The sequence below is a fragment of the Megalops cyprinoides genome, chromosome 2 (assembly GCF_013368585.1).
Source record: "Megalops cyprinoides isolate fMegCyp1 chromosome 2, fMegCyp1.pri, whole genome shotgun sequence".
In the NCBI taxonomy this organism is placed as follows: Eukaryota; Metazoa; Chordata; class Actinopteri; order Elopiformes; family Megalopidae; genus Megalops; species Megalops cyprinoides.
The window spans coordinates 31,291,204-31,414,556 of record NC_050584.1 but is presented as its reverse complement, the minus strand read 5'-3'; the positions used below and the strand labels follow the sequence as shown (position 1 = coordinate 31,414,556).

The 123,353-nt window shown below is 40.8% G+C and overlaps 4 protein-coding genes across 5 annotated transcripts; all 4 read right to left on the bottom strand.

The window, feature by feature from the left end:
* Positions 1-29,505: 29,505 nt before the first annotated feature.
* LOC118795094 (uncharacterized protein C1orf146-like) lies at positions 29,506-32,404 on the bottom strand. Its single transcript, XM_036553457.1, has 5 exons — positions 32,197-32,404; positions 31,359-31,452; positions 30,535-30,706; positions 30,152-30,230; positions 29,506-29,836 (listed from the first exon to the last, which is right to left on the bottom strand). The coding sequence occupies exons 1-5, from the start codon at positions 32,266-32,268 to the stop codon at positions 29,714-29,716; spliced, it is 540 nt and encodes a 179-aa protein (XP_036409350.1). The 5' UTR covers positions 32,269-32,404; the 3' UTR covers positions 29,506-29,713.
* Positions 32,405-33,536: 1,132 nt separating this feature from the next.
* Positions 33,537-68,208, bottom strand: btbd8 (BTB domain containing 8). Its single transcript, XM_036521065.1, has 18 exons — positions 68,034-68,208; positions 64,293-64,469; positions 58,512-58,624; positions 58,090-58,210; positions 53,502-53,591; positions 52,146-52,226; positions 51,578-51,674; positions 49,147-49,235; positions 47,512-47,614; positions 46,539-46,721; positions 44,860-45,030; positions 43,165-43,309; positions 42,011-42,072; positions 40,616-41,246; positions 39,150-39,237; positions 38,497-38,621; positions 36,296-38,341; positions 33,537-34,152 (listed from the first exon to the last, which is right to left on the bottom strand). Exons 1-18 carry the CDS (start codon positions 68,159-68,161, stop codon positions 33,638-33,640), a joined length of 4,965 nt encoding a protein of 1,654 aa, XP_036376958.1. The 5' UTR covers positions 68,162-68,208; the 3' UTR covers positions 33,537-33,637.
* A 9,473-nt stretch (positions 68,209-77,681) lies between these two features.
* ephx4 (epoxide hydrolase 4) lies at positions 77,682-87,773 on the bottom strand. Its single transcript, XM_036522022.1, has 7 exons — positions 87,361-87,773; positions 85,939-86,024; positions 84,441-84,598; positions 82,629-82,757; positions 82,016-82,119; positions 79,626-79,774; positions 77,682-78,576 (listed from the first exon to the last, which is right to left on the bottom strand). Exons 1-7 carry the CDS (start codon positions 87,601-87,603, stop codon positions 78,336-78,338), a joined length of 1,110 nt encoding a protein of 369 aa, XP_036377915.1. The 5' UTR covers positions 87,604-87,773; the 3' UTR covers positions 77,682-78,335.
* Positions 87,774-88,970: 1,197 nt separating this feature from the next.
* brdt (bromodomain, testis-specific) lies at positions 88,971-106,937 on the bottom strand. 2 transcript variants are annotated; one of them, XM_036516655.1, is made up of 21 exons: positions 106,468-106,937; positions 101,384-101,666; positions 100,994-101,131; positions 100,699-100,849; positions 100,463-100,590; positions 99,838-100,200; positions 99,405-99,533; positions 98,994-99,221; positions 98,715-98,899; positions 98,292-98,581; positions 97,545-97,658; positions 97,309-97,434; positions 95,707-95,765; positions 95,364-95,538; positions 94,414-94,791; positions 93,995-94,101; positions 93,600-93,711; positions 93,325-93,443; positions 92,380-92,579; positions 91,929-92,124; positions 88,971-90,358 (listed from the first exon to the last, which is right to left on the bottom strand). In XM_036516655.1, the coding sequence occupies exons 2-21, from the start codon at positions 101,579-101,581 to the stop codon at positions 90,290-90,292; spliced, it is 3,465 nt and encodes a 1,154-aa protein (XP_036372548.1). In that variant the 5' UTR covers positions 101,582-101,666; positions 106,468-106,937; the 3' UTR covers positions 88,971-90,289. The 2 variants fall into 2 exon arrangements, with proteins under 2 accessions (XP_036372548.1, XP_036372555.1); XM_036516662.1 differs by lacking the exon at positions 94,414-94,791.
* Positions 106,938-123,353: the final 16,416 nt, after the last annotated feature.

The window sequence follows — 123,353 nt, the reverse complement described above, 5'->3', positions numbered from 1 at the left end:
AAAGAATTAGAGAAAGGTTTTGTGTTCTTGTATTATTTATTAATCAAACCAGTTTTAGTTTTATTACTAGTTTAAGGGCTTGGGGAAAACAAAACTTGTGTAGCATTCTCTGTTATACAATGGCAGTTATAATGGATGTCTGCCGATATCGCATCATTGATAAATTAATCATAAATTTTTAATCTTATTTCATTTTATCTTAGAGGTAGTTTAGGTGAAATGGATCGAGGCTGTTAAGGGAAGGGTTACCATACCTAATTCATTGTTTGTGATGGAACTAAATTGGGTCTGGTCCCACATTTGCAAATAGGCCTAATGTATACAGTACAAAACTGTGTTCGATTTAGCGAAAACATTATGCAGTATTAACTCCATTTATTAAAAAAAAAATCATTCGTTTATCTAGACGACTGCGTATAAGATATTAACATGACAACAACCACATATGATTATGGTGATATTTATTATGTGACAGTAGTGTTGTTTATAGTTACTCTCTTATATCTATGTGTGCACCACGCTTTCATGCTCGTAAAGAAATAAAAGCCTTTGAATGCAGCAATTGTCATACCATATAGTGGGATTATTGAGTAGCTTTGTTTTATCAGACGGTCACACGTTACATGTTTATTTCGGCACGTTTGTGGCCTGTGGACCAGACTACGGGCAATTTAAGCACCGTTTTCATAGTAGAGAGGATTTGTGCTTACAATGCTCAAAGAACATTAGCCTCTGCACAAAGTTCATGCCCGCAGGGCAAGAGCAACTGGCGGAATCCCCTTCCTAACCGGTTTTAAATACCACCCGGAGGAATCGTGACCAGGGGGTTGTGTTGGCCTTCCTCTTTCTGGACAGTATGATGCTTCACCTTCATAATTTTGCTTGAGACCGTGTGTTCTGTATGCACAGGAGACTGCACCTCTTAAGAAGGTCAAAGACTAACACGTAATCAAAATGTAAATGCAGTCAGGTCTACACTACGTTTAAATGTCGGACCAGGTGTCTCCACAATTTTTGACGAGCAATTAATAGGGATCAGGGGAAACAGTTAAAGGCATGATTGAAATGATTTGGCCTACATTGTCCAATCAAAGTTCAATTGGTTTGGTCTTAACGTTAAGTAATGGACTTAAATCATTGTTACTGTACCTTACATAATAAATGATAAGAATGTAATCTTCATTAATGTAATGCTCATTGTCTTTTAGTAACGAAATAAAGAAACAAGCATCATTGCCATCCCCATTGTGGTATTTACACATTTACAGTGTAATTCTTGCTCTTATCCTAAAAAGCAATTAATGCTACTAGAATGTGTTTGTCTTAAACATTGACTGGAATCACTGACTCACAATGACTTCAATGCTTGGATTCCACAAATCTTAAAATGTGTAGACCTGCAAAATTCTGAATATTTTAAACCCCCAGATGAAAATTTAGAAACAGGAAAGGGCTGGCTGTTACAAGACAAGAGAGCTAAAGACAGGAGGGAGCAAGTCTGCATACTGAGCTCCTCATACTGGACTCCACCACTGGATGCTGATGTAACTATGACTGGCTTTTCTGCCACCACTGATGAACCCCAGAAGATGAACCAGGGGCTTCCAACATGAAGTGGAATTTCACACCACAGGCTTGGGCGGTTTTCATTTAGATTTTACACTGGGCTGGAGTGAATTATGGTAAATAATACACCCTTCCATAAACAATCCCACTCTTTCAGATGCTTCAATGAGTTTTCTCTGAGAGGAAACAGGCAGCACCCATTTTGATTTGTGGTGGGCATTCAGTTTTGGTGACATAATTGTAAACATTTTGAATATTGACACTTTTAAAAATGAAACTAACTTTTGTTAGGGCAGTAGTAACAGGTAAAAGATGATTCCCTCATTACATAGATCACAGTGAAAACAATTGTTGGACTTTCCCATCGTAATAAAAGTGCAATAATCAAGCCCTAAAAGTGTACTGTTTATAAGAATCTAAAAAAATGTTCAAAAAAATATTTTTCTTTAAACAAATACCGATTCATTTTCAAATGCAATTCTCTGGACACAATGATTCACTTTAGTTTAGGAGGCCTGAAATATCTCTTCCAAGACAAAATTCATCTGTGGCAATTGATTTATAACAGCCATGTTTTTCACACTGTGTTTCACAGCAGAATCACACAGCACAAGTGGTTTAAGGGCGGGGCCATGAATTTGTTAGTAAGGTGACTGATGAATTCCTACCCTGTTGATCCAGTCAGAGAATTAAAGTATTAAGGAATGTGATCCGAAAAAACCCCCAGCAAAAATCACCGTTTGATTTATTACACAAACGTGAATATTTCTGACAATTTTGATGGTTAGCAGCATCCTGCTTGTGACATAAATAAAGAAAACTTAATAATACAATACAACTTCTTCTTCTACAATGTTACATCTATACATTGATGTTACTCAGTCATTTAATCTGTCATATCTTGCTGCGGCACATTAATGACATTTCACAGTTTCCTCATGACTCATCAGTCTCACCACACTTATCAATGTTGGGATATTTACACAAAAAATATCCATTAATGTACTGTAGGTGACAAATCAATGCTGTGACTTTTCAGTGCTGGCAATATTTAATTGTCAGACTGAGGCTCATTCTGGTCTCAGGAATCTGAGCAGGGTGATTTTAAAAACTGCACTGCAATCCTGCTTTTTTTCCTTCATCAGCATGGAGATTTTCTCAATAGTGCTACCTCAGATGTTAAGCCAAAGAAAAGCTTAATCAGCAGTCCTCTGAACTATGATGGGCCATACTGACAGGTCATCAGAGGCCCTTTCCTGGATAGCAAGTGAAAAGTTTCAACTAGAACAACGACCCAGAGAGGGAGAGATACAGGTATTTCAAATGACTTTTTTTGGGTGTGGGCTAAGGCATTGGATTTGTCACATGAAATAAATTACAACTGTTCTTAAGGCAAGAAACAATGCATCTATTTGCAATATTAGGGTGGAATTCCTTATAGTGGACCAGTTACTGCTCACTTCTCTCAGAAGCTCCAATCTTGTACATTCCACTCAGAAGAAAACCTTTTCAAGCAGAGTAAGCAGCTGTGCCATTATGTGGGCCAGATTTTTCTCAGAGGCCTCAGCAAAGATTTTTTCTTTTTTTTTTTTTTTGAGAAACTTTACCCCACTGCCCCTGGGCACATCAAATATGAATAGAATAAGTTCTGGAATGGGGCGATCGATTTGAGCGTGTGGGTAATCAGAGCTGTGCATTTTGTGTCCACCAAGTCTGTGGCTAGAATCCATGCGCTCTCTGAAGCCTTAATGCAACAGCAAATGGCAAGAGGAAAAATACACACTCACAAAAATGTACAGTACATTCAAACATATAGATATTGACAAGCGCACATGCACACACACACACACACTCTCCCTAAACATGCACTATCAATCATAGAAATAACTTTGCTCTTTCCAGACAGCACATGTAATTATTAGTAGTATTAATGATGACACTATTATTTAGGAACACGGTAGTTGAAATTACAGAACGGAGAATGCTCATTTCAACGGTTTAGGGAAAATCTATTATTGATGCTAAATTGCACATGAAATATGAAAGAGACATTTTTAGTCATGCTTTTGTTTTTGATTAGATACACATAATGCTCCCACAACGAGTAACATTTTCCCCCATTCATAAGCACATCTAAGGTATTTTACATTTAAAAAGGGAAATAAAATCTCCTTTGCACTGCGCTCTACCAGATTAGGTCCACAAAGTCTCTGCAGACTTACTCTTTGTAAAGGATTTACAACAACCATATGCTGCATTTGATCCACAATATAGCATCTCAATTCAATATACAAACTAGCAATCTGCAGCTATGAAAAAAAAATCCTACACACCTCTTGCACTGTGCTTTCAAAGATAAGGCCAGCCCTGTGACCAGCATCTGGCAAATGCCAAGTAATAAACACAGAGATGACACACTAAACTGCTGGACAGAAAGAAGGAAGGGAGCACCATAGTAACAAAGCCTGGAGCGGTCAAATCCTGGCACATATGCCATTGTGCACAGTGCTTATTTTAATACACTGAAAACATAAACACAGGCTGAGCATAACATCATAAAGATTAGTGGATTAAGGATTAGCGTTTGGTCACCATACCCACAATTGAAATATTATCATCCAATGAAAAATGTCAGAGGTACACACTAAAGGACAGGCAGATCCCTTGGAGAAAGAGAACCCATGTGGATGCAACCTGTGTCTTATTTTGGGATATATCCATGGTATTTGCCAATTGTTGAAATGTAAGCCATTGGCATCAACCTGTCTCCATTTTCCTTAGAAACCCACTTGTCTCTTTCAGCATTTCATTTACTTCATCATAATAAAGGTACAACCTTATCAGTAGATATTTTATTTATTTGTTACACCTTAATGTGTAACTGTAAACCCTTCTGTAAACCCTTGTTACTGTCAGAATGAAAGCCTGCATGGTTGATAACAAAACATTCTTGCCCTTAATTAGATAAATGTCACCGCACAACCTGCACCAAAGATGAACAAAAGGTATCCCACCATACAAAGGACGCCTCTGTGCTGGAGAGGTCTTTTCAATGGGAAATAGTACAGGTAAATTTAAATTGGGGGCTCCCCACTGATGAAAAACTTATCCAAATTGTCTACAACAGGTGAGGAAGGAACTTTTTCCCCTCACCTGGCTCCATGTCCCCCTTTCTTCATGAGAGAAGGTACATGGACTGAGATATTGCCTTTTCTTTTGTTGCAGGGGTTATCCATTATTCACCTGATCTGAACAAAAGACTGCAAGCCAACTGCACATCTGCCATCAAGCAGCAAGGCTGAAACACAAATTATTCATGATTTTGGAATGAAAGAAAAAGAGAATAAGAGAAAAAATAGTAAGAGACATCAACTTGCACAAATGAATCTTATGCTTAAGATTCTTATTACTTATGCTTAAATACTTGAAATTTGTTGCTTTGACAAATATAAACAGTGAAGATGATGCCAAAGAATGAATTTCTTTCCAAAAAAAAAAATTTAAAAATATTTTTGGCTACTTTGAAGAATCTAAAATTTCAATTTGTTTAACTTTTTTGGTCACTGCACAATTCCATTTGTATTATTTCATAATTTTGTCTTTACTGTTATAAAATAGTAACAATAAGTTGTGTCCAAACTTTTGACTGGTACTATACCGAAACCACTAAGTTAAACTTAATTACAAACTAATTGTTGTAATTAATTACAATATGGTTAATGACATTGTGATTAAGCATGTTTCACATCAGAATGACATTTGCTCAATATCTCTTGTACAGTTGTATTTAATCATTTCTATAGAACTGTACATGCAAATGTTCTGTAGAAGCAAATGTTGTACATGTACATAAAGTTTGCTGGCTATTGTTGTGTCTTTCTTTCTTTCTTTGCTTCAATTGTATTCTTGTCAAATACAAAAAAGGCAAATGAAGAACATTACACCCTGATTCAGAGGTGACACATAAGACTCATCATCGTCCTGTTAAGAATAAGGAGAAGCAGGACATGACTTTCTGTATTGTTGGTGAGAGTAACTTCCCCTTGTGCAAAAGGTACTAATTGTGTGAGTGGGCTGTCTAAGAGGAAGCAGAAGGGATCCACTTAGAATGACCCACAAGGTCAAGCCAGAATCCAATCTCAAACCATACATACCTCACTGAAACACATCTCTAAAATTAAAGGTGAAGTCATTCTCAAGATAAACAGAATCTCAAGCATCATGCAGAAAGGTACCATTACAAATTGTAACAAATTGTATACTGACTCTAAAATGTTGGAGTAACAATCTCCTTGAAGGAGTTGTTGTGATTGGTTTTGCTGAAGACATATAACCACATATACAAGAAAAATAGGATGAGTGACTTACTTTAATAAAATGGAGTTACTTTACATTTACATTTACATTTATTCATTTGGCAGACGCTTTTATCCAAAGTGACTTACAAGTGAGGTACAATACAACACAAGCAAAAAACCATACAGAGTCAACAATAGTAGAAGTACTGCATCACAAAGTTCCAAAGGTTGGCCAGGCGAGGTACAAACTAGCAGGTAAAGCTAACGAGTGTGTGTTAGCACCTTAACACATGTTGTTGTCACCTTAACATGTGTTGACACACCTTAACACATGTTGTTGTCTGCATGCACCCCTTAAGGTTTACCTAAGTTTTGAATACTTATTTTTTTCTTATTTACCTTTTCCCAAAGTCCACAGTCAATCTACACTTTTGAAAACTGTGATCATTTAATGTAAAAAAATCAAGATTAGAGTGATAATCATTTTTTTATGTTAGTAAGTGTAAGAAATATGGCCAAACAAAAATGAAAATAAAGTGTTATTCATAAGGGTAAGCTTTCAAGATCATTAACAGTCATTAACAGTCATTAACAGTCATTCTCAGAGTAGTCCATGAAGTCGAATATCAGATTTTATGTTGAAACATCACTACATATCAGTACAAATTGGCGGTACTATGGTAATGATAACCAAGATAATGGGCTAGATTCTTAAAGTGACTTTACAACACAGTCACTGACTTCTCCTCACCCAATTTACAGAAGGACTAAAATGATGTATTGCAAAGCAATGTCATTTAATGCCCCAGTAAACAGGGCAGAAAGACAAAGCCTTTTTAAACGCAAGCACAGTCTGTGCAAATACAAAATGAAGACTCAAGTTCAAAAGGATCTACACCACTCGATTAGGAAATGAGTGTATTTATGACATTAAGGTTTTGCATGTTCCTGTCAGGGTTTTCAAGGTCACTGGCACTTAAACAAATCTTGATCACCAAATCTTGCATTTCTCATATCACCTTCAACAAGTATGTGATTTAATACCCCTTCCAAATACAGACTGAGAATGTTTAATATAGAAATGTTGTGAAACAGTGAAAAATTTAGCTTGATTTTTATTAGTTGTATACCTTAATTAGAACTCCCCAGGCCAGATGCTTGTATCATGATGGATAATCTACATAATAATATATTAAAATCAATGTATTTTCCTCTGACTGTCTGTCTGTGTATGATAGATTGAGATGGCACTCTGTTATGATAATTAATTGTGTAACTACATGTAAAAACTATGTGCAAGACCAGTTCTTCATATACTAAAATATAAATCATACATTTGGGACAGCAGGTTTATTTGAGAAGAAGAAATTATAAATTATGCCTGAAACTTGGGGCCATAAAAACTGAATATGAACATGCATGTATGAGAACAGTGAGACATGGCCATGTATTATTAAATTCATGTGAGAAACCTAAATCTGGCACAGATATGAGAAACGGCTCCAAATCAGGCTTACCTCCTGTCTGAATTAAAAAGTTCTTTTTTTTTTAATGAATTTACCTCAACTGAATAACACCCCCACATATTGTCTGGTGTCCATCTGGTAAATTAGATCTGGATGTTTGCAAAATGTTAATTATTTGCCTGACATGTTTCCTTAAAGAACCCCATATATAAAATTAAGGACCCTTCCATTTGCAATTACTATTACAACTGTTTGGAGTACTTACATTCTCAAAACAAAAACAAATAATTAATTGGTTTACATAAAGGACCCTGGATGCATAAATGGTGTTGTAGAGATACTCGGCAGTGCCATACTACCCAATAATATCTGAAGCTAACCCTCTGATGTAAAGATATGTAGAACTAAGATAACCTTGAGTGACACTGAAGTTTATGGCACTCACTCATAAGAAAATCAGAGCTTTGGTGAATGTAGCCCATAGAGTATTACAACAAATGCAGGGCTTTTCCAATAGCCTCATCATGCACACGATGTAATCAACCAGTTCCAGATAAGAGAGGGACTGTACTGACGCAGACAGCAGCAGCTAGGAAACCCACATGTCGTAGGGCCTGCTCCTTCGTAAACCTTGGCTCCACACCTGCTGCCTGCTGTCGTTCAAACAGTGCCATGGCATTAGAGGGCTGTAAACACACAGGCGGCTTCATGCCAGACAGGCCTTTCACCAAGAGCTTCCGTCAGCCCCCTGTGTTGATAAGTTGTGATTAAATACTTCCTGTTTATCATTTGTTGCATCCCACGTCACAGGGAGTTCATCTGTCAGGGCCATGAACACACTGGTTTATTGCCTCCTTTTGGCCATTGTCATGTCTGAATGGTCTGCTTTGCAATCTCAGTGAATAGACTAGGCTTGCAGTTTTCTATATGGCAAATAGGGTGATACTGAATGGGAATGTAAATGGGAAATACATTTCCAACCGTAATGAATACTGAGTTGACAGGCACAAGCCTTTTAACAAACTGACTTGGAGAGAAATGTTGTTCAAAACACTCTGCAAACATATTTATGTTATATAGTTGCGATAAAGCAAATCATTAGCAAAATAATTCAGCTAATTCATTCAGAATTAAAAGGAATGGAACCTACTACTTACTACCGTTTTGAAGCTGTGTTGTTTCCTTGTCTGAGTCATTATCTTGGTTGCCCAAATTGACATACTATCATCAGCCATGCAACAAAAAGACTATCACTCAGACAAGGTTATTGCAAGGGCAACGCCTCCTTGGGGTAGGTCTCTAAATAAGACTAACAAAACAAATATTTATGGTGTATCTGTGATAAATATTTCATGGTTAATGAGTTTGCAAATTGGGTGGACCTGCAGAGAAAAGCACTGCATACAGAATTCCTCAATCCTGCTCCTGGATTGGTTAAATTGGGAGTTGTATGTCAGCTGTTATCAAATCCTTCTGCTATGTTCTTCCACTTACATTCACTGGAAACACTGTCACATCCACAGCATTTGTGAGCAAAAGCCAGCACTCACTTAAAATCTATCACAACTGTAGAGAATATCTTAAGATGGGGATAAATGAAACCCCTAAGAACAGTGGCATCTCACCCATTACCTTTAGGTTTAACAATAAACATTTGTGTGACAAAATTAACGAATCTCACTCATGCTCTCATAAAAAAAAAAAAAAAAAAAAAAAAAAACAACAACACCACCACATTACTAACATTTTTAACATAGAAGAAAAACTGAAACATAGCTGGGACAGCTTTGTGTGACATCCATGCAGCTACATACCAGGACACAAAACAGTCTATCAAACAATGTAACATATATCATGATACCATCAAAACATGTGGCTATTATAGGCCTACTGTTATAGGCCTTCTGGACAAGAGTGGAGACCATCCTTGTTAATATTGTTCATACATCATGCCATCTCCTCTTAACAATAATGAGGCAAAATATTAGTAAAAAATTAAGGTAGATTTAGGGTCAGTTTTGATTTTAATTCTCAAACGATGTTTGAACAAGGTGAATGTGTAGACACGTTAAATAACTATCAAGTCTGAAACAGCAATGAAAGAAATGCTGAAAGATTAAGCAAATAGAGCGCTCATAAATGGTGTACTTGAGTGGAGTTCAGCCTCTTCATATCATTCTACTAGGCGGCAACCACGTTAAAGATGAACCCCGTCAGGGTTTAGGTTCCGTACTATCTGAAAGGTAAAACGTCTTTACTCTGGCTTTGTGCGCGTTTTATGACGCTACGCTACAGCTGATGTGTCAATCAAATATTAACATGAGGGAATCGGGAATCTGAGGTAACTACTGTTTGCTAAAATCTTTTTCTCTGGTTGCCAAAGCATTTCTTTTAGTAATTGCTAAGATAATTATGGGGAAACAGCAACTAATAAAGGGAGCACTTGGATAGTCACTCAGAATTGATTCAACTGGCCGTTAGAGGAAAAAAATGTCATGGCGAAAACTGTAGGTGATGCTGCGGTATAATGCGAAATTGAAACTAACGCGTGAAAGAACTTCACTTTGCTATATCAGAACAAAACCTCGGAGTATTTCTAAAATCAAATGTCTTAAGTCCATGTATCATGAGATCAGAGACTATGACAACAGGAGTTATCCATGCCAGGAAACCCAGAAATCTTTTTCATCTGAGTACAACGACGATGTAAACGTAATCGGCGTTCTGGGCCGTAATCGAAGAAAAGCAGGAAGACTGCCTAACCTCAGATATAACTGGCCAACCAGACAATACGGGAAGTGTCCGATAACGATAACAATGACGGTGAATCCAGGCCGACAGACTTCCCAAATACAGAAGCAGCAGAGTGCAGGTGACCTCAGGTATAGAAAGGTATAGCTAGCTAGCTACAGGTATATAGCTAAACATTACACTAAGTAACTGGCAACATACTGACACCTTAGCTGTTATCTCAACAGTGTAATTGTTACCATACATGAAACTGTACCTTTTCATCAATGGGTGGTGTTTTGTTGTTTCGTTGATGCGTATGGTTTTTGCATATAACAGGAACGAGAAAAAAATCTGCAAAGTGCTGCAAGAGACATCTGGCTTAGTAGGTGTCCAGCACGAAGCATCCGATAGTCGATTTTTTGAAACCAAGTAAAGGGGAGGTAGCGAGCAGAAACTATTTTAATTCCAAATTCAGAGGGAACACACAATCAGAAAGGAACTAATGGTGACCATCATATTCTTGACACTCTAGAACAGTGTTTCTCAACACTCTCCTGGAGAGCCCCCTGCCCTGCATGTTTTAGATCTCTCCCTGCTCCAACACAGCTGATTCAAATGATAAACTCGTTATGAACTCCTGAAGCTGCTTAATAACAAACTGATCATTTGAATCAGCTGTGTTGGAGCAGGGAGAGATCTAAAACATGGCGGGCAGGGGGCCCTCCGGGAGAGGGTTGAGAAACACTGCTCTAGAACAAACGATAGGAAAGAGATGTGAGCATTAGACTTTTCATCTTGTATAGCCCAGCAGCAGAAGTGTAATCCACGTCACAGATCTTCGTTCAACCTGCTCCTGCACCAAATTCATCATCCATTCACGTTTAATGTTTAATTACTAGGAAATTCTCAGAATTGTAAATACAAAAAAAAAAAAAAAAGTAGTAGCAGTACACAACACATGTCAATGTGCCAATTCCAAGCAGGGTGTCAGCCCCAAACTAATTACTCCTTTTTTAGAGCCATTTATATAGATAACTTTATTTTCCATTTCTTCTGTTCAATTTCAATTTGAATGAGTTTTCCCTCTGTCTGCATATACTGATTTAATTTGGAATCTCCTTCCTTGCTTCTCTCCTTTCCATTTTTCGTTTTAATTTCTTTTTCTCTGACTTGATAATGACTTGATAACTGACAGACCAATTATCTGGCCGCTGACTACTTTAGTTCATGGTAATTGACTTAACCAATGCACTTTAAATGATTTTGGTGAATCACACAAAGTGCATACCAAGAAGAACACATCTGAAAAATGAGTGTTGGAAATATGTTATGGATATTTACTATATCTAGAGGGAAGGTTAGGTCTCTAGAGGGATTAGGTTATAAGCCCTGATAATTACATTTACACTTATTCATTTGACATGATAATAGTAATAATAATAATAATAATAATAATAATAATAATAATAATAATAATAAGAGTCATCATCATCATCCAAAAGTTGATACTTGGCCCCCTCTCCTGCACTTCCTCTCAATGTTATGTGATGTCTCCAGGCCCTGTATGTACCTCTCCACTACCCTCTCCTGTACAGCCCAACCCCCTCAGGGACATCTGTACTCAGCCTGGCCCTTGTGTCTTCACTGCACATGTGCCATACACTTTTGTTCTGAACCCCTTGTTGTTTTCAGGCCTGTTTAACATGGCAGGTCCCAGGGCACCAGGCATACTCCCACTACACTCTAAAGAGGCTGTCAGGCATTTCAAAAAAAAAAGGGGGGGGGGGGGTGGCTGACTCAGATGCGAGGTTTGCTAGTGAAGTGACCGCAAGCCAGTGGCATCAGTTTGCGTGGAGAGGCCAAATGAAAGCCGACGTTTTCCTCAGGCACGCCTTGAAAGCTTTCCATTAGTCCTGCACCAGGGGTATAAGACCCCAAACAGCACACATACAGCAGAAAGCCCACGAGCCTAATGAACAGGGCCTGTAAGGTTGTCTGCTCATTTAAAGACATGTTTATCTGCTTCATTTAGCATTACATATCACTTCACTATTTGGATGCAGGCTGTCACTTGGAAAAGAGGGTTTATAGCTTGGCCTCAGCTCTTACAGCTTCCCAGACTCACTCAGTATCTCACACATTTAAAATACATGTAGACCACCAACATATACCGTATTCTGTCATGCACTGCTCATAGTTCCCATACATAAAGAAACAGCACCACTGCAGAACATTACAAAAAAATCCTTTTACCCTGTCAACATCTCTTCATTGTCTTTTTTTTCTCAGATTACCTACATTTTCAGTTTTTATTTTAGGCCTTGTCATATAAAGGAATGAATCCTAAATACAGTGCTTAAAAGGATTTACTGTGTTAAAAGGTTCAATCACAAAGGTTTCCTTCAAAAAAGATAACTTAAGACCTGCAATGTGTAAAACATTCATAAGATGGGAGTGTGAGCCTTTAAAATCCTTTATAGAAGAGCCCGTACACTTGTTAATCATCTGCAGCATCTGTCTGCGCTAATAATACTTATGCTACCTACAGTGTCATCTGTAGGAAGTGCTGACTAGGGCTGAGCTTTGTGGAAAATTTGACTCTGTCACAATCTGGGATCCAATTCTAATTTTAACATAAATCTGATTTCAGCATCAAATCCATCAGGATAAAAATGTGTTTATCACCCAACCAACACAAAAATCTTGTCTTTGTAAACTGCATGATTTGGAGAAAGCACAGCAAAGATGTTGCTGTGATACACTCCCCACTTAACCAATTGCAGCTATGAATCTATCTGAAAAATTCATAAGATCTATTTCACAAATTAGGCAGCCAAGTGTGCAAGTGTATCCAAATAGGATGGAAAGGGAGGAAAAACACAGGGAAGAGATGCAGAAATGACAAAAGATTTATCCTCAGTGATGATAAAAAATTAATGTCAAGGCATTCAAGTAAAGTTACTTTTTGTGTTCTGATTTAATGAATGATTTGAGCAGCGCAGGGCCAAGAGACAAAGATGTTGGGTTCGTTGAAGCCTACCTTAATGCCCGTTCACACTGCTGGTGGCTGGGGAAGGGGCGGGGTGACCATGTGTCAGACTGCAGTAGGATCAAGGCACCATGGGGCGAGCCAAGACTAGCGCTTTGCAGGACCTAACGGAGGGGAGGGCTGTTCAGGGGTGCCTGCAAGTACTTCTTCAACCCCAGTGGCCCATCCTTGGCCAGGGTGGACCTGTGTGGTGCTGGCAAAGATTCCCTGAAATGAGGTTCATAAGGAAGCAGTGATACTAGAGCTGAAAGGCAGACTGCCTGATAGTGCTCACAGGCCCACAGAGCATCATTATCTTAAAGTGAGTGATTTTAGCCTGGCATTCTGACAGGAGCTTAGTTGTTGTAAGGTCTTTCCTGTGGCATTTTTTAAAGAACAAAAGAATCTAGCTAGCTACCTATATGTAGCTACTGATTTGAGGTAGCTCACCAGCTATCTAGATATTATGCATGCTATTTTTATGTGTCTCTAGCTAGTTACCTCTAGCTACCTAAGTAACATTAACTATGCATCCAGCGAATTGCAAAATGTAATTTGGCTAGTTAGTTAAATGATTTTTACAATTTGCTTGCTAGCTGAGCTAAGAGATATTGTATGTGGCAAGCAAATGTCACAATTTCAACACCTCATTTGGGGCTGGCAGATTTAGTGGCAAAAGGAATTGAAAGTTGAATAGGTCATATGAAGAGAAATACTGTATACTTATGTAAGGTACCTTTTGCAAATGTAATTTAGTTGGCAGACCTCTCTTTTGATGATTTCATTGCCTTAAGTATTATTTTACTCATGATTAAAGTAAAATATATAAGATTACATTTTATGTAAGTGTGTCCAATACTACAAATAATTTTCAGAATAGTATTCCTTATAGATATAAGGCTATTTTAATTGTGAGCTTCACTTGACATTAAATTAAAATTGTGTTGGTGAGCTGTGTGAATATTAGGGTTACAACTTTGCATCATGAAATTAAAAGGGCATCCAATTTCCTGTGTTATGCAGTGTGAAAATTTATTTTAACTTGCCTAAAACAAATGTGAAGTATGTGCAAAGAATCTACCTACCTTGCCAAAGATGACTGAATGCAATTAGTGTAATGTAGATGAGCCAACCAAAATGTCTTTGTCAAAGTAGGTAACAAACAAGATGAGTGTAAGTAGACATCCTGTCAGGTCCTTTTGCTCTAGCAACGTTCACTTTCATTAATCAAAGAACTCTTCCTGGGATTCTGAAAGACATTCATTCCAATTAAATAGGCTCCACTTTTGTAGCTGTGATTTAAAACTGGAAGCATGGCTGTATATTGGTTGCTGGAGTGGTTAAATTAACATGTGAAATGAGCTTCATGCTCCTATCACATCAGACAACAGGAAATATACCTTTGTTGGCATTAAATATTTAGTTCTTCCTTCCTGACACCCAGGAAAGTGAAAAATTGTTGGTGTGATACAATTTACATTTTGCCACGCCAACCTGCCTTTAATATTGATATTTGTGCACAGACAATGACAGATAATTGTTTTCAAAGCCACATTCTGCTCCCATTGTTGCCTCCTTTAGAACTCATTTGAAGGTTTATGGTGTGGGTTAACCCTCCTGAAAGATTAATTATAATGCTAACTTAATGTATCAGTCAGTGGTCTGTCAGTGGTCCAATATCACTGTTAGCATTGGCCAAAAAATGAAATTGAACCCAATGAAGATATACAAAATATGTTTTTTAAATGGAATGTTTTTAAACTAGATGTGTTTCTGCAGGTGGTAGGGCGGTGACAGGTGGAGCAGAATAATGACTTAAACAACTTTGTAATAATAATATAATTTATAATAATGATATCATTGTGTAATAATTTTATAATAATTTTATGTTTAAATAAAGATATAATAAATAAATGTATTTCTGCAAAAATTGTTGGTAATTATTCCATGTAAAATCATTGAACATAATTAGTATCAGTTAATATCATACTATAAGTATATACACATATACTCTGTGTATAATTACAGCTTCACAGCAATCACAGAAACAACACAGCTCTATTGGACTTAGCAAGCAATGACAGGCAATTTAGGCACAAATTCCTCAGTATTCTTCTTTCAGAAAGGGATGCTCTGAAATGATATCTTTTGTGATAGTCCCTCACATGCTGCCAGCTGTAATAGTCATGATAACGGGGACAGCCAGTTCCAGTCACATAGTTTCATCCCCAGCTTGCACCCTAGATAACAACGGACATTATCACAACGTAACAGTGACATTGCAGTGCCACTGCTTCAATAACAGAGGGGCCTTGCAAAAGTGTTATCTGTTGAATGAGTTTGAAACTGACACTCCAACTCTCCGCCATGCTGTTGTGCTGTGTTATGGCCCAGTCTCACCACTGGGTGTAATATCTAGGAAGTCAATAAACAATCTGGATATATTTGCTTACACTCACTTCCCATATTCAGTCTTCATGGTATACATCAGGTGATTCACAAAAATCTTTAAAAACATTTGAAAATATTTATAATGTGCTGAAGTAGTGGCCAGAAAGCCAGTCCATAAGCTATGTGATATGTACTGTGCAGCTCTCCAAATATTTAGCTTTTTGAAAGTTGGGTATTGTAGTTTTTGCAATGGTGATCTTGTAGACCACTGTGGTCACTGATACCAACTGTTGCTAGTCAGTAGTTTGATTAGTGTGTAATATATGCCTTATCAGCCCTGTGCCTCTTGTCACCTAGTTGAAAGCTTTTTAAACATGGTGAGAGCTTCACGGAGGCCAAAAGGCATTAACATAAACTAATAGAAGCCAAGCGGCATTCTGAAAATGGTGAACTTCTGACTCTGAGCTGCTTTTCAGTATTCCATGAATCCACTTCTCAGTATTCATGACAAACTGCAGATGTAATGTGTTGGAACAATAGTGCATATCTTAGTTATTACACCATATCTTACAAACTATCATCAGGTTATTTAACTACAGCAGTACACAATGCTGCATGTACAGTGCCCTCCATGTTTATTCTTAGCCTAAAAAACATGATAGAAAAGAAAACATGTATGTATTTGATAATTTTTTCCTTCTTATAGATTTAAAATGTTATATTTTGGTGACAATATCATTACTGAGAACAAAGACATGTTGTTTACACCCTTGCAGTTAGTATTTTGTCAATCCTCTACTGACATGTATTACACTAACAACACACTTCATGTTTTATGCAGTCCAGTGTGTTACCTCCTTGTTTACCCAGAGAAACAAAAAACCTTTGGATTCCTCCATATAGAATACTGGTTTAGACTTGTTTTTGTCAAATTTTATTTAAAGATTACTTAAAGTTAAATATGACCCACATACATACAGTATCTTGAAAAAGTTTTCAGCCCCCAATATGGTTTTCACAATTTATTGTCTCAGATTCCAAATTTAAAATAAATTAAAGTAGGATTTTTTTTCCAGCTGGTTTATTCAGAGTTGTGCTTCATGAAAAATCAAAAGTAACGTCCAAAACCTTTAAAAAAATTAGAACTAAAATTTTGAGATTTAAAAAGTATCCATACCCTTCGTAATTATTAGGCTAACCTTGCTCAGGTGCAAGATATTGTCTTATAAACTCATCCAATTTGTTGATGGTCTCCACCTGTGTAGGAAATTAGGGGATCACCTGTTTTGAATTACTTCATGAGAATAAATACTTTCTCTCTCCATAAGGTCAAACAGTATTTTCCATTGAACAAACCAAAATGAAGAGAAAAGAGCATCCAAAACAAGTGAGGGATATAACTGTGGAAAAGCACAAATCTGGGGAAGGATACAAGAACATTCTAAAGGCACTGAACATACTTCGGAGCTCAGCGCAGTATCATACAGAAATGGAAGAAATATGGAACTATGGAGCTGTATTGTATTGGTTGCGTGTGTTTGCTCAATGAACATGTAGTGCAGTGAATGATTCATTTGGCCACTTTTGCATAGAGTTTTGCAGAAAGGGTTTTACACATAGAAACCTGTGTGAAAACATGTGAATAGTGTTTACACTTGTGAGAAAAGTGTGTATCTTTTGAGAAATGAGGCAAGGCTATAGGTTTTCTTGCTGAGGGAACCGGTTATAGAGTGTTAGCAATTGGGAAAAACTGTAATAGAGACTTATCCAAGAAGACTGATGGCTGTAATAGCTGTGCAAGGTGGTTCAACCAAGAAGGGGGATGAATACCTATTAATTGTTGACATTTCAGTTCTTGATTTTTATATTCTTTAATGCTTTATAATTTTATTTCTTTTTGGGCTGCACTATTGCAGAGTTGAGTGATTCACAAATAAAAAAATTTCAGCCTAATTAGTCAAAATCTCAGGTTGTGGAAATAATTTGTGTGAAAAAAGGGTTTGGGGCCGAATACAAAACACTGTATATACACTTATGCTATTAACATCAATGCTTAAAAAGTGAAGAGAAAAAAATGATCCAATATGCATGTTTTCTGCTATAACAGAAAATTTAATCAGGGTTATGAATATATGTGGAGAACACTATATATGTTTATTTAATGTGATACATTATATGAAATGTCCTGATGGCCATGTTAAATCCCTTTTATGTATCATGTTATTCAGGCAGATGATATGGAAGGTATGGTGGTAGTGTAATAAACCATGTAGACAGATTCATGTTTACTTTACCATCAGAAACAATAAAGTGACACAAAGGCATTCATTTAGCAAAAAATACAAATCACAGAATAACCTACCATCACCATGCTCTATTTCTTACCGAAGTTCTTGAAGGTGGCTATACTTACTTAGACGCAGCAGTCAGGGTTCATTCTGAGCTGTCAATGCTATTTGCACTAGCAACCCTTTCTGAGAGTGACATTACACATTAGAAAAAGAGGTGAATAGTTTCAATTCATTTATCTTGCAGTGTTTGATTTTTGTAATAACTTGTATACAAGTTAGGTATAAGTTAACATGTACTAAAAACCTCTAACTCAACACTCAACAAGTCACTAGCAGGCCACTACAAAAATTTGAATCATAATCAAACCTTTCCTACATTTTATATTACATTACATTCATTTAGCAGACACTCTTATTCAGAGCAAATTCCAGCACAAAATAACAGAAGTATATACATACAAGTTGAATTAGCAACAGTGTCAGACCAGGCTAAAAACACTCCCAGACTAGTGAGTGTGACCGTAACACCATTCAAGCCCTATCACAAATAAACTTGTGCTAACATGACTAGACAGCCTAGAAACTGGAAGGGAAAAGAAAGGGAAGTCAAGCGCACACATTACCACACATCATAGTCCCTGGATCACAGTACGGACAGGGATCATGTCTGAAAGGAGTGATCCCATTGGCGTGGGACAGTCAGTTACCCCATGGTTGCAGAGTGTAATGGCGGTACATGCGGTTTGAAGACCTACTGTAGGTATAAGGGGGCTGTCCCATTCACTGTCCTGTATGCCAGAACCAAGGTTTCAAACTTGATGCGAGCAATAACAGGAAGTCAGTGAAGTGAGGTGAGGAGGGGTGTGACTTTATTACTTTTAGGGAGGTTGTAGATAAGTTGTGTATCTGCATTCTGGATTTGCAGTGGTTTTATGGCACAGGCAAGAAGACAAGCAAAGAGGGAGTTACAGCAGTCCAAGCATGAGAGACCTGAGGTAGGGGCAGATTCTTTGGATGTTTCTACAAAATAAATCTGTACACCTGACTCACTGCTGCAACCTCAGAAGAGAAGGACAGCTGGTTATCAAACATTACCCCAAGGCTTTTGACAGTAGCAGTGCTGGTGGTGAAAAAAGCTTATAGAGTATAGGCTCAGGGAGATGTCTTGAAATGGGCAAGACTTGGAGGGGACGTAAAGCATCTCAGTCTTAGCCAGGTTAAGCTTTAGATGGTGGTCCAGCATCCACTGTGAAATGTCCCTCAGGCAAGCTGAGATGCACGCAGAAAGGTCCAGAAGAATTAACACCCAGGAGTGGGTGGTTGCTCTGGTTGATTGAAGAGCCCCAGTGATGAAGAGGGCAGTCTCTGTGGAATGACCAGACCTGAAACCAGAGTGAAAGTACATAGTGTACTGTCACCCCTGCTACTTAAATACTACATCTAGTAATGCAGCTGTGGAGATACTCTTCTTACTAGCTGCTTAATCAGCCTCTAACTCAATAGCACTGCGATGGAAACACCCACACCCAGTTAATTATCAAAACAATAACACTAAGTCAGCAGCAAACAATAAACATGCAACAAACAGAGGTCACAAAATGATGTAAAAGCTACAAGCTATAGTGATGAAGCACAAGATAACATGAGTATCAGCTTCAAATAATTCTGTTAACACTAATTAGCTATTCCCTAGTACTTCCATCTGTGTTTGTTTGAGACAGCTAAATAGCAATGGCTTTCTAGTATGAAATGAAAATGAAATGTGTTTGGACTTTTAATCAGCCATCCTCTGGTATATTACTACACTATGGTCTGTTTGACCAGGAAATGCCATTGTGTCATTTCTGTTGAGTTAACACACCACGTTAGGCAGATAGACAATGAGACCAATTCTGTCAATTAATTCTTAACATAAAAGTCAAATTATGACTTCAATCAGTACTTTACCTAGTTTTCTAAACTTCCAAAATAATAAAATAATGTGCATATTTCTCACCCCAGGTGAATAACTGAGCCAAACAAGCATACCCATGTGTGAGATTTAATTATCACATGAACTAAAGCTTATTTTCCAGGGTGGTCAGTTTAGAGCAAAGTCTGGCTGACCCAAAACTAAAATTATTCAGTGCAACTGAGATGCAAGGGAGACATCTTTGGCAGGTGAAACAAAAATTCCAACACTCGAATGAGCACTTAAGCAGATAAAGGAAAACGCTAAAAGCCTCTATCACTTCAAACAAGACACTGGAACCCAAAACACAGTATGTCATCCCCCTGTGTCTGTGTAACAGCCACAGCTCTAAACACCGGTAAGAGGGTGGGGGGGGCTGACGAAATCGCTTTGACAGCCAGCTCGCATATAACATCCCCTGCTCTTCTGCCATGGGGAGTTGCTGGGGGAGACGTGGCTCCATTGCCGGGGGTAACCTAGTCCCATGCCAGTCAGGAGCAGCATCAGCACCACCTCTGAGCCTGAGCCTGTCAAACAGTTGGTATTGATCAGCACCAGACAGAGTGTTCTTCTCTGTATTCCGAGGAAGGAGGAGCTGGTTAACAGTGTCAATTAAGGCCTCTGGTCTGTAAGTATTGATTGATGACAACTCAACACTGGTAATTGCCATCAAAATGCTGATTTACAAAAGAGACATGGGGCAAGTAGGCCCGGTGATAACTGGGCTGGGGTGGGTGGTATGGATCTGTTGATGCATTTACCCCAGTGGCCCCAGCAGCCAGGCAGACGCTGATGTCTGAAGACCTGGGACCTTTGCCAGCCTCCCACCTGGGAGCTCTCACCTGCCTGTGCTTTGTTCAGTAAAGCACATGCATCACTACTTCAGGTAAGGTTTGCTTGGTGACTGAGGAAAGGTCAGACACTTTCCTCTGATAAAAAAAAAAACAGATCTGCACCCCTCCCTCCCTCCCACTTCCCTGTAATGGTGGGGTCTAGAGTGCAAAGCTTTTACAAAAGCAGCCGAGGCTAAGATTTCCCTTGGTGAGAACAGGGGCTCCATTAATTCTAGCCTACCTGGGCTGCCCTGCTGCCCTGATACAACTGCAGACAAGAGCTCACAGCTCTTCCCAAGTCTGACCTATCTACAACCTGAATGAGACCTGAATTAGTTCAGGAAGGTGTGGACAGCCCATATACCAACACTAAGATTAATACTAATGTTTCCTGGCTGAATCCCATCCATCTTTTCACAGCTATAAATAATGTTACCGATAATATATTCCTGTGGTGCAACAGGAAGAAATTAGGATTTTCCAGCAATTACTCTATTGCCAATCAGTGTAACACAGCTACTGCTGAAGATTCCGTGGTGGAGGAGAGAACCAATCAAACTGTAACCCGAAAGGCAAATCTGAGCTGTATCCAAGTGGCCACATTTGAAATCAAATTTGACAGTCTCTACTGCAGCCAGTAGCAGGGCATCAGGGGACGACCTCTAAACACTGCAGTTTTTCCTGACAAGCATGGAGGTACTTGGGGAGGATTCTGGGCAGACTGGAGTTGTACCAGGGGCAGGCTCCAGGGGCTTGGCGGCCCACATCTCTGTGGTGCAATGGAGGGAAGGCTGGATGGATAAACGCTCCACTAAATGAGTTCTCTAAAAGGCCAATGAAGGAGAAAGTAGAGGCAGAAGGGAGGGACTGTGGGAGACTGTTTGCTGTCTGTATCTCAGCTTGAACCCACTTAAACCTGCCCCCCCCCCCCCCACACCCTCCCCACATCACACCCTGGGGCCACTGGCCATTACCTATAATGCCCATCCTGGTCCAAATTCCCCTGATTCTTTCTTTTCCCTCTTCACTCACAATGCCTCCATCTTTCCATTCCTGGTCTCCATGTAACGCAGATTTTGTTTGTTGTAATTATGATATAGCGTTCAAAAAAATCTACCCTGATTTTTCCAAATTTAGAAGTTCAGTTATTCCTGTGAGTTCCAGTCTGTAATCCCAGGCTGCAATTTTTGACATCATGTTTTAAAGATTGACCTCACTGGCATGAAAGGCCCTCCTTTGGTTGGCATGCTGTCTGGAGAAGGTTATTTACATGCATGTTTTAGGAACAAATGTTACCACACAGTGGATTTGAACTGGATATCTTCCCTAACATTTCACTCTTACCCTTATGTGGATAATCCACAATGCGTCTCCCTTTACACAGGATGTGTTCATAACATGTGAAGTGATCTGAGTGCAGCGTCTGAGTCATGTGAATGTCCTGGCCATATTGTTAAGGTCGGTGAGGATGTTATGCATGGCTAGTTGCTGTTACCCTGGCATATTTTTCAAACCTGGATAACAATGTCACAACATTTATGATGAGGCCATTTCCAAAATCTTATCGGAAAGATCAGGGAATCTATCAGGTGGTCAAGTTACATAGTTGTTTTCCTGTGGCCTTATTAAATATACATGGATATGTGATAGCAGTGACCTGAGACATCCTTCCTTGAGGGCTGCTTAAGTCCACCTACCTTTTGTTGAGCTTCTCCACAACAATGAGCTTCTGGATCAAGTGCTAGGCTTAAGAGTTTATCAATGGGAGGGCAGGGTCCTCAACACTGACACTGTGATGCAACCAGCACATTTAGAGTGAGCATTTCTTGCTAATGCAAGTCTGATTTTTAAGAAATCAGGCAAACCAAAACATTAATTAATATGAAACACCATTTTGAATTTTAGTTTCTATTTTGAATAGAAATTTCAACAGTTCACTCAGATGTTCAACATAAGCTAAATAGCCTCTTGCCTTCTTATTTCAATCTCTTGTCCCTCAGCTACTAGGCATGGTAAGGGGTGTTGAAATTTTTTATGTGAGATGAACAGGTTACAACAACTAGTGAGAGTCATTACTTGTCTTATCCAGAGTGAATTTAACATCTGACATTTTGTATATTGCCCATTTGTGTTGCTGTATGTCCACAGGAGTAATTCAGATTAAATATTTGCACGGAGGCAGTAACGTCCAGTAATGGTCAGTACTGTTCTGTATTTGAATCTGCAGCCTTTTGCTTATAAGCCTTCTCCTGTAGTGACTACTCAAAACTGCTACACTACAGGAACTTGAACAGGAAACATACCTCATGTAAATGCATCGGTTTCCTCACCATTCAAAGAGGTAACTGTTAACTGTCGATGTAGGCCACTGCCTCATTTTAGCAGGGAGGATCTGCCTGCCAGTGGCTCTCAGACGTGCTCTTGTCATGATTTGAAAGTGGAGAGGATGGTGGAGGATGGTTTGAGTGGCTTTAGGTGACTGTCACCATGATATGCACACTGACACTGAGCCCACGCAGTCTTCTAGAGTGTCCCATGAGGAATAGTCCCAGTGTTAGACACATGGCCAAGGGACAGTGAGTACGTGCTTTTAGAAGCCAAACATTACCACTGCCAGTGGCAGAGCAGTCGGCTTGATTTAGGATATTGCTCACTTCATAATTTCCAAAGGTAAAATGTACATAGCCAACAATGCCAATACTTTCCAGTAAAGGTTTTAAGTTCATGGCAAAAACCTGCAAAACACAGTTTTCAAATTAGCTACATGGAAACTGCATAGTATGCAGTGTTTTTGATATACTGATCTTAAAAACGCAATCATACCTTAGTTAACTAAAATGCGTGAATTACAGCAAACATGTTCCATTGGACTGTACCTTATGCTGGTTTGTACCGTTTGATTTTCTTCTAACTGTTGCATTTATCATTGTTAATCTTTGAATAACTGTATGTCACTACCAAAAATGTCTCCATTTGTGCTGTGTTGTGGCCCCTGTTCTTTTCATTGCTCTTACTGAAGGCAAGGTCTTCACTAAATGAACTGGAAACTGAACTGATTTCCTACCTTCTCACTTAATAGATTAAGTTGCATTAACTGTGAGCTTGGACCAGCGAGGTCGGCCACAGTTGTGTCATGTGTTGCATCAATTCATTTCATACGATTCATTAGTTGTTCTTCTCTGCACGCTAATTTATAGGGAAACCATATTCAGTTGTAGTTTTTATTAATACACTCACATTATTCACTACATACCAGCGTTTCGCGGATTTTTAAAATTGTTGTTACAATGAATTACCCTGATTCGTATTCTTTCTATGCATGACTAGAATTCGCTACATAAATATCAGCATAATATAATATTAATTATTACTGTGTCCCACGCATGACACAATGCTTGGGACACAGTAATAATTTATACAAATAGAATACAATTTGGATGCCTGAGTTTGCTTTACTAACACAGAGCCCACTAAGATCAGTCATAGTAGCAGTGATTGAGTGCTCATGTACTGTGGTCTATGAGTGAACTACACATGCGTGGTAAAACACAGGATCTGAATACTCTGGTTGAAATGACTGCGTCAGTCGTCTGAGTCCCACTCAAGATCACTGTCTTGGTGCCCAGGAAGGTACTCAGGGGGCAGAGGTTCCTTGAGGGTGAGGGTAGTGATCTTTAACTCACTAATGTGGCCTCATCCGAGTTGCCACGCCACATGCATGGAGAGAAAAAGGCTAAGCCCACCAATAAACTGCCACAGACAACCACAGAACCTATCTTTCTGTTAACATAACAGTAGCAAAACACTGTTGTACCTCAATATCTTACTCCAGACACTTGCATCCAATTACTTCCTCTTCTATCATGTCAATCCTTGAGTTAGTGTTCAAATGTATACATAATATGTTAAACATTTTTTTCTATCACATTATTCTTAGCAGTGACTTAATTTGTGACACCTTTTCAAAATGGTACTCATTTATTGAGCTATATGTATCTCAACCATATACACCGCATTTCCCATGTAGTGAAGGATCACAAAGGAAATTCAAAAACACCTCAATTTAACAGCAGTATCATAATAATTGTGGTATCCCATTCACTCCCTACCCTACCCATTCATCTACACTCTAATCCCTTGTTTTTCAACAGTGCAGACAACTGTTAACACACCAAATCACCAGTCTCTAATTAAGAGGGAACGGAGCAAAGGCTAACATGGAACGATCGCTGTCAGTGATGTATTTGCTTTATAGCATTGTCCAGGCTTGTCGTCACGCTGCAATACAAATGCAAACCTCACGAGCAGCTGCCAGATAAATCCTACCATTCAAACACACTCCTTTCCCCCATTCACCTAGAAAATCAGGGCTAAGGCTGCTCCTCTGTGGAGTGGGGCAGGGAGCCAATGATTGCCTTTATATTATGTTACATGAACTTTATGGAGACATCAGCAGACAGGGGCACCTTTTAATGGATTTGTGATAAAACGCCTGGATGAAACCTAACTCTGTTCATAAAAGGCTTCTTTTGATTATACAGTTTATGAGCTGTATAAACCACAGGGGCAAGTAGGTCTACTGGTAACTGACTCTGCAGGAGGCTCATAGTGAGGCAGTGAAGCCACCAGAGCAGAGCTGATAGACAGACACAGGACTATAGTTCCTGTTGCAGATATAAGTTCGCTGTACCAAAAGAAATGGATTAATCAACACTTTAATATAATAGCTTCAAAAATAAGAGATCCTTCCTTTAAAGCTAACAAGTCCACTTGTTTCACCAACTCTGACCTGCATTGCTGAGATCATTTTGAGGTGCTTTTTCCTATACACACTACTTTATGAAATTAACTTGGAGACAATCATATGTAAACATCAGAAATACACATAATAGTATTTTACAAATTTTGACCTGCTGACAAGGGAGGATGAGAGATGGCTGGGGAAGCAGGTATAATACTGCTGTAGCCTTAAGCAAGCTACTTGTTGTAAATAGCTTCATCTAAATGTCCAGCAATACATATGCAATGAAAAGATAAAATGTTAGCTGTGTAAGTCACCATGTGTATGAGCAATTGCAATCAAAATAATGTGATGAAAATGTGAAGGTGCCCCATGACATCGTACTTTCAAGGAACAGTAACACAGTGAATGCTCCCTCGGACACAAATATGCATGGCCCTAACAGTTCTTTAGATAACTCTGTGTTCTGCATAGATGGGAGTTTCCAGTGTCCAGCTGAGATTTAATGAGTGACTTAGATGGAGTGCTGTTACCCGCAATGCATTGTAGGTTTGGGTATATGGGCTGAAGCCTGCTGAACTCATGTGACACACTTATAATTCTTAAATTTATAAAGAATCAGAAAATCAGGATCAATTTTGCACCAAATGTTGGTATCTGTTGGAAGATGCCAAACAGATTTACTTTCTGTATTTACATTTTGAGTTTCCCTACCTCTCCTCCAGCCCCTGCAGACAGGTAACCCCATGGATGATGTCATTACGCTGTGCAAGTTAATGTGACATCGACCTGGTTCATGTAATCTGATCCCACACAGCCTCAACTCAACAGCAGCAGTGTTACAGTACACAGTGCTTTAATATACTCCCTGTGTTCAGGCTTTGATAGCAGTTTATATAGGCAAAGTACATTGTTAAAAGCATCACTTTTACAGATAATTTTGCAGGTTATTTGTAATTAACAAGCAGATAAGTTACGGCAATCCAAGTCATTTTTGCAGATTTTAATACAAGAAATAAAGTCCCTCTGATTTTACAAGATAGTGTATTTTTCTGCTGTGCTTGGAATTTAGAAAACCCACCAGACCTACAAAAGATAGTTTATAGCTCCCCCTTCTGTGGATTAAGGCTACTGCACCCCACTGAGCTACTGCTGATGGGGATTCTTCCTGCTATTTTTCTGCCTGGTCAGCTGACCCAGTACCATTTTTTTTTTTCACCATTAATTTTTTACCTAATTTTGTGGGAAAAGTGGATACTGACCCAAGATTAGTGGGGTGACACATTATAGGACAGTGGAGCAGGACAATAATCTTATTTACAGAATCCTTCCTTCGCTCAGCGTTGATACTGGGTAAAAGGAAGCCTCCTTGTGTCAGTCTTCATTGTGCTGCGTGCACCCTGCATCACACAGTAGGAGGAGGAGCACCTGTGTGGCTGGTGTGGGTACTGCATTGTTCCACGTCGGGCACTCAGCAGGAGACGGAGAGAACACAGCCACCTAGGGCTGTGTGCTGAGGACTACAGAGTGGACAGCGGTCTGGAGTCAATGGAGTTGATTTACACCTAACAGCATGCACTCACAGCTTCACCCTGTTTTATTTCGAAAACATAAGGTGGAAAGTGGTCTGCTCTCCAGAGTGGTGTAGGGTTATTTTGGACCGCGGTGCCCCTAACCACACCAGCTGTCTGAACACTATTCACCCTCTAGCAAAAGTTATTATATTCAAGTTATATTTGTGTGTACAGTCATGTTTTTTTTTTTTTATGAAAACAAATCTAAAGAAGATATGTATAGAGGATAAGTAATGAAATATTTAGTGTAATAGGTATATGATACAAACACCTACGCCATATTATGTCATGTTGCAACGTTAACCATATCTTTTTCATTTAAGCCCTGCATTTGCCATTCAGTGTAATACAGAGCGCATCAACTAACTGTTAAGTAGGTGTATTGGCTTATGTACATCAACTTTTTCATTTGTATAGGCTTGAAGACATATTACACAGACGATACTGAAAATGTATTTCATCTTAAAGACACCTCATCACTGCCAACAAGAATGAAAGCTTTTTTGGAATGATCATTAATAGAAGCAGTGATGAACATGCACATATACACAGGCATTTACATGTCTCTCCTGTCATGTTCTCACCTTTATGTTAAAAACTGAAACTAAAATTTTACATTGTTTTTGTTTTTGACAGCGCAGGCGAGTCCAATTTGCTAAGGGGACTAGGAAACACACAGACCTGAATAACAACGAAAATGTAGAGGAACACAATATATAAAACACATTCACACAACAAAGATGCACACCATTGCCATTAGCCCACAAGTATGCTCCATTAAATGATTCCTCACACCCACACAGCTATGCGCACTGAGCTGTCAATCAGGATCGAGCATAGAGAAATGTGTCACTTATCAGCATCTCAAAGTCAGAGAGCAGAGTATGCAAAATGCTACAGCGGGCACAGTCTGTGATGGGGGGGCCAAGCCTGCCACTTACCACAAGCATCACTAACCAGACTACAATCATGTGATGCCTCATAAATATGGGAAAAATGATTGGTGCATTTTTACACAATGTTAGACAAGGTCAGGATTGTGTCCTTTAGCAGTGACTTAGCACATTTTACTCCAACCTAGGAACAGGATGCCTATCTTAAGGGATCCAGAGAAAGACCTGCTGCAGAGATGAGTCTGCTCCCTCTACCTTCACCCCCCCCACCCCCCCTCCTTTGGGTAGACCTGCAGAAGACAGCTGCAGGTCTACCCAAAGCCAAGCCCAGCAGACGGTACCCGCAGCTCACAGAGCAATTCAGTACCGATGCTCAGATGTCACCCTGAAACCACTCACCCAGTGATACCAAAGACTGTCACTTTTTTTGACTGGGATCATTATTAGTGATTAGTGTAATCTATCTGAAACAGGTCACTGTTATGCAAATGGAATATGATCCTTACTTGTGCTGCACCTCATCTGTGGATCTCCCTTACAAGCCAAGTATGAGCAATAAAAATGGTGGCCAATTTCAAAAATAAGATAAAAAGCTACTTTTGTAACTTGGCTTCCATTACTTTACTGCCCCTTCTCAGCTGCTGCCTAATGATTTCAGTCATGTTTTATACCAATGAGTAATTTTATTGGTTTCATTACTTCACTTTACCCATTGTTTATAATTGCTATAGTTTCCTGTTTAACTTAACTTCCTGTTTAACTTTGTTCTTGCTTTATTTATGACTTATACCTTACACTTTTATTTACTTGGTAGTGCTTTGATTTTAAGAAAAGCACTACATAAATAAAAACCATGATAATTTTACTACCATCTAACAGATGTGAATTGCTTAATAGACTGTGATAGATTACTGCAGTCCACACTTGGTCTTTCCACATAGGGATATGCACTAAGCCCTACGAGACTGACGATGAAGCCACTGTGAGTGAGTCTCAGCATATCCAAAGCCTGCTTATGAGGCAAAACGCACATGCAAAAGAGAAGGGGATGAAAATGTGTCTAATCCTAGATAACCCACCAGGGGCTACAAGATAAGTCAGATTTTTCATGTAGCTCAAGAGGATTCAGATTCATGTTGGAGAGAAAATAAATTAAGAAAATGTTACTGTTAGCTATGCATTCCTAATGGCATCAGTCTGCCATTTTAAGAGGCCAAAACACACTCTGCTATATGATAGGGAATGAGAAGTCACTCAAACTGTCAACTGAATCCCTGCTCTCACCGTACTACTGTACCATAACCATTTTCAGGTAGCCTTCTCCAAAACTCCTAAGTCCATGTAAGAACGCTGCATGCATTGTATAAAAGTGTTCTGCTTACCATACTCCCTCATTACATTTTTTTCATTCAAAGCCCCCCATTCTCCCTGCATGATTTTGTCTGAATGACTGTGGATGGTGAATATGATCATTTATAGTTATTAAAAGATTCTTGAGAAAACAGTTAATGTTTATTCTTGAAGTGGTTCCCTTAACATCCTCAGAGCAAAAGACTTTCCGTGACTGGACATTCTCAAGAAGTAACAATTAATCAATTTTACAGAACATCTAACATTTGAGTTTTTTAAAAAATACTACTTCTAGACATACATTCTTCCCAATTTCCTCTTTCCTTTGCATGTCAAATGCAAAGATTTTTAGATATCAGATGAACTGTATTTTTCAACACTGTTCTGGCTATAACAGGCAACATTTGGCAAGGTGCAACTTTAGGCAGACATGGTCACTCCCCTCTTTCTTTTTAAAAAGAATGCATATTTCAATCTGTAACCATGAATAAAATGCTTTAAAACGATTAATAAAACTATGTTGGTTCTGGATCAATTCTGGGTCTGTGTCAAAATTCGGATGCTGCTCTGAGGGGAGTGCCAGTGGAGTGGTCAGGATTCAGTACTCCCATTTTAGCTGCATGTCCCGCAGCATCTCCCAGACTGGGCTATGCTCAATGAAGTGGGCTTTTGCCAGGGACATCCGATCCCGCACCTTCACCACATGAGGATTACTGGTAGCCTGGCAATGAAGACAGTGATCACTTAGGTACTCCACAACTACGACTTATGCATACCACATATCATAACACATCAAAATCACTCTGCCTTAAATTCATGAGAAAGTATCGTCATGACAGTAGATAACAGAGATTTTATACAACAAGGAAGGGCTTATACACAACACTCACAGTACACAGAAGGGTTGGTTCCAAGTATTAAATACAGTTTTTGAAATGAATGAAATGCAATTTAAAATTCAGGTTTTCCCCACTGATTAAATACTGTCCTTTTTAGTAAACTTTCTGTTAATTGTAATCCACAACATCATTCGTACCTTAGCAATGGAAAGCATGCCTTTCACCATCTCAGCAACATTATGCACTGGTAAGATGCGGAGATTGCTGCCAAAGAATCTGTATACACACACACACACACACACACACACACACACACACACACACACACACACACACACACACACACATTAAAAAACTGATGAAAAAGAACAGTAAATTAAGATTTTAAAAATTAATTTAAGCTTTTTAAGATTAAGATATTTTAATTTGCTTAACTGTGGATATGATACAGTATGTTCAAAGGTATGCTCACACATGGTAATATGATATGCTTAAATATCAATCTTAAATAACAGTTTCTGCTTAAATATCAGTTCCAGTGTTAAATCAGTGATGAGACTTTGTGTTGATTATCCTGCACCTGTGCTGAACTGTGGACAGTATCCGCTGTTCTTTCTCTCCATGGAGTGAGGCTAATAGCATAAGGAAACAATTTCGGTGAATCTGTGTGAACTTCTCAATTTTTTCAAATAGACCTGCTTCATTAGGGCTCTCATGGAATTCTTGAGTAGTGACAAGCATAAATGCCACACCTGTATAAACAAATACAAAAATAAAGAAAATATTTGAGACCATTTCAAAAATAACAGAGTTATGCAAAGTTAGGCACATTTAAATAGACAAGCAAAAAAGCTGACATTTATACCTAATGCACAAATGAATCCAGGTGTATGTTATAGTTGACCAGTCAGCATTTCTTAATGCAGCTTTGGCTAAGTGGCATTAACAAACATGATTTTATCTCAGTTAGTCAGGAATAATGTTTTGGTTGGTGTATAAAATATTCATGTGGCAGAAGAGAAAAATAACCAAGCACCAACAAACACTAATAAACATGCAGACATACTATCCACCTATGCCATAACAAAAATAAAGAAGAAACTAAATGACATGCAAATTAGGAGCTTGTAACCGTGCCCCTCTCAAAAACAGCTGGGAAGCAGGCGTGGTGGAGTCAGCAATATGATAGGGAGCTCTTAATTTCCGATTTGAAAAGCATCCAGAATAAAACTTGAGGCATTCTCTCCTTTCTGATGACATCATCACGAGGATGCATTCATACTGCCACCGTATACTGACAGGTACAATCCGCAGCTGCAGAAAGTAAAATGCCAAAGAGAACGTGTTTTTAAACATGCTGATTTGTTATAGATATTGTCCTGTTTGGTCTTCAGAATCATTTACCTGACTGCGGGAAAATGAACGTCCCAGATTCGACTGAGTCTGAGTGTCGAATCCGATGCTGCTGTGCACTTAGTGATCTAGATGCTTCGTGATCCTGCAGGGAAAATCACTTTTGAAATGTTGATATGTATAAAAAATAGGGATTAAAATCAAATTAATCAGTAAAACTACGTTGACACCTTGCGTCCCGGCTGTGAACAGCACCCAACACTTGAAATTTAGCTGCCAAACTGTAAGAGTAATGATATAATGATGATGATATTAATTTCTACTATAATATGCTAACTATGTAGCCAACCATTAAAAAACAATTATCGCAATGCGGGTAATTCTTTTATGGAGACGGTAGGTAACTAACTTAATCAGTTGAACTCGCCGTTATTAGCCTACTGTATTTGCACATAGCTTAGTGTAGCTAGCTAGCTAGGTACATGGGATGCTAGTTAATTTAATTTTATAGGAATTTTACTGGTTATAGCTTCACTCCTGTTTATTGTTTACCCATTATCCATTTTAATCTGTGAACCTTCCAGGTAGAAAAATGAAAATAATTTCAAAAGCTAATAGGCTACTCTAAATACAAACGTTATTATTTACTACTCTGTATTAGCCAAAAGGGTTTACTGCTCACTCGATGACATCAGCAAGCCCCTTCGTAGCCTGCTTAGCTGGTATTTAGCTAACAACTAATGATAACTGTAACATTAATTTGTTGACAATTTAGCAAAATTTATAACTATCTAGCCAAGTAAAACTTCTGGTTACAACATAAAGTAGCGTGTAATAGATTGATAACAGTGTACGGAAGCTGCGTGCCAGCCCTCTAAGCTAACGTTACCTGCAGTGTTGTGCTAATGATAATTGTTGCTTTAAACGGTGCTACTATACTTTCACTCTCGTTGGTCGCCATAAAGGGTCGTCCTCCTTTCTTGGTGAGAAGAAAGCGTTTCTCTGAAGCTATGATCGACTTGGGAAGAAACAGCGGCAGGTTCTGTTACCTTATGTTACAGCACACACGAAGAACTGTTGTTGAATTAGAGTAAGTTTTCCACACAATATTTAGGGCGCGTTCCCACGCGCCGCGAGGAACGCGCATGTTCCCTTGCGCCCTCATGAGACAGGTCTATAGTCTATCAACCTCATACATCCCATACGTTGAATAAATTCAACAAATAGCTTCATTTGTGCTTCCTTGACTACGTGGCAAGATGTAACTTACCCAACCGTAAATTATCAGATGTATCAATCTACAGCTGCAATTCCACCTGCTTTTTCAGCAAACAAAACTGGGTAGCAGTTGCAGGCTGTAGAGAAACATGTTTGTGAGAACATAGTATCTTATACATTTTCAGAAAAAAAACTACAGTACACCACTACAAGCATGTTGACTTTAAATGCAATGTAAAAATACTGGAGCAGAATACCAAACTGAATGTCAATACTATGATGTACACTTAACTGTGTTTAAAAATGACTATGAGGGATTAGCAGGTTGTCTTTAAGTTTGTTGTAATCAAATTACTATTTGTCCCTCAAAACATGTCGAGAATAGTTTGATGCAAACTTGAGCCCAAGAGTGTAGTGATGCACTTATTTGGGTCTCACTCTGGGTAAGAGCATCTGCTAAATGATGTAATGTAATATAAGATGACTGTAGCAAAATAATGCTATTATTAATTAACAGGCTGCACTGTTTCTTGTGAAAGTAAAACAGTGCTGGCTATCTTTCCTTCTCCCCTCTGACATTCCATTATCAGTGTCCAGTGAATGTTGACCTCCAAGCTCAGGAACAGGGAACTGTGTGAATTTGAATTCTGCCTCGTCATTGCTTTCAGAACCACATTTTATTTTGTCATAAATACAACAATGAATGTTAAGCAAGGGATCCATCTTTTTTCCCATTTTCTTTTGAAATCCAATTGCCAAGCCATCATCATGAATAGAAAGCCATGAGAAATAAATGTCTTTGTTCTCTACAAAGGTCTCAGCAACATCAAGTAAAACGGTTAAACATACAAAAATGTTCACATGCAAAACAGCTCATTTGTGTCAAAATGACCAGGTGAATAGTTCTTTAGTTCCTTAAAAAGAGAAATATGAAAAGTGAAAAATAGCTTAAGGGAGAACATCGAAATTCAGAGATCCGTCAAAAAAAGCAATCAATCCAACGGAGGCAGGGGTAAAAAGCAGAAACGTTCTTCCAGGCCAGCAGAAAAAGGGCTGGTTGGAAACCCAACGGTTGCAAAGTGGGGTCTTCTGAGCCCTGCACCATTCTGTTGTCAGTGGTGAGTTTCCAGTTCCACAATGGTCCACTCACCCTGTGGGGAGGCAGCATCCTCAGGCGAGAAACTGGTGACAGTGATGCTGGTAGTGGAGTCCTCTAGGGGGGAGATGAGTTCTGCCCACCTCTTGAAGGTCTCCTTCTCCTGGGGTAGCATGGTCTGTGTCTTCAAGCAGTCACGCGATAGGGCCAGTGTTTGTTTGATCAGGTATTGGGCCAGGTTCAGGTCCTCTGGTACTGAGTTTATAATGCCAAGGTTGGATTCCTGGTCTGATAGCAGCTGCCGGAGCAGGGTCCAGTCCCGCTCCACAAATTCACTGCTCTCATCCTCCTTCTTTTCCACTTCTTCCTCCTTACTCTCCTCTGGCTGCTCCCACTTCCTCGCAATGGTCACATCCAAGCGCCGCTCAAAGGCTTCTCCCACATCCATCTCATAAATGGGAGAGAGGGTTTTTGATGGGCGGCGGTCACATGTGCAGGTTTGATCCAATCTGTCACAATCATCTAAGTTCCCTAGAAACAATTAATAATACTACATAATGTCAAAATGATTTAATGCAGCCATACATGCTTATTAAATTTTTATCTCTTTTGTAGATGTTGTGGTCATTCTGCCACACTACTGACTTTAGCTGTAAATAACTAGGCAGACAGTCTTTGATGTAATTTTAGCACTGCCGTTTTAATAAGTATATGAGTAATGAATTGACTACTAATTCTACCAAACATGTTCAGATAATTATGCAATACTAAAGCCTCCTGTGGCTTATGAGGCACACAGCTGGACTGGGAAACAAGACTGGACAAATGCTGTAAAGGTAATAAGGGAGATTTTTCCTGAATGTGTCTCTTTTGTCTACCACTTTCTACCAAGCACAGCAAACCATGATACTGTGATGCCAGTTAACATGAAATGTAGAGCTTTGCTTAGTCAGGCACTAATGAGTTATTTATAGATTTGAGTGTCTCTGTTTCAAAGGCAAGAAATCTCAAATATATATTATACACACAGGTATATGTGATTGAACAGCAAGACACAGTAATTTACTTAGCTTTACATGTATAGTTTTTTTTTGGTGCTTTTGAGTCAAACATCAAGAATGCCCTGAAAATAGAGGTTTTACCTATAGGGTTGTAAAGCATAGGTCTGAAGACTTTGTATATTGCCCCAAATTATCTGCTCAACATACAGTATGTTCATCATGAATACAGACTTTGTAAACTTTAACATAGGTTTAACGGTGGTTGCTGGCAAAGTACTAGAAAAGAGAAGGTACAACTTAATGCACTAACAGCAGGATTTATTTGTTGTATGAGAATATTGTCAAGGCTTTAATGTTGCAGCAAACTGTTGTACCATTTGAGTGTGGAAAAAGAGAGACATAACAGACTCATGGACATCTACCAAAAAAAAATCTATTACAGAAAAAGCAGCAGCACTACAAAAGTCTACTGAAAGAATAACACCAACACTACAGCATACAAACTGAAATCTACTGTTGCTGAGTCAATGGTCACCAAGTGCCTACAAACACCACATGTTACCACAGATGGAAAACAGGTAATGAATGAATAAAAGTACATAGAAATGAATTAAAATGGGTGATACATATCAATATTGATAGGAACAGATAACAAATGTAACCACAGCATGCAAAAGTCTCATTCAGTTACATCAAACTGAAACAAATACAGACTAAAGACTGCAGGCAAACCACACTGATCCTGGGCAAAGGCTTGGCAAACACACAAAGACCATACGCCTTTCTCAAAAGCAAACTAATCTTAATGCCAACTGTTGGAGTGTGGGTCATACAGTATAGAAATGCCAAAACAGACTTCAAATGAACAAAACAATAATATCAGTTTAGCACTGTGGTGCTACTGTACCGCTGTACACACGCTGCACTGCACATGAATCAAGTTATTTGCATTACTTGCATTAAAATTCTGAAGAGATCGCAATAAATAAACCATGATGTAAACAACTTGTTAAAAGAAAAAATTATGTAAATGAAATACTAAATACTTGCATTTCTATGTACAAACTGCACTGATAACTGTCAAACAGCCTTGTGTAGCCAAGGCAAATAGTGTATTGTATCCAGCGCATTGTGTAACACACAAAAAACATCCATTCATTACAAGTAAATTGTTTTGTTAAACATTGCTTTTACCCTTTTTATTTGTAAACTGAGCTCAAGGGCTTTGTGCCTCTGAACAAAGGTAGTTTAGTTGTAGAGTTTAGTCTATTTGTCTTTGATTTTTGGACCCACCAACCTCCATGTGAAAATGGACCTCAGCGGCCAAAATCTTTTTTTTAAATAACAGCACAAAGATATATGGCATAATTGAGACAAGCTGTCAGATCACACTGTACATGATTTCTCAATTTGATCTGACATTAAACGTTATGAGCACAGGAAGAAATAGGAATAATGAGGATGCTAGAATATTCTTCCAGATGCAGGCATTTTGTTGCTTTAGAAAGCAGAGTGTAGTGCCCTCGCTGTGGTCAGAGAGGTGACTGCGCTTGTCTAAGCAGCAGACCTACAGAAGATACTATCATGTGAGGTTATTCTTTGTGTGACAATAGGCTCTGGGTAATGGCATAGTTCTTGGGAATGGCCTAAGTAGTCCTATGATTATACATTACCTGCTGGGGAAGATGCATCATGTGTAGGAGCACTCACTGTCAGTTGTGGCTCATGCAAGTCTAGGTGCAAGTCTGCTCTCTTGCCATCTGCAAGGTTGACTGGGGGGTTCCAGCATGGCCCGCCTTCATTGTATTGCTCGGTGTACTGCAGGTCCAAGTGGCAGGGCCTCTCCTGAGGTTGGGGGTCACAAGCATTAGGCTCTAGGAGCAGGCTGCCGGATGACAGGGCTCCCACCTTAGTGTGCTTGTGCTGCTCCTGCAGGGTCTCCTGGAGCTCCGTCAGGAACAAGGTGGGCTGGCCTTCCTGGCCCTCCTTACACCTTTGTTTGGAAACATCTGTGGAGCTGCTGTCTTTAGGTATACTTTTTGTGCAGTGGGATAACCCATCCCAATGCCCCTGAGGCTCGCTTTCAAAGACACTGCAGGGCATAAGGGGGTCACCCCCAGGCTGGTTTGGAGGGGTCTGTGCTCCACCCTCCTCAGACCCCACCTCCTCACACTCATCCACGGAGAGTAGTACTGAGCGGCGGAAGCTGGAAGAGGACTGGTAATCAAGTGGCTTGTTATCCTGCTCACCAGCATCCTCAAAGGCCAGGTTGACAATCCCCTCAAACTGGGAGGAGGGGTCTGTGAGCACAGATGGGGCCTTCCCAGGGGGGATCTCCACCTCTGAGTGCTCATCCTCCATCTCCTCCTCTTCCTCGGAGGAGAAGAGCTGGTGATCAGGGACACTCTTGACAGCAACAGGAGCCTCTGCCTCAGCAGGCTGCTCCTCCATGGGCACGCTGTCCAGCCGCAGCCAGGACCGGGGCCTCTGGCGGCCCGCCTCATCCTCGCTGGTGGAATGTATATGGAATGGGTCGGTCACGTCCCGGCCCCTTAGGCGCACCTCCACACGGAGGCCCCCTCCGCTGTCACACACCTTCAGCTCCTCGGGGGTGCTGGTGTCACTGCTGCTGCGGCCCAGGAAGTCAGGGCACCGCATGGTGCCGCACTTAGACACCCTTCGGTCGTGGGAGCAGTCATCGTCCTGCGAACCTCCTGCGTCATAGTCCTCTGACCGGGGCTTGATGTCATCAGAGGAGGTGGTGGCACTGCCCGACTCTGACTCAGGGCTGGCCTGCTGACGCAGGCCGCTCCAGGGATCTTCCAGGGGGGTCTCTGAACTGTCCAGGCTGCCTGGAGTTTCGACAGGATGGGCTGGTTCCTTCGAAAAACTGACAGAGCCGAGCCTGCAGACCTGTCCAGGGCAGGGGTGGGAGGGGACGTCACAACCTATTGTTTGCATCCCAGCACCTCCCTTTTCCACTGAGGGTCGGGTGGGGTCTGCTTGCATTGTGCCTGCAGCAGGGCCTGTATTTGATGCTGGCAGCAGGGGCTGGCCTGATGGGGCTTGGGCTCCTGTGTCATGAGACCTGGCCTCATCCTCGCTTGACTGATGTGGGGTTTTACTGGGAATACACGACCCTGCAAGACCCCTTGTCACAGGCTGAGAGGGTAAATTCCCTCCTTTGTTGTGAGGGCTGAGGTCAGGTGTCTGCTGTGAGGGGGCTGTATCAGCTGCTCCCGGCAGGGGCTGTGGCTGGGAGCTCTCCACTCCTACGCACCTCTCAGACAGCTCTCCAATGGCAGCTCCAGGGGTGCCCAGTTTGGGGTCAGCATCTTTAGGGTCTGCACTTGTATGAGGGGAAGCCTCTTTTACTTTAGTGTCTTGCTTCCTGGGCCCAGAAAGGGGCTGTTTCACTGGTCCTGCTGATTTGGGGGACTGTTTTCCTGTGGTGGTGTCAGAGGTGCTTTTCTGCTTTGGTCCATTTTTGCTTGGAGGGAGTGGGGACTGCCTGGAGAAGGCAGGGGCAGAGACAGCTTTTGTTAACTTGGCGCTGGATTTGGCCTCCGTTCCAGTGGAGGCCGTGGCCTTGCTGCTCTTTCCCCTGGCAGCTTCGCTGGCTGCTCTGTCCCCCGCCACCAATCTTGGGCTCTGTTTACCCTCCTCCTTCCTGGTGGAGGCAGGCTTCTGTCCGCTTGCAACTGAAACAGACCTGGAGCCTAAACCAGGATAAAAAAAATCCATCAGTATTCCATAAATACACACAAATATGATGTGCTTTTGATGGACAAACTCATTGGGAGATTACTTAAAAGACATATTGAAAGCATTAAAACACAGCAGAAGTGCAGTTCTAGAGGGCGTAGGCTCTCACCATGGTTCTGCCCTGTGTTCTTGCATTTCACCTCCGCTCTGGGTCCAGCCGGTCCTGCATTCCCCCTCCCTGAAGCAGGGGGCTTGGCCTTGCTAGCTTCTCTCATGCTGGCCTTGTGTGCAGTGCTGTATTAACAAATAATAACAAATAATAACATGATTACACCATGAAAGTGAGGTATACACTTAAAACAGTGGCAAATAACAAAGCTTGAAGGAATTAGGCCTATTCACATCTAAAAATTGGAAGAGACAGGGGTACTCTCACAAGCACAATGAAATCTTTTTTTATTAAGATAAAGTACTGGATCTTTGTTGTGTTGATTCAGTTTTTAACAAGGTTATGGAGGCTGAAGGTGTCAACACTTAAACCTGAAATAAGGACTAACAAAGCTCACTTACTCAGGTAACATCAGCAAATATCACTTTGATTTGCACTATCAGCAGAAACTGATGATAAAGTGAACATCATGTTCTTTAAAAGCAATTAAAGACAGGAGAAACATATGGCTTCAAATCACCAACACAAGATTCTTAAGCACATAATGCTGCATTTCCAACTATCAGCCACAGGGGGGCAGCGGAGACAAATAATTTCTTCCATACCCATTCCATGAAAAATTGTGTGGGAGAACGGGGGCATCCTTTGTTCACCTGTTAGTCTTTGAGGCCTCTGGTTTCTGAAGTGTCTTGGTCACTGGAGATTTGGTTGTCACTGAGGTTGCATTTTTTGGCCTGTGACCTGCAGTGAAGAAAGGCATTGGCAGTAGCTTTAATTGGAATAAAAGATATTAGTCTGGTTATTTAAAAGAAAACATACTGATCTAATGGTGCTGTGCAAACCAGGTAACTGCACATCTGACTGACCCTCATAAAAAGACACTCTCTGACATTTCAGGAAAAAAAACAAGTATTTAACTTGTTCTTCACTTAACTTTAAAATGAGAGGGAATGACACACTATAGCAATAACCACAAAATATACTTCCAGGAACAAAAAAATCTTCCTGAACAAATTACTCAAGGGGAAACTCTTCATCACATTTACAATAACTGGCGCTACCCTGCAATCACAGAGACACAGGCTCTTCTTATCAGTGAGGCCTTTCAGATAGGACTCCTGAGAGAAATATGAGTCACCCAGGGCTTACATTGACTAATTTACTACTAGCAAACAGCACATCTGTTTCTAGGAAACAGAAATTGCTTCGTCTTTGCAATCCATGGCAATCTGACACCTGTTTTTTTCTGCAAGGACAGGAGTCCCTGTGTTGTCAGTTGTGGACAAGCACTTGCCAATTAATGCTGACAGTTATGTGAAAGCAGGGAGTTGACATTGCTGAATACAGTGGCAATGAATGTGGTGGCGCTTGTTTGAGGGGGGGCATCATCGTGACTGGACCTGGGAGGTGGAGGGGCAGCCGCACAGCGGACTCTTTCTCGCTCGCCGCAGCACAGCTGGAGCTAATGGGCGCGTAATGAAGCACTGCATGTGATGAGGAGGGGCGGACTCCCATCTGGTGCTGGTAGTGCACAGTTCACCGAAGGACACTCTTATCATGCCTGCGCAGCCTCTGTCCCGTCGTCCCATGGCCAAGGGATAGAGCAGCACCGTTAAACTCCTCCAAGGGAGAGGCGATTTGTCATGCTTCGGTGTTCGAGCGCCACTGGATTCTGATGTTCAGCACTGCAACCTCTCAATACACTTGCGCTGCAGCACTGCCACATCCCACTTAATGCAAAAATAAATCTAAATAAAAAGAACAAAGTAGAGCCACTTCCTGCTAAAATAATGTTCATGCACGCAGCTCTTGCTCATGATCCTGCTAAACTATTTTAAATATGTCCACAACAGCAATAACAACTCTGTGTCTGTGCAGCAATTGCCTAACCCTTTTGAAACCTCCTTGTAAGTTGCTCTCGATAGGAGTTGCTGCCAAATGAATGTAAATATAAATGTCCCTATAAGACCCTCCTAAGATGATAAAGAATAAAATATATTTGCCATTTCTTAAATAAATGGAACCTTTAGTATAAAGGAACATGGATATCTCTGCTTCTCATTAAGAGAACAGACTGATGAATAGAGGAGACAGAGAGTGTGGGGCAGGGCGTTCAGACCTGGGGTGGAGTTGCAGGGGCTACTGCCGCCGTTCTCTGGTGAGGCAGCATGGGATGTGGAGGGAGCGGCTTGGGCAGTCCTGCCGCCATCTGGACCCTGGAGGAAGTCCTTCCCTGAGCCGCCCCTCTGCAGCCTGGCAGACTTGGGCATGGTCATCACACTGGCGTTGGTGGAGGGGCCGGATTCCGGCCTGGCCCTTGGATTGGGCTTCCTGTCCTTATCTTTGACCCCTTTCCCAGGTGGGGAGCCCCATGGACCTTTGGCAGCGGGCACTGAGTCCTCCTGCCCAGCCCCAAGGCTGCTAGTTTTCCCCGTGCCATTGAGCTCTGGTTTGGCTCTGGCTGCTGCTGTTTTGGCCTTGCCGGGCATACTCTTGTCTCCAGGGCTGCCTTCTTTAGCTGCCTTTCCCTTGCTGTTCTTGGCCTTGGTGGCCTCGTTATCTCCGGGCTTGTTGCACAGCCCCCTTGCTGCCGTGGTAGTGTGTCCAGATGACCCTAACCCATCTGACTTCATGTTTCTTGGAGTGGTGAAGGCGTTGCTCTTGGTCTTCTCCAGGCGCTGGCTCCTGGGGATGGGGGGGCTCTTACGGGGAGCTGCAGGGGGTGCGGGGCATTTCACAGACTTCTGCTGCTGAGGGGACAGAGAGCCACACACTGAGCACTCCATCAAAGAAAACATCACATGCCTCGTGACACTCGCTCTGTATACTGGACTGCTACCGTCAGCAAGCACTTGGTGACCAAGCCATATTAACAGGCAGAGCAGAGGACACAAGCTCCTCTTTGCGTTTATGATGCTGTGGGCAGAGGTGTAAAACCCCGGCTTCAGAAAGTAAAAGTCCTGCCACGTTTTTGTTCTAGCCATTCACTAAACAAGGTGATTTCACCAATTAGCTCCTCTACCTGGCTGAAGAGTTGTGCTAATTAAATTCAGCTGGTGTAATGAATGGCTAGAACAAATATGGCAGGACTTTTACTTTCTGAAGCCGGGGTGTCCACCTTGTGGTTGTGGGAGAGGGGAGAATCACTTTCGTGTCAGCAGAGAAATGACATTTATCAACGGTCTGCAGAGGCCAGTGAGGCAGAACCAAGGCCCATGGACCACATCAAGCAACTTCCCGTCGATATGCAGCGCGGTCTGTATTCCTCCACCCACAGGGGTGGAGCTTTTCCACAGGCGCTCACACCGCCAGTACATTCAACAGAGGATTCCTCCTGCTCTCATGACACCCACTGCAAAAAGGCACACACCATCTGATGTGAGGATAGGAGGCCATTAAGCACATAAGAAAGTTGTCACGCAAAGTGAAGGGATTTCAGGGTGTTCTCATTACAGAATTACCACAGATAGTTCAAAAGGGAAACGGCAGATATGCAGTTTGAATACTCTTTTACCTGTGAGCTGGTAAATATGGGCTTTTTCCCAAGTCTTCTGCTGTCTCCTTTGTCAAGAGCAGCTATGGGAAAGAAGCAAAGCAGGCAGTCAGTAAAACTGAAGCGCTGTTGAAGAAAATGCTTTATTACAACTTGACAAATGACTTTCCTTCAGGCTGTATTCACAATTTTCCCTTGTACACGATCCTGTACACTCCAAATTCAAACCACACCTGCTTCTGATCTGATCTGATCAATTTGAAGAAATTTTTAGAGGTGTCCAGTATTCCTCATGTTTAATAGAGAGGATTTTCCATCCTTTCTTTAGTGCTGGTCTCAGATCACACACTGACATTGAAGAGGGGAGAGGTCTTGAGGCTGTGCATTCCCAGTGCACTGCTACCCTTCCGAGCTTTCACATTCTTGTTACTTAGGAGGAAAAATCAGGAATCTGGGGATGCTTTAATATTTTCTCAAAAGGTGTCACAGAACAGCACCTAGCAAGCCAGAAAAAAACTCCTTTCAAAGCAGCCCTGCGCTCCCAAGAGGATTTACATCAGAACCGAGCTGTAGCAGTGTGAGGAAAGCCAGTTGTCTGCTTGTCTTGTTGCCGTTTCTGCTTGTTACTATATAGGGAAGGGGAGGAGGGCTCCAGCAATAAAGAAAATCCAAGACATATCAAAACCTTGTCAAGCTGAGTTGCATTCCTACACATCACATTGCAAAGCAGTGTACACAAAGTGCATTAGTCATTTCCTGTTATTGTTTTCAGCTGCATGTAAACCCGTGAGGAAAGAATTCAATCTCTTCATAACGCCTCTTTGTAAAATAAACAAGCTGAGGCTAGCACATTTTGCAAACATCCCTGCACATAACCTGAGTGAAAACAGGCAAGCAGAGCACTGGAAACATGCTGGCTCCACAATGGAGGGACAGCTGTGAGCCTCTGACACTGTAACAGAGAGGTAATGAACACTTCAGCTTATTAATCAGAAGCATACACACAGGGCTGAGGGCTCCCCTATAAGAATGAAGCCTGAGTCCTCTACCACTGCGCTTGTCACAGAAAAAAAAAAAAACTGAAAAAAATCTGCAGCGTGTACATCCTTGCTGAGGTCAGAGAAAGCAGCTCTAAAAGGCAGGTCCTCTCCCTCCTAAAGCGCGTCCTCTCCTACCTGCTTGTATCCGCTCCCTGTGCTTGGCGGGCAGGCTGTGCCATCCCTGCGTGTGACGAACAGCATAGAAAGACTGGAGCAGGAATGTCCACAGCCTCGTGCGTAGTGCCTGCACCTCACATCTGAAAGGCTGGGAGACAGACAGCTAGGGAGTGGGAGAGAGGAGGGGAGGGAGAGAGGGGGGGGGGGGGGGGGGGGAGAAGGACGAGAGTAAGAGCCAATCAGTGGAGGCTCAGAGCCCCATTGCCATGGCAACCAGTCATTACTCCTTGCCAAATCTGCCTGAGCTCCCTGAGCTAAATGGTTGATGTCACTCACTGAGGCTGAGGGCTGCCTTGCTCCTGCCTCTTCACTCTCTGGTTTACAAAAAAGGCGGAGTGGGTTGTTCCTGGATTTACAGTCCAGGCTGCTCCCACAGCCTCGCAGTTTCCCCTTCTGGTCTCCCTAATTTAGCCTGATGTGCTCACAGCTCCCCCGTGGCCACAGTGTAACCAAGGTTCACGGGTACTCTGGCTCCAAGGTCACAGTTTCCACAGAGCAATTAAGTAAGGGCAGAGTTGAGTGAATCACTGCCTTTCAGCAGACTCTTGGGGTGTGAGGAAGAGAATGAGAGTGAGGAAGAGAATGTGTGTGAAAGACAGACAGCAGCTAAAATAGAAGCATGCAGTGTTTACTGTGCGTGCCATTTTAACGCTAATCAGGCTTTAGAGGGCAGTACACTGAGGATAGTGACACTGGAACCACTGAGATTGCAGTGTACCAAGACCTTTGAGAAGAATTCCAGGCTTAGGTTAAAATTGGTTGGTTGATTGTATGTATCAAGCATTTACATGCACTACTGAACATTGTGAACACTGGTGAGCCAGTCCTTTTAGAGATGTGGGGGATAACATCCATACCCTGACATCAGGAGAGACTTTCCATTCTTTGAGATCCTTTTTTATTGGTTATCTGTTTAAATTTCTTCTGCCATTATGTGTACTTAAGAATATGCACCCTGATGCCCATGATGTGTTTGAATTTTGCCTGGTATTCTGATCTTCCAAAATTGACAATGATTTAAAAACACTTGAAGCTGGATCTTAAAATATAAACTGAAGACTTTGAAACTGCCAACTGAATTCACATGCTACTTAAAAATCGTAGATGTGTAAATGATCACATTTGCTCTAAATATACAGAGCTGCTGCGACTGTGAACATTAGGTGAGTGATGTGGTTTTGACTCACCTTCCTGAGTCTGTGAGGACACAGTGCTGAGCTATAAATATCCTTGGCTGGCCTGCTGAGGAGCTTACCTCAAACCATGAATGAAATTCAGACGAGCAGCTGACACCATGGTGATAACAGGCTTCCCTTATTTACATACATAGGGACCTACGTGAAATCACCACACTCATGTGCTCCACTACAGGTCGAGGAGAAGTGACTGAATTTACAGGAAAATGAGGAAGGTATCCTAAACAGGTGCACACAGCAATGCAATTCCAGAGCATAACCCATAAAGTGTATCTCTGAGTGTTTTGTAAAACAGCGGCTTCTCTACTGACTGAGAGGGAGAGAATGGGGTCTTTTTATTTCATACATTTTTTTACAGAACTGTTAGGCTTTTGTGAGTTTTGCTGGTTTGGCAGGGGGGCAGGAGGAAGGGGAAAAAGAGCGGAGATAGAGGAAGGAAAGTTGGGTCCCTTCTTACCTCCTCTTCCGTTTGGCCACCGTTCTCCTCCAGTTCCCCCTCTGCATCCTCATTGCCCGCCATGCTGTCCACGGCGACAAAGAGACTGCAGCAGTTCTCCACCGTCATGCCGTTCTTGACAGCCATGCAGATTTTCTTCAGCATGCAGGGCTCCAGACTGAATTCCTCTGTCTGCAACGACATTCCAGGCTCAAAGTGACGTCTTGAGACGTGACACATATTCGCTCTGGAATGTGACAGCATTCCAAAACAATACTTCACCCCTGTATTGGTCTGAGACAGTCAATGTTTTCAATATCTAGGTACAACTTCCATTTAATGGGGGAGCTACATGTTAAAAAAGAACAATGAGAATTTGTGAACATGACAAAGTCCTGCGCAGACCAAACAATATCACAACAGGCCTAATAAGAGGTACATCAAAAATATTACTTATTTTTCATATACTTTACAATTACTTCCTCAACCTTGTGAACATTCTTTCACACTAGCAGAACGACACTCAAGCCCTTTAATTAAAGTGTTTTTCTCATTTGTCTGCATAAATCTTCCACTCCATCAGGGGAGTCCCAACATTCTCTCATCCCCCTCTTCCAATGCCACCTCCTCATTCTTTCATTAAATCTGCATTCAAAGTAATACACCATAATGTGATTTTGAGATTTCGAGGGTCAGTAAATCAACGTTGCTCCATCTGTGCAAAAATACACAAAGCTGAAGACGCACATAACCATCAGGAGGCCTGTTCCAACAGTATTGGTGTATCATGATGCACTACTTCAATTTCGGCTGCAGCGGGAAGAGGGGTTACTTTGCCCCTTCCCGGTTTTCATCTGGTCCGGTTTGGGATGTTTTTCCCCACTTAAGTGTCATGCAGATCCCCTCTCTGGCACTGAGGATGCATTACTGCCGCTGACACGCCCCCTCCTCTGTGGCACCATGGGTAACGAGATGAGAGGAAACCGGATTCTGCTCCAGCGTAGAGAAGGAGTAACAGGCCTGGGGTCTGGAGATGGATCCAGCCTGTTCTTCATGACAAAGGCAACCTGAATGATACACACTGTGTGCAGCACATGTGCCTGATAACCGTAGCTGTACGGCCCCTGCATTGCACCAATACAGTTTGGAGAGGTTTTCTCAGAGCCAGCAGTGAGCAGTTTGGTACCAGTTTGAGATGTATGCTAATAAAGGAGTGACTTGTTTGATTCCATCCAATGAGCAGCTCTGAGCCTCCAGAGAGCATTCCTAACCTGGCAGCCCTGGCTGTTTCAAAATGCCTTCACAGCCTGTTAACAAGATTCATTCTGGCATTGGATACTGCTACCTGGGCTTCAACCCTTCCAGACAGAGACGAGGCAAAGATTTACATTTAAACTGTGTACTCCTTCAATCAAATATTTTGATAATGTTTTATTCTACTCTCTATAATATGGTCAGCAATTACAAAAATCTATTAAAGCTAAATGAATTCAGTGGTAATATTAATAGAGTATTAATAATATCAGTAACATTGAAATATCAGAATATCTGATGCAATAAATGTTTAACTGCATCATTACATGTTTAACTGTATCATGAAAATGTACATTGCTCCTACATATTAAGAATATATGAATATAAAATGAGGAAAGTTTAACAAGCTTCACAGCAAGTTAAACTGCTGTGCTCCTGGATCTTACCCTTTTGAGGGTATGGAAGGCAACTGTGTGGGTAACCTCGGGCAGGTGGGCCACGATGGTGCATAGGCACTCCTCCTGCAACTCTGTGGCCAGGGCCAGGGCTTGCTTGGCCCACTTTACCTCTGGCAGACTAGCAATTAGCTGTTCACTGCCACACAGTATGGACACCACGTTCTTCACAGTCTGCGGAGAGGCAAAGTATGTATACATAAACAAGCTCTCAAACTCCAACACACAAACAAACATACATACACATTCACTAACATATCCCCATAAGCTCAGTCTAACAGCTGATTTGCAACACCACAATCCTCAACCGTCAAATAACTCAACACTTGACAGGACAGCTTTTGTACAGGCAGTAAACATCTACTGATAGCATAATATTAAACAAATCAAACAAAAGCCTTGTCCTCAGTGAGTATGTCTGCTGAGAACAGACTATTGTCTAACTTAACCCAGAACTACCTCAGTAAATATCCAACTGTATGAATGGATAACATGTAATCCGCTCTAGATAAGAGCATCTAAGCAACTAAACTGTAAAATGTAAATGCAGAAGAAGACAAGAAGGCCCGAAGTTCTTTGTGAAAGGAGCCAAACTGTATTGCTCCAGACTGAGATTTATAGAGAATGAGAGTGCAGTCTGGGTTTCAATACCTTTGGTATTTCTGCTCTTCTGTGGAGCATCAGAACAGAAGGGAAACAGACATACTCAATTAGCAGCCCTGATTACTGCGCTTGTCAATACCCACGTTGTTCTTTCAAACTCTTTAACCACTGAAACTCAGGATATTGAATGAAGTGGGCTAATGCAATTTGTTTCATTTGATCATTTTTGTCTGCCTTTGGCAAGTTCCATATGGAGAAAGGCCAGCACTGCCAAGAGAGAATGGGAAGAGGATGTTTGTGCGTGAGAGGGGGGGGGGGGGTGGGGTCATCTGACACATGGGGTGTCATGGACCAAACTCACCGTGGTGTCTATCACGCTTGTCAGGCACTGTCTCTGGAGTTCTGCAGGCAGAAGAGCGAAGTTTCTCTCGCACCAGCATTTCACAAAGTGTTCCGCAATCCACCTGAGAATGGACATGTGAACCAAACAGAATTCTTTCTCTTTCTGTATAATGCACAGAGGTAAGACATGACCTCTATTCTCCGATAACAAACTACTAAAATTTTTAACTTGAGAGCAGAGTATTTCATTATAGGAATTATTCTGTCCCATAGTCACTATATGCAGTTGATTTGTGTGTCTACAATTCTTAAAAATGGAGTACACTGCCTAAGTTTTGATTGCTCCGATTTTTAGAATTGTGTGTTTTAATAAAAACTTTGACATTATATCTGATTGCCTTTTAAACCAACATTTACATATTACTAATGTAACTGCTCTTTTTACAGTCTCTGCCAGTTAAAAGTGTACTTACAACCAAATGGCAAATATCTGACTCATGGCTACTACATAAATGCCCCACGGAGGGTTTAAATCCGCAACTCTTGCCCCTCAGTCTCAGATGCCCGGCCACTGCTCCCATGTTATTGAAGCTTCCTGCTAGGAAGCAGTGGGAAACGGGCTCAGCGTCAGCACTGCTGTTGCATCAGCAGCCTGCTTCCTCAGCATGACTCAAACTCACACTTACAGCAGGGACAGTGAAAACTGTTCCCACATCAAAACGCTCCCAGATTCACTGGAAGAAAACCCTCTCTCTTCTGATACACTTCTGAATCTTCTAACATGCCAGTGTACGGGCTCTGACATTGAGATTTAAATGTGGATAACTTCTCCCAGGTGGAGTGAAAGCAGAGAAGGACATGGCCCAGGATGGTGTTCAATTAAGGGAGAAAATGATGCAAAGCTGTGGCCAATCAGTGAGGGGATTAATGGAAGACCAAGAATGACATAACAATTACCTTCATTTTACAGTGTTACAGCTATATACAGAAAGAGACAATGTGCATCCCAACACCAGAAAGATTAGTTAATCAATGGTATCCAACAGCTGAGACCAGCATCTTAACTGTGCTAAGAGTACTAAGTAGCTGATAATAACAATAACACAGTAAAACATTTGGATTATATCTGATTGTCATAAGAGCAGTTACATTAAAACAAATGTATTTTAAAGTCTCTGCTTGCTAATTACAAAGTACATAAAACCTTTCTAGTTCCTGTGTTAATATTTCTTGCATTTATTGTTGAACATAATTCATACAGGGCTCATTTACAATAAATGACCAGGTTCTACCTTGAACAAGGTCAAGGTTATTTTTTGACTGTTTCCTGAGCTACATTTTTGTACATTAACTCAATTAATTCAAATGAACTGCCTTTTGGACAGACATTTCATGGCAAACCAAGCCAAAGACAACTTTTAAATTTTAACCACTTACACAGCTGGGTATTAGCTGAGACAATCTTGGATTAAGTACCTTGCCCAAGGGTACACTGGCAGTGCCCCAGTGGGAAATCAAACCATCAACTTTTCAGTAACTAGCCCTGCTCCTTAGGGCTATGGTTTCAGAAAATCTGTTTACAGTTTCTGCTGACCAGTAACACAACCATTAATTTGTGCATGACATGACATACAATAAAGAACTCCACACTCACCTTATACATAAACTGTAGAGGTGCTTAAGTCCTACCGAATGGGAGATAGAAAGGCACTCAAGAATTGACTTCTGGACCCCATCCACCTGCTGTGGAGGCAAAGCTATGCTTTGATCAGTTGAACTATTCATTCAGTCTGCCTTTTCCTGTTTAACAATGCATTCAGTTTACTCATCATAACCGTGCTACCTCATGTGGTTTCTGTATTACTTCATATTACAGAGGTCGTTGGAACAATTGACCAACCTCTCATGGCTACATGAATATGACTTTTTTGATGTGTATGTGGTTACATCATGCATCTACACTGTGCAATTTGAAATTCCTTTCTACCTGCTGGCACAAAATTCTCAGAAAAGTCCAGCATATTTTTGGCCTACAGTTTCAGGCATATCCTACTGAACTAATACAAAAAGTAGGATACATCTGAAGATGTACAGCGGCGCTGAGGAGCTGTTTTAGCTGTTGCACTATTTAGATTTGTAATTTCAAGGGGAAAAAACACCAAGAACTATGTGTCTCTGGAGGATCTGTATGGTGCCAGAAGACGACAGGTTGTAGAGCAAACACAGATATGAACACAGATGTTGCTTTAGGAGGGTGGCATTCTCAGTAGCAACAACATAAATTTGATCAAACCTTCCCTCCTCTGATTTGTGGAGCCATTTCCACAGAATATGCTCTCATGGGTGTTTTCCCTAGATAAAACTACTACTCTGAAGGGTTCCACTGGTACCTAAACAACGACTTGGAGCATCCCATGGAAGCAGAGAAACTCTGCATTACTACACCATGGGAACTCTGCTCACAAAGCACACCTCTCCTCATGCTGAGAGGGAGGCAGGGAGTAAAAACAGGAAACAGAGGAGACTGTAGTAACATTTCTGACATGCGCCTTGATTGCCCATCTGATCCCACATAATGCTGGGTCATGTTGCTTGCTTCCCACAGTGCCATAGACCATCGGGACATTTAGGAATGACATTCAAGGAAGACCTGTGTCATATGAATGGCACATCCATCATATGCAAAATCAAGAAGCCAGTTGCACTGCAATATAGAATTGGCTCAATGAAAACAAGACAGGGAAAGTTTTACTACCAGGCTGGTGTCACCTCAGGGACTTAAATAGGTGAAAGTGAAATAAAAAGAAATTCATATGATTAATTACACCATTCCAAAGTACAATCCAACACATCATACTTACTGCCATGCCACTGCTGAAAGGGCCTTTTTGGTTTCTGAGGTCATTGACATTCAATCTGCAATCACCTTCCCAGTTCAGGTCTATAATTCTTAATCTTCAGTTTAATCTAAAGAGTTATCTGTGTTTTTGTACATGTTCACTCGTGTAGTTGATATGTAGTCTTTGCCAGTTTGCCAGGAGTGCCAGAGGTATCCTTCCAGTAAATGCCTCCAACTGCCGTCCCTGGCTACCTAATTATAATCTACATTCTAGGGATGTGCATCTCCATCACTGAGGCTGGTGCGATACACATCTTGATGCATTGCCAACGATCTGATACACTAAAGATTCATGAAGCAACTACTACTGCGATACGATGAGTCTCTCCTATTGCGATGCAGTGCAATTTGACACGATTTGATTCAACACAACGTGATTCAACGCGATACGATGCGATGCAAAAGAATATGATGCTATGCAATTCAATATGGTACAGATAGTTTGATTTTATTTCTTTGGTTCTTCTTAAGCAGACAGTGCTTCCTGTGTAATTTGAGTGCTTCCTCAAATTGTCCGTCTCTCCTGAAAAATCCGAAGTGTCGCCAAACATTTGATTTGTAGCAATTCGGTGGAACGTGTAGCTCTTCCTCCTTCATGACAATCTGTGACTCGCCCGGACACGCTTCTAACTCGTGCAAGACTTGGCTGAGAGACTTGACGAGAATTGGCCACTGAGAGCAGTGGAGATGAGAGAGCGCACTTGAGAAACAGTTTAGAGATCTAAACCTATAAATTTTTTTCTCACATTTCTAAATAATAAAGGCATAGGGCCTTTACTATTAAGTATATATAAATAAATTAGATTTTACTGATGCAAAGATGTTAGAAACGATGCATTCCCAGTTCAGCCCAAATTGTATCCGGTGCACACTTTTTTAATCAGGGAAATTGCATCGTGAATTTTTATGCCGGTGCACCGATGCAAATCGGTGAATCTTACCATCCCTACTACACATGCACTCTTACAGTAACAGGAGCTGGGAGAATTCAGAATGCAGTGGCCTAACATTACCAGCCATGTTTCCACATACACACCTACCTGACTCTAGGTGACATTCACTGAATGTGAGCAAGATTTGGATACTAGATACCTGGAACCATTAAAGGAAGGAAGAAATGGAAATTGCACTGCAGCACTCCCAGCAGCTATGGGGTAAACAGCCCACAGCAGAGACAACGGCTCACCTTGGGGAAAAAGCGGCAGTAGTTTCGGGTCAGCACCACCTCTACCACGTCCTTCAGGCCGTCCAAGCCCAACATGTCTGCTGCACAGACCACCTGGCTGGAAGAGAGGTGCCACCGCTGGGTCAGTTGTGGTCAACCAGCGTAACCAGGCTAATGAGGTTGACCGAGACCAAAGAGCTCTTTATAACAACCACGATTCATAAACACACTTGACTTGCCTTTTTTGTACTGCTCACTGACAGTCTTTTTATGTAGCGGTTTACTACAGCTTTGGAAACACAGACTTCCTTTCAAAAAAACAATAATCTCTCTATGAAAGAATAATGGAAGCAATGTACACAATCCATACAGATTCAGTGCTCTTTAAAGGCTTTCTCTGCAAAGCTAATGAACAGGCAATGTTCTCTCATACAGGCTGTGATCTCATTGTGTTTGTGTATCATTATCTAAGGAAACTGCCAATATTCCTCCGGAGGATATGGGGTGGCACACCTCCTATGGGGAGTTTTAAGCCTAGGGCTCCCAGGTCTTAGCGGGTCTGAGGATGGAGGACTGCAACATATAGTACCAGAGATTGGCTCCTGGAGGAAGGTCCACAATGGCTCCATACATGAAGTGCAGGAGGATCTCCATCTCTTCAGGGCACAGGCTGAAAACAGCACAGACACTCCATTACTTCTCTGAACAAACTGCTTCTGCTAGCAAATGCTGCTGGTGACCAAGACTCTGACTGCATACTGCAGTAGCCTCAAACTGTTCTACAAGGGTGAGAAGTTCCTTTCTCAGGACTGCTTGGGTAATGGTCAACAAGGGCTGTAATAATTAAAATAAATATGAACACAACAGAATCTCTGAATGGTAAAAAAGGCCCTGTTCATTTTTTCCATATTCAAATGAAACACAATGGTACAATGGTAAAATTTACCGCTCCTCTTACTGAGGTGGGTAATTACTACAAGAGTAAGTAGGGAGAAGGCCTTGTAGCTGGTTCAGCACAACTGACAGAATCTTAACTGAGCACATAGTAATAAAAGGAGCAGCCCACTATCACCACAATAATGACAACAGCAATGCAAGTCTATGGGAGTGAGCTCCCCAGGGCCTGCTGCTGAGCTGTCGCTGACAGTGTCGCTGAAGGTATTGGCAGTGCAGTGGCCCTCTGAAGCAATGGCCCTTGGGGGCTTTCACAGACCTGCCAGCCCATCAGCACACATCTCTTCACTGGTGACAGTGCATGCCAGCCCGTTGCTCACGTCCTGTCAAGATCAGCAGCACCCACGCACAATGACATGTTATCTGGTGTCATAAAGAGCAGAGCTGCTAGGTGTCGGACTAGTACGGCAGCCATGGGGGAGCGCTGTTGGTAGAGCACAGTTGGATGCATTCTTTCACAGACTACCACTTGCACTTGAGTGCTTAAAGGAGAAATTGCTCACTGAAATCCCTTGCTCCCACAAACTAGCAGTGTGAAAGCTAATGTGCTTTGCTGATGTTGAATTAAAAACAAAGAAAAACACAGGGTGGATTGTAAATTTTCTAGGGAGAATGACCTCACAAGTGCAAGTTTCAGGTTATGAGGCAGAAAGGTTGAAAGGGGTTGAAAGGTTCACTATGGTTGAAAACACACTGTACACCATAAATAAAGATGATGGAGTATGCAAAAATATCCTTGACCAATGACTGTACAGCAGATGAGCCTTCTGTTAGTTACGATACAGTAAGTGAATAAGCCAAGATTTGTCTAGGCACTGAACATGCCCACTGGTATGAAAAGCCTCATGCCAATGGCAACTGAAATCTTACACTGAGACAGCCCTGCTTGAGTCATGACTTATTAAAACAAAGTACGAATCAATAATGTACTTTAGTATTTGAGGCCTATGGAGATACGGCCCTGTGGAATGACTGCCAGAACAGGACCTACCCGTGTAGAGTGATGCACGGCCTGGAGCTCTCCAGCCAGCTCCCACTCAGCATGGCACTGAAGTACTGAGAACGCGCACACAGGATGGATCTAGGAAAAAAGACAAACGGAAGCATACACACACACACACACGCACACACACGCACACACACACACACAGGACTGTCAGTTAATCACACCATTCCTGTGCATTACATTGCCCTTTCAGGCTAAAAGGGTTCTCCTGGACTCAATCTGCCCCATGTGTCTGTTAATGAGTTTTTCTTGGAGTGGGAGTTAAACGGCTGAATAAAATCAAACAGCTGCTGCATCCCTGATCTGGCCTTATCCAGCACTGCTCTGGGTCTTCTATTGACACCAGTGAGATTACCGAGAGAACACATTAATGCACTATAGCACACTTGCTCATATACTTAATAAACCCACTGATATGCATCTGTAGGATTAGAGATGTCTTTACAGCTGGCTGGCAGGGATAGACTGGGTGTCAGACAAAGGAAATGCAGAGATAAGAAAGTTGAATATAATGTGAAACAATGACCCTGTCCAGACCCTACGCAAATGCCACACTGTGACAGTGCCTTTGTAAACCCCTGTCCTTCTCTGTGCATTTCATTTCCCAGACCATAAAAATAATCCTCTTCATTCCATCACCAAGTGTTCTGAATGTTATTCCTAGCAGGTCCTCAAAAGAACTTACACTTTAGCGTACTTGCATGTTTATTAAGGGATATTTAAATTTGGACGGTCCCAGAAGAACAGCTTTTTGAAATGGAGAAGGAAGAGAGGACTGGCACTGCATGAAAATCAGGGAGTCCCAACAGACAGAACAGAAGCAAAAAAATCTCTTGAGATTATCATACAGATACAACGCATGCAGTGCAAATTCCATTCAGTTCATATTCAATGTTTCCAAATTATTACATCATTGATTTTTGTACAATATTGTTGAACATTAGAAAAAAAAAATTGTAAAAAAAATTTAATTACGCATGCTCATTTTCAATGCTGGCATATCTTCAGATCTTAAAGAGGAGAAGACTACTCTGAAATGTAGTTCATACATACGCATTTAAAAGACGTAACTACACAACAACCAGTTAACACTGGAACATCTGGTTAGCATCATTTGACCTGACTTAAGACTGTTGCTAGAGAAATCAACCAGACAATACAATACCTTGCACATTTTCCATATCCCTGATTGAACAGGTACAAAAACAAAATTTAACATAAAATATTGTACATTTTTTCTGCTTAATTTTCTTTTTAAATGTTACACTTTATTCTTCATCTTAATACCACAAAGTAAAGTCACATTGTTCACACTTAATCTTTACTCCAGAAAAAATGACAGCCACATTTATTCACATCCTAGGAGTAGATCTCCCTCTGGCATGGATTTCACTGCCACGCTTCATGTAGTTTTTTATAAGATTCTGGTACATTGTGGGAGGGTGTAGGAGTATATGAACATTCCTTCAGGCAAAATTGCTCTAGGTCCTTCAAATCTGTTTGTTTGTTAACCGTTTCTTGAGGCCAAACCATAAATGTTACATTGGACTGAAGTCTGGGGATTGAAAAAACACTTCTTTTGTGCACTGTCATTGATTTCTTGTGCATCATGTCTTCAATATTTTGGATCAAAGTTTTGCATTAAAAATGTAAGCACAAAAAAATTCCAACGCATGCATATTTTCTGTTAGATCACATTTTGTTTCCATTTAATGGTACAAATAAATATAGATGGCACTGCAACCAGCTTGTACCTAATTACGTAGACAATTATATGGCTAGTTATGTACAAATGGAAAGCTGAGAAGGGTCAGACATGACAGGTGTGACATGTTAATTTCAACGTGATTTTTTTTAAAAGCAAGACTATCACAGCTACCACGTACTCCAAGAACAAAGAGAAAAGTCAAGACATTCTACAACTGCTACCATAAAAAGAATGTTTCACATGAGCCGGAGCTCAGTTCAGTTACACCCCCATTTTTATTTTTAAACACACCATACACATAATGGAAGGACACAGTCCTTAGCCTCTGTGATTTGAGGGGCGTGCTATAGTTAAAATGTACAACAGATGGCTGCTGAAGCAAATAATTAATGCCTAGACAGACTGCATCTTTAATCATTACAGAGAGGTGGGGGTGGGGGGTGGAGTGGGCAGAATGTGTAGCTTGCTCACCTACGTTGTTATGGAATGACTTTGTTGCTGTCTCACATGAATGGCATGCTGGTGGCTGCAGCCATAACCATTGATTCATACAGACTATACGTGTTGAATAATCTGTGACACTGATCAAGTGACACATCTAGGGTGCTGCTGGACACAGTATGGGCCCCTGTGAAGAGGGAGCTCTGAACTCTCTCTGTCTGATGTTTCAGCGGTGTCACTTCTGAAGAGGGGGCTGGGTGAGATCAACGCGTCTGATGTCTCATCTCTCCCGGCTGCTAATTGTGCAGCCCCAGCAGCTGATTTGCACTTCTGTTGGGTATGAAGCACAGGACCCCCAAGGCAATCCATTCCCTGATCCAGTCATCAAAAGATTAAATAAAGAGGCTGCGTTTGGGCTCAGATGGCTTGTATCCCAGGGTTAGACTTCAATTAGCAAAGTTGTTACATATTCAGGTGTGCCCCTATGGGCACGATCATACAGAATTATAATCCACACTGTACTGCTGAATGACAACTGCACAAGCAGTCAGTACCCAGTGTTTGATATGGTCACTGTTATTCTTAATACATTATTTGCACTAACATCAGGACCACCATAATGTTCAAGCAATAAGATCTTTGACAAAGTTTATCAAAATGTACCTTTAAATGAATTATGTAATATGGATTATGTAAAAGAATGTTTTAAAATATTTTTATGGTTTAAAATCTCTTTCTGTGGAAACAGACTGGTGAAACCCATAAAACTGCATTGCTTTTAGAACACAAATAAGCTGACATGAAAGAAACTGACAGCCAGGTTCTCGACAAAACAGTTCCAGTTTTAGAGACTGTGTAGGCCTACTTTACTGTCATCTTGAAGCAAATGAAGCCATACGTCAAGCAAACAGGTTTCATTGGACATGCATGATACTAAGAAAATGATAACTAGGAATATTTACTGGAAGGTTTATCAGAGAATCCTTTTCATACATTCATTCTATTCAGTGAAACCTTTCTTTCACTTCAGGTTACATGATCATAAATACAACTATACCCACGTTTTTCTGTGTGTCCTCAAGTTTAATCAGTCTGATGAAAATGACTCATACATTTTTCTTCAGAGCAGGTGGTACAAATGCAATCTTCAATGAAGGAAACTGCTAGTGGCTCCCATCTCACACAGAGTACAATGTTGTTTAATTTTCTCTGATGGACTGATAAGAAATTTGACTCATTGTGCTTCCTCTTTGGGATATATTTGCTCTTTATTTTGTGCGCATGTCTCTGTTCAGCACATCACATTTACACATTTATAGCAACCAGTTAAACATGAAATGTCAGACACGGGCCGAACTGTTGGTGTAGCCACCTATTACTAATCAGATGCTGGCCCACACACAATGAACAGCACAATGCTGCTGATTCACACGGGTGCCTGTAGAGTATTTGTTCACATGAAAAACAAACTGCCTTCTGTCATGGAGAAAAATTAACCAGAAATACTGAAAATATCATTGTCTGTTTTTCAGTGGATATTGTTGGTACACTGGCACATGAACGCCTACTTGAAAATAAATAGCTACATGTAAAATTATTTAGCCACATATACAGCCAGAATAACTAAAGTTTTGGATAATGTATTGCACAGGAAGCATTTTCCACTATCTGATATTCCCTCCAGTCTATTTGGAATCTGTTTGAGGCTGAATGGACCATTTGATCAGAGCTTATTCTGACTGCTGAGGCATAGACTAACGCTACTCAACTCTGTTCTCCATTGTATTTGTCGGTTGATCATTTGCTCTGTGGAGTCTGGTGACAATGAATCATGTTCAAGAGCTTAGCAGAGGTGCTTACAATGAGCATTCCCTTAAAGTAGCATCATTCACACATCAACAGTGCAACCAGGCCTTACCCCTAGTTCCGATACATAAGCCCTCCTCAGCACAGGGTCCAACATGGCATACTAGCCTGAAATGTCATACTAATATCAGATGACTGAAATCTATTTCAGAACTGTCTTTGTGGCAAAGAACAATGGGAAACTCATAAGTCACTTACTCACCTAAAGTCATTTATCTAATAAGAACTGAAGCGAACATTACTTGCTCTTCAGCATGAACAGAAACCTCTTACCTTATTGATTGCAGTTTGACTTAGTTACCTGCCACATCTGATGACTGGCAGTCTATGGCCCCCCAATGCAGACTGCAGAGTTACCAGGCAACACCTGGTACCATCTGCACAACCTCACGACTGATGCACATTGATGGTTTTACACTCAGGTCCAGTTGTACTATTTGAGTGAGGCTAGGATTCTGTATGCAGATTGACAGCATACATGTTAGCAATAATGGAGCAGTAGATCTAAGATGCAGGGGGAGATGGCTGGGACAGGGCAGACAGCTTAAACCACCATACCTGTGGGCTGGGAAGACCCGATCCCCAACTTGAATACTGATATCAGAAGAGTGGCCCGCCTGGTACAGCTCCAACAGATCTGCTCCCAGCCCAGAGGCCGGTTCCAGAACCACAGGGTCTGCTGGCAGGGAGGGACAGAGAATGTGATCGAGCACAGTACCAACTCTACTTTCACAATAAGGATGCCTGTTATAGATCTGCATGGTGGAGAGAGAGCAGAGGGTCACTAGTGCAAGTATGGGAGCAGGTTTATTCTTGAGGCCCTGTCCATTTTCTGAGAAGTGTAGTTGTGAGTAAAGAAGTGGTAGGACAGTATAGCCAACCTGATAATGGTGTAAGCAGCTTAGGCAACAGAACCTGGACAAGTGAAACCCCTGATGAACCAAGTCTCTAGAAGGGCCATAAGACAGTATCTTGCTCACCTGAGTTGCTGGCCATTGAGGATTGTGCGCCTTCACCCCCCCTGGAGGCCCCTGAATGTCCTTCCAGGGGATCCTGTGTCTGGCCCATCCGCTGGTCTGCTGTGTACACCCGCCTGTGGACACAAGGACATGATAGAGATACTGGTATCAGTTTTGGCTTTTAAAATGTCAGTGACATCATCAAAATTGGAGGGCTGCAGCCATTCAGCTGGATATACAACTCGATATACTACCTGCATGTAACTCACACACTGGGAAAGACTGCTGTCCTTTACTTGAAAGCATTTCATTTTATCACCAACAGCCAAAACAGAATGTCACTAGTGAAAACAGAACAGAACACTATGTGTTTTTACACAATGTGATTTACCAAAAAATGATCTGCTCTTTAACTATTATGCATTGTATTTTTATTACATGTTTAACATGCAGGACTGACATTTCACTTAGCCATCCTATTTGCATCTTATTAACATCTTATTTTAGTTGTTCTGCTTCCTGTAATTGTATCAGTAAAACCAATATGCAGCAATTAACATAAAAAAACACTGCCATCATGTAGCATGTAAGTGCAGCTTACAAAACAAATAGGCTACTTTCACATCTTGCATCCACTGTGAGCTAAACTGCAAGTAAATAAAGTAAAATAGGAGCTATCAGCTATCACCTAAAAAAACCCTCTGACCGGTCCCTCGTATCACTACTGACATTTCACATTTTTTTCTTTACGACATGCCTTGTCCCCAGGGTCTCATTAGGCATATTTATTTTGTCTTCTGTCAAACATAATTTCAGACACATTTTCTGTGCCGCTTGCTCTTGCTTAAAGTGCATTCTTTAGATACAGTAATTGCTTATTGATGTCTGACAAGACCATCACTTCAGTTAGCTAGCTTGGTATTTTTAATTTAGCTTTTTTCAGAATATAACTCAGGCTGACAAACTCAAACACACATGCTCTGTGGTATACTGCAATTTTCAAATCCTTTCATATGAGTGTGGATTGTCTTTAGACTGTTGCATGTGCTTTACTATGCTCTTGTGCGCTCTGTGTTATGCCACTGTGTTAGCCAGAGACTGATAATAACAGCTAATTGAAATGGTGGCATCTAAAGGATCCAAAAATCCCAAATCTGGCTTACCTTGTATAAGGTAGCAAACACAGAGAGCAGGAGCTGGTGCCATGTGGCTGAGTGATTCTGCTTCTTCAGTACAGCCCATTTCAGTATGCAGTGACCTCAGTGTACGTCCAAGTCCAGAGGACAGCTGAGGCAAAGATCTTAGCTGTTAGCAGACCCACCTGGCAGACAGGATGTGCTTCTGTCCTGTATTACCAGTTTCAAATTCTCATATGCTGGAATAGGCTTAAAAAAACTTTTAAGCCTGATCAAATTATAACCTAATATGGGATATTATTGATAGGGATAGGATGGAATATATTTTATGATTGCATCACTAATCTATTGCTTCAAACATTATTAAATTACTTGATAATTAACAAAAAATAAGGAAAATCTGGCATTTTACTTTCTCATAAATATTTCAGAATGGGAGCCTGAGAGTGCTGCATAAAATAACAGATAATTCATTGATAATGTACATTTCCCAGCCTGAAACTGTGTATAGAAAATTGCTCGGCAGTAAAACATCCAGGAAATCCAGTTCACCCCATGCTCTGAAGAATGCAGGAATTCATTATTTTATTATTTCATCTTGGAATCTATAAAATTGTCAGATCAAATTCTCCCATGCTCAGTCAAACTACAGGTGGGTAGCTAACGGTAGGTAAAGCCAACAGTAAATGACCTCCATGAGCAAGGGACATAAAATGCATTTAAAAACAGTTTAAAAGCTATAAAAATACATTTCCTTTTGGCTCTGTCACTTGTGTGAGAAGCCTTCAGGTCCTTTCAAGCAAGAAATATATTGTACTTGCCACAAAGTCACACAAAAATACAAACAGTTTTGAAGGGATTCTCTCAAAACACTGTAAAATTACACATTTTAACATTTTAACTCCCAACATTCTACTGCTAATCAGACTACAAGACAACACAATGATATCCAGGTGAAAATCTTCTCATCTCTATCCTGTGCAGCGCTCAGTTTGTCTCTCTCTCTCTCTCACACACACACACACACACACACACACACACGTACATAAGCACAATGTTAAATGCACATTCACATGGGGAGGAGCTTTTACTGACACACCAAAACACACATTATCAAAAGCTAGCAGCTCTAGCAGCTAGGAGGAAATTGAGCTTAAAGTGTCACAGAAGTGTTCATGAGAACACTGAAATTGTGGTGGAGGTATATCAGCAGTGTGTGAACAAGCCATTTACAGCACAAAATAATGACTGTGGTGCAACTGATTAAAGGCTGATCACACATCTCCACACATTTACCCCAAGACAGGTCAGGAGCATGAGAGCTTCACTCAGTGTGTTCCAGCCGGTGTTTGGGAACAGATGGTGTCAGGAAGACGATGTGGAGAAGCCTCTGCCTCGTGGCCACATCCAGCATCACCTCCACCACCAAATTTTCCGTATCTACACCTTGTACCGTCTCGTGCGCTAGTCAGCAGATTTTTACTGAGCACTTTGCATCTCCCCTACATACACTGCTGGAGGCTACAGCACATGCCAGACATCACAATCAACGGGGCCCACTTATGTGCTCCATTACGCTGAGGAGAAATGAGCTTTTAACAGCAATGTGCAGACAGAATCCTTAGACTCAGGTTGTTTCTTTTTTCACAGCAAATTGGCCTAGGCTAGGGAGCTATTTTTCCATCTTCATCACAGTCAACAATGCTTGCAGATAATGATCAAATTCATTCTTTAATGTTGTGGTACAGAGACCCAAATATGCTATCAATTCAGCTTTGATTTTTTTCATGTAGATAACTACATCAGATGAGACAGACTGGACTTTTTTCATTATGCTGTTTGTGCACCTCCTTCTCTTTAAGAAGGGAACATCCCATGGTGCCACTGGACATCTGCCTCACCCCCTGGATCCATTCAACCTGTTCTTCCACATTTAAATTCTGATTCGCACTCCTGAAAGGTTTGCCTGCAGCTAGTTCAAAAATAACCAGGGGAGGCATGATACTGCTTAATAAGCACAGTGCTGTAGTATGGAAGAATTACTTAATCATTTCCTTCATACTGTGCAGCTCTCAAGACTCAACAAGATACATCCCTCCTATTGCTCTTTGCTAAAGAAGTCACGTTAGCACCCCCTGCCAGCAAACAAGCAGTACTGCTTCTGTGTTTCAAGCAGGACTAGTGATCACAAATGGAGATTTTTTTCAAAGAATATGCCTGTCCATAAAACAGTATACAAGATCTATCTTAAATCTTACCTTAAAAACACAGTATTTTCTTTGGTCATGAGTTCAAAGATGAAAACACCTAGGGGACATTTAAAATTATCAGTTTATAACAAACCCTCAGAGATTTCCAATTGCTCCCACAGCAACACTGTCTTGGTGAAAAGCCAGTAATTGCCATGAACATTCTATTCAGGAGTGTGAAGGAGCATATAAATTTGAGAGCAAAGCGATAAAGTCAAATCAAGTAACAGCAAATTAAAAAAGGTTCTGGCCCCTGTTCCAACAGAAGGCAGAGGAAACTGCTGATGTATAGCACTCTGTGTCAGAGGAGAGCTGGGCCCACCATCTAGATGCACACAGCAGACCGGCCTACACTTAAACACACATAGAGCAGTACACAGGGACAAACAAGAGTCTCTGTCATACACATGAACACACACAACATATATGTTTATGCTATATATTTCCACACTGACATACACACACACACGCACATGTGCACACACACACTCACGTACACATATTATACAGAGAAAATATAGTCTCTCTCTCTCTCTCTCTCTCTCTCTCACACACACACACACACACACAATCAATCACATACACAGAAAAGCAATGCAGTCAGATGGGGCCCTATCTGATCTGATTTGTTACTGAAAGACTTAAAGTTAACTATTAAATTAATCATCTATTACCTTATAGTCCACAATTACAGATATATCATCCCTTACAGATAAAACTGTTAACTACATTTAATCTCTCAAATTTCATTCAGTTTTAATACATAGACATAAAATGTAGCATTTTATCGCATACATATTGTATGTGTAGCGAAGGGTGAGAGCAGTCACCCCACCTGGCCTCGAGCCCGGGTCTACGGGGTACCAACCATGCCACTTTGACCACGATGCCAAAGAGCCAGGCTCGTTGGTATGGCAGTCAGAGCGCATACTCAACCGTAGTGACGGCACTCCGTCACACTGCTCTCCCCTTCGGGAAGCGTGCCCATGCGCTTCACGCACCATGGCATCCCTCACGCATTCTCTTGCTGTACTTCTCCCATCCCAGGGTGTCCCACTCACCAGTACTTCACCCATCTCTGGGGTCCCTCACACCGTGCTTCACCCATCTCTGGGGTCCCTCACACACCGGGGTCAACTGAACCTGGGGGTCCCTCATATGGCTCACACACCGGGCACACCTCCGATGGCCTCGCGGCAAGCCATCCCACTGCTAACACCATTTGTAGCGAAGGGCGAGAGCAGTCACCCCACCCGGCCTTGAATCCGGGTCTACGGGGTACCAACTTGGCACTTTGACCGCAACGCCAAAGAGCCTGGCTTGCATGGGCACGCTTCCCAAAGGGGAGGGCAGTGTGATGGAGTGCCGTCACTACAGTTGAGTATGCGGTCTGACTGCTATACCAACAAGCCTGGCTCTTTGGCGTCGCGGTCAAAGTGGCATGGTTGGTACCCTGTAGACCTGGGTTCAAAACCAGGTGAGGTGACTGCTCTCGCCCTTCGCTACAGTATGTTAAATGTGAATTGCGAATTTGCTTTAATACAATACGGGATCCAAAATTAACACCCACCAGCCCACAAACTGGTAAATGTTCTCTCTGGCGGGTTAAATTTGCTGGGCCATCACCCACTCTGACGGGTGGTTTTTTGCATAAAATATCAAAGAACCACTGAAAATATGGCCAAAAGCACACTCCTTTCATTCTGATTCCTTTTTTAGCTACAGACGAAGTCAATGGCTGTCATTTGACAGTTGTGAAATCTTGTGTTGGTCATCTCTTTACAGTGTCTTGATGTCTGATATTTTTAACTGCCAACTTGCCAGGACAAAACTACCACGTAAAAATATTTACGAGAATCAGCATCAGAATCAGATTTACATCTCTCAATGAGTTGTAATCAAAACTGATAATAATGGAATAGTTAAATCTTGTAGATTAGATGGAAACAATGGCATGTAACTGTGGAGCACTCACAGGAATGAAAAGTACTGTTAGTCAAGGAAGATAAATTTCAGTCATAATGCAAGGATCTCATGGAGAGTTGATACACAATACTCTCACCTGTTTATCTGTGGTTTTATTAAATTTAATGTTTAATGCCAAGTTGTCTGATAAAGCTGTTCAAATAGAAGGGCTAATTTTGAATTAAATTTGCTATTACCTGACACATTGAAACAAATAACACTTGCAGTGTTGCACAGCATGTCTGTACAATGGTGGTGTTTTTTATACATAAATTATTTTGGCTTGGAAAAATCCAACTGTTCAGTAAATAACTTGATCCAGCAGGAACCCTGACTGGTGTACCCAAAAGTTAAATTCAGTCCCTGCAAAATGAATTTAGTGAGGCCACAGGATGCTGATCAGCAACTGCCAAGAAAGACAGTGAGGATCTGCTAACAAACTACAAGCTTACTGTAAAAGGTCCTTCAGCTCCCAGGGTTTAAAGTTTTTTAGGTGGATGGTGCCTGGATCCAGAGAGTCACCTTCAAGAAGGTATGGTGCCCGGGCCAACAGAACCACCCTGTGCACCCGGAATGTGTTGGACCCAACACAGAGAGAAACATCTGCTTCAATTTCCTCAGCGAGTAGCCTGTCAAGATAGAAGTGGTGTAAAGTAAGTTAAGTCATTATTATTTAAACAGTAGATATGAATGAGAATATTGCAATACTACCCACGTGTGTACACTTCAGTACAGAACATACAAAAATAGAACAGAGAAATGGATGCCCTGGGAAGACTTTTCTTCCTTTTATGTGTGAAGTCAGGCAATGGTCAATGTTAAACAGGAGTCTCCTCATATAGCATCTCATCACACTGAGCAGCAAGGTCTCCATTTTAGACAGAAATCAAAGGGAAGGTATTTTAAGGTAAACACATCACCAGTGGTGTTGAGATACTGAACAAACCAGCTTCCTTTGTACCATACTCGTGTCACATGACCAAATGGAGCATTTTTGATTTTGATTTGATGCACTGTTGCAGTCATGAACAGATATTGCCCTCATTCTCCTTCACTTCACTACCACTCCTGTGAGAGTGAAAGGCCTTGAGCTGGGTGACCCAGAATTTACACCCCCCCCCCCGCCAAACAAACAGCACTGAGTTTAGCTCCTCTGCATCACTTACGAACAGTGGTAGTGACAGGGAATTGGGTTGGGAGGAAATTAAGGTCTCTTAGTGCAGCAACTGAGAGCGGCTGTGTGGCGGCTGAGTGGCACAGCAGCAGGCTCACTTACTGTTGCCACTGGAATGCCAGCAATACCGCTGTTTGGAAAAGAGGGCAAGTGCATTTACTCCTCACTGCTTCTGTGAAGGCACTTTATACGGCACCAGATGAGCATACATGTTAATACGAATGAATATCACTGACCATGATAATGCTGGGCAAGGTCCACTCTTACATTACACATTTTTACATTGTACGAAATGTTTTTGATCCTGGTTCCCTCAAATATACTAATTTAAAGGCAGACATCTAATGATAATGTACCTATATAAATACCTTATACCGTATGGCTACTGTGTGCAATTACAAACAAATGTAGCTTAAACCCAGCTACAGATCTGAGTATTTCCTAAATGCTGAGCATGCTTGCCAAATGATGGTGTCACAGACGTCACTGACGACCCTTGACCTCTCCAGAAACATTATCTGCCTAAAACAGACATTTGTAATGTCTCCATGTTACAAAAAGGCGATGTTTATTATGGCAACCAAAATATATATAACTCAGAACTGTATAGCCTTTAACAAAACCTGATCCTCTGTAGAAGCAACACAAATATAAAATACCAGCTACAAGATTTTTGTGTGAACACTATTACACATACAGTAGATCTAGAAAGTCTACACCCTTTCAAAATTTCTAATTTTTATTGCCTTGATGCCTGAAATGAAAACCTATTAAATCATTTTTTTCCTACTTACATTTACACAAGGTAACCCCCAATGCATGGTTGCCTAACCCATCAAAGTCAAAAGAAAAGGCAACACATTTCTGAATATTCATTTAAAACAGAAAAACTACCTTGGTTGCATAAGCTTACACACCCTTTATAATGGGAGTTTGTGGGCTAGGGTAGGCCGTAAAGATCTTAGGAGCAAAACATGGCTCCACTGCAAGAGCACTTTTGTGCAAAAAGCTTTATTTACAGTGCCACCCATACAAACTGCAAAATCCAAAATACAAAAAAGTGCAAATATATACATACAGTGCTATATACAAAAACAAAGACAAACAAAACAAATAACAGTGTGGTAGCTGCTAACCACTGCTTTCTCTCATAAATAAGCATACACATACTCCTCGGTCTCCCTTTCCCAGGGAATGGCTAAGGGGCTTATTTTCTACAGCCGACTAGCCTAAGAACATAGTCCCTACTGTCAAGCATGGTGGTGGCAGCATCATGCTATGGGGTTGTTTCTCTTCAGCAGGGACAGGAGCTCTGGTGAAGACAGACAGGAAAATGTATACTGCAAAACATCAAAAGATTTTAGAGAAAAACCTGCTACGCTCTACAAATAAGCTGAAGATAGAGAAGAATTTCACCTTTCAGCATAATGACCCAAAGCGGACAGCCAAATCCACAGAAGAATGGCTGAAAAAAGTAAGATCATTCCTGGAACGGCCTAATCAAAACTCTGATCTCAACCTCACTGAAAATCTTTGGACTGACCTGAGAAGAGCTGTTCATAAGCAGGCCCCTTGTAATTTAAGTGAACTTGAACTCAAAATTGCAAAGAAAAATGGGATATTGTTGGCTACAATGTGTAAATAAAGCTAAAAACAGCCTGACTTCACTTGATTTCAGCCTTTAAGGCACCAAAAGCAAGACATTTTGAAAGGGTGTATAGAATGTCTAGGTCCACCATATATACTTTGCGAATATTAACATGTCAGCAGTCACTTTTTTACTCATGAAGAACTGCCTTACTTTGCCCGAGACCACTAGAAAGTGAAATTGCTAAACAAAAAACCTCAAGTTCAGGGTTTGCCTGAAAATGATATTGTCGCTGAACTCTGTAGGTGCTCAATGTTATTAGGCCCTACAAAGATGACTGCAAAATGTCTTTTTTTGGTCTGCACAGTGAGCATTAGTTCACGAAGAAAGCAGCGAGAGTAAAGTTAAATTTAATGGCACTATTTACTGTTAATGGTGAATCATATATGATCAAATAGCTAAACAACAGGGTAGTAACAAACAATCGTGATAATGATGATCAAAGACAACTAGCTAACTAAAGTCTGTTACAAGAGCAAAATGTAAAGGTACATCAAGCAATGCCAAGACCAATCTGACAAGACACTGTACGGGGAGAATATGCAGGAGGACTCGCTTCCACACACATTCGTACACTATCTAGACCAGTGTTTCTCAACCCTCTCCTGGAGTACCCCCTGCCCTACATGTTTTAGATCTCTCCCTGCTCCAACACAGCTGATTCAAATGATCAACATCGTTATGAACTCCTGAAGCTGGTCAATAATAAACTGATCATTTGAATCAGCTGTGTTGGAGCAGGGAGAGATCTAAAACATGCAGGGCAGGGGGTACTCCAGGAGAGGGTTGAGAAACACTGATCTAGACAACTACAATAGGCCTAAGCAAGCTACTGTTGTTGGCCCGGTAATTTGGCTAACTATCTGTATTGTAGCGAAGAAGCCTCAATACTAACGGGTTCACCTGCAACAGATGCTAACTTAAAGTGTAAAACACGTGCCACAATTTTTAATGATGAGAACCTGCAAGGTTTATTTCATTTGTCGCAATATAAATTTGACAGCAAGCAAACTTAATTATTTAATTCATTCTGTTCATATTGTTTCAACATCTGTGGAGTTAAGTACATGTAGCAATTAACTGTTGGCTTATTATTTATGTATTTGTGAATCACCAAGAATCCTTATTAAAATGAAAAGAATCTAACTGTAAATACTTTAAAACATAGCTCAACTCATTTTCACACCTGAAGCTAACACTACAGTAACGTTAACTCTGAACATTACATATCACTGAGGTATTCAGAAATACAAGGTAAATCAGTACAGTCTAAGATAACACTTTTTATATTACCACAGTAACCAGCTGCCTGCGACCCCTCCCGTATACAGCACGTAGCTCTAATAATACCAAGGGAAAACGCTGCTTTACCTGTTAAAATCCTTTGATAAGGCAGATGCCAGACATTTCTTCAGATTAAATCTTGATTTTCTGTCTTTCATTTGAAAGTCTCGCGTGACTTCTGTGGTAATCATGGTATTTCCAAACAATGACGACATGTCATATAGTGTGCACCAAAGTTTACACACACGAGCAGCACTGCATGATTCTCTGAAGGAAGATGGAAGGAGGTTAGCGACATGTAGCTAAAAGTATCCATAACTCCCCATTTAACATTCCTAGAAAAACTCTTATAAATGTGATGTTTTCGCAGGAGCATAGACTAATAGTAGTACGGCAGGTATATTATGCCATATACAGCAACATTACGGATTGGCGTGTACGGACACTGCCTGGTCTACGTTATCTGTGAGTTGAACCGTGTTTGGCAATCAAAATATGAAATGAAAGCAGTTAGGTAAACTAACTGTAGCTAAAATTTTCATGTAAATTAACAAAGTCTAACCTTTGATATATAAATTCGGTTTCCCACTCGTTATACATATAGCTATAGCTAGGAGATTGGGCCCACCAAAGTAATTCAGTGCCTCATTCAATTGCCCTCTGTCCACAGCATACACGCCTAGCTATGCTAAATGTAGTTTTAAGGCAGTAACCGTTTAGCCCCTCGTTCTGACAAGACACTTGTCGGATTTTTTAAAGCTCAAACAAATGTCGAAATAGAGCCGCTGGTTGTAGTACAAAGCATGTTACCTGGATAGCTAACGGTACGTATCTATACTAATGTTGCCTGGCAAAAACCAATGTAACATCGGGGCACGAAAGAAAGATAAGCGTTACTTAATGTTAGCTGTGTTGGCTATGCAAATACCAACACAAAATAAATCTGCGAGCTACAAAATATAGCTGATTAAGGTCCATTACATTGAAAGGAACCACACAAAGCAGGAGATCAATGCAGTCTAGCTTATCCAGCTAATAACCTGCTAATAAAAAGTCTACAGAGGAAGCTAGCTATGGGACTGGCTTCGATATCCATAATAGTAAGGATGTCGATATCCACCTCCCAAAAGGGCGTTTGAAAACATACCAAACGCCAGCCTAAACGTTAGATATACTAGCTATTGTCAGCTAGCTAATTAAACGCCCTGTCGTAACGCTGACGTAGATAAGTTAGCTCGATAGCAACATAAACACAGAGAAAAGTGGTCAGCTAATTAGTCTGTATACATATTAAATTACTATTCGTGCTGCATGGAATTGTGTCCGAAAGAATTAGTATTTCACATGAGGAAAAAATGAAACTACCATAGGCATAGCATCCACTCTTACCGTAACTCGCCTCAACTCAAAACACATGCACTAAGGTTTACCTTAGTGACGACTTCTACGGGAAGCTTGATCTACCGTTGAATCTCGTATATAAGTGCACATCTGTAATAAAGGGCTCGTGTGCTACTAAACGTTAACTCAAGCTACATTCAGGGAACTAATACAAGTAACATACCATATTAAGTTGTTCATAAATATGTTTTAAAATGCCATATGTATATTGTGTTTAAAATAATTGCAAGTTTTTTTTATGTACGTTTTCTTACAAGCCTAGTTAGAGACTGTCAGTGCGCACGCAAAGCATACTGAAAACACATTGGAGCATTGACCTGACGATGTTGTGTTATGTACGTATTGACAACTAGCCTACCTGTCACTATGGTTTATTGATATGCTTTTAAATGTATTTGTCGCCTTAATGCTAATTTAATATAATCCCATAGGCTCTGTACCTCTGTAGTTGTAATTCTTGTTTCTGCTCCCTCCAGTTCTTTGCCCTAGGCTATGGCCCCGAATATTTTCTACCTGAAAAAGGAGGTGTTTATAGCAAAACAGACTGTGTAACATAGCGGAACTTGCACTTGCAGCGTCCGAAGGTGTGATGATATTATTTATTATAAAGCTTAGATATAACCTAACCAACCTACCGATGCCGATCCCCCTTCAAAAAAAAAAAGAAAAAGAAAAAGACAAGCCCCAGGCAAATCTTGATAGCTAGAAACGCCCCCTGGCACTGTAGGGCCGCTACCGATGATTAAAAATAACAATTTGGCCAATACCGATGTTTTTTTTTTAATTGTGTTCTTGTTGTTATTCCCCCTTTGTACCAGGGAAACAAAGAAATCTTCATTATAAAAAAATAACTCAACTGTTTTAAAGTCTTTCAGCCTTTTTACGTGTGAAGAAAGAAAGACCTGGCGCACCTAGCTAACTAGCTAGCTAAAACACTCAGACTACCTAGCTAGCTAGCTAGCTAACTATAATGTTAATTTGGTAGCTAGCTAGCTAACAGTACTAAAGTTGTCAGAACAGGTTGCTTGCAGTAAAATTAACTACAGTCATGCACCGCTTAACTTCCATTCGGACAACGTCCGTTCACATAGGCCTATACGTCCGTAGTCCCATAAGGTTATAGTTAAGTTTAAAAATCCCGATCGCAGAACGGGACGTAGTGAAGGCAACGCTTCCTGCACGCAACATGTTGTCGGAGAAGTGAAAATTTAATAAAAAATTAAATGGTCTGAACCCAGCGGTCTTAGAAATTGATACCCTTGTTTATCGCCCGCCACTCCGAATACCGAACACAAATGCAGTGGCGGCAGGTGAGCTGGAAACAGGGGAAGCCCGAACACTAGGCCTACCTTTAAATCTATCATTACTTTAAACCTGTTGCCCTTTATCCTCCTACAAATCATTCACAGAATAATTGACACCAATGATGTAATTACAATAAATGATTATGCTCGCGAAACACCAGAGATCGTCTGAAATTTGTGTGCTATTGCGAAAGCTACAGCATGAGATTGTTTAATTAGGCTAACAAGGATGGCAATTTGAATAATTAAGTGGCAAGTAATCCCAAAGCTTTCTCTTAAATGTTTCACATTATAGCTTTCTTGTGTTACAAAATTCAATTTACAAAACGGAGCTAAATGAGTTAAATCGATTTAAATGACTGAGAATAAACTTTTGGGTTAGGTTGAAGGCAATGAACAATAACGTTTAGAAAACAGTCCTCACAAAAGCTGTGATGTGTCATGAGCATTTACGAGCAGTAATGTAAATCGATAAATACCATCTTTGTTAATTAAAAAAACTCACGTTGTAGCTTTCGCAAGCACACAAACTACAGTCAATCTGCAGTGTTAATCATTTATAATTACGCGATTGGTGTCAATTCTGTGATTTATTTGTTTTATTGTTAATCAAGGAGGATAAAGGGCAACAGGTTGAAAGTAATGATAGATTTAAAGGTAGTGTTCCGGCCAGCTCACCCGCCGCCACTGCACAAATGACACCAATTGCTAAAACTTCTCACTTAACGAACACGTTTAATTATCAATTAAATCATTGAATTCGTTGATAGGAAATGAGCAATCTGGGGGATCAACCTTTGCCAGAAATATACAATCATAACTGGAATAAATTACTGCCTTAACCTGCCTTAACCCTTGGTCTGGTCTTGAGTAATGAGGGGAATCATGAAAACCCAGACAAGGGCAAAGAACCATAAAATGCCTGGTACCCTCTCGACAATGTGTATCTCATGTCTCATGCTAATAAAGCGATTGGCTGCCAGGCGTATAATGGTACAGTAGGCCTACATAGTATACCATATAGTATGGCGTTAACACAACGTACAAATCCTATTTCACAGAACGTATCGTGGATGTTAAGTGACGCATGGCTGTATTTGTTCAGAAGAGATGTGATGAGGCTTTATCAGTTTGATAGCTCGCTAGCTCTTTGTAATATGACGCCTGAGAAAAGTGCATGAAAGCCAAATTAGCTAGCAAGATATCTACCTTTCTACGTTATTTTTATTGTAGCTAGCTAGCTAGCTAGATTTGTCTTTGTAAGGTGGTATTTGTACTTCTCAGCTGAATGTGCAAGTAGCTTCCATGCACTTTGCTAGCTATCAAACCAATACAGCTTCTTCATGTCTCTTATGAACAAATAGTTAATTTTAACATTCGTACTGCAAGCCAAGGTATTGATTTCTGATCTTAAGTACTGTTTGCTAGCTAGCTAGCAACTTAATGTTAGTTAGCTAACTAGCTAGCGTTAAGTGCGCCAGGTTATTCATTTAGGGTGACCATATGTCCTCTTTTTCCTGGACATGTCCTCTTTTTGGGACCTAAAAATGCGTCCCAAAAAGAGGACATGTCCAGGAAAAAGGAGGACTTATGGTCACCCTCATTCATTCATTCACTGACTGAAGAGTTACTGGCTGCCATATGAATAACGCTAATTCTAGTACCGCCTACTGGATCTTCTCCGAATCTGCAGCTGGGTAGGCTACTGTTGTCCGAGTCAGACATCATATAACCAAGACAACATTTAGCAAGCGCAAAATTGATGTGACACAACAGATAAACATTGGCCACTACCATTGGTGAATATCATCTTATTTGCCGATAGGCTGATGGCAGTCAACAAGGTGAATATCGGCCGATACCAATGTGTGGCCGATAAATCGATCTATCCCTACTTTGCCCTCACAGAGACATGGATCACCCTGGACAACACCATATACAGCTGTTTCCACTGTATACTGCTACTCCAACACAGTCTGGCCCTCTGGGGACTGGGATGCTCATATCTCAGTCCTGGAAATTCTCTGTTTTCCCTCTCTCTCATGTGTGTGTTTCCTCTTTTGAACTTCATGCTTTTACTATCACTAACCCCTCTAGAATATGCATTGTTGTTGTTTACAAACCACCTGGGAGACTTTCTAAAGGAACTGGATTTTCTCCCCAGTTCCTTCCGAGAAGAAGCATCCCCCTGATCCTGCTGGGGGACTTCAGCATTTGCCTAGAGACCTCTCAAGTTTCTGGATTCTTTCCCCTGCTCCACGCCTTTGACTTCACCTTTGTGCGGTTGCTTCCGACACAGAAGGCAGGGAAATGACCGGTCCTGGTTTTCCTGAGGGATTGTTCCACCTGAAAGTCAAACCTCTCCACCTCTCTGACCATTACTTTGTCTCCTTTCTCTGTCTGTTCGTCCTCAGTGCCTACTTCTGCCACTTCTCACTGTAACATATGCAGCCTGTCACTTTCTCTTCCGCAGTTCTTGCTTCTCCCCTGCCCCTTGATACTTTCACCAAACTTTATACTGATCCTGGGGTGTCCACCTTTCTCTCCTCTCTGTCAACTTCCTTTGATTCTTTCTGTCCTCTTGCTTGCGACCCACTCCGCCTTGTCCATTGCTAACAGATTTACTATGTGAGAATGGGAGCAAGCTGTGTGCCTCAGAATGGAAGTGGAGAAAATCCAGCTCCTCTACCAATCTACTGAACTATCAAGCATTTCACATTTTGTATGTGTGATGTCTGCTAAGGCTTCCTTTCATAAATCCAAAATTTTTAAAAATCACTGTCTAACCCTGTTAGACTGTTTTCTACCTTCTCTTCCTTCCTCAATCCTCCCTCTCCCCCATCCCCCTCTGATTTCTCTGCAGATGACTTCACAGAACACTTAAACTGGAAGATTACAGATATTCAAAACTCCCTCCTGTCACCACGGCCTCCATCTCTCTCCTCTTCCTCTTTTTCTCCCTCCCACTCTCCCTGTTCTCTTTCTAAATTCTCTCCACTTTCAGATGTTGATGTTGCTCAACTTCTGACATCACACCTACCTGCCACCTGTGCCCTGGATCCCATTCCCTCACCACTCCCGCAGACCATCATTCCCAGCGTTCTACCATTTGTCTCACTCATTCACTCAGATGAATTTGTTACTGTCCACAGGCTGTGTGCCTGCAACCTTCAACGAGGCACGAGTGTTATGGTCACACTCATTGGTTTTGGAATGTTGTTAGCTTGGTCTGACACTGTTGGTCATTCAACTCGAATGGATAAACTTCTGCTGTTTTGTGCTGGAAATTGCTCTGGATAAGAGTATCTGCTATATGAATGTAATGCAATGTAATGTAATGTAATGAGTCACACCCCTGCTGAAGAAAAGGACTCTGCATCCATTTGCTGTCTTCAGTTCTTCAATCAGCCAGAGAATCCTCCCATTCCTCAATCTTAATTCTTCTGGACCTTTCTGTAGCCTTTGATACAATTGACCACACCTCACTAATTTCTACCCTATGTTGGGGATCTCTTACTGCTCTTTTTTGATTTCAGTCCTATCTCTCTGGATTGTCTTTCAGGGTTTCCTGGAAGAGTGATTTCTCTAGACCCCACAGCCTGCCTACGGGTGTCCCTTAAGGCTCTATACACTCTGCACCCCTTCCTCTTCTCTCTTTACATGCAATCTCTTGGCTCTGTCATCTCATCCCATGGCTTTTCATACCGCTTCTATGCTGACAACACTCAACTTTTCTTGTCTTTTCCTCCATCTGCGTGCATCTCAGCTTGCCTGGAGGACATTTTACAGTGAATTTTGGACTGCCATCTAAAGCGTAATCTGGCTAAAGACTGAGATGCTTTACATCCTCTCCAGGTCCTCCCCATTTCAAGATCTCACCTTCAGCCTAGAAATTGTAAGGTATTTCACCAATAGCACTCCTACTGCCAGAAGCCTTGGAGTAATGCTAGACAACCAACTGTCCTTTTTTCAGGTTGCAGTGGTGGACCAGACGTGCAGATTCTTTTTATACACCATCCAAAGGATCTGCCCCTACCTCACTATGTATTCTACACAGCTTCTAGTTCAGGCCCTGGTCCTCTCAGGCTTGGACTACTGTAACTCCCTCTTTGCTGATCTTCTTGCCTGTGCCATCAAACCCCTGCAACTAATCCAGAATGCAGTTGCATGACTTGTCTACAACCGCCGTAAAAGTGATCAAGTCACACCCCTCCTCACCTCACTTCACTGGATTCCTGTTTGCTGTTCACATCAAGTTCGAATCTTGGTGCTGGCATACAGGACAGTGAATGGGACATGTACAGTATATAGCAACAATTGCATGTGTTCTCCACAATTCTGAGCTGTGAAGTAGGGTGGCAAGACGGAAGCCTCTTCTCTCAAAGAATATCCAGTCTCATCTGAATTACGCAAAAAAGACTCTCTGTATCTCCTGTTGCCATGTGGAAAAGGGTCTTATGGTCTGACAAGACTAAGGTAGAACCTTTTGGCCTCAATTCCAAATGATGTTTGGTGCAAAGCCAACATAGCCCACCAGCCTGAGAACACAGTCCCTACTGTCAAACATGGTAGTGGCAGCATCATGCTATGGGGTTGTTACTCTTCAGCAGGGACAGGAGCTCTGGTGAAGATAGACAGGAAAATAAATACTGCAAAACACCAGTAAGATTTTAGAGAAAAACCTGCTACTCTCTGCAAACAAGCTGAAGATGGAGAATAATTTCACCTTTCAGCATAATGACCCAAAGCGTAGAGTCAAATTCACAGTAGAATGACTGAAAAAAGGAAGATCAATGTCCTGGAAGGGCCCAATCAATCCCCTGATCTCAACCTCATTGAAAATCTTTGGACTGACCTGAAGAGAGGTTTTCATAAGCAGTCCACTTGTAATTTAAGTGAACTTGAACTCTACTGCAAAGAAAAATACAAGAAAATTGCAAAATGAAGTGAGAAGAAGTGAGAAGTTGGTAGAGACATATCCAAACAGACTCACTGTAGTGATCAAAGGAAAAGGTACTTCAACCAAGTATTAATTGAAGGATGTGCATACTTATGCAACAAAGACATTCAAAGTCTTTTCAGTTTTAATATTTTTTTTTGAATGAAGTATACTGTAAATGGAAAAAAAAACAATCAGCAACAATAAACTATGTGCACAAACAAGAGTACTTAGTAATATTGTTTAATGTAACGTACACACATTTGCCTTGTACATCACAATAGCGGTCAATAGTGTGTAATAATTTTACACAATGGACAGAATACATTGTTTGTGATGTACCTACAGTAGCAGGAGAAATTGTATGAACTGTTTTATCAATAAATAATGACACACGATCTAGTAATGATACTCATATTCTTCTAGATGCAACATTAGGTGCTGGGATGGAACATGAAGAACAGGAAAAAATGAATGTAAAGGTAATTATGAGACAACGACAATAATGTAATGAGAGGTAAGTAACTGAGTGGCTGGAGAGTACAAAGAAAATACCATAACTGACCATGTCCTCCAGGCATTAAATGTGTATTTTTCTTCTTGTCAATAGTGTTGACCACATGACTGAATATCCAACACATGCAGAGCTATTATGTCATACTGTACAATTGGTGACACAACTTTTCTACCATAAAGATAGCCATCATAAATTCTCTTCAAAGATAGATTTTCAAAGTGCTGTACTGGTAAATAAAACAGCACAGATGATCACAACTGATAAATGTTTTGCCTGTGACTGGTAGAAGCAGTCTGAGAAGCAGTAGTGCCTCTGTCCCCCTCACCAGTTTTCAGAGGAAATGTCTTCCACAGTAAGATCATTTTACCACTAGAGGGACATCAAAATAGTCAAATACATTGACTAGTGCCTACTCAGTTCTTGCTTAAAAAGCAGGAGATTAAAGATGAACTTCAGATATACTGTAGCTACTTGAGTTTGTCACCTATTCTGTCACAGTCATTACTTCTTGTTTGGGGCATGGGTGCTTTTTCATCCATATAATGGTCCTTGTTACTTCCAGTTTTTCAGAATATTACGTAGAACATACACAGTTAGCCCTCTCTATGACAAGAAATATTACTCTTGAGTCATAAGGGCAGTGCTGACAGTCATGCTCAAAATGTCTTCTTGGCAGGCGGCCTCATGTGACATCCCTTACCTCCACCTTGTAATAGACAAGCCATAATAGCTTTAAGCTTTACTTATACTCCAAAATAGGTAGTCAGAGCACCTTTTTTGGTGTGATCAAGTGTTAATACTCTGAGATGCTCACAGCTCACAGACACACTGAGAGGAATCTGCAGTGTCATGCTAGACCTGTGGTTATGGTCAGTCACCATCTCCATCTCATGTTGTATGACAAGCTCTCTGGCTACATGTGCCTTCGTGATTCAGACAGCCTAGCACAGGAGAGTGGAGCCATTTTAGATCACTTGTTCTGAAGTGCTGCGGAACATAATGACATGCTGATTTGAAGGGGAATGGTAATCTGGCATGTTTGATCCCAGCAAGCAACAGTGTTACAGTACTTCTGTTAGGCCATGAAAGAGACTTGCCTCTAATAATGCAGAAATGAGTACTGAAAGAATTAAACATGCTTTAGTATATATCCAGTTGGTGAGAGTAGACTGCAGTGTTTCTCAGTCCTACTCCTGGAGGCCCACTGTCCTGCATATCTTCTAGCTATCCTTGCTCCAAACACACCTGATTGAAATTAGTGTGATTAACATGCTCTCACCAGGTGTACTCAGCTAATCAAAAGTGCCACTGATCAGTTCAGTCAGGTAGGTAGAGCAGGGAAAGATGGAAAACGTGCAGAGCAGAGGGCCCCCAGGAGCAGGATTGAGCATCAGTGGAGTAGAGTGAATGACTATGCCCATATGACAGTCTTACTAAAATACCTTGCATGACATGGACCTTAGGCATCGAACAAAGTAGGCTGTGCAAATGGTGTGCAGATTTTTAAAAAAAATCTAAAAAAGTATTTAAAAAGAAAGATGTACAAGGGCAAGCATTTCTATCCCTGTTATTTATTTGCTTAGAAAATTAAAATGGTGCAGAACGGGCTCAGTGGAATAGTAAATGCAGCGTGTACGAAGAGATACAAAAAGTTTACAATATTTAACCATCACTTTTTACAGGAAGATCAAGATAACAACATTCTCAAATATCTGAGCAAAGTGTTGAAAAATACAAATATGAAGAACAACGTTTTCATTAAGACAACACCACCTGATAGAGAAGGCTAGGGAAGAGGATCCCGAGGATTTCTGTAGAAAAAGAAAGGAGCAATCTGGTGACACATACAGCATAGCAGACCACACCACAGCCCAGGAAATCTCATAAAAATGGCACAACTTTTAGTCGTAACATTAATAAATAAGTCAAAGGCACCACCACAATACAACTCACAAGGAGATTTGCCGTACATCTGTAAATGTGTCATTTACAAACTTTAAGGCAGATGTCATGTGCAAAAATTTTACAATGGTCGAATGCTCTACTGTGTATCCACTCTGGTAAAGTGTGCTTTTATCTTACTCTGATTGACATCTTGAAATATATCTGAAATTTGTAAAATTCAAAGGACTGTTGCATTATTGTGTTGGTTCGTTGGTTGATTAGTTGGTTGGTTTGTCGGTTGGTTGGTTTTCACAGGAAATTCCCCGCCCTCCTCACAGGAAGATTCAGTTTCTGTAGGATTTGCGTCCCTCGCCCTCTTTGAGGAAGGTCCATATCAAGGTGTTGACGATGTCCGGCTGGTCCTGCTGCAACCAGTGGCTGGCTCCAGAAATGATGTTCAGCCGGAAGTGGTTCTTGATGTAGAGGCGACATGTTTCAGCCATATCTTGCTCAAGGAAGGCGTCCCTCTCGCCCCACAGCAGTAGGACAGGAGACTTCACATCTTCTTGTCTCAGAGGGAGAAAACTGCAGAGAAAAATGACAATGTTTGGCTGAGTTTGATTTTTGACAGGGCAGAACTGCAGTTAGGGCCTTAGGCTAGCAACACGGTGCCTTTGAACATTGGATTCCATGTCCATAAGTATTACAACTGTTAAACAGAGAGGGCTGGAATGCAGATTACTACAGTAAAAACCATATTGCCTAAATGTCATGTTACATAAGAGTCACCACATCCACAACCAACAGCGACTTGTCCTTGTGCTATTTTTTGTCTAAGCAATACTTACATCAAACCTGTTCTGAACTGAACAGCTCAAAGTTCAAAGTAGGGCTGTGCACTTATTGGTTAAAATGCAACATGTTTCTTATCTATAAATAAGACTTTCTTGACTCTGCCGTACTGAGCCCTTAGTCCACACAAAGACATCCACTACACTTGTGGTTTTCCACAACAAAAGTGTTATTAGAAAAAGTGTTATTGCTTGAACTACACTCATTGACCACTCAATATGAAATGACGGCTTTTAGTATAATGTGTGCTGTGTGCTGAGCAGTCTGAGAACCAGACAGCAGTAGAATGGCACATCTTGAAGCATGCTGAAGCATACAAACATGGGCAGTGCACAGACTGCTGAATGCAGTGTGCTATTATCCCATACTCTGCACACTCTAACCTATATGCATTCCCTCCCTCTGCTGACACCAGCACAACGGAAATATTGTTGACACTTTGACTCCCATTCCAATGGCACACATCTCGAAAGAATGGCCCTTTTATAATGTTGTATCACTCCCTGAATAATTAACACAGACTTTTTACTTTTGAAGGGAATATGCTTTAAATGCAAAATAGTTTTGTTTTCCATGTAACACTGCATTTATGTTTTCTTGCTATCCTTGCATTGTTTACTTGAAAGACACAATATTGACAACTCAATATTAATCACTGACACTAGGGGGTGGTGGTGACTCATAATGGTTACCTAATCAAGTAACAGGAACTCATGTGTGAACCATTGCATTCTGTTCAGTCTCTTTCTCTTACTCTTCCTATCTCTTACACTGTCCCTCACCTGAAGATGTTTCTGTAGTAGTTTAGAGCACCAGTGAGGGCCCCAGGCTGAGAGAAGGCATAAAGGTAGGCCTCCATGTCCTCTGAGGTAAGCCAGCAGCCATTCCGTCCAATCCCTGTGCTGCGACTGGTGAAAAGGCATTTCAGAGCCTGGAGAGAATATGCACAGACACATTATAACAGGGTGGAAGGGCAGAGCTAAGGGGTCTAAGGGCAGTATGGTCAGATATAACCCACAGAGAGAATTACACAAATCCTGATTAATCCATGAGTAGATCATGCTTTTGGATAAGGTGACTGGAAAATGTAATTAGCATAGGTGACTTGAGGTGTCTAGGAAATCAAGAAATTTCTGGGCCTCGGCTTCTAAAAACGGCTGCCTCCTTCTGGCCCACCAACACCATTTGTAGCATTCTCCTGGTTTTCCGGGGAAGAGCCCCATCCAAATTCAGGCCAAATCCAGTCCCACTAAACTTCATGCATTTAGGTGGTGGTGAATGCTGACTTCAAGTAGAATAGTGGTTAAGGAGCAGGTGTACCCTTGGACAAGGTACTTAACCCACAATTGTCTATCATTATAAATGGACAACATTGTAAAAACCTGTAACTATTTTGGAGTATAAGTAAAGCTTAGATGTAAGTCGCTCTGGATAAGACCGTCTGCTAAAATGCCAATAATGTAATGTAAGTAAGGTTGACTTCCTGCTGTGATCAACATTTCCAAGGCTCTTTTAACAAATGAATGCTGGTAGGACCCTGCCATCATGGTCAAAACCTGGTAAACCTGCTCAGCTCAATAGACGGCACTCTGCTAAACCAGCTTAAGTGATGTGTGGTATCTCCATCACTATGGTAGGTGTCCATATTGGTGATGGATGATGAGATCTGGGTCACCCTGTAAGACTAATGATTGAAAGGACACCATACAAATCCATTTGTATCATTTTTTGGTATCAGTTTCATACAAAATATCCTAATAGTGGTCTGCCCAGGGATGATGTATCAGCTCCACCTCTAGGAAATGGGTGTTATCAAAATCCAGAGCACCATCTACTCCTGTGGTGGGAAATAGTTAATTGAAAAGAACAAACAAAGATGTGTGGAGGAAAATAATTCATGAAATGAATTGAAGAACAGACCACCATTAAACACTGATACAACATCATAACTGTGGCATGAGGCCAGTCCCAGTTTGGCTGGTCTATCAGCAGTTTTCCATTCAAATTACTGCCATATAGCATAATGAGGTGATTTTAGTGCTAGACATGACATTGGTGCAATGATCATTTGAAATACCATTTTACAGAACAGATGAGGTTAAAAGTACCTGAGCTGACTGGCAAATGAATTATTGTGACCTTATTCTCCTTTTGTTTTGCCAAAGATCAAAACAAATTTAGTTTCAGTAAAACTAACAAAAATCCAGATACAGCTAGCTAACAGGGTAACATGTGTAGGATACTTCTAATAGCATAGACTATATTGGTCTCAAGGTTCCTTATGAAAGCCACTCATATAATCATGGGAGCCATGTATTTGATGGCACAGTCGTACTAACATTTAAATCACCAAAGCTCCCATTCAGATTTAGGTCATTCCAGTGCCTATGGCCTTACCTCTCTGAGTCTGAGATAACAGACAGCAGCAAGGTCTTTATGTCATTGTGAATTGTCAGATTAAGCTGCAGTGGCCTGGTTGTTTATTCCTGAGCAGATCAGCCATCTTGGATTTTGAGCGGGGCCTTTCTTGTACTCACAGGCAGTGCACCTCTTTCTGGACTGCAGTGTCCTGCTATGTGACTTTGAATCACACTGAATACAGATTGTCATGCTGCCCATGGACATCTGCTTGCTAGCAATCTGAAAGTCTGGACTTAAAGTCTACTACTGCATCACACTCATAGAGGCACATGCACACACACACACACACACCCACACACATACATTCACACAGCGATAGATGGCTGGACAGAGAATGCCCCTTCTGCTGTATTAATCTGATCTATTTTACAGACAGAATTGTAGATTTAAATATTTTAAGATTGTGTAGAGGTCCAGTCAGACCAAAACATCAACATCATTTCAGCTGCTTTTTATGCTGTCTTCTGAAAAGCACAAAATAGTAAGTTCACAACAGCAATCACTGAGAGGAAACAACTTGATCACTCAGTGAGACACATGGGTAATCTTGCATTCCTCTGGGAGCATCAGCAAACCCAAGCCTTACATTCCCCTTTCTGACGACCACCAACTGAAGAGGTTGGAAAAAGCACTGTGAAACCATACAGTTGCATACAAATCCTTTTCCTACTTCCTGATTTCCAAACCTTATTTCAGCAATGTGAATGATCTGACAATGGCTTGTGAGGCCTAAAAGATTTGCACATCTCACCTTGAAGTCATTGATGGAGAGCATGAGCTCTGGGAAGCGTGGCATCTGGAAGAAGAAGATGTAGCTCGACTTGAGTAGCTGGCTTGGGTGGCGAAGGGTATAATCTGAAAGCACAGATATGACTCAAAAAGGGTCTACAAGGATACAAGTAAACAGAATCATAGCAGCTGGCATCCACCAAAATGAGAAGCACTTGATGACAGACACTGAGGAGTGGAGGCTTCTCAGACTTGCAAAATATCCAATCACATATGTGGTATAACAAACATCTCATTCATGCGTACAACAGAGAATATGTTCAGCTGCTTCTGTGATTCAGCCTCCAATCAAGTCATAGCATTATAATATAGTAATTACTCTGTTAATCCCTCTCTCATGAAGGGAGAGAAAACCTTGACCTGTAAGATTGATACAGATGTAAACCCAAGGTCTGACAACATATTTAACAGTAAATAATACAATATAATCAATAATAAGAATATTATCCCACAATCACAACTGGAACTAGTATTATGCCTGCCATATATGTTGGATATATCAGAACATGTGATTCATACAGACAGCTAGGATTGCACTGTGAATAGACATAGTTGGATTTTAACCAAGGGCCTACCTGTAAACACAGAGGGATGGGGACAGTTTAGGACGATGAGCTTTGTCACCATCTCTGGGTAATGGATGGCGAACAACCACGCGATGATCCCACCCCAGTCATGGCCAACAAGGAAACATCTGTTATAACCTGGGGTGAAGCAGACACATTAGGCTCACTGGAGCAAAAAAGTGTTTGTTATTCATTTATTTCAGTCAGTCTATCATCCTGAACTGCTTCTTGAGATGTATGTCCACTTCTGGAAAAGAACCTCTGAGTACTGCACTGGGTCATGGCCCGGAGGAAATGGCCACCAATCTAATTTGCAGCGCTTAAGCCGTTAGCTGCAATGAAAATCAAGGTCAAGACTTCCTTTAAAGACATTCTGATCATATTATCTCTCTGTGGAATAGACTCTTAATCTGACCAGCCCCATTTTGTGCTTCCTCTCTGGTTTGAGCTGCCCAGGCACTTCTGTGTGATGGGGCCCCATTTTTGTATATTCTTATGGGAAAAAAAAATCACAGCCAGGGCAGTAACCCAATAACATTGTGACAACATTTTGAGAACATTGTGTGTTTGTGATTGCGGGCATCTCCACAGGAGGGTTTTGGCTCAAAGATCAGAGCAGGATTTAGATGAAAGAGGTGCCTGTGTGTGTGTGTGTGTGTGTGTGCATGTGTATGAGGACTGATACAGACTGATGACTCTGAAAGAGGACATGTCTGTGAGACAACTACTCACAAACAATCCCAGAGTATAAAGTTCCAACTGAAATGTTTATTTTTTCATTGGATTAAAGCCATTCACATTAAAACACCTTTTCTTGGTTGTCCTTAAAGTGATGCACAATAGAAAAAGGAAAACAAGGGCTTTTTGTCTGTAAGAGGAAGATATAGGTTTAGGCCTGACAAAAGGCAAGCGACAGTGGTGAAGGTCATGAGCAGACAGTTCTGTTCCAGTCAAAGCCAACGTACTTTCTGCTCAGAGCTGTGAGCTGGGCTGAGTCATATGGAGATGGGTCATGCTGTGGGTCAGACTGGTTAAAATAAAGTGGGACCAGAACTTAGACTAGGCTGAGCCATTTTGTCAACATCATCTTGTGTGGCATTATGTGGGTTTTGGTGGTGCATCATAATTGATCCAGAGCACTACTGAAGTTTTAGTCTCTGCAGAGATTTTTGCATTAGTTTTTGCAAGGCAGACACCCCTACCCACCTTACATTTCACATACTATCCATTTAAACAGTTTTCTGAGATGATTCAAGTCAACTATATTTATCAACGGAACTAGAGCAACATCCCAGCAGGAACTGCGACCTGTGACCTTCTGGTTATGTTTACAGGTCCCTGTCCATTGCATGAGACTGCTGATGGTTGGAAACTATGACAGGTCATCTCAGTCAGAGGCTGTTTGTTACTGATGCTGTCACCTGTCCCAAAGTGCAGTAAGAGAGAGCTGCATCTCACTAAGACCAACACTAGAAAATGTGGTCCTGCAGTATGAGGGGTCAAGGCCTTTGAAACACTCACATGTGGCCTCTGGGTATGGTGATCTGCATGCACTCTGCCTCTCCACTCACCATGACCATGAGGCTCGACAGATGGCAAACATTCCACTTCAAATACATCACACCCCTGGCATGTCAGTGTGACTCCATGTGTTTACATGACCTCTCATTGTTACACAAGATTAGGCCTCTGTTGACTCTAATAGAAATATGCTTTGTCCCCAACTTAGTGAAAAATATAGTGAAAAATATAATAAAATATTCCCCTTTACACTGGTACACAGAGGCAAGGCTGGTACAAATCTGGAAAGATGGCTCTCACCAAGGTACTCCACAATGTCCTTAACATCTGTGACCAGGTAATCCAGCCGATAGCTTTCAGTGGAGGTGGGCAGGTCGGACTCCCCATACCCACGCATGTCCACTGCCACCACCCGGAACTCGCTCTTAAACTCTCGTAGCTGGTGGCGCCAAGAGAACCTGACATGGACAGAAAGAAATTGAAAGATCAAGAGTGTTGTTCATATGCTGGGCCATATCAGGTTAGGGTTCGTTACTACAATGCAAACGGATGGCCAGTTTATGACGATTTTAGGCCACTGTATCCATATAGGCTCTCTAATAAAACCTGTGAAGCCATTTCACAAAAATTACCATGAAAAGAATATGAGAGTTAATAGTTTAATTCTCCAAAATATGTTTTCGAGGGTACTACCTCCTAAATTGCTCTTGTGGAATCAATACTCAACTTACCTTCCCAATAACTGAAGGTTATCTCAGGTTCAATTATAATTAGTTTGGTCACTTTCATTCAAATCAGCACTGTTATTATCTGGACTGGAAAAGCTACACTAATTGCAGATCTTGGCTGTTCTTATAAAGTGCCTTGGAGCGCAGAACCTTCTTCTGAAAGCCAATCTATTGAGGAGCATTAGGTAACGGCATGAGCTAAATTTATGACCCAAAACATAGATCTTATTTAAATATGCCTTTTGCTTTGACCAGCTTGAAAGGAAATGGTTGCCCTGCAGTTTTTGGTAATGGCATACTGCAATACTGCAAATCCCAAAGACCCAAATCTCAAAGAAAACCTTGCACAGATAGTAATTGTGGGTAATATTTTACCCATGAGATGTGGAATGGAGCACAGTGGACCCTCCACTGAAATCTAAAAAGTGCTTTTAGATAGGCCCACTGAAAGTGCTTTTAGATAGGCCCATGAGTTAGCATGAGATATGGACTGGCTTACTGCAGCTGACAGTCTATCCATCCCCATTCTGGCCACAGCACCGCAGTCCATATAATTTAATGAAGCATGATACAAAAAATATAAGATGAATGTGGGAGCAACAACCCTGATTACATGATGCAGTGACATACTGTCTGTAAGTACATGACCACAAAACCCAGAAAACTTCGTCAGAGATTATTTTGCCCCATTTGACTTTGGCCCAGTAGTTCCCACCATTGAAAATCTGCAGTTAGACACAGTTGACTACTACCAACCAGATAGGTTGGTAGTAGTCACGTACTGAACTGAAAAAAAAAATTTTTGAACACAAATTTTTCCCACACATTTCAGTTGATATTCATAATATATCTTGAAAGAGGTCAAGTGAGGTAAAGCAGTTGTTGCTTTTAAGCAAATTTCATGGACCTTAAGCAATAAAATGTATGTAGATGTCTGCAGTAAGTGTCCATTTATCGATGTCCAATTGACCACAGGAGGAGTATGTGTTCTATGTAAGAGAGTACATGTACTGATATTGTGGCATTACAGCTGCCTTTTGTGTTTACCCACATGCACAGGCATGTCTTACCAGAACTCTGGGAAACCGTGGAGAAACAGCATCAGTGGTTTTCCCCTCTCGCCTGCAGCCACATAGTGGAATCTCAGACCAGACTCCTGGAAGTAGAAATAGGAACAGTTTTCATTCAGCACAAACACCATCTATGATATCACCTCAGGCATCTTTGTAATCACACTGATTGTTACTGTGTCCTGTGATGAAAAAAAAAAAAAAACATTTCAATATGGCTGTTTGCTTTATGGGGCTGTAATAATAAAGCAGAGTGTTGTAGATGTCTTGTAAACCAACTTGTTCAATATTTCAAATGTAGTTCATGAACTTTTATGTATACCATTTTCCTGTAATTAATGTGCATAATGAAAAATTTCACCCCAATTATTGTATTGTTGTTATATGGCTATATTTGTGTAATTTTCCTTAAATCTTAATGTCAAGTATGAAGCAGAATATATTTGCTCTAACTTCAAAACATGGGTTTGTGATACACCGGGTTGACCAGCACTTACCTCATTTCTAATGTAAGTCTAGTAAGAAGTTTTTCGCTTTCCCAGCTTCAATCCCCTGACAATGCACCACTAGAGGTTTGTTAAAATCTAATTACTGATACAAAGTTAAATACGCAATGACTGTAGTTTAACATCCCGGAGTGAAAGCTTGTTCCGGGCTACTGAGAGGGACCGCTGAGAGGCCTGTATTATAGCTCAATGTTGCTGTAATACACCTGTGCATTTGTTAATCGGTTTTTTATGTAGATAATCTGAGCCAAGTTGTCAACAAACAAATCCGTTGTACATTCGCAGCACAAGGACATTCATATGCTTCATGCATTAAAATAATGACTAAGATCTTCACAGCTACTGTCAATCTAAATATAATTGACATTCTAAAAACGTTCCACAGAGGTGACCTAAGAAACATGACGTTACAGGGTTGATCTCTCGTTCGTGCGGTGAAAGCCTTGTTTCCCCTCAATAAAAATAACCAATGAATGAACGAATTGAAACTTTCAGAAGACAGAATTGGAAAACTTAAAACAGCATAGCCCTGCAAACATCACTGACATTTGTAAGCTGTGGGTGTTTCAGTCCGCGTACCGTCAATGAAAACAAGGTACATTCGGAGCTGTCTTCAGCACCATTCGGTCGTGAACGAGCCGAACAGGCTATGAAATAAGGATTGTGCTGGGAGCCTTTTTGGGAAACATTTCATATTTCATGTTACATAACTTAAACTGGAGCGAAAAATATAGCTAAGCGCATTATGATCAATATTTTCAATTACATCCACAGGCCCGTTTCAATCGATTTCATCTCAGTCAATGGTACGCAGCTAGATACGAAAAATCGCCACATGAATTAGAGGGGAATTTACTGCGAAAAATAACACCCATCTTACCTTGCAATTAAACGTCGGATGTAACGCATACCTTACCTTTATTCTAACATAGCAGTGCGTTCCCAAGGACGTGTCATTCAGACAAGCAGGGGGAGTTTCGCGGATTCCCCATTGAAAGGTTTTCGATGGCCTTAAAATGATGTTCCACCAAAGTTTCAGCAGCGGAATGCAAGTACAGAGAGCACAGTAAGTATATATCAAACACCAATAGCTAAAAACTCTGATCTTCAGCGCAAGTCTAGCAGTAAACAACAGTAAGTTGTGAAGCAGCCTCGCCATCTTTACATTACAGCAGGAAACGCGTTATAGATCACGTTGCCTATAGATTTTTCTGTTAATTGGCTGATGTTCTTTAAATAACACAACGGGAATAATCCTGCCGCTCCGTAAAAAGCGCATTCGTCTGACTACTTGTCCGCCGGGGAGGATCCCTGAATGTGAACTCAGTGAAATGCAGAACGTCAGGATTCACGCTTGCGTGTGACAGGAGGGTTGTATTGCGAAGTAGGTGGTTTTTACACTGCTGCTCAAATGCTTAAACCGATATGCTCCAATATTTAAGAATGCGGGTAATTGTTTTATTTTGAAGACTGCTAATTTTATATACAGCAAAAGCTTGCCACGTGTTCGTCTTACAAAATAGCATTGCTTGCACTTTTATCCTCTTCATTTTAGAGCAGCCCAAACATTCTGGCATAATTTCTTTTCTTCGATCCTGGTACGATTATGCGGATTGTTGCAGCTTTTAGGGCACTTCAGAATTGTATAGTAACCCAAAACTGCGACTTTCCATCTCGTGCCCGTGAAAATTAGGGGTGTTTTTTGTGTTTTGCAGTTGACGTAAATTCCCTATGTTAATAAACCAAAACAAAAATGGAAAATTCGAGAGCCCATCAGAAACGCCACACTTCAGTCCCCAAATCAGTACATGTATTTTGAATACAGTCTGTTGTGTCCAAACAACGTGTCAGCAACTGATTTCATCGACCCCCAAGGAAAGCCCACGTTTCACAAGTACGCAGGAACGAGGAAATGACCTAGGTAAGCAGTGCTAACAGACGTCTCATTCAAACATAATAGTACACAGAAATACTCAGGACATATGGGACCACTTCGCTCGAAGTGGGGCAATGATACTTGTATTTGGGTAGTCTGCTAGTTACTCCGCATATAAATAGCCCATTCCAGGCAATAGAACTTTAGTTTTTCGTATTGAGAACCACTGCAAAGTGTGAAAGGCAAGGTAGAGTGGAATGCAACCTTGTATTTAGTCTTAGATTTTAAGAGCAGTGTAACCACTTTAGAATTCCTAAAGGAATGATAGAAATTTGGTAGAGAAAAGAAACTCCATTTGTAGCAGCTCTATTCTCCAAGAACAAGTGACGCACTTCAAAGACAGATTGTCCCACCTTTACATCCAGAAAATGACATGTGCCCAAGACTTTGCACTTCTTTTGTCATTACCACATAAGTATGATAGTCTACATATCTACATTATAAAAGTCCCTCCTGTAAGCACATAAAACTTGCAGTTGACTGTCAACTTGATACCAGTATAGTCTCTGCATTAACACAATGGTGATCCCAAGAGAAAATATACCTACCGGATTTAAGTGAAACGTGGGTATACATAAAGACAAAGACAGTTTTACTTAAAATATTTTAATGATTTTTGTCTTCAGATTGTGATCTCTTCAAAATTATATATTAGTTCTTTATATATTCTAAAGTCATGCTCTCATACCTTAACGGATACAGAAAAGGATAAAGTGCTACTGTATCGAGTACAGCCAAAGTGGGAAAGCACTAGAACTGCCTGAATATCACAGGATCAACAAAACAATATCACACTCCACATATTCAAGTTTCTACAATGAAAATTAAAATGCCTTCTAATATAATAGACAAGAATGGTTACATTCTGCATCTATTTTTGCCTTTTATGTATTAGTAAAATGAATATCAGATTAGGCATGTACTGCCTAAATTTTGCTACAAGCACACCACTTTATGGCACTGCACTTTTGAGTGACACTCAAACAAGGGTAGCAAACTGTGGCCTAAAAAACAAATCCCACATTTGAATACCAACATTTGGCAAAAAGGTAACTGCTACTTCCAGGTAAGAAAATGCTAAGTTATTAGTAATTATTTTATTACAAATAAACACAATTTTACACACACACACACACACACACACACACACACACACACACACACACACACAAACAAACATACAACTATTCCAATTCAGTCAGAACATCAAAGCACAGGCATTTTCTGCATTGGTTACTGAATTAGTACCATGAAATGCAGAAGTACAGATGGTTAAAGAGGATGAAATCATACACAGATATTCATTACAGTACTGGTCACCACTGGTACAAAACCATAACAGGGAAGATATACAGCAAAGGAAAAAACAAAAAACTTGTGTACAACAAAAAGTAAAAGCAGTGGAATGTAACATGAATATGTAAACCTGGTTTTCAAAGGCTTAATATACTATGCTCGAATTACCAACTTAATATTGCAAAACATACGATTCAATGTGTTGGAAGTGAGGGTGAGTTTATTTAAATGGTGGAGCATTTTTTAGTTCTAATACAATACTTCACTTTTTAACCCTTCTGTAATATCTGCTCAATCACACACAGAACCACAGTGCACATTTCAGAACTGTCACCTGTACAAAAGAGGGGCAAGAATCAGCCAAAAGGTGGTCCTTAGAGTGTATGGGCAACATCATAATATTTTACACTGTACAATATCTTACAAGAACTACATTTAAAATGCTAAGTGAACCTGCCATGCAGCAAGTTTCTTCTTTAACAATGACCCGTTTCATTCACCAAAATGCTTGGCTCAGATATCCAATATCAGCAAAGAGTCCATACTGTTTACTGGAACAGTGGTATGTACTATATTATTCAAGGAATCTGTTGAATGCTGCACGAAGCTTATTTCAATCCAGGTTCTTTTCAAACGTCGCCATGATGTCGCTTTGCATGGTCATATCAATGATGCCTGACATCTGGAAGACGAAGAGCACATTTTATTATGGTCATCTTTTTAGTGAGATTGAACATTCAGAAGCACATTACAATATCAGTGTTTCATCATTAAAACAGCTCCATTTCAAATTGTGAAAATCATTAAATTGAAGAAAATACAGTAAAGCATTTCCACAAAATACAAAAGGGAACTGATGATTTTCTAAGCTGATAATTTTTTTTTTTATAAACCATACCAGTGCATAGTTACTCCTGTCCAATGACTTTGAAATGTGTTCTGAAAAGTAATCTCAAAAATGTTGCTACACTTAAGAAATTACAGATTATTTGGCTGTGTATTATCTGTATGCATGAAGTTTACATAAAAAACCTACAGCCAATGATTGTAGTGGCAGGGGTTAATCAACACTCTTAAAATGCTGAGCTGAAATGCAGCCAAGTACAGTGGAGAATTTCAGACATGTTCAAAGCCATCTACTAGGGATGTAACGATATATATCATATTTCGATATTGTGATAAAAAAAATGCCTCGATATGGCCGTGGGACTGTGATGAAATTTACCAGGATATTACATGGTTATATCACTAGTATAGCTGCATTCTCCTCTTCCATCTCTCCTTGTGAAAAATTGTATTGTTTTTGTTTTGCAATTGTACCAGGGGCGGTTAATTCCTTAGGGCGGTCGGGTGACGCACCACCAAAGGGGGAAAGGGAATTCTCTCTCATTCTACCAGTGTTACACTAGCTGTGACTGTTCTAGACAGTTTGTCCTGCCTCAATGTCATAGCCCAATCAGCATCAAGTCATGTTCTGTGGAGTACCGCCCCTTTCGGGCGATTTCAGTCTGATTGAAAATCGCCCAGATCGTTCTGATAGACTCATGTTAAGGCAATTTTTTTCGAACTGCAAGCACTGCAGTGCAATTTGTTTGTGTGTGCCATTATCCATGGGACAATTCATGCCAATTTTTGCACATGCTTAGGTCATAGCTGGCTACTTTTATTTTATTTTATTAAAGAAGGAAAGCAGAAGCATTTTAAAATAAAAGGAAAAATAAATTTTATACAAAGGACTTTAAAAAAGGACATTTTTTAAAGTCATCATTTTTCGTTTTTTAATATCGCAATAAATATATCGTGGATTTTTTATTGTGGTATTATCGTACTGGGAGTTTTTGCTATCGTTACATCCCTACCATCCACTGTAGCTACCTGTAACCAAGTAACCATAAACAACAATGATAGCTGCCACTAGTCATCTATTTACACAGGCTGTAAGTTGTACAGCTAGTTGCCGTTTTTTCATATGTGTTCAGGTTGATTTGCAAGGTCATTTCATTTATTGAAGTACATTTTGCAGAATATCCATGTTTCCAACTATCACTGCCATAGCACCCCTCCACTAACTGAGAAAATCAGGAGCTGACTATTTTCAAGTTGTACTGGATAGGCTACAATAGTGAAAAATATACTGTATGTGAGCAGATGCTAAGCCATACTGTTCAACAAGCTACACATTTACAGGTGCTTGCCTCCCAAACCTACACTCCAAACTCCGTTTCTCTGTTTAATTCACCAGCAAAACTTACAGCTTCCCGCCTGCGGCGCTCCTGCTCCCTCTTCCGGGCCATTTCCCGGTCCCGGTCCACCGAGGACTGTGCTGTCAGCTGCTGCCCCTGTTCAGTCACTGGTGGTGGTTCTGGTTTCACCGATTCTGCCAGCTTCACGGGGTCAGCAGCAGCAGTGTCAGTGGCAGGGGTGCTCTCCACTGCCTCATGCTCCTCTCTGAAAGTACGAGTCTTACTCAGTGTTACAGAAAGCACTTAACACTGCTGAGGGGGTCATGAGGTGACTCCGGCATATTTCCCGTTTTCAAACAATGGCTCCCAAGCTTAGCACGTGGGCTCTATGCGTGTACTTGGTAGGGCTGAATATGTGCTGATGTTTTTTTTAGATTATGGTAACAGCAGACTTTTACACACAGGGTGTGTGTGAGTGAGTGTTGTCTGTGAACATGGGCTCTGGGTAGGTAGCCTGTACCTGAGCTTTTCTGGGACTGGCTTCTTCTCCCGCCCCACCTCCATCTGTAGCCTTCTGAGGGCTCTCTCCCGCTCCTCTTTCTCCATGGCTGCCCTTCGGAACTGTTGGAAGCTTTCCTTTGAAGACTTTATTGTGGAGGGGGTGAAAGTGGCCAGCTTTCCTAAACTGGCCCAGGAGTCTGCATTCTTGAGAACAATATCCTGAAGGGGAGAAAGGCATTTAAATTTTGCTTGGTGCATGGACAACACTGTAGGCAGGATATCTGAACAAGTCTGAGTTCAAGGCGCACACGGTGATGAACTTCTTTTGTGTAGAATGTTATTTAATGTACACTAACAATTGCTGAGAGCAACCATGCAACCATGAAAACAGTCCTGACGTGTATTGCCAGAGGCAAGAGAACTACACATGGCATAGGATTTAAATATAGAAGTAATATACGTTCAATTATGAGGACTGATTCCAATGCAAAAGCTGCGTAAGTGGAACATCGTACTCATCGCTGTTCAAGAGAGTTCATTAAAAAAGCACTACAGCTAGGACAGTTCAAAAGCATTTTCTTTTGCTCTGTACTAAAGGCATCCATTTTCTGTTCCTCCAAATGACACCAAAGCTACAGATTACATGCTCTTTACAGAGGATATTTCCTGTGTTTGTTGTTCTCCAAGACAGACAAGACATAAGCATCTTTTGTCACTGCAGGGTACAGCTGACAGTCTGTCATGTTACTTTACTTCCCCAAAATAATCTGCAGGCAGCAGATCCTTTCACCTCAGAATCCTGATTAAATTTACAGTAAAATCTGCATATAAGCATTAAAAATCTAGTGCAACTAAACCATGCTATCAGTTCACTGGTGTAATTAACAAAATGCTGAAGTTTGCAGTGTAACAGACTCAATAACAGCACAAACACAAAAAAGAAAAGAAGGGGGTTTGAACCTACCTTTTTGGGGAGTAAGGGCTTTGCATCTTTGAATGTATTAGGAATACCGATGCGAGTTGCTTCAGATGTTTGAACTGTATCACAGCTGTTACGCTGCCCCCCTTCAGACTGACTGGTATCTGTAGTGGTGAAAAGAGACAAGGAATTTTATACAACTGATGCAGCATACAGTGCACTGCGGGTTATTAAAGTCTGAGGTTCCATAATTTGGCATTTGCTTCTTCTGAGGAATTAAGGCTGCAAGTGATCCTACTGCAAACTGAAACCCTGCTCACTGTGCAAACTGTGTAGTGTCTCCGGACAAGCGTCTTCTTCTGACTCCAAGAGCTTCCGCTCATCCTTCACAGGGTCCAACGGGCTCTCTTGCAGAGGGGACAGCAACTGGCACTGCCAACACGTACACATACTCAAACAGCATGTCCAGCATGATGTTGACTGTCCCTTGTTATCAAGGGCAGAAGGCAATTTTAGAATTTCATAGCTTATCTGTAAAGCATCTGTGTATTCTCCACACAAAACTCACCCAAACACATAGACTAATACATTACATAAAATCTCAAAATGCAAATAATTGATAAAACAAGCTACGTTAAAAAAAAAACATAGTACTTCACAGTCATTGATAAGCAGTCAAACAGCATTTATACTGAAACCAGAACAGGAGCCTCACCTCCATCCTGACTGCAGCAGGGTGCTGTAATGCAGGTACTGAAGCTCCACCGTTAGAGAACAGCATAGCAGGTGGGGAACCAAGCGGAGACAGAAGTGCAGAGATTCCTGTGGGACACAAACAGGTGTGTGGGTTTTGGCAGAGGCCAGCGCTGACGTCAGAGGCGACATGCTGTGGATGGGCAAGCAGACTCTGTGGGAGGCAGCATGATGCACGGGGGACAGCCTGAGCAGGGAACGCTAAAAATGCACAAGCACTAGGGAGACATTAACCACGTTAATGCTACCGGCGCGGACACAGCCACGGAGGGGCGATGTACTGGAAGCGACAGGCAGAACTGCGTGATGCACCTGGGAACAACACTGACACGCACTAAAGCTAGGAGACTGTTGGCGGTGCAGACAAGAGCATCCCCTTACCTTCCGGTTGTACCCTATTTGGCGAATTTGCGGATGGGTGGTTTTGAGGGCTGAGTGACCATGGCTCAGTTTGGGCCTCCTGTGATTGGGGAAGGGAGGGCTGGGGCTGCTGGGGGGGCAGGGGTGCTGGGAGGAGCTCGGAGAGGGCCGAACTGAGGGGGCTGGGGGAGGGGTGCTGCCTGAGGAGCTGGGAGGTGGCCTCTGTGGACAGAGAGGGATGGCCAGAGGGGAAAGTGAGGGGGCATGGAGGGGCTGCCAGCTGGGGCTCCTGTGGTGGGAGGGTGTCAAGCTGCAGGGAGGAGGCCCTGTTTTTGCGAGGTAGAGGTGATGCTTTGGTGCTAGGTCTTGACGGCTGCGGCGGCAGACGGCTGTGTAAGGCTGGAGGGGGAGATTCAAGAGACAATTGTGAAATGACGCTGTGACGTCAGTCCTAGTCGTGCCCATAGAATCCTAGTGTTCAAGGTCTGCTTTCCTTGAATCGAAGGGAGTAAGAGCAAATCTCCATGCCACAACACTGCGCTTTCCATGGATGCTTCCATTAGCGTGTGAGCAGGGTTTAACACTGAAGTGTGACCATATTTTTTACAGTACCAATGGTTATTCTGACCAGACTAAATTTACATTTTCGTCATTTATCACTCTTATCCAGTGCAACTTAAAGCGACACTCCCTGGTAACAATTCTGCAGAAAAGCAAGCTGAAGAAAGCATAGCTCCAACCAAAAGTCTTCAATACATAAGAGGAAAGGCACTGTAAAACTACAATTACACTTAAGGTACACTTATAAGGTAAGTACATTAATATGACATTAATTTGAAATATCACATAACAATTTGACCTGTACAAAATAAAAGCCTGATTTTAATGTGCAACTTCACCACTGTCAGCATTGACCCGCAGACAATGTGGCGGCTTGAAGTCCATATAAAGAGCTGGTAAATGTGCATTACCTGGAGGTGATACAATGCCTTCAAGAGGATGGGCCATTTCCTGTTGTATGGCCTGGACCTTATTGGGCTCAGGCAACGGGAGCTTCAGTGTGGCAGATTGCTTGCTGGTTTGAAGCACAGCTCTGTCCATCTTTTTTACCAAGGAGCTCCGCACAGAGGTAATCTGCTTCACTTCCTGCAGGGAAAGAAGTCTAGTTTCTATCCAGTGAATGAACACTCAGCTTTTCGGCTTCAAGACCTCTACAAAGATGATATTACACAGGTGACCAAATTCAATATTACATCATACAGTAATGGCATTTAGAGACATTTCAATACAGTAGTCAATGCATGCACTCTTTACCTTCATTTTAATTTTGCAATCACTGTTCCCTTTGCTCTGTTTCTTCTTAGTCTTTTGCTCTGTAAGACAGGTATAATTGGGGATGATTACACTAACTAGTGCATTACAGTACATCACTGTAATGGATTCACTCAAACTCACTGGAAACAAACTGAATTCTTTGAAGGAAAATCTCATTGCTAACTATCTGACTGTTAAAATTGGATGATTTATGATGTTACAAAAATCGAAATGAATTCTTGTGCCCTTAATAGGAATCCAAGCACACAAGCACAACTTGCATGCATGCAACAGTACGCAATGAGATGCCAATTTCTTCATGAGAGAAAGCCGTTTGAAAAAAAATAAAGAGCAATTTTCCCAGGATTGCACTACTCTGTGAAGTGTCATATTTTCCATCTGCATCTTCTAGGTAAAGACAGTGGGAGCGGAATGTACGTGGCTTTGTAAATTGTATGTTCATAGATTGTGTGTATGTACTCGTGTATTATTCTTGAATGACAGCTCAAGAATGGGAAACGCCACTCATCGTTAAAACATACAACAGCAGCTGGCTACTTAAAAAGTATTTATTTGAATTTTGAGGTGCTGAACACCCAAGATCAATGAGTAAATGGTTTTACCTATACCGGTAAAACAAAGATATTTGCAACTACCTAAAAAATGTTATCATTTGGTCCTAGGCCTTCAAACCCTGCATTCAGTTTACAATCTGGCTGGAATTTCAAATAAAAAAGAACTGTATCTAATGACACAATCTTGCAACATTTCCAGATAAAAAAAATAATAAAATAGTTGGTATTTGTAATGTAAGTATAAAAGCAATCAACTTTCAGATCACAATTAAAATCTGTAAATTGAGAACTACAACATGCTTCAATTTAAAATAAGGACCAACAAAGCCATAACTACAAGGACAGTAAAGTAAATCTGGGAAAATACAGGGACAACAACAAATAAAGAGGTAGCATTATAATGTATACAGTATACAGGTACAAATTAGAGAGCACAATTACAGGTACACAATTAGAGAAAAGCTGCCCTATCTCCACTGGCATTTAATACTTTCAGTTTACTTTAAAAGTTTAAGGAGAAACCATAACATAGGATGTACAACAATCAGCTCCCTAGTCCTGGTGATAAGTACCGCTCAGACTTTTACAGTGAATACTTATATTTCAACATCTGGATGCAGCCTGGAGCTTTGTTTAGAAAAATGGCACTACCTGTTTAGCAAGCTGGGCTGGCCTCATTTCAAAATCAAAGTCAATTTTGAAACAACGGGATCTACTGTAATGAAAATAACAAAAATGTAGTGACAAACTAATACAAATGTAGCATCCAGAACATTCACTGAAAAAAATTGACAATGTAAATGAAAATGAGCTCATCTCCACAATACAAACAGGATGCTGAAGGCGAAATGTGGCAAAAGCCTCACACAATAACAGACCAAATAAAACGCACGTATCTACTTCGCCAGCAAGGCTAAAAGTAAGTGACTGATGCATCCAGTTACAGCTTACTATAATTTTTCTCCTTATGGTAGGGAATGGAAGTGTCCTGGCACAGAAGGGGGAAGTGCTGAGGACGACTGCTAACCTGATTCAGAGTCACTGCTATCTGAAGTGCTAGAATCACTACTACTGCTGTTAGAGCTTGAGGAGGTGCTGCTGTCGCTGAGTCTGGAGGGGACCCCCAGCGCTTTAGTCACATCCGCAGTCTCACCTGCGGAAGAGAAGCCAAACGGTCAGCCTCAGGGAACGTGGCGCGAGAGACGCCACGGCGGCACAAGTAATGGAAAAAGCTCCTGTTGCCCAGGAGCATGCTGTGCTTACGATTTTTTTTAGTCTTCTTGACAAAACTCGGCTGCTCGCTGACACTGGGCAAACGCGTCTGAAGGTCCTGTTTCTTCTTATCACGCTGCACTTTGGGCTTAGCTGGATTTTTCTCTGGGTAACAAAAAAAAAATAATAAATTTAGTGCTGACTGGAACACTTTTATTTAATATTCTCAAATGGTTATTGCAAGCAAAGCTAAACAAAACAGAAACATTAAACAATATATTACATATTGTAGTCTCATTTTTAGTTATTCATGAGGTGTAGCTGTTATAACATTATTTGTTGGAAGCCTCTTCTTAGTTGATTACATTTATTTTGGGAACCACATATGGAACATATCTGAGCCCCACTTCGGGCAGTCTTATGCCGAAAGCCAAGCTCTGGGCTTTAAGGCATTGTCAGATGCAAGTATTACTGAAAAAAAATTCAATTCAACTGCAGTCATCTAAAGTTAAGCTGCACACAATATCATTTATCATAATATACTCACACCATTGTGTCACAATATACAAATTTGACTGTCACCCCAACTCATTATTATACTGCTGTTTCTTATTTTTTCTGGTCAAATACATTGTTCCATGTTGACACTAAAATCAGCAGCCCTTGCCCAGGGCTTAAACCAATACAGAAAATAAGTGAAGCTACTCCGCCATTTATGGACGTGGTAACTGTCCCTGTCAAGGCACGTTTTTTTGGGCTGCAGCCCCTGAAAGAGATGTGCTGGGTTGAAGCACTTACGGTTTGGTTTCTTAGGCCTTTTCCTCAGACAAGTCATAACGTATCTCTCCAGCGCTCTCAAAGTGGAGAGTTTTAAGGTTTCAAAATCAATCTCAATCTCCTCAGGATTGGTGTCTCTCAATGTGGGCTCCCTGGACTGGATTATGTTCACCACTTTGCCGAGTTTGTCACCAGGCAGTTTATTAATGTCCAAGCTCAGCTGCCGTTTCTCCTCGTATGTCATGGGCACAAGTGGCTCCTCGTCCTCCGACTCGCACGCTGCCATGGCCAGCTTGCTCTTCTTACTCTGGCTACGGGGCAAAGCACAGCATTAAGATATTTCAGGGCACTGAAGACATTCCTTCTTAGCCCTAAGAGTATAATTGCACTAAGGATTGAGGCCGAATTAAGAGAACGGACATGGAAAGGGCCTGTCTCACTCACACTGTGGATGGGTCTTTGATGGACCTTTTCTTTACTTTGGATTTCGGTTTTCTCCCCTCGCATTTTTGCCTGAGTGGTTCCTTCTTGTGCTTTTTCCTCTTGTCCTTCTGTAATTTTTCCTTCTTTTTTGGTTTTAGCAAGGGGGTCTGGGTGAGTATTTGCAGTTGCTCACGCACAGCTTTCAGCTGGAATGAACAGGAGAGACCAGTTAAAGCTAACTCCCCCGCTGTGAGAGAACTGAGGACAGAGCCTACTAGGGGCTGTGCGCAGCAAACAAACCTGCTCCTGTAGGTTAGCCAGCCGCTGGGCTCTCTCCTCCTCCTCCGTGTCCGAGGAGCTGTCCGATTCCGAGGAGCTCTCTGTGCTGCTCTCCGAGCTGGACGAGCTCTCCACCATGTCCCTCTTGTCCTTTTTCTCTCTCTTTTCCCTGTGCTTACAGGGCTGTGTTGAGCGCTCTGCCTCAACTGGCTCATCTGGAATTTTTGCAAAGCGCATCTCGAACACATCCTGCGGAAATCCAGTGGACAACTCATTAAATGCCATCCCATGCTGAACCTACAGGTTTTCGCTGTGCCAAACCTGGAAGACAAATTTCACCTTAAAATGTAGAGCTTATCATAGTCAGGCTATACTAACAAGGTGAGAGGCATAGCGCTGGCCCGCATTTACTTGGTTATTCCCTACACGTACCTGAAGCTTTTTTGCCATGGCCACCACTTCATGGGATGGTGGGTTGTACTTATAACAATTAAAGAACATTAATCTGAAATCTGAGGCAAACTCCTGGGCATCTTTGTATTCACGGTCATCCATCTTTTTCTGTGGGAACAAAAAAGAAAGTGAAAGTGAAACACAGCTATGTCCAAAAGCATTACAAGAGAAATCAACTCAAGCTGACCTGAGTTTTGCAAAATATCCATGATGTGTGGAAATGGCAATTGCATTTCAATATTTCAAAATCTGTCATCAGCACAGTTGGCATGTAACTGCAAAACAGTTCCTACCATGGTTGTGGCTTGCAAACTATCCTGTTAATATGACAGTGAAATTAAACAAACAAATGAAACTACATTTTTTACAACCCTGAAAATCAAGCTCTGTTTCAAAGTACCTCAGTACTCACCCTTATGGTGCCCAGGTCCATGGGCTGCTTTATGATATCGTGGTAGTCATGTAGGCCCAGGCGCTCTGCATCCACGGGCTTGTAGAAGGGCCAGGCGTATCCTGCATGCTTCTTGGTGAACATCTCCTTCAGGATGCCATTGCAGTGCTTGAGTTGCTCAGAGAGTTTGGCCTTCTTGCCCACCTGATGTTGATGTTGAGAATCTGGCAGGTCTTTCCTGGGCGGTTTGATGGGCCTCCCGCTGCCTCGCCGGGAGATTATCTTGCAGGGCTTCAGTTCGGTGCAAGGTGACAACTCACTGCTTGTGACAATGGAAGCAGTCGGAGTGGTAGTGTCCGCTTTTCTTTTAATACCCTTTCTGATCTATGAAAAGACACAAAATAAAGTGTCATTAAGCTCACTGTAGCTGGTGTTACACACAATAAACCCAAGTCCAAAAAAGATTTAGCACATCATATTGACAGGTTATACCTAATTAACTGCCGTCTAAATGTACGGAGTACAATTCTATTTAGCCTAAAACCAGGACCAAAACACAGAATTTCGGCTCTTCCCAGTTCCCTTCTTATGAATTCCTACATAATGCATATTATACGTCATATCCAGTGGACAGGCAGGGACTTACTTTGGCAGCAATCTGCGCTGACAGTGGTGCAGGTTGGATCGAGTGGAGCATCTCAGGGGGAATAACTGTTACAGTCTGCTGAAACACAACCTCAGACACCGGGGACTGTGGCTTTAACTTCACTGCACCTTTAAAGAAGGCAGGGACACTTACAAGGTACCTGCATCAACAGAGGAGGCCTACTGCCAATCTCACTCAGATAGCTGGCAGTTCTTGTTTACATGAATGATGTGTACCTGTCGGATTGCCTGTGGGGGGTTTCCTCCCTTTTCCAGGTGCCTTTGGTGTAACCATGGAGACTTCAGTTTCCTCCTGGGGCATCTGTGCCACTTTCTGCAGGAACAGCTTCTCCAAGGCTTGTGCCATCAGCACAATGTCATCTCCTGGCTGAGAACAATGCATTATGAAAAGCTCAAATAAACCAAAAATTTCACCCAATATTTTTCATTACATTCTAGAGTAATGCACCAGGTTACAGTATCTTTCTGATACAAAACCACAGAGACAACAGCGCTGTTTACTTCCACATACCCTATTATACATGTAGCAGTTTGTGAACATTGTGTTGAAGTCTTCGATACATTCCATTGCTTTCCAGTAGTAATTGTTCTCAAGACGCTTCTTTATGGTGCTCAAATCCATTGGGGTCTTGATGATCATGTAGTAATCCTGTGTATCAAAAAGCAAAAATGTTATGAAGCATTCCAGGAGCTTATTTTCCAGGGGAGTTATGAGGATAACCACTTTGTTCTTATATGCCGTTTCACCACTCTGCCAAGAGTACACCAGCAACAGTATGTGGAGAAGGCATTATTGTATACACTATCCAGGAATTCCGTCATTCACATATGACAAGCCTTAAGATACCATAGCCATGGAATATTATTGATTGTACCACTTCACCACTTAGAAGGAACTTACAGGGAGGTTCAGTCTCACAGCATCCACTGGCTGCCGAAAGGGCCAGGCAAAATTGTGTCTCCACAAAGCCTTGACCACCACTTTCTGCAGATACTGCAACTGATTGGTCAGTCGTCCAGGCTTCTTAGGGTTTTTGTACTCAGGCGGTGGAGGGTTTCCACTCATGGCTACCTTCTGGAAGCCTTTGATGTCCGACATCTTTAAATCTCTAGGTGTTCAGAGCGAGCTTGGTAGGTTAGAATGATCCTTCAATGCACTTTAATTTTCAGCGCACATCGTCCACCTAAAATATTTAAAAGGGAAAGGGAAACTGGTCAGAAGACCTTGGGAATTCTGTCATTTATGAGACATTAGATTACATCTCAGTCTCCCAAAACTTTCAATCTAAGACAAACACACACTTAAAATAACAATAACAGTATACTGACAGATTTTGAACTTAGTGTTTCAAAATCTGCATTTATGGCATAGAATCCAGCCTGGAAAATTTTTTTAGCAGCTGATTTAGCTTGCTATAATATGAGACCGATAGTCACAAGCTGGGAATGTCAGCAAGCCAAGTCAATTTGCAATTCTAGTTCTCTCTGGCTTCAGGGTCATAGCTATGCACTTCACATCTTTTAAGAGTGAGTTCAGAGTTCCTGAAGTTTAGATAAGAAGTAAACAAAAGTAAGGTAAATTCTGTTGTAATGACATATACAATTACAGTATATGGCACTGGTCAGTGAAATGTGATTTGGAGTTGAAGGTTTAAAAACAAACAAAAAAAAAAAGTTACTCCAAATGCATTTTAAAAATTTAGCAATGAGCAGAAATGACTGGGGGCAAAGACTGGTTGCCAACAGTCACAGCTTGTTTTATGTAGGATGAGAAAATTTCTCAATTACCATGATTTCAATATATACAGATCTTTCTATAAGGCATTTTAGTAAAAGTGGAACTAAAAGCCAGCACATCTGGCGTGACCACTGATCACCAGATTTGTTGTGATGACATATCCCATAGCACTAAATACAAAATTTACTGCAAATTGGCGCAAAGAGTTGTGAGATTTTACACAGTATTGAATTGCATAACCAAATCTATCGATGCATGAGGCATCGGGGGAGATGCAGCCCACCGACCCCTACAACCCTACCAAATTTTGTGGTCTCAAAACAGTCTGGGTACTACATTCACTTTTAAAGTGGAAAAACAAACAAAAACCTGAACACAACAACAGGGTATCTACACGCCTGCTGTGATGAACTTGCTTGACTTCAACAAACCAACAATTCAGGACAAAATGACCCAGCGAGTCTTGTGTAAGCCAAAGAATGGAATAATAACGGGTGGCTGACTACTGCAATTTTGCTTGTGATAAAGCTTAAAGCTACATCAAAAAATGTACTACACCTAAACAAATCCACTTTTCCTATAATTTAAACCACTTTAAGCAAACCTGGCTTGAAACAAAACTTTACTCTTTCCCATCTGATATTGCTAAGGAACCAAAAGTTATTTCACGAGTCTATTCGTTTCAGCGAGATACTACACAGCAGCAACTTACTGCTGATATCCTGTACATAGACAGAGTCAGTTAACATGTAACTTGTGAAATTATGAGTTTTAACTGTTATTAATCACAACGACCTAACCTCCACTTCGATGGACTTATGGTAAGATTTACCTTCCAATACCCCATGCTGAACTAGAAGTGTCCATTTACAAACAGAATTATGCATAGGGGAAACCAGCAAAGCAGAAATCGGCACTTTTTAGGGGAATGGATTATGCTTTCCCTGAACATGCCTGGACATGACTTGATTCAATAAAATGGACTTCCACCAAGTTATGTACTTTTCATCTTATGACTTTACATCTTTGTACCAGGATCTAAAATGAAAATGTCCATTAAATCTCAATTTCTTCCAAGACATTCAGTGTAATTGCATTCCTAACTTCTCAAAACTAAACAGTATTAGAGAAAATTGGACCACATTCCATTTCTTCATGTTATGTCAAACAAGTCCCATACATCATATACCACCAAATATAAAAATAAATGAACATGAAAAAATGCATTCCATATTTGGAAATTCATCCATCCACTAGGTTTGTTAAAGATGGCAAAACCTTACACAGAAAATGCTATCCTTGATAAGCCAATGATTGCCTTGTATGGTTAAAGGAATGGGCAAGCCAGGCTACACATACTAAAAAATGTATTGTGACTGTAGCCATTTAAAATCTTGAATTTTTCACATAATTGTTTACATTTCATGCAGACCAAAAGAGATCAAAGTAAATGGCCTACAAGATGACAGTCAGCTGATAGGCCTGTCATAGTGGATGGAGTTTGACATTACACAGCAGTTATTCCACTAATCTTCACGAAAGCTGCTCCAATATGAGAAAATGTGACACAGAAGGCACCTGGCAAGGGTTTTGTTTGTTAGTGCTTAACAGATGGAACATTTATAGATTTATTGTTATCACAATGTACAATTACAATGCTGTGTTATCATGGGCTTACCATTTTTTTTTTTTTTTACAAAGGACGGTGAAGGGGCCAAGACAAAGCATATTTCCAGTGTGCACTGACCTTGATCACTTACACCTCTGTGACCACTGCCAGTAAGTAAAATGCTGCAAAAATGACATCAAAGCAGTTCTTACTTTACCAGAAATGCTGCTATAACCATTGCAAATCCAATCTACACTCACTACCAAGTTTCAGATGCATTGTGGAAAGATCCAATGCCATTTTAACACCACAACTTTCCAATCAAGCTAGTCAATCATCAGAACACTTATTTAAATTTTGACCAAAAGTATTTGAGGACTTAAGCTAAATTTAACCACTTAAACCACAAAGGCTTACCTGTATTTATTCAGGTGCAAAAAGAGAATATTGAAAATAAAGGTCACAGAAAGTGCCAAAAAGTGCCATTAATGGGCTTCTTTGAATGTATGTCTATCATTTCACATTTGGAAGCAAGTCCAGAATTTCAACAAATTAATACCCAACATTTAATATTCCTGCAATAAGCATGTGACATTGGTCCTTTAAAAGGAGGGAAAATGTACAAAAGTGTATCAAAAGAGTATCAACTCTTCAAATGCATCCAAATTTAGTCAAATATGTCTGCATACATCCAAATGACAACTTCTTCAGACAAACAAAAAGCTAGTGATTTGTCATTTCAGTGACTTTTTTTTTAAGTATGTCAATATAGTCATACATTTACCTTGAAAGTCTTAATCCATTACTGGTGAAGCACTACAAATGTACTCTGTTTAAAACATACCAGTAGACCAACTTTTGTGATCAAATATTCCACGTCTGTCTAAGACTCAACGATACCTGAATAAAAATCATCTGGTCATCCTTTATACAGCAATGTGAAATTTGGAGAGTTCATTTAATGATGCAGTGCACAACTGAATCATTTCTTCAACTACACTCCCTCCGGTTACATCATACTTGTTACTTATTCCAAGACAACAGTGCACGTAAATGACTACTACAATGCTCCTTGTTACAAAAATCCCATAAAGTTCAGGTTTCACACCAAGTCTTCATGTCAACATTTTATTAGAATGACAAAGTCACAGATGAAACCACTACTTGGCAAAAATGCAAACAATGTGGCAAAGTACACAAATAACCAACCAGACCAAGTTGGGAAATAGTGTTTCATAGCGAAACATTTTGTTTGTCCTGGTGCTCAACGCAAGCAATTTACACAAATGGAAAATAAATGCACATGACAGAAAGAGCTACCTGCAACTCAGGAAAATCCTACATCCAGATAATTTTCAGTTGAAAACATTTTAGAAAATTATGTTGAACCGGCACTTAACAGGTGCCATCATTTCACCACTTACCCCATAAAGAATATTGTCATCTTCACTGTCATCTTCATTGAGACCAATTTTTTTACTCAACCAAATCAAAGAATTCCCATTACAAATAAGGTTGAACTTTCTGTTTATTAAAATGGTACATTAAATGACAGAGGAACTAACACTTGCCCACCCCACTTAATTTTGAAGCATCAAATGAAGATCGTTTGTAACAAACTAATTTTGAATTTGTCCTTTATTAAAAATTTGCCCCATACTTTCAGTTAAGTCATTACCAATAACACACACTATAAGACTTTAATATGGACAAACATATCCCTTAGCTGGAATCTAAGGTCAGCTGTCCACTGTTAAAGTTTCAAAGAAAAAAGGAAAACAAATGTAAGAATTGAAATTTTATTGTCTAGGTTTACATGTTGCATTTACACGTGTGGTGAAGGGGATATTACAGTTGACGTTGGTTGCTGTGGGTAACCGCATGCCAATTTCGACTGGCCGCGATTCCCATCACGACAATCTCCGAGGACTTCGAAATACACACCCAAACCCAGACATACAGACAGGTACAGCTTCACATCAAATTTTAAAATTAAAGCCTACCACTGCAAACAATTTATCAAGTGTCAGTTACAATGTACTTAATTTTATTGGGCGGCAAAACAATTCTGCATTACTGTGGTAAAATGTGATCACCAAATTGTTTATGATTTGCCTATTAATTAAGGCTGTGACCGCTGCAAAAACATTATGTAAAAATGCATGACTCATGCCTGCATGACGCAATCGGCACGAGTTAAGATGGGTCACGACTTGCGTTACCTTTCGCTGAATCGAACGTACGGAAGGATGTTAACCAACAGCGAATAGGCTACGTAAATGCTCATTCACTGTACTTAACTGTTGTCTCAGTGCAATACGTTTTACACACCTACTTCTAAGTGTATAACACCACATTACACCGGAACACAACTAGCTGGCTAGCGAACTAGCTCAGCCCATATACGCCGTCCATGATCTCGCTCCGCGATTAAGATTGCCTGCCCAACTCATCAACAACAAAATGGCGACAGGAAACGAATCCCGTGTAACAAACACTGCGTTTCTTACTGTCCTTTCCACCCAGCCCAAATTAATCACAGCCTTCAGTCAACATAATTTAAAACCAACTACAGAGCAAGAGCAAGTACATTGTGCCGAATTATGTTCAGAACAACTCATCTTTTTTCAGAAATTACCTTTCCGTCTCTGGCACAACAAGATTGTTTTAACTGCCGAACTGAGACAGATGCTCTGTGCCGAAGGTGTTCTGCAGGAAGGACGAATGACGAAGGTTCTCGTCGATGTTTACGCGAATATAAAGTTATTGTTATATAAATATACGACTACTTAAAAAAACACACAACGTTTCCGCAACCTCCTTCCAACTTATTTAGTCTTCAATGGCGGACGGCTCCTACAGCAACTGTCAGGTATTTATACGCTTCTGTTGGGAGCGCGTGCTGCAATTGGTCAATTCATTCCACGTGCCACATCATTCCCTGTTTTCTCCAACAAAGACCGCTTTCTCAAGTAGAAAGCCTTAAAATCTTAATAATTCCTTCTCGAAGTGAAACTCGTATGTTCTCTTAAAACACTACTTCGACAATCGCTTTCTCGAAAATATGTATCACTGTCAAAACAAAGCGTAGTTCTCGCAAAAAATAAGTCTCGGAAGCTCCGTCAGAGTATTTTTCAAAAGGGTGATATAACTGGTCTACAGATATCACGTGATCGTTCGAGAACCTTCCATAAACCTCAATGATAACTCCGGTCTTCATTCGTCTCATTATTGCTTGCTGATCTCATTCAGCGCATTTCACAACGACTGCACTCACAGCCATATTAAGAACTGTTGTCCCAAACGTTCCTGGCGGTGGATACTGTGGATTTCACAGTGAGAAGAGCGTACAGCTACCAACGGAGAAATTGTATTGGAATGGTGAATCGTAAAATTGCGCATGTCTGTTTTCTTGGCCTCGATTGGCTGATTATTTGGACCCTTGTGTGCGTCATGTCCAGCCGTTTTGTATTAATTATTTGCCTCACACAGGAATATATTGGGTCTCGCGGAATCACATTTCCAATATGATAATACACCGACTATATTATGCGAAAAGTATAAATGTAATATTTTTCTCTTTTAATACATGCAAATATACAAACAACAGGGCAAGAAAAGTGATAAATGACTGGTCTGTTTTCAATATGTCATAGTGTCCTATCTGTACGTACACTTTCTCCGTTGATTTTTCAAAGCTTACTGCCACTGCAATTACTTTTTATGATTTAAGCCCTGTTTGCCTGCTCTTAGTTATAATATGGAATGTACAATGTAGTGGATGAGACAGTTGGTTGTATTATAAGGAATCAATTTGAAAATTTATAAAAATACCGTGAAACATTACATGGAGGGGGCTGGAATTTTTTAATATAGGCTGACATTTCTTATCAAGACCACTTCTCTTTCAGAAACCTCCTAAAGTATTCAGAGGAGCTGAATTTGATTTTCATTGGTTCTTGCAAGTTAGTTCTCCAATTTAACAGAATGCCCAGGGAACACTCAAACTTGAGGGCAGCAGTAAGTTGCAATTTTGGAGCACCTATGAACTGATTGCTGAAGATGTCCCTCTAGAGAGAATCTGACAGGAATAGGCCTTCCATGTCCTCCCATATCTGCAGTGCCACGCGCTGTTAAATTCCCTCTCAGGTTCATGCTTGGAGGCATGCAGTAACAAAAGGGGGGTGATTAGGATCAGTACTTCAAGGGAGGAGCCAGGGAACTCTGAGAAGTGAAATGTGGCAATACTTGCAACTCGTAAATTTTAAAGAATAATGTTGTGACTGCAGACTATGGGGAGGGGTTATCAGTGCAGTTTACACAGTGAGGTTGTGCTCCTTGCTCAGCAAAAAAACTCATTCTTTACATTGAAATGTGAAGCAGATTCCATTATTCTTTTGAGCAGGAAATCCAAGGCAAGGTTACAAAGTAATTATATTTAATATAGTTCCCTCTAGGAGGAGTGAAAAAAGCTAAAGTGCTCACACTTTATTATGTGTAGGACATTACATCTGAAAATGGCATAACAGAAAGTGATCAGACAGTCTGATATGTTTGACATGCTTCATGTGCTGGAATGTTACATGTTAATAGAACCAATGTGTATACCTGTGCACTGGCCACGGCAGTTTTTGGAACCCATGTGTGAAATGCAACCAAATCTGAAATTCTGGCCTGTCTTTACAAAGCATGTATTTTTTCATTCTGTACCACACGGGGGCATCCAAACACTGAAAATGCACAATTCTTTTTCTAAACTATTGATGGTATAGACACACCAAGGCAGACACAGTAAATGAGCTCTGAAACCATTTAAATTTAAGTACACACACAATGACCTGACATGGCCTTTTGACATACTCTCTCTCGACCGTTTTGTCCGCTGACAGAGGGGATGTAAACTGCTTTCATCCTGTGGGCATAGACATACTGTACCTCCTTACCTTTTTTACGGAACATCATTCACATTCACAATTTTTGGGCACCAGATATCTTAGATCCTCTCCAGCTATGAAGTGGCAGGGTTTCTCAACTGTGGAAAAGAAAACAATGCACTACCTATTTCTGTAAAGGCCTTTTCACATTAGGTTAGTTTCAAAAGGCTCAATTTGGGTTGACTGAAATAAAGTCTCTGAATCTGGGCTGTAGGGCTCAGCCTGTATCTAAAATTCCAAACTGAATGCCTCGCTCACTGAGCCACTTGGGACCCCACTTTCTTATTTTAACAGCAACTGATACATTTGCGTTCACAAATACAGACCTATAGCAATATTGTGCTTTTCAGAGTCTGAAGATGACTATTCATCAAAAAGTTAGTGATTACAGTTGTTATGCATGGCAGTGCCATATTGCATAGCTATGAAAATGAGGGTGTTCTGAAGAGTGAAGCTTGTATGGGGAAAATACAAGAATTTGTGAGGCAAAAGGCACTAGCTGTCTTCTCAAAACAGGCCCAGACCTTTGATAACCTAATTTTGTAATGTTTATACATACATTTGAAACGGTGGAGCTTACTGAAACAAACACATGTAACCTCATCTAATGCTGGCTCGGCCTTTTAAACAGCTTGCCTCTCACTAACAAAATGTATCACAATATGAAGTCCATCGCTGATTTCATGTGTAGTAATTATCTGCCTTTAGCAGGTGATCCTACATCCTTCATAATTTTAGTCTAAATGGTTGGGATTAGGATTGGGGTTGAGCACACTCATCTCAGATTGGTTGTCAAGAGCAAAAAGTACCAGGAGTCTGATTTCATTACATGATTTTTCATTAATTCTGGCACAAGATGACTTGTAGGATAGAATACATAATCTTCCGACTGAGAGGCCACTGACCTCTTGCTTTCCCACTGTGCTGAAACACATGGGACTGAGATGATTGTTAGATCACTCTTAGGGATAAAACTGCAATTTCTGACTACACATGTCCTGGGAGAGTTGCTGCATTTTGGAGAAATTATATAAGCAGCATTTCTTGCACATTTGTTTACATGGCAACTATTTTCAGTGTCATAAATTAAACTGGCTCCCCAAACAACATTCTCAGCTCTAATTTATGCTTCAAGCCTTTTACGTTTGCATATATCTTTTTTTTTTTTTTTTTGCAGTTGTGCAATGTAAAATTTAAATTAAAATAACATTTAATTTGGATTGTTTTTGTGAATGTTATCATTTCAGTGTGGGTATGAGCTAAAAGAGGTAGCTCTCTATCGGGTATGAATGACTCCTGTTCTGCAGACATTAGTGGGCGCCAGAGCCATAGAAATAGAGATGCAGGTGACATGAGTGTAATTGGACATTATGGCTTCACATGACTAATATTGCTTTGAATCCAGTGTCTAAAAACATCTTGCATTATGTGGATCAGTATTTTGTAGGTTTCTAGTTATTAAAGTTAAAACAGAAAACACCATGCTGGTTGACATGAGGGTGTTCAAATACCCCAGACATAAGGCCATAGTATTGGTTTGTGAGGCACCCATACAGAAGAATAAACTTTGTGGTAGAAGTGCACTGTAACAGGGCTCCTGAATAGCTGGGTAAAGTGCAGTCTGAGCTCCATGGTCCTGTTTCAATCGTAGTCATGTCATTTTTCAACAATGAAATGGAGCCCATAGTGCTGCAACAAATTAGTTTTGTTCTGCCACAGATAGGGGTGGATAGGTAAACCAGTGTGTCCCTATCTCACTGTTCACAGGCCCCCTGTGATTCTTCAGGTGCTCGTCAGTTGCTCAAATGACGTCAGCAGAATGGCGGTAATCTTCCAATGAGTGCCATGTGACTTGTAGTGTGAAATATACCTGCCTGGGTGCATGCAAGTGTACTAGGGGATCTCACTGATTACATCTCAGTGCTCCTGCATGTGAGTGTAGAGGCTGTTGTGTTGACATGAGCCTAGTATGTAATTGGCGATTTGGGTTACATAATAAGTGAGTAAAAACAAGAAAAAAAGTGCACTAGAAAAGGTGAAACAGCCAGATGTGTAACTAAACATTTGTTGGGGTATGGGTTTGCAGGGCTGTGCCATTTGGAATTTGATACATTCATATAGATCAAAAGTATCTTCAGTATGATTTACATTGATCTTGCACAGGGATGATTTAAGTCATATTGCATGAAATTAACTCAGACTGAGCTGTCCATATTTAATTGTGTAGCTAGCTATATTTCTTGTGCTGTCAATACAGAAAAAAGTTGTTATTCTTCACACTCTGAAACTCCTTGTATCGTCTTGTGGTAATATTGAGTTGATGAACTGATATTTATTTAAAGTTTTGATTGCAGGGCAAAATGGGTTAGCTAGGTGAAAATTGGCAGAGTTTCAGCGGCTTCTTCCCACAACAACTAGCAGTCATCCTCATAACAGCCTGTCTGAGCTGCCATGTCATGTGTATGTCTCTGTACCCAAAAGCCTGGTTTTTTGAGTCGCTGACAAAATTTGATTTGTTTTTTCAAAACACATTCGTGTCACTCTTTGGTCTTTGCACTTGGATTCTCCCTGCTCTGTGTAACACAAATCAAGCTTCTTTGTCTTCAGCGGTCATGTATTGTATTTTGATGGAAGCACGGCAGGGTGTGATGTGGTATGAACTATGTACATTATTTTAGATGTGCAACACCTAAATTTATTTGTATCTAAATTTTTGATGACTGAGTGAATCTTCCGATGTCATAATAAGTTTTAACAAGGGTTGTAATGCCTACTTAATTAATTGCACATATTAATCAAGTAATGCTTGAGCTTAAACCCACAAATGATTTGGTTTCATAAACAAATTAAATATTGTAATGTGTGCTTTCTCCACCATTGTATAAATAAAACTTTTAAACTACTGGCAATTTGCACATACACAAAATGGAAAGTAGTGGCTAGCTAGCTAACATGAGTTTAAGACACAGTATACCATTCACAAGCGCCCTTGTTGTCAGAAATGAAAACAGTAAATTAGTATATTGTCATAATGATAAACTTTACCAACATTACAAGATGATTAACAAGATGTGTAACTCTTATGTGTAACTGCAATTTCCAATTGTAAACCCTGACAAAAATTCGAAAACAAAGTGGTCTTTCAGAATTTCCAAATATGCTAGTGTAACTAACTTCACAAGATAAGCTTGTTCTTCCTAGTAAATTAATAATGGAAAATTAAATCAACTAATCTTTTGATTGACTAGCAGGCCCTCTGTTCTTACAGTATGGAGGTGGATGTGAAGTAACAGATTGGTAAGGGAGTATAAGCTTCCTCAGTTGATGCAAAGGCAAAACACAGGCCTCAGTATGCATACAATACTGAACATCTCTGTAAATCATAACACGAGCAAACAATATCAATACAAAATGTCAGTTAAGGAGTTAATCACTTTGTGTGCCAGACATCAATGCTGTATCAACCACCCCTGGCACTGGCAGGACAACATTAAATATGTAGCACACCAGCAATCTCTGACAATGCTTTAATCCAGTGTTTCTCAACCCTACTCCTGCAGGCCCACTGTCCTGCATATCTTCTATCTATCCCTGCTGCTTGATTAAATCAGGTGTGCTCAGTTAATCAAAAGTGCCACTGATGAGTTCAGTCAGGTAGGTAGAGCAAGGATAGACAGAAGATATGCAGGACAGTGGGCCTCCAGGAGTAGGATTGAGAAACACTGCTTTAATCTGTCCCAAGACTTTGATCCACAATGACTGTCAATTTCCTAACTGGAAGAAAAAAACAGCATTCAGACAATGCCCTGAAGAGTAGGTTTAGGAAGCACTGCTTTCTTTTTCTTTCCTGGCTGAGACATGTTTACTAATATTTTACTCTTTTCATTAAGTTGAAACTACAGTATATACAGGCATATCACAGATAGTAAGTAAAATAGAAAAAAGATGAAGCTGCCATACATGTAAATATATATATTTGCTGACAATTGTACTAGGAGTACAATAACTATATACCCCAAAATTGTGTGCTCCTCTTCCCATGTTCCTCAGCACCCCATACAACTCCCAGGTTACTGGGTGCGCCCCCTTCTACTGTCATCTGTTCACCTAGTCTCCATGCTGCAGTCATTTACCTGGTAGGGGAGATACCATGCTCTTACCAATGGCTAAGCCTTAGATATGTGTGGCTTGACCGTAGTACCCAAGGGTCATTTTGTGTGCTGCATGGAATTGCCTCACTCCCTTCATCTTTCTGCCTCTGAACCCGATGTGTTCCTGGTTCCTCCTCTGCAGCAAAGGCATCACCCCCCCCCCCCCCCCCCCCCCGGCTGATACATTGGATGTTCCCAGTACGCAGGTCACGTCCTTAGTTGCCCCATCAACTCTGATCCTATTGTAGATGAACTCTTAGGGGTGTTAATGGGTAGGGGTCTATCCTTACTTAAAGGTGTCCTGAAGAACGACCCCCCCCCAACAACAAATAATCTATTACTCACCGGCATATAAGATTTCTCCTCATTTTCTATTGTTCTGGATAGTCACCATACAGAAGGAAATCCAAGCTCTCAGCCCCATAAAGTCTAAATACTGCAGAAGTACCAGAAAAGGTCATTAACTTGTCCATCCACCTCAAGCCAAGCTTTGTTGCATAATGATGGTCATCTGAACAGTAATGGAGCCTCCTCTGCCCCCCAAGGTACCACTCTCATACAGGCTGATGTCATGGCTTTCTCGACCATTACCCTAAAAAAAGACCACACAGGGGAGGGGGTTGCTAGGGGAGATGTAAAGAAAAAGGAGGAAAAATAAGGGGGGAGGAGGATTGGGTCTTAAAAATGAATGCTTTTTCTTGCCCCAATGGCCTCTCGCTCTGTTGTCTTCATTAACACTCAAGGTCTCAAGGATGAGATGAAATGTAAGGCTGTGTTTGATTTTTTTTTTTAGCTATGAGTAACAAAGACATATTTCTCATGCAGGAATGCTGGCTTGCCTATCAAGATAATTATAAAGCGTCTGCAAAGAGACGGGCCTTTGGAGAGTCAGTATGGTTGGGCAACAATCAAAACAGATCATCTGGAATGGAGATCCTTTTGATAGGTTCTGATTTTAAAATACACAGGGTTCCTACACTACGGAAAGGGAGACTTCTTTGCATTGACCCTGAAGGTAGGGGAGCAAAACGCAGGGTGATCAATATCTATTGTCCCACTGAGTTGCAAGAAGACCTTTTTATCCTTAAGGCATTGCCCCGTTTATTGTTGTAAAATATTGTCATGAAATTGGGAGGGAACTTTAATTACATAATTGGAAAAAAGAGAGACTTTCCACATCTGAGAGCATCTTGAGAGCAGCTCTGAGCTCCTTAAAAACATCATTGAGGATCATAGGTTAATTGATGCGTACAGATTTTTGTTTCTACTCTCTCTTGGTTTTATCTGCTCTAACCTTTCTGCAAGCTCTCAAACTGACCTGATTTTTGTAACAGGAAATGTAAAAAATATATGAAATCTCTGTGTCACCTACCCTTTTTCTGATTACTCTACAGTATCCTGCTTTCCTACTAAAAATACAGGGGAGTGTAACATGTTAACCAGGGTTGTGGAAGATGAATACACATCTACTTGATAATCCTGTAGTTGTTCTCAAATTTAGAGAGAAGCTCAAACAATGGATTTCCCTGCAATTCCCATTTGATTCGATTGGTGAATGGTAGGAGGATGTAAAAGAACGTACAAAATACTTCATACAGGCAGGTAAGAGAGCAGCTAAGAAGCGAAGGAGTTTCTTGCAGAGACAGCAAGTTATGCTACAATCCCTACATTCTGTACTCCACTTGGGTTTTCATGTGAAAGAGAAAATAGTTGCTATCAATAGGGACTTGTTAGGGGTGTTAGAGAGGTTGAAAGGACCAGTGGAGACCAATTTAGAGAAGACAGGAAATATCATTTTTCATTATGCTGCAGATAGATTTTGCGTTATCGAGAGAAAGAACGTGTAGGTCTGACAGCCAGTGAAATCTAGTAGACAGAGAGGAATAAATTAGTGAAGGAGAGAAGACAGTGGAAGGAAAGCTACAGGTGAGGAGAGGGAGAGAATTAGTGTGTTCCAGGAAGAGCTTGGAAGTCGGTTAGTAATACTAAGGAGGGTAGAACACCTTAGGAGGAAGAGAAGGAAGAAGGAGCGAGCTAGGGTAGCATTTTATAGAGATCCATTTAGATTTGGTAAAGGAATGTTTAGCCAGAAAAGGAGTGGACAGCTTAAAGCATCAAAGGAAGAGTTGGAGGAATATTTAAGAAACACTTTCCAGATACAGATACTCAGACACAGAAAAGAATTGGGAAGTGGGCCTCCTACTAGATATACCACATCTAGAAGAGATAGAGCACAAGACAGATGCTAAGCCACCAAAGTAGAGGGAAGTGGAAGCAGTAGTAAGGTGTGAAAAGGCTTGTTAAGCCCCAGGGCCAAACAAAGTCATAACCAGGATTTGAAGTGTATAGCAGCAGCAATGAGAGGAAGAGAAGAGAGGTGAATTCGATATGTAATAGGACTGAGAGCTTAGGTGTTCATTTTGTTCATGAGGTAGAGAAAAGCAGAGGAGGAGGGGTTTCAGTTTCAATCATCAAGGGTTTCAATCATGAGCTAGACCAGCTAAGGGGAGCCAGTGATTGGGAGATGCAGGTAGACTTGGGAGGAAAGCATATAGTCCTGCTGGAAATAGTTAGCACTAGTTTCTGGCCAGATATAGTTTTATGGTTGTTTAGTCAGTGGGTCAAACATTTTGTGTAGCTGACGGTGCTGTGGGAAGACTCAATGACTTTGACTTTTGAAAGGAGAAAGCTTAGATACGTAGATTTAGCAGCAGAGGTAGAGCAGTGAGGATGGAGAACAAGTGTGTGTCCGATAGCAGTGGGTTGTAGAGATTTTGATGCACGATCGAGCTAGTGAGTCAGGCAGTTAAGGAGATGGCAGAGGCTGCAGAGCAAGGAAGTAGGTGGATTTGGTGCAGAAGGAATAGTGTCAGCTGGGATCAGAAAGAAGATGTATAACATGCAGTGCGTGCTTTTCTTTACGTTTTGATATGAGGAACATATTAGTTGAATGGCTATTGTTCGATGGTATGATAAGTAGAGGGTCAGTAGTAAAGATGCTAGTGTTTCTGTGTTTGTGTGGAGTTAGCAAGCTTTATTATCGGTGAGTATCTCATAAGTGTAAGGACGCTAGCGTGTGCATGTTGGTATGCTTCAGTAGCAGGGAAGTTTGTTGAAATTTGAGCTATTGTTGAAGTTAGTGTAGTTAGTGTGCTCTATTAGCAGGATGTATTTCAATGTGGCTGATGAGAGATGAGTATGTGGTGAGTTGCTTAGGTAATTAGTCGTTTTTCATTATATAGTTAGCTGTTTAGTAGGGTAGGTGGGTAGCATAGGTGGTGAGAGCGGGTATATGATAGAGTCTATAGTAGATCAGGAGGGTAATGAGATTGTTGATGTTGATGATCATGATATGCGGTCTTACATAAAATCATTTTACTTAGATCTGTACCATAAGTCTGAGGAAGACCACATTTATGTCAGCCTCTTTTGTTGTAAGCTGGTACGTACCCTGATTTTGGAGGATAGCAGCCAAGTGGATAGGAACATCTCTATAAATGAAAGCCTTGTCCTCGATGCAGGATTGTAAGGTATTCTAAGGTACCAGGCCCTGATGGCCTGCCAAAAAATTTTACATTACTTTCTGGGAATTGTTAAATGTACCACTTCTTGCCATTTTTAATAAAAGCCTCGCCAGAATCCTCCCAAACTCAGTTAGAGAAAGTAACATGCCTTTGCTTTATACAGAAGGGGAAGAACAGGGAGAATAAGTCCCAGACCATCCAATCCAAACTTGTCATTGCAATCAGATTCAAGACCCTGACTCTCGCCTTCTCTGCAATCAACAGGACAGCCCCTGCCTACCTCCAAGAACTCATCCAGCCCTACACACCAGCCCGACCCCTGCGCTCAGCAGCAACTGGACGCCTCGCTCCCTGCATGGTCAAGGCAGGAGGTGCTCGTTCTGCCAGACATCGGCGTTTCACCTACATCGCTCCCCAGTGGTGGAACGAACTCCCTGTCTCGCTACGGACAGCTTCTTCACCCCATTCCTTCAGACGGGGCCTGAAGACGCACCTCTTCAGACTCTACCTGGACTGACCCAGCACACAATTGCTGCCCCCCCGCCCATCAGTGCTGTCGTAAATTGCTGTGCTTTTTAAATTGTGCTTTTTAAATTGTTTCTTGTTGCCGCCTTTACCCTGACGCTCATTGCGCCGTTTGAAGTTGTCGAAGTCCGCCGTTTGAAAGTGTATCGTATTAGTTGCCCTATAGGCTGTAATTGTACAAATCTAATAGTACTATGTCCTCAAACAGACCTCGCTCTCAGCTGAGAACTGTCTCATTGTGGAACTGTACACATCCTGTCCCCGTACTGTCGCTATACTTGCTGTATGCACTTTTGTAAGTCGCTTTGGATAAAAGCGTCTGCTAAATAAATAAATGTAAATGTAAATCAAGGGACCTTATAATGGGTGGAAGAATCCTGGTAGTTAAGGTTGAAGTCTTACCATCCTTGACTTTCTTGGCTACTGCTTACCCAACACCAACAAAGTGCTTGAGAACCCTTTGGAAATTGCTCTTCCATTTCATATGGAACGAAAATGTACCTTGGTGCTGAATTTTAGTTTTCATGACAATGGCACATGTGTACTCCAGTGGTACACCATATTTATAAAAACACACTTTTGTATTTTCAGTGATGCTTCATGCAAACTGGAAACATTATTTCATTATGTTTCTAACCAACTAAATATTGTCCTAGCCATCAGAATTAATTTAGTAATACATACTTACAATATTGAAAAAATATTAATATGTAATACAGCCTAAAGAATCACATGCTTTAAATGGATGAAGAAAAATGACAGCTTTTCAGTTATCTCCTTTTTTACATTTAATTTTCTTTGTAGTGGGGCTTCAGTTAGTCACTTCATAACAGTAATTTCCTCTGGTTAATTTAATGTTCTGTGTGCTGTACATCCAGAAGAGGACAGTATTACTCACAAAACTGAGTAGAACAATAAAACAGTCCAAGGTCTTGTTTTTACTGCTGGGAATATCTTTTTATTGGAACATTTTCCCTGTTTTAAATAAACAGATACAAATATCACAAACTCATGGATCTTGTCAGTGTACTCCTGAATTACAATTTGTAGTTATTATGTGTAAATTAATAAATAACTAATGTGTTTATGTTAAAATAACGGCTCCCTAATGATTTTATTGAATGTGGTAATCTTACTTCTCTATCATTACAGTAAAATATGCATTGTATGTGCGTTTTTCTTAAGAAGAGAGGTCTTGTGTTTCTATGTGAGTCTGAAGGAGCAAACAGATTCATAGTAACTCAAATCATATTTGATATGGACATTATTCTGAGCATGATGGCTTCCTGCTGTGTGACATTTTTTGACTAAAGCATATATATTGAACTTAATTCCCACAAATTAAGTAGATAAATTAAGGAGAGTTTTGAATGCATAATTATTAGTTATTGTTCCTCTCCACCAGGTTGGATACATGGCTACGGCTGTTACTGAAAGAATTGAAATTTGACAAATTATGAACAAATGCAACAACAGCCCTCTCAGATAATCCTCTCACAAATGATGAGCGATAAGTGAATGTATAAAAAGAATAGGCTTGTTGTGAGATCACAGACAGTCAGAACTGAGGCAGAAGACAAATTAGAGAACAGCTGCCAATCTAAAGTCAAAGCTGAGCAGGTCCATTGATCTTTATATTATTACCGGGATCGATGACTGTAGCACATCCAGTGGGTGAAGGCAGGAGTGTATTTGAGTTTGTGTCTAAACTAATATCTGGTGTAAATCATCTCAGATAACTACAGGTGTGCTCCAAAGGGACTTCCATTGCTGTTTCAGTTACTGCTTTTTTCTGTTCTGAGCTTCTGCTTCAGAATATCCTGACAACCTTTCAGCCAAATAGAGGGGCTGACAGCAGTTGCCACATCTTTGCTGTGTATTCATAAACTTGTTTGCTTTCACAATCCCTCCTCTTAACTGGCCATTCACTATTGTATTGTGCATTGCAGCTGTTTTTGTTGCTGATTAACTCTGTTGAGTCCATTTCAACCACAGTGAATATAGGCCGCACATTATGGAGACCGAATGTTATCATACTCCTATCTGCTTGAACTAAATTTTAATGGAATTCTCACCAACTTTAAAAATATCAGACTTGAATTTGTCTGGAACCATAATACTTTGTGAGAATTTTTTTTAAGTTTAGATGAATTCTCATAATGCTGCATAAATGGTCATAAACATGAAAGAAGTAAATACTGGTACTATGTCTTCTTCAAAAGCGAGAAAATACACTAACTTTCTTTTTCATCACAAAAGTATCCCTATTGAGCCCTAATATGCCTTATTTGGCATTAATCTTTACTATTACTGGTGACATTTTTCTACTACCCACAAAATTACATTTTAATAAGCTCTAATGCTCCTTGGTCACACTGCAATTATTTAAGGACTGCAGTTTGTTAAAAACTGAAATGCAGAATGCAGAAAATTCACTTGTTTCAACCAATCTTCTGTCACAAATGAAAGACCATAATCAGTTTATAAAACCGCTTGGCTCTCTATCCCTATTTATACATTCTAGCCAGGAAAAATAAACACCAATCTGGAATGCAATGTTCTGATCATTTAGAGTACTCAAGCAAAGGCATAAATAAGAATCAAATGCAACAAAGAATAAAAGCAATGGTTTTGTTGAGCTGATCCCTTTTCATCTTTCCCCTTCGTGTAAGTTGTCAGCAGGAGTTGTACCACCAGCCCTATGTGGAAAAAAGCAAGCAAGCAAACAAATATTGTATACACACTTTGCTCTAAAACATACATATGTATGAGGTTTAGAAATGATTGAACCCTTTGAATGTGCACTTGTTGACGCTCAAAGGCTGCTTCGATGTAAATCAGCATTTTTGTACGGCATCAAGGTGTTCCAAAACAAATTTTCTATTCCCATTTCAAAGATGAAATCTCATTATAGGAAAATCACTGCTCAGACATTTACGCTGTTCTCAGCCGAAAAGAATTCCCTTTCTACAGATGGAAGCAGACTATTTCAGCAGAGTGCCACAGAAAAGATGTTTGTTCACACGGATGTGCACAAGTCAAAGATGTTTCTATAATTGTCAGTATCTGGAATTGAAAGCACAGAAATCACAGCTCAAGAGAAAAAAAAAACTTTATGAAGTAAACAAATATATAAAGAAAACACACACACACACACTCACACACATATATATATTTAGAAAAGGAATGAGTGTTCTCACCAAACTTAGGAAATACCAAATGGAGTATACTTCTGCTCCCCCTTCCAATTTACTGTCACTGGCACTACAGCCCCTGCTAACTCATTTTGTTCCATGGTCCGTATCCCTATAACCTCCATCTGGTTGCTGCTGCTTATTAGGCCTACTTCAATCAGTTGCTCTTTCGACCATGCCCTGCTCTTGCTCTTACACTGTTGCCCTTGTTCGTGGTGAATTAAACAATGTGTTTTTTTTAAGCTGGGAAATTATGAGTGTTGAGTCTAGGTTGGTTGGAACTGACTTGGTGCATTTGCACCAGGAACTGCTAACCCACAGCCTGAGTAACTAAGATCACTCAGTGATAGGATGTGTTTCCTTTTTGTTCCCCAGAATGTGGCTTTCAGTATCTCACATTCAAGTTTCCAGTAAAGAATATCCCATCGACAGCCCAGTTGAATGCTTTAATTCTTTGTGGTGCTAATTCTTTCTTTTTTTCACTCATTAAATACTAATTATTTAATGAGTGAAAAGGAGCTGACTATTACCAACTTGACAAGCTCATAAATGTTAGCTTTTGAAGTTTTTTTTTTGCTCAGATTTACTGTTTGCAGAATTTCTCAACAGATTGTACAACATCTATTGCGACCTGTGTTGTGTTTTGCTAGGGAGGCTGACGGCTAAGTCAACATTTTTCAAGAGAAGATATAGCCTGCATTGTTTTACAATGGTAATTTATATATTATCAATGAACAAAACCTACTGTTTTAACACTTGGGAAACTGTGGAAGTACCTTCAATGAAATCTTGAAACACCGCTAAAAAGTAATAAGTGGAAATGGAGGAATCAAGTTGCATACTTTACAATACACAAATATACAGTGTATGTGTAGTGCTTGCTGGGAAAAGATAATGGTAGACAGTGCATTCAAATGCAATATAATGTTTATGGATCTGTACACACACTGTTTTTTGGCAGTGCTTAAAAATTTTGGCATGTACATTTTTGCATTCTCTGTAATGCACAATGATTTCCATGCAAGACTGATACACATTTGGTTTGTTTTGATGTGTAACCAGAGACTTTTATTTCTAAACACTGATTAACATTTTCCCAAAGGGCTTGTATGCTAAGTATCAAATAGAAAAATGAATCAAGTGAGCTTTTTAAAGACCCTTGTAGTTACATTTGTATTCTGTAATATGGCCTGCAAAAATATGAATAAAATAGGACTGATATATATTTATATCGCCTTTATCACCTGCAATATAAATGAATATATACATACATACATACAGGGGGTACAGCGTAGACAAAATAATGGAAATGCCATATATTGGTTCCCTGCTCAGTCTGGAGCTGTGTTGCCTTGTGTATGTTCTTGTGCACAAAGCTTGGTGTTTTTGAGTCCTCAGTAGAATTATTTTTTTTCTTTAAACTCCATCTGTGTTATTGTGTGGTCTATGCAATTGGATTCCACCTGCTCACTCATTACAGTTGGTGCCCTGAAATGCAGGTGTGTCAGTTGTAGAAATGGCAAAATTGTTTAATACATCAAGAGGAAGAATGTCAAAAATCATGGTGGCATATGCCAAGCAAGGACAAACTGCATTAAGAAAGAAGAGCAATGGTTGAGAAATGGTTCCAGTTGAAGCTCATTGACAAGGATAAATGGATATTTAACAGTACAGCTGTTAAAAATCATAATATGATGGCTTCAAAAATTACCATTCAACTGAACCGCTTACAACCAAGGCCAATGCCTACCAATACAAAATCTGGATGGTTTTAGGTTTGGACAAAGCCAAAGGAAGCATTCAACCCACATTGCCTGTTCTGAACTGTTTAACGTAATGATGGATCTGTAATGGTATAGGCAGCCATCTTGTGGATGCCATTTGGTGTGATTGTCACACTGCATGGTAGAATAACAGCCAAGGAATGCAAAGCCACTTTAGTTGTGCCTATTGCGGAAACATTGTTTCCTCAAAATGCTCCTATATTCCAAGACAATATCACCCCCATAAATGCAGCTAAACTTATTCAAGTGTGGCTTCATAAACACAAGGATAAAGTCAAAGACCTTCCTTAGCCTCCCCAATCACTAGATCTAAACATCACTGAAACTTTATTTTAAGTTCTGGAATGTATAGTGCAGAGTAGTTTTCCAGTTAATTCATCTCTCAAAGAACTGGAGACTTTCTTCTTGATGAGTGGTCCAATATCTCACTAGAAACTATTCATAAGTTGTATTTCATCAGTTGATCAGTTTCTGATCTTCTGTGTACTTCTGCTGTAGATATTGATGGACACATTTAAAAACACTTAAATTTTGTGACCTTTGTGACCAAATCTTTAGGATAATCAGAAAGTCTTATTTAAAAATTTCATGGAAGATGATATTGAAAATATTGGGATAAATATGAATATGGATACATTTAAAATTTACACACAGTAAGCTTTTGTCCTATTTCTTATATTCAGCAGTAGAAAAAGGTGTGTGACTGTCTGTGTGTCTGTGTATGTTAAAGATGTTCATAACATCATAAAGGCAATAATTATAAATAATTATTGGGCTGACTGAAATGATCGGAAATAAGTGCACAGGAAGACACAGTATGAATAAAAGTGTGCAGTCTCTATATGAACATTCAGTCCCACAACCTGCAAATATCCGGTGTGTTAACTGTAAACATCTTGGGCAAAGGGACTAACCTCAACCCCTGCATGTTTACATAAATGCTTTTTCCCCCACTGTAAACCTGTATTGTCCTGCCTTCATCAAGATCAATACAGAAGGCTCTCGATAAAGGAAACTTGTTTCCTTTTTTCTGAGTAGTCAAGGATACAAAACTGGGTACAAATATGTACTGAATACTGAGTCCATCTCTGAAGTCATAACCTTGAAGACAGAACAACGCTGGCATCATGATAGACCACAGTATTGAAATCAAGCCAGAATCTGATTCTTTCCACTGATAATGGCAGAAATCTCTTTTAAGTTAGTGAGAGATTTCCAAGGTAGGTCCACATGTGCTCAACCTTTGACCTGTAGCCTTGATGCTATGCAGTTGGCAATGACTAGATGATGCTCTTATCTGTACTTCAACACCACAGATAAGGTCAGCTCAGCACCATAGCAACTATCCCTTTCCTCTGTTTTTAACATTTATATTTGGTGTGTTTTACTTGATAAGACCATCAGACTTTTAT

Coding starts and splice junctions, on each gene's coding strand:
- LOC118795094 (XM_036553457.1), bottom strand. CDS start 32,268: ATGGCGACCAACGAGAGTGAAAGTATAGTAGCACCGTTTAAAGCAACA. Junction 31,453..32,196: donor TCATTAGCACAACACTGCAG/GTAACGTTAGCT, acceptor TTTTCCCTGCAG/GATCACGAAGCATCTAGATC. Junction 30,231..30,534: donor CTGTCCACAGTTCAGCACAG/GTGCAGGATAAT, acceptor GTGTGTATACAG/ATTCTTTGGCAGCAATCTCC.
- btbd8 (XM_036521065.1), bottom strand. CDS start 68,161: ATGTCGTCATTGTTTGGAAATACCATGATTACCACAGAAGTCACGCGA. Junction 47,615..49,146: donor CTCTACAGTTTATGTATAAG/GTGAGTGTGGAG, acceptor GTCCATTCTCAG/GTGGATTGCGGAACACTTTG. Junction 42,073..43,164: donor CAGGGAGCGGATACAAGCAG/GTAGGAGAGGAC, acceptor TCTTTCCCATAG/CTGCTCTTGACAAAGGAGAC.
- ephx4 (XM_036522022.1), bottom strand. CDS start 87,603: ATGGCGAGGCTGCTTCACAACTTACTGTTGTTTACTGCTAGACTTGCG. Junction 82,120..82,628: donor CCATCCCTCTGTGTTTACAG/GTAGGCCCTTGG, acceptor CTGTGCTTTCAG/ATTATACCCTTCGCCACCCA. Junction 79,775..82,015: donor TCTCCATCAATGACTTCAAG/GTGAGATGTGCA, acceptor TATTCTCTCCAG/GCTCTGAAATGCCTTTTCAC.
- brdt (XM_036516655.1), bottom strand. CDS start 101,581: ATGTCGGACATCAAAGGCTTCCAGAAGGTAGCCATGAGTGGAAACCCT. Junction 100,591..100,698: donor CCCCACAGGCAATCCGACAG/GTACACATCATT, acceptor CCTTCTTTAAAG/GTGCAGTGAAGTTAAAGCCA. Junction 99,534..99,837: donor TGGACCTGGGCACCATAAGG/GTGAGTACTGAG, acceptor TTGTTCCCACAG/AAAAAGATGGATGACCGTGA.